The sequence below is a fragment of the Chlamydotis macqueenii genome, chromosome 4 (genome assembly GCF_036417535.1).
Source record: "Chlamydotis macqueenii isolate bChlMac1 chromosome 4, bChlMac1.mat, whole genome shotgun sequence".
NCBI lineage: Eukaryota > Metazoa > Chordata > Aves > Otidiformes > Otididae > Chlamydotis > Chlamydotis macqueenii.
This window is the reverse complement of record NC_141559.1, coordinates 12951012-13072907: the sequence shown is the minus strand read 5'-3', so window position 1 is coordinate 13072907 and position 121896 is coordinate 12951012. Positions and strand designations below refer to the sequence as shown.

Below are 121896 nucleotides of genomic sequence, written 5' to 3'. Positions count from 1 at the left end.
CAGGGGGAGTTGGACCAGATAACCTTTAAAGGTCCCTTCCAAACCGTACTATTTGATTAATTCTACATACTTGGTTTCTGAGCAGACTCTGACAACAATGTATCTCATATTGACAAGGGAATAACAAATATTGCATTACAAATTTGGCTAATTTCAAAAACCACGTGTTCTAAAAGAGAGGGCTGTGACTGAAGAAAACTTGAAATGCAAGCCACTGGCTGAAATCAATTCTGCATGCCTGAGGCTCCTAGCTGCTCAGACGTATTGACCGCTCATTCTCTTACGCACCAAAATCAACTGCAGAAAATAACTACCCTCTGGGGCGGTATGCAAACGTTGCGAGGGATTTTTGAAAGCAGGCGGCCGTTCACCCCTTGCCAGGGCAGGCTGAGGGTCACCGAGACCCGTGCGTCGCAGGTTTTCCCTTCAGCCTCGCTCTCCGCGCCGTGTACATTGTACTCCTCTCAGCTCCGAAGACGAGGACCCGAACCGCCCCTCGGGGGAAGGAAGGAGGGCGAGAAGCCATGGGGAAGGCTCCCCACCGCCTTCCTCCTCCTCCCCGCCGCGCCCAACGGCCGCTCCCTCAGCGAAGCCTCGCGCCCCAGCCACCGCCAACGGCTCCGCCGGGCCCCTGCGCAGGCGCAGAGCGGCTGCGCATGCCCGCAGCGCCCCCGCGCGCCGGGCAGCGCGAGCATGTGCAGAGGAGGAGGAGCAGCAGGCGGCGGCGCGGAGTTGGGGGGGGGGGGCGGGGGGGGGCAGGTTGCGCTGCTGCGCCCGCCCCTCCCGCCGCGGGGCGGCCTTGACGCTGGCTTTGCCCGGGCGGCGCCCACCGTCGCAAGCTCTTCCTCGTCCTCCTCCTCCTCCTCCTTCTTCTTCTCCTTCTTCTTCTCCTTCTTCTTCTCCTTCTTCTTCTCCTTCTTCTTCTCCTGGCCCGGGCGACGGACGCGGCCTCCGGGCGTACGGGCACGGTAAGGGCGCGGCGCCGATTCGTGCCGCGGCAGCGGGCGGGCCGGGCGCTGACAGCCGGCACTGGGAGGGAAGGGGCGAGCGGGCGGCCGCTCTGCGAGGGGGCCCCGGGACCGGACCAACCCGTCCCGGGGGCGGCCGCTAAGCTGTGTCAGGCGGTCCCGGGCTGGCGGGGCCGAGGGTTGCTCCCCTGGCACCCTCCCCAGCCACAGTTTCGGTTTCGCGTGGGGCTGGGTGCGGCGGAGCGGCCGTTGGGCCGGGGCCGCCCCTCCCTCCCTGGTTCCCCCAACCCCAGCCCCGCGGGGATCTGGGCCCGGCCTTGCCGGCGGCTGTCAGCCTAAACACGGCCCCGGGGCGGCCGCGGCCTGCGGGGCCGGGCCGGGGCAGCGCCTTGTTTACACAGGGCGTCGGGAGAAGATGGCAGCCCGGGCGCGCCGGTCACTGGCTGTCATGCGTGCTCGCCCCGCCCGCGCTGGTAGTGGGGTAACCCCGCCGGGCCTGCAGCCTCCCGCCCCGGCTTCGTCCCCTCACCCTCCCCGCTTCCCTAAAATCGCTGTGCATTCTGCTCTGCTGGCACCCTGGCTAAATAACCAGAGTCTGGCGTTGTTTTTAATTGTACCTTACCGGCCCCTTGCTCTCTCTCTGGTAGTGGACGAGGTCGTTGCTTTAGGAGGGGTTCTGGGAGCAGCTGACTGGGTTAGTTCTGGTATTCATGTTTATCTGTTACCTTTTTTTATATGTTCTCTCATGTCTCTTTTTTTTTTTTTTTTTTCCCCGCTTAAATAATTTAGCTCTTCATTCTGCCTGTCCCCTCCTTTACAGCTAGTCGCTGTCATGTTCTTCTTGACTTTTTTTTTAACCGTTTAACTTCTTTATCAGAGATGGCTAAACCTTACCAACTGTCAGTTTAAAAATCAGTCAATGTGTGAGGAGTGTTCTCCATCCACTGAGTTTATCTCTTGTCATCCTTTCAAGCTGTCTGTCTTCCATGTCCTGATAATTATTCACCTTTGCGGCATTTTAATCGGAAAGCTTTTTGGTGCTTTGTGATTAGAGTACATATGTATCAAACTTTGAGAGCTTCCTAGTTAGTCGAGACAAACAGCATGAAATTAAGTTGAGCCCAGGGCTACAGGAATAGGAATTAGGGAATTCTCAAGACTCGTAAAAAGAACACTCTAACAATAAAAATTCAAAGCAATTCAGATATTACTGGGGCCTAGAGAATGTAGAAGTAGCATGTTTGTGTGTTTTGTGCTATAACTTTAAAATGAGGCAGAAGCGTGAACATTGGTGATTTGGGGAAAGCTCAGAGAATGTGAGACTTTCAGATCACTTTATAGAAATGTCTGTTATTAGGATATGTTGAAAACCCCCTACCATTGTTTGAGGGCGATGTAGTGAAGCCATCTAGTATATGAGTACTGCAGGAGAGATCTGGGTCAGTGACTGTTGCCACAAAACTAACTTTGTTTTAATAATCTTAAAGGAATTAAATATAAGCCTACAAAAGTGTATCTAATGGGTCTGATCCAAGATCCTCTTCCTCACTCTCCCCTCACTCCATCTCTGGTAGCGGACAGGGTCAGTTGCTTTGGGAAAGGTTGTGGGAAGAGGATGGTTATTTTGTATGGTACCTTCAGTGACCTCCATCTCTCAAGTTTCAGTAATACCTGGTTCAGAAGGTCCCTAAACTTCGGACTGTATGTGCATCTTTGTGTTTAGTAGTCACGTAAGCCATTCAGGGGCTTTACCTCCATAAAGCTGCCTAACTTAAATCTTATATGCTAGAGGTTGACAGACTAAGTTATCTTATGAAAATTGATTACGTGGTTTGTGTACACTGCTTCCTTTTGTGTGTGTGGTGTTTGCGGTGTGTGTTTATCTTTTTTTTTTTTTCTTTTTTTTTTTTTTTTAAAACCCGCATCCTCGCTGTTGAATTTCATCGTCTCTGCTCTCTTGTTATGTAAAACGATGAATAATTGCTCCCTACACTGGCTTGTGGGGGAGTGGAGATGGATGGTAGGGACCAACAATTGACACGCTGGAAGGAGAAGTACTGACACAAAGTAGGGGTACGTGTTAGAGACTTCTGTCAGAGGGAAGAGAAGGTTTTAGGGGATCTTTAAATAGAGAGCAGTGGGAGGAGAACCTGCTAATAGGATGAAATACGGGAAGGTCCAGAAGAAGCCTGCTGAAGCCACAAAGCTTTTTGCAGAACGTTAATAGTTTTTAAGTGATTAGAAGCTTACATGTTTTGGGGCTCATCAGCTTTAGCTATTGAGGTTTCAGAGCAAACTTTGGATGGTCAGATTATCAAATTAAATGTGCATGGAAGGAGTTCCTCTAGTTTCTTACTGGATTTGGTACATCATTGGGTTGATCCAACGTAATAATTTCTATGTGTTCAGCAATAAAGTTGTTGTCTTGTTGTTTGGAAACTTCTGAAGTATGATGTGGCCAGGACTATTTGCTTTGGCAATTCCTCATTTTGATTTCCTTTTCTATAGCTTGTAGTGATTGGTGGAATTTATAAAGTACTATAAATTGTATGGATTGTCTGTTTTGTTCCCCTTGACATTGTGAATAGCAGGATATACTTTGTGTTCTCTTTTTGAGCATACTCCCTGATTCTTTAGCTATTTACAAGTTTGGGGTTTTTTTTCGCTCTCAGGTTTTGCAGTAACTTAATTTTTCAGTTTTTAGACTAGTTCTGGGTTTCAAAAAAAAAAAAAGTTAATTCACCATTTCTTCTACAAATGTCAGTGTGAATGAGTTAGCCAGAGCTGTAAAAATTCTCTGGGAGAATGTCTTAAAAAAGAATGTTCAGTCAACATAAAAAAAAAAAAAAATTACGGTGTGTGCTATAGTTTATATGTATTGGAGTGACAGTGACATTTACGGGTATATTTGAGGTGCTGCCTATGAAAGACCACCTTTGTCCGCTTGGAAGCCTTGTTACAGTTAGTGGGGTTCTGCAGAGGTCTTGGCCGATGTATTTCTGTACGTATAACTGATTTCATTTTCAAGCTGACTCCCTTAACTTTTTTTTTTTATTAAACCGAGGGAAGGGCTTTTTGAAAAAAGTTCTGTGTGATGCTACTGATGGCTGCAGTCCTGATCTTGTGGTTGCATCTGTGTAGGTATCCGCATAAATCTCTCCTCAGGGTTTGAGATGCCAGCTGAATAAAAGGGGGACATTGTTCCAAGTACTCTTATGTTTCTTCTGAGTGCTGCGGGAGCAGCTGCCTCTGGTCGCTGCTGCCCGGTCTTCTGCGTGTTTGTCTTGTTTTCATGTGTGGGTGCGAGTGTGTGCATATCTTTTTTTTTTTTTTTTCCCAAGCATTGATTTTTTTTTTTAATTTTAATTTAATAAATTTAATTTATAATTTAAACAGAAGTGTGCTAAAACTATTTGCAGATTTATATTTAAAGTTTTGTTTTGAAGCCAGTCTTAAATAACTTCACTTTGAGTCTGGCCTAGTAGAGGTGACGCTCTGCCATCCTTTCCACACTGGTTTTTCAATTATTATTTTTAATTCTGCTAATCTGTGTGTTTGCTTTGCTATTAACTTGATAGGTGGTTATGCACAGAGGGATCGACTTAAGATTCTGGGATTTGTGGGACTACGTGTTCATCACAGTTGTGATTTGAAATGTTTGTAAGCTCCTCTGAGAGCTGCTGAAAACATAACAGGACCGTTTGGGTTTCTTGTAGGCAGGCATTTGGATACATAATGTAGGCCATATAAATGTGCTATTAAATATGTGAAAAAACTGTTCAGTATTTTGCAGCCTTTATGACAAGTGCCCCGTAGCCCCTGAAGACATACAGGCTTTGCTCTTGACCAGTGAAAACTATCAAAAACTTGAGTCTTTTGTTGTGCATTTTGTGACTATAAACAGTTAGAAGCTTCTTGCTGTTGAGGCAAAGAATGTGGCTTCAAGAGTTGGATTTTTGGTTTTGTTGTTTTTGAGGGTGGGAGCACCTAGACTTATTTTTTGTTTTCCCATGAGATACTTATAAAAATAATGGATGATGCAGCAAAGCTATTTTCCCTGCTTTAAGGGATATTCCAAATGTTTCAGGACTAGTTTCTCTCTGCCTTTTCTATGACCGGGAAGAACAACAGTGGCTGTCAGATCTGTAATAAAATTATTTGGTCATCTCTTTTGGAAATGTTAGATTTCTTCCCCCTTCCCCCCCAACGTCATTCCATATTTTGCCTTGTTGTGAGCACCTGTCCAGAGAGGAATTAAATTTGAAGTCTATGTTTTTGCCTTTTTTTTTTTTTTTTTTAAAAAAAAAAGGTCTTTCTACATGTTGTTCTGTAATTCAAAAATAATCATACTTTTAATGGACTTCTGTGCTGACTGATTGTATCATCGGGGATAACCTGGTTTCTTACAAACCTGAACAATCTCTTACTTTAAGAATCTTACTCTAATTGTTTTTTGGTCTTTTTGTCTCAGTTAGCCTTGGGAAATGTGAATTTTGCAACTGATTTCTGAAAGTGGCTAAACAGTCTTTTCCTTTTACAGAAGTCAGATTAGACTTGCTAGGGAGAAGATGGGAAATAGATTCAATATTCTACTGAAATTCCAGGGAGGGGTGAAAAGGCTTCCGCAAGGACATACTACTTAGGGAAATGGAAGAGGGCAAATGCTTAGCTGGTTCATTCAAAAAAGGGATGCGTCTGCAGGAATCTAGCATACACTTAGGTGTGTGGGGTGTGTTTGTGCATTTGTTTTAGCTTGGAACTTCTAAACCAGACTGAACTGAAACTGTTTTAACTTCCCACTTGCTGACCAGCGAGCTTGCCTTTTTTCCCCCCTATCCTGTCAGGTTTTTGAGAAGGTTGCTGAATAGCAAGACTCTTTGCATGAAGTTCAAATCCTGTTATATAAAGGCTCTGGGTCTTTCATTTGTTCCTTGCCTGGACTGTTCTGTGCCATCAATCTGAAGATAACATCCTTTTAATGAATGCTAAGATTTGGCATCTCACTTGTTCTGTATATTTTCCCCTGTAAGAGTCTTACTATGAATTTCTGCTGAAACTGGAAAATGAGGATTATAATTTGTGTTTCTGCATTGCCCTGTCTTTACTTCTATAGGTAATTGGTAATTCATGTAGAGGTAAATCAGGTCAAAAGTCATCTAAACTTCTGGTAACCTAGGAGACAGAGAAATAGCAGTTTTTTGGCATAATCTCATCTAGTACACGGTATTAAGTGTTTTCAGTTGCTACAATTTGGCAGCTGTTTGGCCACCTGTATGGGATTATAGTACATAAAATATGAATATGCTGTACATGTGGTCTAGTATAGGATTGTTTGTTTGCATTAATGTGCTGCACGAGAAACAAATTAGCTTTGTGACAGGCTTAAGCTATGCAAAGGTACTACATGACGCGCTATACGTTCCTGCATAGATACAAGTCTGTGTTGCAGGAATAGTGCTGATCTGTGAAATTGGTTGGAGGCTGTGCTTCCAAATTAAAATAAAATTTCCATTCTTTGGGCTTCTCTTTTGGGTCATAATTGCTTGGCAGTATTTCTAGTGTGGATGTAGATGGAAAACTGTGGAAGAGGAAAAACTCTTTTTGTAGTGAAAGTGATTAAAAAAAAAATTTCCTCCTGGTAGATTATTTTAGTGTATTCATAAACAGCTGTTTTTCTACTTTACATATTTCTGAATTTAAAGACTTTTGAAATAATGTGATAATTGATAGGCAGGTCAGGAGTAGGCTTTTTGTGCTGAAAGCCTGTAGGATGACAACTGTATGTGGCTTCAATAATGCTTGTTAAAGACTTCCAGCTTGAATCTTGTCTGGGGAGCACAGGGAGGTCTTTGCTTTCTTTTTCATCAAGGAAAATACTGATAATCAAAAAGTGTTACTAGCTTTACAAATGAAACAATGGAAAATAAAGTATTACTGTGTTGGGTTTTTTTTTGTGCTCTTACGAATTAAATATTTTTAGGTATGAATCATGCTTTTTGATGTCAAGCTTGACTGCCTATGGAAGCAAAAAATGCTTTATATTTTTTTTTTCTAAATTGGGTATTTTTTTTCCTTTCTTTTGGAATATATCTTGTGCTTATTCTGCTACTACTATGACAGTGATTTAAGATGATCTTCTGTTCTTCAGTTTTATTTCACGATGATTAATTGCCTAGGAAGCTTCTATCGGAATTTATTCTCCTTTTTGTATGTAAGGGTGAAAAATATGAATACTTTCTTCTGTTGTGTTGCGTTTCTGTTTGGTTTTTTGTTTTATGTGTTGTTTTGTTGTTGTTTGTTTGTTTGGTGTGTTTTTGTAGTATCCTGACATCTGTTGTGTGGCTGCTGACTTTTTGTGCTAAATTGGTATGGCAACATAAAGGATGCCTTTCTGTGCATATTTTTATGGCATGCTGTAGAATCCTTAATACCTGGATAAATGAAACTTTTAAAACATTTTTTTGCATAGTACTTTATTTCTTGCTTAGTTGACATGTGGTTGAGAAAGTCAGTAATAGTAATTTTTGCTTGTGTACCTAAGCTATTGTGCTTACAAAAGTTTCCATGCCCATAGGAAGCTCAGTTACTGTGCATGAATCTGAGCTAGCTTTGCCCTATATGTGCAAGGTTAATTTAGTTTAAGCTGGCTGCCTGCTATTGAAAAGCAGGCTTACTGAGTTTCCTCACTGGAGTATTAATTATAATTTTTTTTCCTTCAGTATATGTTGGAAGATCCTGTTTTCTTGCAGACCTTGGTGATTGTGCTAGCTTTCTGAATGGATGGATTTTATTAAAAATGTTGGGCTAAATTCTGACTTGTGTTATAAAGCATTGATCTCAGTGGAGTTACTCACAAGGGTAATTGATGTCAGATTGGGTTCTTACGTCTCACCTGGAATATGTGCTTTCTTTTGTACAACTAAGAAGCCAAACTTCTTAGTTTGCATCTTGAAGTAGTAAACAGCTCCTCACAGCCCCAGGTTTATGAAGACAGATTATTTGTCTCTTCCAAAGACAGGATATGAGTAATAATATTTATTCAGAGTAAATAAATAACAGTTGTTTAGAAACAAAGCACTGCTGTTAATCTAGTTTTAAAGAAATTCACAAAGGTGGAGGTTATATATCTTTGTAAGTTCAATGAGTCCATGGTGTACCCAAATTAAAGCATTATGATGTGAAACTGTTTTTTTTTGGACTCATAAGAATTTCTTCTATAGGAAAAAAAGAGGAACTGCTACAATACTTTTTATTTCAAAGAAAACTGTAGATTAGAAATTAGCTATGTATTTGTGTGATATGTATTATATATGCATTGCTTTAAAAAGACAGTATGTTTGAAAGCTTTATGAAACTTTATGAAACTATAGCTTTATAAAATGACTATGAAATTAGTAGAACAAAGAAGAAAATGTAGTTTAAAAAATCTCCTACATTAATAGGAAAACAGTAACCTTAGAAAAACCACACTAACTCAAATGTATGTATGTCTCAAAAAACTGATATTTGATATTTGACCTTAGTGAGAAATTTAATGATTTTGGCCCATGGAAAATACCTAAGGATATTATTTGTTTTAAAATCGTGTGAAGTTTCACAAATTGCAAATAACCAGACTGGAATTGTATTATCTTAGTATTAAAAGTTAGTGTGAAACTTGTATTTTATGGCAGTACTCGGTGTTAGCTTTACAAAAGTCAGCACATTTTGTCACATCTGTTGTGTTCACTGATGCCCTCTTTTGTTGTAGAGATGTAGCATGCAATTGCTTTCATAAATGTTGGAAGACTTTTGAATACAAACTATGAAAAAAACTTAAAATTATTTTGTGTTTCAGCCACCTCTTCCTAGCTGTTTCGACAGAAGTGGATTGTGAGTTTAAGCCTTTGATAACCTCAGGCTGTCAGCATTACCATCTTCGAGACAGAGAACAACTCTCAAAGCATCTTCAGGGGATGCACCATGACATCAGCAGTGATTGATACTGGAGGCCCTGGCCTGGAGTTCGACAGCAATGGAATAAAAAATGAAGAGGTTAGAAAAATAAATAACATTTCTTTAACGTTACAACTTTTATCTTAATTTGAAAAGAAAGATTCACTGTAAACTTGCTGTGAAAGCAAGTGAAATGGATTAGAGACTGTTGTGTGAGGAGGAAGAGAGCAGCCCATTTTTCAAATATCTTTTATTAGAACATTTTATTATCACAGAGAAGTGGAAGCAGTCAGTTTTGAAGTCTGCAGTACAACTGTAGACTGGGTTTACAAAATTATATTCTATACTAAGCACCTCTTTAAAGTAAAGATCTCAGATGTGTCTTGTGGTATAGAATGAGGTGAGCAGAACAATACAAGGACCTTTTTCAAAGTTAGCCAATGTGATGTATTTGCTCCTATTTTGCATTCTTATTAACAAATAATAAATATATTCTACTATCCTCTAGCTTGTAGTAAATGGAATCTGGCAGAATTCCACTTCTGCAACACTTGAACAGATTAAATATGCTGTTACAGGTATTTTGATCCTTAAATAAGTAGAGATAGGCATATGGTCTTTGAAGTAGCCAATTCTTTTGTGATAGCTTACATACTTAATCCAAAACATGAGTGTTCATAAGATACAGGTCAGATGTAGGTATGTTGCAGTGCACACGCAAAGCTTTGGTTACAGTTCATGGAGTAGAAGGAGAAGAAACACTTCCCACAGCTGAATGTCTTAATTAGAAAGCTTACTCTTTTCCAATGTCTTAAAGCTGTCTGATGCTTTAAATTTTAAGTGCTTAAAGCTAGGAAAGTATCTTTGGGATTCAGGAAGGTTCATTTGGCAGGCAATAAGCTATCTTTTTTTTTTTTAGTATCTTGCTTTAAAATAAAATTTCCTTTAAAAATCTTTACTATAATTATTCCATAAAATATGTAAGAACATAAGAGGAAAATATGGATGTAGAGTTCAACAGTGCAGTATTTAGAGTGTGAGGTTTTTTTTCTTTCTTCCCTTTTTATAGGAAAATGAGCCAGTCTCTGAATTCCCAGCAGTGATTGTGGAGCCAGTTCCTAGTGCCAGACTAGAGCAGGGTTACGCTGCTCAGGTCTTGGTTTATGATGATGAGACTTACCTGATGCAAGATGTAGCAGAGGAACAAGAAATTGAGACTGAAACTGTGGAAACAGGTAGACTTATTTTAATTTTTTTTTTTTTCTATGAGATTTTGGTGCTTTTAGAAGTCCCTGAGGAATATGACTTTGTGTTTACCCACAGGATGGAGATCCTGACCTGAGTTCCCATCTCTTCCCTCTAAACTTAGTTTTACTTAGCTTCAGTGGTGGCAGGATGGGGGCTTGGCAGGTAAAAACGTCACCTTAGGTTCAGGGCGCTGCATTGTAACACTGTGTACCTCATGAGCAGATGAATCTTCATTTATTTCTTTGTTACCTATTTATGCAGGGAGTTAGCTAGACAACTAAAATTGGAGTTTTTAAAAATCAGCTGAGTCAGGAAGCTGGTTAGAATTTAGTTTTACAATGTGCCTGAGACAACTAACTGCAGGGCAGCTGGCAGTGTGGACTGCAGAGCTCTGTTTACCATGTCTTCCACCTCTTCCCCTTTCCCATGGGCTCTATCCTCTGTCACTTGCTGTCTGCCTTTTTGGTCCAAGACTGGTTTTACTGCTAGTTTAGTGGCTGGGGTGAACGGAGTTGGAGTGTCCTTTCGTGGGCAAAAAGCCTAATAGATTGAAATTAACTCAGCTGTGTGGTAAAATAACGAGTTATGAATGAAGAAAGGAGTAGAGCTTTGGCATTAAAGCAGCCGACCTATTTAGTGATAAGCATGTATCTTTCCATACACCTCTCTCCAAAGCACACAATCAAGAGCTTTAAACTTTCTGAGGGGGACCAAAGTCTGTTTAAACTCTCTGAACAAGCAAAAGTTGTGCTCCTATGGGAGCCTAATTACATCTGACTGCCAGGCTGCTGCTGCTGTGCTGCAGTTCATGTTGTTTCTCCCACTTGCTTTCTTGTGCTACTTCTTATACTTGTTGAATGTTTATTAGCCATTTCAGTATGCTAATTTTGCAAGGAAGCCACCAACTGTTCTGTGTCTTTGTTGGGTTAACTTTCTGCTAGATTGGCGTGCTGAGGTGGCTCAGCCAAGGGTCTGATGAGTGCTGGGGTAGTACTGCAACTAAAGGGAGGACAGGTCCTCCTGGGCATGCCGTACTGAACTGGTGAGACCACTTGACTAGAACATGGGTAGCGTACGTTCTTTTCCTTGGGCTGCCTAATTTAGAGTTGTGCTTTGAATTTGTGATGTCAGGCAAGCAAAACAAAACTGAGAGAGACTTCTCTCAGCTGCTTAGCTTTGCAGCCCAGTAAATATATGTGCGTTCAGATGAGGTAGGTTTCAGTTCAAATTTCTCCCTAAGCAGTGAATGCAATTGCTCACTCATATTTCTAAATCTGGATGTTAGCCCCCTGTAGCATGGCATCAGAAATTACATGCATCAGCCTCATAAGATACACATGAACTAGTGGTTCTGGTTTTGGGAGAATACTTACAATTCCAGTTTACTCAGATATGTTTTGAATTAAATATGTTAATTGCAAGTTCAGCAAATTAATGTAAAGAAAAGATATGAAATATGTAATTTTTTTTTTTTTTTTACTATGGTAATAAAACTTTTGAGATTAAGGTAAGTGAGAAGTGAGGGTGTTCTTTCAACGAAGCTGAGTTTTGTAAATTAAACTTGTATTTGAAAACCTTTAAGAGCTTATACTTTGAAGGCTTTTGCATTCAGAAGTGTTGTTTTTTAAACACTAAATATGCTATTTCTTGTGAAGATTTTGGTAGATTGCTGGTTAACAGAACAGTTCTTTTAGGAGAAAGAGCTACTGCAAATGGACTCTATTTTTAAGTGTCATCTTCCGGCCACAATAAATTGATGGAAATGCCAATTAAAAACTTATAGCTCTTTTGTAGGAAAGAGCTTTTCTAGGAAAGCTCTCTGTTCAGAGAAGGAGACATTTGGCTGCTTCCAAGTCTTGATATATGAAAGTACAGTCTTAAAATTGATAGGGCAGTTGACATGATAATTTAATGAGTTTGCAGCTGGAGATGTTAAGGAGTGTGTCTTTGACAGCAGATAGTTTGGTGTTTTGTTTTGTTTTTTAATATCACAATAACTTTTGACATTAATATGTCCTTAAAAATTTAGTATAATAACATAATATTAAAATCAGTTCAAATATTTAAAACTTTAGTTTGATAGTTTTGATAATGTGCCCTAAAAAGCCAATTTACAGTAGTGTAGAGGAGAAATTGAAATTCAATTAAAATTTAAAAAACTATTAATGAATATTATAATTTGTGATTCCATAAGGTCTTTGGGGAGAGAAGTAGTCTCCCTTTGCACACCCGTTCCCATACTTCAACTTTTCATTCTTATTTGTATTGTATGTGCACCATTAATCCATTGCCGTTTTCATAGTGTAATTACACATGACAGCGAGTGATGGTTCGTGCGCAGAGCTTGTATCTCGTGTTGATGAGAGGAGTGCTTGGTTTAGACTGTTCTGAGGGAGGCAGTTTTGTGGGATGTGTCTTGGCTGACCTTCTTTTGTACAGCTGAGAGTCTTTCTGAATTCATTGCTGTTATGGAAAGGTAAAAGGGGTGGTAAGAAAGTATAAAGGCCCCAGGAAACATTAATTTTGGTAATGTGCCATTATTAGCAATGAGTTGCAGGAGTGTGAATCTGAGCGTGTTTTTTAATTTTTATTTTTGTAGAGGAAGGGAAGAGATACTGAGCTGTGAGTAGGAAACAGTGTGGTGTTGGAGAGGTGGTGAAAGGTGCCATAGTAGATGCTAATGAGGTGTAATAATGTTTATTTAAAGAGCATTTTAAGATGCTAGTTTTCTGAAGTACATACTTTTACTATGCTAATGATCCTAATTTAGATAGGTGCAACTGTTCGATTTCTCTGCATCTTAGAGGAAAAATCCATTGTTGCTAAGTTAGTTTCAATTGATTCTACTTCATAAATGTCAGGAATTAAGTGCTACCAAAAATTCACATTATTTGATAAATGTATAGTTGTTGCATTAAGAATGAGTAGACTTGATACCTTTTGTGGTTCTAGAGTCTACGGACAGCGTGGTAAATACTAACAACCTCTCTTAAAGAAGTCTTGGCAGTATTTTAAATCATACATTTCCACATAACATAATACATGCCCAGTTGTCAGTATCTGCACTGTTGGCCATGGGCCTGTTTTTTTGTGTGTGTGGGTGGTTTGTTGGGTTGGTTTGGGGTTTTTTTTTTTGGTTTTTTTTTTTGTGACAGTCCCTTGGCAACTCCAATGACTACTGATTTACATGCTTTACAATGTTACAACATAGATGGTCCAAGATAGCCTCCAGGTACTTTGCAGTTAGTCTAAAGCTGTGAAATATAGTAAAGTGTAGCATTAGTCTAGCTTCAGAGATAGGGATCTGTACCCTTTGTGATAAATGTAACGGGGTAGCTGATGTGGGAAAATTTACTTAGGACAGTAAAGAGGTGGTTTGTGCTGTGCATTGAAAGATTTTGTTTGTGGTTTGCTATTCTGTGGTTGGATTTGAGACTGTGTGGACTGCAAGGACTGTCAGTATTGATCCGAGGGCAGAATCAGGACCTGTAATGTTGTTTTGTATGAAAAAACTTCTTGCATTTGTGAAACCACAATTCAAATAAAATATGCTGTATAATAATTATAAATAACCATATCTATAAATACTGATGAATTTTTAGTTAATTCTAGTGGAGTATGGCGTTTTTTTGCCTGTCAGACTCCTTTCAGCCTGTTTCCCACTAATCTATCTTCATTCTTTAATCAAGGATTATTAATTATAATTAATCCTTTAACTATAAAATTAATCCATTAACTATAAAAGTAAAACCTAAGAGTCTTTAAACAAACAGGAAAGACTTAATGGTTCAAGTTACCTTTTTTGACCTATTCTGGAAAAAAAACCTGCTCGTCTGCAGTTGGAATAGAAAAAAAACTTGACAAAGGAGTTTTCTAGGATGAACAAAATGTAGGAATTTTGATCTTTTCGGGTGACCTTATGACATTCTCAGTGGAAGTAGTGGGTGCCTTTTGTGATGTTTGAAAGGGAAAGTACAGGCTTTAGACTGACATAGTACTTAAATTTATTTTCCTGTGTGTATGATATCATTCTTAGAAGCGGTACCTTTAGACTACTGGGGACTGAGTTATAGTCATAAAAGTTTGTTTACTGCAACAATGAAAGTGTTTGTGTCATAAACAATATGTCCTGCTTAACAGTTATTTTAATAATATCCAAATTTTGTTGGCTTCCATTTCCTGAGTAGTTATCTGTCCTTAAAGTAATTTTAGGATTTATTCAGCAAAACCTTTGTAGTTTACGTAACAGCAGAAGCTGCTATCTTTGAAGAAGCAGTCAGTCTGAAATGAGCAGTTGCTATAGTTCTTTTTGTCTGCCATGACACAGAACCCATAACATGGACGTGTAGGTGTGTTAATGGGGTAATCTAATCTTTGGATTTACCATATATGTAGTGCTGAAGGTACCACAGTCATGATCTGCAGATCTTAGACATGGATGATGCCTAGTCTTTTAGTCAAATAAGGCATTAGATGAGTATTTAAGTAGGATGGTGCTGTTATAAATGCCAAGTTATGTAGAACATTGCCATTAAAATTGATTAGTACTTTCTGAACTCAATCTTATGCCCACACCAGTACTGTTTTTCTTCCATGTTACCTCAATTATGATGAATTTGCAAAACCAGGGTTGTTTTACGGTTTACAAATCTTGTGGAGCAGTAGGCAGCTATTAAGCAAATGTTTCTGTAAGTACAGTAAAGCTTGATGCCAATGAGAGGTATACCAAAATCATATTGCCAATACAGACCTTGATTTAATTGAGTCAGTGAATCTAACTTCTCGTATCAGTAGTCTTTTTCCCCTTATTTTTTTTATTAATCATCAAAGCGGCATGTACAAATGTGGGATATTTTTTTTTCTCACAACTTCAAAGAGGAAACAAAACTACTGCTTTCGAGAAGTTGAGATATCATTCGGCTTGTGAACTGTCACCACATTTTTAAATTTGATGTTCCATCAGAAATCCTCCCTGTGGTGCAAGTTGAAAGTCTGTTTTAATTCTAAAAATGTTATTACCACAGGGAGGTAGAAGATCTGCTTGAAAAAATAGGGATCTGAAAATGAGCCCCTCCAGGATTACGATCTGATGGAAAAATATTGAGCTACAAAGACAACAATGATGGTATGTTTGTCTATAATATCTTAATTTTTTTTTTTTTTCACGAGGAAGTTCAGTTGAAACTATCATGTAAATTGATAGCCATCCTTAAGGAGGGAGGAGGTTGAATAAACAGTGAGTTTAGGCTTAACTCCTCCCATAATTTAAACAAATGCATGAATAAAATGTATACTTTAAGGCAAATCTTATTTTACAGAGCAAATTTCAAGTTACTGCTTACACTGTTACCACTACCACTGTGGGAACCACTTGGTATATCTATGTAAGGTCTTTAGTTTACCTGTTCTTCTTTCTGCCTCTATATGTCTTCTCTCATTATGATTAAAACTCTTTCCTTCTTACTTCTTACATGAATTTGAGCCTGTGAACTCTTTTGTTTGTCTCAGATAAGTTTTCATCAGTTGTTACATATCGTATACTAAGAGCTCAGTATTAGGTCTGTTTAGAATCTCACCTTTGATTATGGCATATGTATGTAAGGGATAAACCAAACTATGTTATCGATCATTCTGTCCAGATATTATTTGATTAAACTGCCTCTTACAAAAAAGTTAATTTAATTTGTGAGTTAACACAAACATCTGGTGTAGATTTTGGGAGTGCTGACGTATCCTATTGATTGAACTTCATTTCCTCACACTGACAGCTTGGTGAGAATTTTAAAAGTGGAGAGCATTTTGCTTTAGAAGACTATGCTGACTACAAACAAGAGTTTGGACTTTCTAACACCTTGATTAAACTCTCAGCCTAAGTTGGTACCTCCTTCATCAAAGAGCTAAGATGAAGCCCATTAGCTAGATAAAACTTTGTATCCAGTACTTGCTCACTGCAAGAATTAACGTCTCTACCATTTAAGAATTTATCCTTTGAGTGTGAGCTAATTTATTTTTGACACCATGCTGCTGCTACATTGGTGTGAGTTCTCAGTCTGCCAAGAAATCCATTGCATATTTGCTGGTTAAATATTGATGACAATGGAAAAAAGTGAACTTGAAGCACTTACGCAGTTACACCAAGGGTGCACATCCCTCTCTTCTCAGTAAAATTCTTAATTCAGAAACAAAATTCAACTGCAACTTAGATTTTGTCATTTTAGCTGGTGTTTCCTTTTCTGAGAAATTAATGAAAAGAGCTGTGCAGCTGCTGGATGGATTATAATATTTTTACATAACAGTAACAGGCTAGTTGTGGTGTCCAGTTCTTTTTAGATTTCAGATTTCTGCCTCGTTGTGTTCAGTGCTCCATTCATACTGAAAGAACACTGCGAGACTAAGGCTTGCACTTAAGTGCATTCCTGTGTGTCATGAGCATAGTTTTGAATGGTAGCTTTCATGTGTATTAGAACCTGTTGGCTTTTTTTTTTTTCCTGGCAGTTGGTAGATGGAGCGTGTAGGTCTACCTGGCTATCTTGACAGCCAAGCTTATGGTTTAAAAAATTACAATAAAGCTTAGTCTCTGTACACTTTAACAGAAATTATTTTCTTTTTTAAAAAACGATAGTGGGCTAATAAATGTATTTCTCTCTGACTAAGAATGATGCTGTTCAGGGATCTGTTTTTATATACTTTTTTCTACTTTTTTCATGCTGAAGAAACATAAGTTAATCTGCAATTTCATGTGATCCTGTTACAGAAAATATTTCTTGCCTCATTGGGCCACCCACACTCTTTGTGTAGATTTTGTAGCCGTCTTTGTTAGCCTTCTGCCTAGAAAGGAGGCTTTAAAAGAAATTAAAAAGTGAAGTGCATGTTTACTTTTTTCCATATTGACCATCTTTTTTCCCTGAAATAGTAAAGTTTTATTAGCATGACAAATCAATTAGTGTTCAGCATAAAATACTGGAAATGATATAGTTTAAACAGATGGAACTGCAGAACCTTTGGGGAAAATCTCATTCCTCCTTTAGGACAATGTTATGCTTTAATACTGTACTTGTATAAACAAGTTGGGTACAGGTCCAATTGATAACTTCATAGATTTATTGTAGTTGCTTACATTATAATCTTGAAAAGTTCATGTGCTTGGACATTTTCCAACTGACTGGAATCCCTCGGGCATCTAGCGATCCTCTCTATGTACGATCAGAGAGAATGAAGAATCAGAATAATGTGTGCAGCTGTTCAAGTCCATTTCATGTGAATTGGCAAACACTATGCTAAGTCTGTGCTTGCAGTAGTAAATAAATGCCACTTAGAAAACTGGTATTAAACCAAGAGCTTGACGTTTTATACTCTTCTTGTATTCATTCTGAACACATGGTGTTTGTCAAAAATTACACACTCAGGTTACTTGAATGAACTTATTGAAGGAGTCCATGTATCTTAGGCAAAACTTAATTCTGCCCATAGCGGGTAGAGGGAACAACTTGGATATAAGTCACACACGTCAGTTTGTGACTGGAAGTTGCAATTGGTAAATAATCCTCGCTGAGTTACATAGCGAACAGTAAGGCCACAAACTACGAATGCATCTTTTCCCAAGTACGTAAGTGTGAACTCCTGTTGACACGGGTCTGGACCTTCAAAGGCATTTAGTGTCTCGGTGTACCTTTTGATCTGGATCTAAACTGACAAACTGTTTTTAACTGTGTTCTATTGCTGCAGACCTAACTGCTTGAAAAGTGTTACACCAGTAGGTACACAGGACAAAGTGACGAGTATACAGTTATTTCAGTACTCAGTACGTAAACTGAACCTACGGTGTTGCTAAACTACACTACATGAGGTTTACATTTCAATTTGAGGATGTTTTAATGAAGGGCTATGAAGTTTTATTGCACACTTAAGTGTGTGCCTACTTACAATGCCTTTACTTGTCCTTGGGCTTGTCTCTGCTGGAAAAATGTCTGCTGGAGAATACAGCAGAGTCCTCTAGTGGAAATATGCTGACAGAGGGAATTCTTGTTAACACTGCTGTTCCACCTGCCTGAATAACATAAGCTGACAGGATTACTCTGCTGTTGGCAAAGCTGTATCTGCATGAGAGCTTTTTGCCGTCACAGCTGGCTAGAGAGTGCCTTTTTTGTCCATGCTTCTGGCTGGAAAGAGCTCGGCTGGCAAAACTTTAGCACAGACCTGCCCGTAGATATCAAGGCTTGAGTGTGAGAATGAATGATCTTGCTTGCAGGTCTTGCTCGTTATCTGATGAGATGGTGAACTAATTTAATTCCTTACAGCCGGGAACAGCTGAGTGAAGTCTTCAAAATGCCTTAATTTTCATTTATGTATATGAATATGGTCGTCAGATTGTATTCCTAAAAAGCCTTGAAAGTTGTAGTGGGAGTATGATCTGTCAGGAGTTTGAGGTACTGAAGTTACCAGTTGGAGGTGATTTATTCTGGATACCATTTTGTGATTTCTGTGCTGGGGGAAATTGCTTCCAGATTCTTGCTTGTGGTCTAGATCCTAGGACTACTAAAACTTGAGAGGAGGGAAGAGATCCCTTCTTGTCAGATTGATGCAGCTGGTGCCCATCACCTTTTTCTATTGGAGCTGTGAAGCTGTTGTGTACAGGAAAGTCTCTTTGGGCAGTAAGTGGTTGCTTGATCTTTTAATAATGGCCTGACTGCATTGGCCTGCTGAGGTGTGTGTGTGTTGATGGAGGCACTCCTATGGCTGCTCTCTGTGCGTAGCTCCGTGTGGGACATACCTTGCTTTTCTTGGCATACGGCTCTGAAGTTTTACCCTGAGAATAAGCGGTACAGGGACTCAACGGGGAAGCCTGGAGAACATGTTCTTGTGACTGGTGCTTCTGTCCAGCTGCAGCGCGCTGGGGGGCCTGGCAGGGAAGGCTGTGGTGTTACTAAAGCAAGTTCCTCAGATGGGAGAGGACACAACCCTGTGGTGGGTTGTTTGTTTCTTTGTTTGTTTTTTTAATTAAGAAAGCAATGCACCTTTTTTTCTTCCCCGCAAATCTGCTCCAAGGATAGATTTGAGGAAGGATGGAGCCTCTTGCTCACAGGAAAAGGTGTCCAAAGTTCCCGAGGAGGCGAGGTGCATTGGATTCTAGAGACTGAAGTTTTCTGGCAAAATGTTACTGGAGTCAGAAGCCCGGGAATTTGCTAAGGAGAGAACTTGTTGGTGTGTTAGCGGTTGTCTTGGTGAGGACCATCGGGCTTGTCCCGAGAGAAGCCCAGCCCCGCACCGGGGCTGTACTGGCCCGCGGGGTGCCCTGGCTGCGGCGTGCGGAGCGCGTAGGTGCGAGCGGCCGGGGGCAGCGGGGAGATATGGAGGGGGGAAGGCGGCGGTCCCCGCTCAGGGCTGCGGCCGGCTCCGGTGGCGGCGGCGGGGCGGGGAGGCGCTGCCCGCGACCCCTGGGCGCGGGCGAGCGGCCGGGACGGGGCCCCGACGGCTTCCCCCGCCCGCGGGCGGCCCCGTGCTGCGGCGGCGGCGAGTGCCGGCGCGGCACTTCCTGTCTGAGGCCGGCGGCGGAAGGATCGCGTGCGCCGCGCCGCCCTGCAGGAAGCGCTCCCGCTGCCGCCGCCGAGCCGTGGCGGTGCCCGCGCCGCCCGCCCTGCCCCGCGGGAGCGCGCCCCCGCCGCCGGGCCCCGCGCGTGCCCGCCGCGCGCCCGCCAGCCCGCCGGTCAACGTGAAGGCGCTCCCGGCAGCGTAAACATGGCGACGTCCCTGCATGAGGGGCCCACGAACCAGCTCGACCTTCTCATCCGGGCCGGTAAGCCGCGCCGCGCCGGCGGCAGCGCCGGAGCAGGGAGCGGGACGCGGGGTGGCGTGGGTGGGAAGCGGCGGCGCACGCCGCGCCGGGGCGGCGGGCGGGGAAGCAATGGAGGGCGGCAATCAGGAAGTGATCACCTTGGTAGCGGCCGGCCCGGCGTGCGTGCGGCCGGCCCGCGGCACCTGCCCCCGGTGCGGGCGGCCCCGCCACCGCGGCGGAAGTTGCGGCGGGGCGGGCGGAGGAGTTTTGCGGGGTTTGCGCGGCCGGGGCGAGAACCAGGAAGTGTGCGAGGTTGTTGTCCTCCCGCCTCCCCGCCGCCACGCTGTCTGAGCGGGCAGGCCGAGCACCGCACGCAGGGCCGCGGGCCGGCGCTGCGCACCCGTGCGTGTGTCCCCCCCGCGCCGTCTGCTCCCCCCCTCCCCGTGCCCCTTTAAACTCGGCGGAGGCGCCCGCGGGCGGAGGCCGCAGCCCCACGTGTGCGGCATGGAATTGGTGGGGGGGAACGTCGCGGCGGGGACGGGGGACGGGGGGGGCGCCCCCTCCCCCACGGGCGCTGCGTAGCGGAAGCGGCGCGTTCCCCCGGGGCCCCCCGCGGGCGAGGGGCGTGGCGGCCGCAGCGCGCCAATGGGGGGCCGCCGCCGTTGGCGGCCGGAGGGCGGCGGGGCGGGGCGGGGCGCGGCGGCCGCCAATGGGCGCGTGGCGGGCGGTGGAGTGGCGGCTCCCCGCGGCGCTGCCGGGGCGCGCACGGAATTGGAGGGAAGCGGAGTGTAAACACGGAAGTGGGGGCGCCGCCACCGCCGGGCCGCACGTGGCCGCCCCTCCCGGCGGGCTGGGGCGGGGCAGGAACGCCATCCCGCACCGACCCCGCCGGGAGGGGCTGCAGGAGCAGCGGCCGCGCTGCCGGCCGAGGCGGGGAAGGGGCGCCGGCGGGCCCTCGTGGCCGCTCCTCCGCAGGGTCGGGTCTTGAAGCCGCCCGGCCGCTGCCGGAACGAGGGCCCTTTACCCGGGCTCTGGCACCTTGTCGGGTGTGCGTTCAGAACGGGGCACTGTTTGGCCTCTCTTGGTGTTTTGTTAAATCTGCCGCCTCTGACGACAGGATGCTCCGGTGATCCCGGGATTCATCTTTAAGTGTGGTCCCTGGACAACACGCGAGTGAGGTTACACCACTCAAAACCACAAATACAATGTTGAACCGTCAGTTCTCCATGGAAGTCATACTAACTGTGATTTTATTTTTGTCTTTACAACGTGGAGCAGCTCAGCTGTTCAGAGCAATCCTTGGAAATCGTGCACAGCAGTACAGTGTATACAGTACTGTGGGTTACAAATTGTGCGCTTAGTGCCTGCACACGACCTGACTGGGAGTACACCTTCATACGGGTTCTGCATTGACATGGCAGTAGGTTTGTACCAGCATGAACTTGTGCTAAAGGTAGATGCTCTGTCGTTTACCAACGTATTAAGGTATCCAGGGTTTTTTTGAGGGAGTGGGACAAATCCCAGACACACAGAAAAACTCCCCACAGCAAAGCAGCGGGGAGCTGTTCTGCTGCAGAACAGAAAAACTGGAGCATGTCATAAGCACTTACACGCTCTCCTGTGTACCATGGTGAAGATAGCTTCACCTTGCCTGGAGAACACATCTCAGATTTCTGCAGGGTTTGCTACTGCAGATTTCAGTTAGTTGGTTTTTTTTTTTTTTTATTTACTTTTGATTGTAGAGGAATAGGGAACGTTTACGTAGTTGATTATTGTGTCAACAGCTTCTTAAGTCACTGTAGCTAGATTGCTTGTGAGCCAACCCTTGGATAAATAACAAATGACCTTTGTGTTGCTGTTTCTGGTGTCCTTAGCCCAGCCAACTTAATTCTTTTTTTTTTTTTTTTTTTTTTTTTTTTTTTTTTTTTTTTTATATTTGCATTGCAGCAAGGGATACAGATACCTATGCACGGCTAGTATTCCCGTCATCATACTATCAGGATACCTAATCTGTTTACTTATTTATGTATGTAGATGGTATCACGTGGATTTAAGAGAAGAACCCTTTGTCCTAAGGGATTGCGTTAGTTATGCCTTGTCTTTTCCTGTGGCTGCTGGCCTTGGTGTTGACAAAACTTAAGTGTTTGATAACTGTGGGAAGAAAGCTGGACCAAAATTGTTACTGCTTAAGGTTATCTTAATTGCTGGTTGTAAAAGCAACTCCTCAATGACTTTTAAAAGGTATGTTTTGGCTTTGTAGCTAATATTTCTCTCAATATTGGGCTGATGATATACAGCTCACAGGGAAACAAGCATTCTGAGGTGATTGCTCTTGTCTTTGTTATTGATTGCTGTTATGCGGTGGGTTGTGTATCATCCTTAAATTGTATGCAGCTGAAAGTCTTTTGAACCAACGGAGTTGGGCTTAGGGAAATACTAAAAAAACCTAGGAATTGTTTTTCAGTTGCTGAACAAAACATCTGCCATAAAACAAGCAGTAAACTGAAAATGCTTTCTTTTCCAGTCAAGTGTTGCATGCAGAAAGATTTCTGGCTATTGCCTGTACGAGCAGTCCAACTGTTTTTAATTAAAACGTAGCTTAAGCGCTGTTACTGCCTTCCACTGCTGTTTACTGGGGTCCTTTAAATGCTGAGATAAAACAAGCATGTGAACACCGGTAAACTTTAATGAGGTCTGTTAGTGTATGTGTAGTCACTCTTGACTGATTCCATGCTTGGAATTGCGAATTCTTCATTAAAGTATTGCTCTGCTTGCCTGATAGTATTAAAGGATAAGCTATTGTAAATCAGGTGCTACAGTTAAGTGTTGACCTTGTAAATGCAGACATTGATAGCTCTTCAGATAAAGAAGGTCGGGCTCTATCGCAGTTTCAAAAAAGTACCGTTTTGAAAACCTCAGTCCCGTTTTTTTCCTCTCATCACTTGCTTTAATTCATTTTGTTACTTTTGTTTTATGTTAAAACTGGAGACATTGTTACAAAATGGTTATGTTGCCAGTATTCTCTTCTGTAAAACTAAAGTACAGCCCTGACAGACTTAATTACCAAGTTTGGTATTTTGTAACAGCTGTGGGGAGCCTTGAATAATCAGCTGTACACGCTATTTGTTTAGAAAGTGGAGCTAGAAGACATTAGTCAATAGTGAAGATAGACATCACCTAGCCTAGTTAACTGTTTACATCTTAAAAATGGAAATTATTTTATTTTCTAAGAGGATTTTTTTTTAAATTCTGAAAGCAGACTGGAAACTTTTTCAATGAACTATTTTAAAATAAAGTGCTAGGGCATCAGATTTCTTCATAAAAGCAGTAAGATGAGATTTGGTTTAAAAGAATGAAAGATAAGTGGTGGTGTTAGCTCTGATGTGTTCTAGGACGGTAAATGTTAGTTCTCATGTTACTCAGTTACCAGAGTTTGGAGAGTTTACTTCCATCTGTGTAAACTACTTTGCTTCATTTGGGCAAGTGACATTCTTCCTGAAATGAGTGTATAGGGTAACCGAGCTACATCTTAACTTGTTTACTCAAGCAGTACAGACTGTTTTAGCTTTAGGAGTCTTGTATATGCACACAGTGGTACCATAGTTGATAGCATAAATATGACAGAAAATTTGTGAGTCGGGCATTTTTAAAAGAACAGGTCATACATGTCATTCTTTGGTTAGAAGTTTTTCTGCCTGCTGTGGTACTATGCTTGTGCGTCACAACCTTGGATGTGCTGAGAGAAGATTACAGTTGCTGTGATGATGTACGTTTGTGTGGCAAAAGCTATACCAGCCTGAAAGGTAACTGCTAGTGTTTTTCTGTGGTGATCGCTTTTGACTGAAGTTGCCTTTTTTTTTAATTACAGAATTGTAGGCCTTTGGTTTGTTTTTTTTTTTTTTCCCCTCTGTCTTTATTGTGAGAAGAGCTACCAAGTGTTGTGATACAAGCATAGTTTAGTTGGTGACACTTGATCTAGTCATCTGCAAGAAGAGCCGCCCGGTTTTCCCTTGTCCCGTCCCTTCTCTGAGAGAACCTGTTCCCTCACTTCGTCTTTTGCGATATCTTTTCTAGCCAGATTTTTCATCAGTATCATGTCTCCTGACTGAGCACTATGACTTGCTGTCTTCTATTAGACATTTTCTAGCGTGGCAAAATGTCGAATTTGTGTTGAGATACAAATTTGCACTTTTCTCTTCCAAATGCATTGACGCAATAACGTCACCTGAGCACAACTGAAAACTCCCAATGTTGTCTGGGTGGACAAACACTTCTGAGGCTAAAACCATGGACTGGCTAAAGGAGCCATGTAGCTAGCTGAGAAGGCTTCAAACTTGGTAATAGCACTCATTTTAGTAAGCATTTTAATAGATGTCTTTTTGGCAATGTTAGGTTAGTTTGTTAACTGGCATGATAGCGTGTTGTTCCAGCTGAAGCCAGAAGTGTTACTATTTTTTGCTTGATATTTTTTAGGTGGCAATTTTAGTGGAGTCCTGCGTAACTCATGTTGGAAAAACATTTGTGAAGTGTGTATTTTCAAATGTCAGAGGCTTTTGAGGAGCAGATAGTGCTATTCCTATTGGAAATGGAAGGGTTACTTAGGGCAGAGGTGGGGTGGCTCCTTTGCTCTGCTGTTATGGTATTGCAGCCTTAGTCCCTGCTGCTGGGGAGTTTGCCTCTTCTTTCCCTCTGCTCTAGCCCTTCAGCAGAATGCCGTAATACTGGAAAAGTAGAAAGATGGCTCTCAGCTATCTTTTTTGCCTTGTTCCTGCTCTCTGCTAAGTACCTCTTTCTTGTGGTGCAGCATCTATGCTGTTCCCTATAGCAAATACTTTGGATACAAGAGTAGGAAAACTTTGTATGCTTTTAAGCATGTAGGAGTAGATGACTTCAATAAGCTGGTTCAGTACTCTTTTGCAATTGTAATTTGGCAACTGCTGTTTGAATTTCTTATAGAAGTCCTTTAAATACTGAACCACGTATCTGAACCACTAGTTAGCAAGCTAACTAGTTGTCCCAAAAAGGGTAGCCAGCAGGAACAAATGAAAATTGTACAGCTCTTTGCTGCAGGGGAGGCAAAAGGGTTGGTGGAAAAGCTTTGCTGACCTGCTTTAAATCTTTTTTCATGATTTAGAATAATAATAATATATATAATACTGATTTGGACTTTCTTATTTCAGTAGTGGTGTAGAATTGATACATTTATAATTAGTAGTTGAATCTTGTTCTTGTATTGTGATGATCAGTGGAAAGTTTTGTCCGGTGGATGAGGGGAAACTTAGTCACCAATTTCTGTGCAACTGAAGCTTCTCTTTGTTTTAGAACGAAAAACAGTTAGGTAGAGAGTTTCCTGCAGGGCCACTGAGTTTCAGTGCAGGTGTTCAGCCTCTGGCTCAGGACACCCCCAAACTGCTGCTTGGGAAAGAAACAGCAGCTGCCTGGGCATGGGGAGCACCCAAGACCTGCAGCTGGGGCAGCTGCTCGCAGTGCAAAACTCTTGTCAATTGCTACTGTTTATCCAAGGGACAGAGTGTGCAATAGAGACCTCTTCCTTCAGGGTGGTTTTCCTGTGCTCTTAGGTAGGCTTTTATTGTTCCCAGCCTGGGGTGAAGTGGTGGAATGTCAGCTTCATCAGTCATCCACTGTTCCAAAAGATAAAGCCCCCTAAATAGCATCCCTAGAGAGGGCTATGGTGAGAATCCCAGCAGCTAGCCAGCGGGCAGGCAGCCGGGCTGGTTCAGCAAGACCTTTCAGTCACCCAGAATTTTGCGTTTGTGTGTCTTCCAGATTTTATTCACTTTCAGCTTCTGGTTTACATGTTTAGTCTACTAGCTAATAGGTTTTTCAAGTTTTTAATCCTTATGTTTAAATAAACTGCAATATGCTGAAAGTTTTTTTTTTTTTTTTTTTTTTCTCCATGTGTGCCTGCATGAATCTGTTCGTATCTGGTGTTTTCTTAAGTCAGAAGCAACACTAGCAAGTATTTTCCATGCTTTTCACTAAATGAACCTCAAGTTGTTTCTTAGACCTTTTCAGCAACAGGGTAGGTGCCTTGAAGTTCTTGTAGAGAATTATTACCGAATCCTCTTTAGTTCTCTGACGCTGGAGGTAGGTGACCCTGCTTACGCTAAAGATAGATTTCCTGGTCTGCTGGCCGCTTCGCTGGAGCGGTTCAGCTTTGAGCAGATGGCCATAAATGGAAAGAGCAACTGGAGAGAGCCGGCGTACCTTAGCGAGAGTGTGGATGATGTGCAACAGGTGTTTCTGCGGTCACTGCTTTTAAAAACGTTTGCAAGGGTGAGGAATATAGAGTCGGCCGTGAAAAGGATTGTAGTTTTAATTGGTAAATTGTGGGTTTTTTTAGTGTTGCTGCTGTGTTCAAGTTGCTGTAGTCTGCACTGTATCAAACTTAAATGTGCTCTCTTGAAGTTACTTTAAATTATTTTTTTATTAATTACTTAGTTTTCATAAACTTTCGGAACTTGAAGAAGAGGTATTTACTCTACTAAGGGAGATATTCTTCCCTTAGTTATAGCTCAAACTCCTCCCCCCACATACTGTTTCTTACGCTTTGTGTTTTGGTTTTTTAACAACTTAGCCTGATAAACCCAACTCACAGATATTTTTAATGTCAGAAAATGAAACTGGATATATCTGTTTTGGAAACTAATCTAGTATATATATATGTGTGTGTGTGTATACATTTATCCAAATAGACTGAAAATCTGAAGAGAGGTGACCTTTAGATTTTAATGGGATTATAGTTGGAGATGGTACAACTTCCCTGCTCTGCTGTGTTGGTTTGTAACCATCCACATTACAATCTGGTTTGTTCTGGCTAATTTGAAGGCAGAAGACAAATCCCAGAAGTCTGCTTCTGGAACACCTCATAGCAATGAGAAGCTCGGCTGTGAACCAGAAGTCTAATCTAAGAAGTGACAGTGTTGGTTCTGTTTGCCTCCTATCTCCCCATAACATTTCTCTGACAGGAAGGTATAAAAGAAGACACCTGACAGTTTTTGTATTTTTGTATTTAAGATCGAGTAATGCAGTTGTGCAGCGATACACATAGACATTTATAAGTAATCTTTTCTCATTAATTTTTTTTTTATCCTTCTGCAGTGGAGGCATCAGTTCATGGAAGTAATGTGCACTGCACGGATAAGACAATTGAAGCTGCAGAGGCCTTGCTTCGTATGGAGTCTCCTACCTGCCTGAGAGGTGCCAGGAGTCCTGGTATGTCAGCCACAGTTTCTGCTGCCTGAGCTGTTTCTCCCTCTGCTAATTAGTAAAACAAGCAAATTGGGAAACCATGCTTCTGTGGAAAACTGTATGCTGTTTAAAATGTTTTCTTGCTTATTTCAAAACTACTGATTTGTTTGATTTTTTTTTTTTTTTTTTTTTTTTTTTTTTTTAACGTGATTTCTTCACCCTATAACAAGCATTTATCTGAGAGAGGTTGTTGGGTAGGGAGCTTTGAGTAGCTACACATTTAAAATTAAGTTTTCCATCTGAACATCGGGAAATACTTTTCCACTATGTGAGTGACTGAGCACTGGCACAGGGTTGCCCAGAGAGGCTGTGGAGTCTCCACCCCTGGAGATATTCAAAAGCTGTCTGGACATGGTCCTGGGCACCTGCTTCTAGATGGCCCTGCATGAGGAGGGGATTGGACCAGGTGCCCTCCAGAGGTCACTTTTACCTCAATCATGCTGTGATTCTATGAATACGACATTTTAAATTGCTAAAATACAGAGTTATTTTCAGGGAAAAGTATTTTTATCTGTTTTTCTATTTTAGAATAAATGTCTGACTACACTGTGTTGCAAAGTGTTACCAGTTTACAAAACCAAAACTTGCTGTTTACTTTAACTTGATGTTCCTTGTGAAGCTACTTAATATATGCTGAATGAAAGAACGGTGAAACTGAAACCCAAAAGCTACAAAATAGGAAATGGACATGGGAAAAAGAAACAAAGATTAAGCTCTAATTTGTTTCACTTAGACTTGAGTTTAGTTCTGAAGAATATTGGTGTGATACTTGTTTTATGCCTAAGAATACTGGCAAGCGTGCATGTTTTGGGAGTTGGATTGATTTTCTAGGTGACAGGTTGTTGGAGCAGAATCTTGCTATACTGTTGCATATGCTTTGTTTAAAATAATTTCATGTAAGATACATTAGAATAATCAGGTAGAAACTTCATCAGATATTATTTTTTTTCTTCCCTCATAGTGGAAGTTTTTGTCCCTCCTTGTGTGTCAACTCCAGAATTTATCCATGCGGCCATGAGACCTGACGTGATCACAGAAACTGTGGTGGAGGTATCAACAGAGGAATCTGAACCAATGGATGCATCTCCTGTTCCAACTTCCCCTGATACGCATGAACCAATGAAAAAGAAAAAAGGTACGTATGGCTCTTTGTAGGAGAAATCTCAGAATTTATTTCTGATGTGGGCTGCTGCAGATGGTGCAGTTGATAACTGCTGGAGATAGGTTACAAGATCTGATTTTTCTGCTTGTGTAATCAGACTGACTGGGCTCTGAAATGTGAGTTCTTAGAACTCTCAGAGTCTGCAACAAGAAAAAAAGTAGCAAGAGAATAGGCTTCACCAAGCCGTAAAGGAAAAATAATGCATTTGTTGTGTTTTTTAAGCAGAGTTTACAAAGTGGAGGAAGGGTAGAGAAGGATTCAAAGAGGACTTGTGTGTTTAACCATTGGTGTCTGAAATATGGATCTGTTTGGAGAGCGGGTAGATGCAGGGTTCTTCTAGAGAAACGGCAGGGTAAATGCTAACTTAGAAACCCATAAATCAGTTTACAAAGTCAGTATAAAATCTTCCTTGTGAGAGAAGTCTCTTATCTGTCTGATTGGCGTGTCTTGAAGGAGAAACTATTCAGAACAGTGTTTGAGTTCTAAGCATTCAGTTACCAAATGAGAGGTTGGCACCTGGTGAGGTTTCTCTCTGGTCTAGCAGTTTTCTTACAGGCATCAATACAACTCACATAACTATAGGAATATTGTTTTGTTAGAGCTTCCAGACATGCTAAGATAGAATACTTACTTGTAATTTAGAGGGGAAAAAATGCAATATAGTGATAAAGTGATATAAATCTAAGATTTTGAGTTTTAGATTTAATAAAAACACACACATGTAACTGTAACTCTACTGGAAATTACCTAAGCAAGAAAATTATGATTAAAGCTTTCCCATAGCCGTACACTGGATTCAAACTATTTACTGTCTGTTTGAATGGCTGTTACTGGGGAGATTGCTTTACAGGGAAGTTCTGAAATTTTGTGAAAGTTATTTTGTAAACATTTTTTTTACTATTACAGAGTCCAAATCCCTGCTCTTAAGTGTTTAAGGTCATTCAGCCATAGTTACAGAGTCATAACTTTGGTCTCCATAATTAATGCCTTTTAAAATTCAGTGTGTAGTGAAGAACATTGTTCATCAGCAAAAATTAATGCTTTTGTGCCTGAGGTAGGAGAGTTAATTGTTGCTGCTTGCCTTTAACTGAAGGCAGAGGCATAGACTGTTGACAGTCTGCTGCCTTGGGGTGTGACCTCTTCCCTGCTTGGGCCTGTTTACCTTGAATAAAAGGTCGCTGAAGTGTGAAAGGGTGAAGAAGCCGCAGGTCTTGCTGGGCGAGGATTTCCCTGGCACAGGAACATAGGCAGCTCTAAGCCTGCTGCCTGCTGAGTCTTCCCCTGCTAAAGCTCCTCGCAGGGGCAGGCAGAGGCGTGTGGGAGCCCTGCCAGCCCGCAGCGAGCCGGGGCACGGCAGCCCCACGCGTGGGCAGCAGGCAGCTGGGGACTGCGGCACAGGAAGGCTTCCAGCACCTCCCAGAGCTGTTCTGCATCGCTGAGGCTTATCCATACTCTGCTGGATGTGAATGTCATATGGCACCTCTTGCATGCTGAGTGGAAGCTTTTATCTGTAGCTTTTAATGGACAGGTGCAAGATGGAAATAAATGTTTACGATTTCAGTAGTAAAATCTTGTAAGAAAACTGATGCTTTGATCAACGCCCATACCAGAATACCAAAAACAAAGCAGAAGAAGAAATAATACTTTTCAGAATAAAACAGACAGAGCAAACGAATGCACACAAATTGAAGTTTTACTTCATACATTCAGTCTCTACATCACCTACTGTTAACATGTCTGTAATGGAGGTAAATCTGTCTGTGAATTAAGCAACCAAATGATAAATTAAACTGGATGTGCAGATCTAAGAATTTAAGTTTATCCATACCTGTAGCAAGGAAATGGCAGGGGGAAAAAAAGCGATAACTGCTTCTTTCAGCAAAGACAAACTTTAAAATACTTCTATTCTGCATATGATTAATACCTTTTTCTCCCCATGTTTTATGTGCAGCTGGCCGTAAACTGAAGACCCAACAATCAGCTATATCTGATGGGTCTCCAGATCTAGGTATAAAGAAGAAACCTAGAGAAGGCAAAGGTATATTTTTCTTTTATTGAGTCTTTAAAATTATGCAATGTATATTTATTATATCTGTCATAGGAAATACATAGATCTTTAACAGCATGGTGGATGAGTTTGTACTGACTTCATTAGAATTTTAATTTTATTTGATGTCTTCAGATTTGTTTGTACAAGACGTAGCACAAGGATGTGTGGAACTGCTCTAGAAGTGCCCTGTAATACACTCTGCAGTTAATAGGCTGCTTTCTGATTTTTTGTTTGCTTTGCTTTGCGTTTTGTTGACTTGTGCTGTCTTTTGTGTTGTGTGTTAGCTTACTGCTAGACAGATAATCTGTTAAGCTACTGCTTGAAAGGCTTTTTCTCAAGCAGAAGCAATAATGGTTGACGGTTGAAAATAAGTTTTCTTAGTTGATTCACAAACTTCAGTGGGAATATGTTGCTTGACTAATAGATTTGGTGTGGCTTAAGGGGAAAAAATGATTATATGGGTTTTTTTACTGATTGAGTGAGGAATTTTGTGCAGGAGAGTCATACTTCGCTAATGTTTCTCCTGATAAGTAGCGGGCAAGCCCCAGCTATTTACCCAGCAGGGAGACAGACTAGGGCATTTGCTCTCAGGTTCCTGTTGAGTTGGCATACAGTGTGTCAGCTCTTCCCTGGTTAAAGGTGAAAAATGTGGATCTCTTCCTCACTTCCTGCACTGAAAGTTGCTTGGAGATGTTGCTATGGCTAGGAGAAACAGTTTAGTGACTTTCAGTAGCAGCATACTATCTGAAAGACTGCGCAGTGGTCAGCTCCGCTATTATTTTGGGATTTGTTTGAAAGCAAGATCTGCACTGTTTACATAATTCCTTATCTGGGTACAGCTCCTGAGTTGTCACGCTTGTCAATAGAGTAAGGAAGAATGGGACTGATGTTGTGCAGATGTTAGTTCATTAAAACCAGTGCAAACAGTAATTAAACTTCCCTGCGGTGGCCGCTATTGCCATCTTCCAATTTGGGTGTAGCAGTGGACCTCAAAGACGATCACAGATTTTGCGTCTGCTGTACTTAAAAGCACATCTTGTTTAATTTTCTTTTTTTTTTTAATGAGTATTCTTAAAGCCTTCTTAGCTTGCTTTCTAATTCTGATTTCATTATTACAGCTTTCCATTATCTGAATAGCACTCGTAAAGTGTCCCAGTTCCTAGCTTGTTGCACAAATAGCTTTGAGAAAGGAGGCCTGTATTTCTGTCTCTTCTAGTTTTTGTCTGTACTGGTGATTTCACTCATAGCTGTTTGTTTCATGAAGTGGGAGATGGTACTGCTTTGGTTTTGTTTTTGGTTTGGTTTTTTTTTTTTTATTATTTCTGTTGACTCTCATAATCATCTACTTACGTCTCTTGTTCTCACAAGATATCTCATTACATATTTTTCACTACAACTGGCATAAAATACATTTTCTTTCTTAATGTAGGCGAACTTGATGTCCTGGATTTATTTTAGAAAATTACTTGCAAATATAGGCTATTTTACATGCAGCATGTCTTTGGAAAACCAGGAATTATTCCTAGAGCTCAGTACTGTCAGCAGAGTTAAGTCATGGAGGAGGAGGACAGCTGCTTGTGCACATTTGGAAAGGGGATCGCTTGTTGTCCATGTAGGTACTCCTTCCTTTGTGCATTCCTGATCCTTTCTGGTGCAAAGTGAAGCAGCTGTAAATATGATTTAATTGTGCCCTTCAGTTTATTACACAGGAGGAACCAGAGACTTCTTAATATTTTTTCTTACAGTGAGATAGTAGTATTTTTTTGTTGTTACATAGTGGATTGGCAGTTTGGGCATGGTTTCTCTTTCCACATTGCGTTTTTCATTTGCATAGATACTCATTTTAAAGTGTAGGCAGTTGGAGGGAGCAAAACTGGGTTGAGCCTCTTCACATAGATGTTGTTACCAATGCAACAATTTGTTAATGCACACGATGCTTTTTATCATTCACTTCCTTTCTGGCCATTAGTCCTTGTATTTTGAGACAAGAGCTAACATTCTTATGTAGCCAGCAGCTGCAATAATTGGCTAGCCGCAAAAATTTATTTAATTGTGCAAAATCTACTCTGTATTGAAGTTAAGACAGATAATAATAATGTCTATCTCAGTGGCCGCTTACGCAGTACTGGTTAGTGTGAGGCATTTCAGGAATGGAGATGAGAGCTGTATGCTATTAAATAAGGTTTGTGTCTTCCTAGCAAGGTGCAGTACGTGTTGGTCTACCAGGCTGGACTTACGGATGCATAAGGGTGGTGTGAATGTAAACGTCTTCGGATAACGTTTTTCATTCATGTCTGTCTCATCCTCAGGAGTATGTAAGCTTGGATCTTAGTATTAGGAAAGTCTGGTTCTAAGGAGAAAGAGTTTAAAAATGGTTCAAAATTGTATTAAACATTTCTAAAATAAGCTTTTTGTGTTAAATGCATAGCAGCTGTAGCTGACACAGCAGCCCACCAGAAGTATCACTGGGTCTTACTGGCAATAGTAGATGGGTTCTGAGTAGCATAGGTATTGCATAGTCCTGTGGAAAAAAAAGTTGTTATTCAGGTTAATATAGAATAGGAGGGAAAAGAAGAAAACTGCTGATTCAGCAGCACTGTTCCTGTAGAGAAATTAGGCTCTTCCAGGAATGATTCCTCTTGAAGATCCTGTTGACTTCCTAATACTGAAGCCCACTTATATTTTTTTGCAGAGAGTCTGTTGCAGACCTATGAGATTTGGCGCTGGACCCAGAAATTCTCTTTCTGAGGAACTAAGGGGAAAAAAGGGGATTAATTCCCTAAAATCTAGGATAATTTCAGGATTCATGAGTTCTCTTGTTGACTCTTTCCTTACATAGAGGAAAGGACTTTTTCCTCCTATTCAAATGTCTCTGAAATCCAGTGGAAGCTGGATTTTGATAGCTCTTGAGTCAGTACTTGCTGTTTATTGGAGCACATGGTAAAATACATTTGTTGTTTGTCTATGAGGTGGTATTCCAGAAGGTGAAAGCTATAATTTTTTTTTTTTTTTACCCTTTGAGGTTTTTCAAAGATGGCTAACTTCTTGGAGTCTGCAACAGTGGTCTTTAACCTGCCTTAATGCATTTTGATTATCTTCAGCATGGCATGACAAGTGCTGTGCTGGGCCACTAAATCTCAGGAATTAATGACCTTTTTTCACACACACACAAAAACAAACAAAAAACCAACAACAAAAAACAAACCCACCTATTTTTATTTGGCCCACATCACCCCTAGAAGCATGATCAAGTGAAGAATTTGGATTAATGTTCTGAGGTTGTTATTCTTGTACCCCTGTCTTAGTTCTCCCTTCTCAGATGAGTCTTCTCCAGCTCAGCAAATTGGAATGTGGTCTTTTTTTTTTTCCTTCTACTTCTCTTCCCCTTTTCCTAGATGCAAATGGTATAGTCAAAGTGCAGACAACGCCCATGTTATGTTTTGTGGCATCCTGATAGTCACTGTCATAAACCCCATCTTGGGGCTTCTCCAGTGGAACTGGTACATATCTTAAATATTACATTAAATTCTTCTTCCATAGGCTGACTTCATTTTATATCCCCCTAATTTTGGAAAAGTACATGGGATTTCTGCCCTGTGAATGTTTGTAGCAAGAAGTTGGACTGGCTTTGCACCTAGAAGGATGTTGTCACTCTGCAATATGTATTTGGGAAGGGTCAGAACATGGGTCTGTCACCAGTTGGTGTGAGAGCCCCAGATCCTGGACAGGAGGTCATGTTACAAACTTACCACTGTTGAGACAGTTTGATATTGAAGGTTGTCTGCCTGTTAAAAATTACTTATTTATATCCTCCTGTCCTTCAGTGTCATAAAATTCACTGGCATTTCCATTCCCTGTTTAAGCAAATATGAGAAGAGAACTCTGAGCTTTCGTCCTGCCTCTGCTGAACAGATGTAGGTTGTAGTGACTTGGAACGCCCTCCCACATTTCTTTTCAAGAACTGAGAATGGGCACTGGATTGAACAGGCTCATGTGCTGCGTAGCAGATCACTTGGATTAGCTTCTTCCAGAATTTAAATATTTGTGGAATCTTTACTAAACTTAACAGAATGAATGAATATGTGCATTACATACCATCCTCTGTGTAACATCTGCTTGTAATGCACGCCATTCAGTTACCTATATATGGAGAACTTTGTTATCTTTAAAAGTGGATTTCTAATATTTAAATGCTTTCTGATTATAGGAAATACAACATACTTATGGGAGTTTCTTCTGGACCTTCTCCAGGACAAAAATACTTGTCCTCGATATATTAAATGGACTCAGCGGGAGAAGGGAATCTTTAAACTTGTGGACTCAAAAGCTGTCTCCAAACTATGGGGAAAACACAAAAACAAACCTGACATGAACTATGAGACTATGGGAAGAGCTCTGAGGTAAAAACTCTTATATTCTTAAATTATCTACTATGATTTTAAGTCTGATTCTTAATTTTGCCTATAGAACTGTAACAGTTCTGAAATTTTAAAAGCTTTGCCCTCTTGCTGACTTAGCTGTTTAAAAACCGTCAGAGTCTGGCAGTTCCTATTGCTTTTTGTGTTACCAGTTAATTTGCAATTTAATTGCTAAAGTATATATTTAAAAGGTCATATTTTTTGTCAGGTAAATCCTTCAGATACTTTACCAGTGTACTCTGCTAGCTTCTTTCCATACCTTCTCACTTTGTAGGTCTTACTGTGGTTACTTCAGATTTTCTTGTTAGCATAGAATGAGATTTTCTTTAAAATCTGTCACTATGTTGGTTACTACTGAATTGTACTTTTCTTGCAGATATTACTATCAAAGAGGAATCCTTGCGAAAGTTGAGGGACAGAGGCTTGTATATCAGTTTAAGGAGATGCCAAAAAATATAGTTGTCATAGATGATGACAAAAGTGAGTCCTGCAATGAAGATTTGTCAATGCCTACAGATGAGAAGTCATTGGAAAGAGTGTCTTTATCTGCAGAAAACCTTTTAAAAGCAGCAACCTCTGCACGCGGAGGAAAAAATTCCTCTCAGTTAAGCTGTACCAGAACAGAAAAAGCAGTCACCAGAGTTGTGAATATTGCCTCACCAGCACATGATTCATCATCATCTCATCCCTCAACTACCACCACTACTGTCCCAGCAACAACAGCTCCCAGGTTTGTATTAACGTGGCTTGGGCTTGTCATTTGCCAATGACAAGCGATTTTGTGGTTAGGAAGCTGTCTTTTAGTATTTTGTTTTATGTTTTAAATGTTGGAAATAGTTTCTGATTTGCAAGCAACAGTGTAACATGATAGAACACTATGAAAGTCTAGTTTATGAGATCAGAGCCAACTGTCAGTATGCTTGACCTTGTGCATATTTTAAAATTACGTAGAGAGAGGGAGGGGAAAAAAGACTGTGAATGCTGCTGCATTTCCGAAGCCCTATGCTAGATGTGCAAAGTGTTGAGAGGGGTTTTTTTTGTGTAGTTTGGTGGGGTTTTTTTGTTGGTTTTTTTTTTTTTTTTAAAGAGCCAGTTAAGAATCAGTAAATCCTAGGTTTGTCTGTCGCTGTTGTCATCTCTAATGGTGCTCTGTGTTTTGGCTTAAACACACCCATCTTTCTGTATTTTGCAGGACTGTACGTGTGGCAATGCAAGTGCCTGTTGTAATGACCTCGCTGGGACAGAAAATCTCAACCGTGGCAGTGCAGTCAGTAAATGCAGGGTCACCGTTAATAACCAACACAAGTCCGACAACAGCAACAGCTCCAAAGGTAGTAATCCAGACAATCCCTACTGTGATGCCAACCTCTGCTGAGAACGGAGACAAAATCACAATGCAGCCTGCCAAAATCATTACGATCCCTGCCACGCAACTCACACAGTGTCAGTTACAAACAAAAACAGGCCTGTCTGGGTCAGGAAGTATTAACATCGTGGGAACCCCGTTGGCTGTTAGAGCACTAACCCCAGTGTCTATAGCTCATGGGACACCAGTAATGAGACTATCGGTGCCTGCTCAGCAGGTGTCTAGCCAGACTCCTCCCAGGGTGATTAGTGCCGTTATAAAAAGTCCAGAAGTTAAATCAGACACGGCGGCTTTAAAACAGGAATGTGAAGTGAAAACACTGCAGCTGGTAAAAGAAGAGAAGCCGGCGGATGGAAGCAAGACTGTGACCCACGTAGTGGTAGTTAGCACACCGTCAGCTATTGCCCTTCCTGTAACAGTGAAAACAGAAGGAATTATAACGTGCGAGAAATGAAGAATGGGTTGCTTTCCAGCATGGACTTCTAGACTGTTACAGTTTTGAATATGCTGACATAATTGGGGGAGGGAAGTGGATGTGATCACCAAGTCGAACAGGAGAGTTTTGAAATGTTAATAAACATGCATATGTTGAAGACTTACTGGAAAAAAAAATTATTTTCCCGTGTTTCAGTGGGAATTGAACCACATTGATATGCTGACAAAAACTGCCTCTTCCAGTTGAGAAACAGCTGAACCTGTGGAGAAGGAAAGAGAGAGGGACTGAAAAGGGACCAAACAGTTCACTACGTTGCCCGTTACCAATTTACACTAAGGCCTGGAACACTAAAAGAGAGTTGTGTGAGAGGTTTGCCTTGGTTTTTAGTTTTCAGGGGGAGAGGAAAGTCTCGTTGTTATAAATGGCAAATTTGATGCATTTTATATGCATACCAGCAATTACTACTGTGTGCCCACAGTACTCAACTGGTGCTATGTGAAAAACTCTGCTACTAGGTATTGTAGAATGTGAAATAATGGAGAAGATTAAAGAGCTTCTAAAAGAAGACAGAGACCTAGAGGGATTTTTGTATCATACAGCTTAAGCAGATTCAAAATGAAAGCCTTAGACTGATTTTCAGTTATCTTTCTTGAAATAAGCTAATGGCTTGTTTGTGTAAAGCTTTTTTATTAAAACAAATTTTTTAAAAATCTTGTACCTAGCACAGTATTGTTATAGAATTACATGTAACATATTTTGTATGGTAGTTAAAAGTCTGTCTAAATTTCTTAATTATGGACAAAATAGCAGCAGGCTTTCCGCCTTCTGCTGTAACATGCCTGTGTCTCTCACTTAGCCTTGACATCTGTGCATACATTTCAGTTTCAGCTCTACTCTGTCACTTGAAAGGTCACGCCCAGCATGAGCTTTTGTCAGGTAGTTCTAAACCTGTAAATTTTTTTTTTTTTTTTTAGTTGAAGTTAAGAGGGAAGTACCAGTGTTCAGAATGAACTATAATAGTTTGTATATTCAACATTTGAAGTATATTCTATTTTGTTGTACTCTTGTTTCAAAGTGTATTCAAGTAGGTTTTACTGAAATACAGAAACAAAATTTAATGGTGTTTGGTCTGCTTTTTATTTTTTACTTTTTCCTTTCAACCTATTAATCTTTTTTTTCTGCTTATTTAGAATCTTCCAGGCATTCAGCCTAAGACAGCTGATACAGTGTGGAAGTTTGGAACTCCTCACTACTCTGGTACTCCGAACAGCTGACCAACTCTCTCACACAGTACACTGAAATATTTTTCATTGAAATATCTGTGAAGCTTGCGGTAGTTGGTGAGGTAACTTCTGACAGGGGTCTAGTTCTCTTCTGCTTTTTCAGGACAGTGTGCATGTGCAGTGTTCTTGCATTGTGGCTAACCACATGAGTGCTTGTGGAATAACTTGAGTAGCCTAAGAAGTCACTGCCCTCCAGCTGACAGATGGTGACTTTGTGTGGGCTCCCAGTTGTTTTAATGCAAAGGAGATAGGGTTTGCTTTAAATGACTCTGAGAATCAATAACTTCTAGAGCTCTGTGAACTACCTGAGTATTCCTCCAACTACAAGTTAATTTCCGAAGGCTGCACTGCAAAGGAAAGGTAGAAATGGGCAGTCTTGGCAACTACAGTATACAAATCCCTGTGATGATCTCATAGAGGCAAGCTGTAAGTTCCGGTAGATAGAAGCTGTGAAAAAAGATAAATACTAAGTTACACTGCAGGTCCTTCTGGTGTTGTTGCCATTGGCATTTCCAACTGTTAATGTTTTGGGTTCAATCGGCACAAATACATCACTTTAGGTAGGGTTTGTTTTGTTTTGTTTTTTTTTTTCCTGAAAGAAGTATCTAAATAGGCTTTCCATTTATAATGGCACTGAACTCACGGGTATCATGATACATTACCACAGGGTAAAGCTCGGGTGAGAACACACAGTACACAAATTACTCCATAGTTGCAGTCCACGTGCAAGAGTTTGGCTTAAAATAGATGCAGGGTAGCTTACCCTATTTTCATGGGGACCACACTGGCACAGCTATTAGAGAAGCAGCACATTAGCTTGTGGGTAGCCAGGTGCCCAGTGGCACCCCCAGTTCCTAGTGGAAAGTGTTCAGAGCAGAAACTCCAGTAATCTTGAAATAATTTAAGTGTAAATGACTGTCTCGGTATTTCATGCCTAGAGGAGCAATTTTAACAGAAACCTGTGACTGAGGTCTTCAGTAATGATAAAAGAGACCAGAATTAAATGTTTATATTGGAGTTCATTTTTTCCCTTTAACTTTTAATACTAAAAAACAAATTACCTGTAGTGTCCTAGCAGTAGGCTCCATTCTTCCTTTCGACTGCTAAGAAATGTGGGAATAGCTCCATACAGCCAGGCCAGCATGTGGGGAACTTTGCAAGTCTTCTGAAAAAGGGATTATTTTTCACACTTTGAGCAGGAAAGCAGAGATAAGAACAAACAAATGAACAAGCCAAAGCAGGTAAAAAAGTGGTGTAGAAGAATCCCTTCCACCAGCAGTTAACCCAAAGAAGCAAAGGTTCTTAAAGATGAGCTGTGTTTCTGGCCTGGCGTAGAGGACAAAGACTCCTTCACAGGAGGAAATGTGGAAAGGAAGAGGATTTATGTTGCCAAGAAAGAGATCGGACAGAAAGGGAAGTAGGGGGAAGCTGGGCAATGGGTTGACTAATTTGGTAGTCTGGAAGGCACTAATATTCTGAGTTAAGGGAAATGGAGCAGTGTGAAGAGAGCCAGGTAGAACAAATTAGAGCTAGATGGCAAGAAGAAAGAAGTAATAGCATTTTTAAAACTACATTTTTAAGTCTTTTCTGTAAGGAACTGTTTTCTAAATGGCCATTATTTGATTGTATATGAAAGAGAGATGCTGTATCTCAGAGCATGAAATGTATATCTCTGGAGTGTTTGTAGTTAAGACCTTTCCAACACCTAATTTAGATACACTGGAAGTCAAATGGGGACAAACTATCTTCCTGGAAATAGATAAAGATCTCCAGCTCGTTCTCTTAAGTTAGAGCCAAGACTTCATGGTGTAATGGCAAAAATGGAAGGAATGAAGGTGCACATCTCCACTGCTGGTGAGACAGGCAGCTCACAGCCATGCTATGAGACGCTACTGTTACTGTCGGTGCTGCGTCTTGCCGCAGAACGGGTAATGGTCCTTTGGCTCTCTCCCCTGGCCACTCAGCGAGCGGCGCACATGCTGCCGGCTGCCAGAGGACATTTATCAGAAGTTCGTTAAGTGCTGCAAGAATCTTAGTCAATATGAGGATGCACTGTAACTGAAATGGAAAGAATACTTAACCTGGCTGTGAACAGGGAAGCCTCTTTTTGTTAACCTGTCCTTGTATGTCTTTGTACTTCTCACTTTTTTTTTTCCTGATTTAGCTGCTAGCTGTAAGTACAGACAGGCTTATCACAGTCAGGTAGTGATTTCAGAAGCAGAGCTCTTCAGCCTTGCTTTGTGTGTGAATTGTTCTGAGATCCAGTTGTTCTTCAGAAGTGGTGTGTGATGCAGGTAACAAGCCATGCTTCTTACAAGAGAGCCTCTTGCTGGGGATTTCTACCGCCAAATATCAGAGGGGCAAGATTCCCACTTCTAACTGTGAGTCTCACATCATTTTCTAGGTCTGTGCAAGCTTGCTCTTCAACGTGCTGCTTTATGCCAGCATAATTAATCACTAAAAAATGTTTCTGCTGTTGGTGCTGGAGGACATGACTTCAGGATGATCAGGTTTGTAACATCTGAAATAGACAAAGGGATTCTAAAATATTGAAGAAGTTAGTATCTAGGTATACTCCTAAACTTTTGCAATGCCATTGAAAAACCTGTTACTTTACATGTGAAAGCAGGACTAGCTTTTACATCTGAAGCTGGTGGCTGATGTAGGAGAGTCCAAGCTTAATTTGTCCTTGGCAAGTAGTAACTAGATGTGCGAGTGGAGTGTAACTAGCATGAAGCGAGCAGGCTTTATAGATAAGACATTGAGACATACGCAGTCATGGTATCACTGATAGGACAAGGGGTAATGGTTTTAAAATTGAGGTAGATTTAGATTGGATATTAGGAAAAAAATTTTTACAATGAGAGTTGTAGAACACTGGAACAGGTTGCGCAGAGAGGTGGTGGATGCCCCATCCCTGGAAACACTCAAGGCCAGGCTGGGTGAGACTGAGCAACCTGATCCAGTCAAACATGTCCCTGCTCCTTGCAGGGGGGTTGGACTAGATGACCTTTGAAGGTCCCTTCCAACCCTAACCATTCTGTGATTCTGTGATTTTACATATATAGCTACAAACATTTTTATTTTTCAAATAACTACTATTGTAAGTTATAGGAGGGGCAGGGTAATGTGGTGTAATCCACGGGAAGGGGAAAATATCAGTGAGTTGCAACTCAGAAGAAAGATCTGAATATCAGATCTTCTGGGTTGTGGCAAGAGAAGTTGAAAGGGGAATCCCGTCCTGGAGACCACTGTTTTTGTTACTCTCTCTTGGACAAAGACCCTCTTACTTCGCATTGAAGTGAAGTGTCCTGTGTTTCGACACCACTGGAGTGATTTGGGTAAAGCGTGCTGCAGGGAAGGCTGAACTCTAGGGATCCTCTGCTAGTTGATTTTGTCAACTTTAGGACTTCAGAGAGTTACATCTAAGCTGATCAAGGATCAGTGAGCCAAGGGCAGTGAAGAGTTGATGAGAATGTGGAGAGGTGCCAGAAGCTTCAGTTCTTACTCACCGTGACACGTACAGCAGGGATCTCATCAAGACTGTCACAGCCAGAACAAGCTAAATTCAATTTCTGCCTCATAGAGACAGTTCAAATAACAGGTATTAAGCTTATTAAGTGAAGAAGAGCCAAGCAACACTATCTACTTCTGAACTAATTGTTCTCCAAGAGAGATAGTATTTTAATAAGCTTGCAACAGCTTCTGCCTTTCAGCAAATTAAATAAGTGGGTCATTTCTTCCTTTGGCTAGCGTGAGGGTGAGGGAAAACTGTCACTGCTAAAGCTAATGCAGCTTTTACTCAAGATTAGAGCAAGGGATCTGTTGAGATCTTTTTTAGTCTTGGTGTGCTTATAAGGCAGACAGCCACAAGAAGAGTTTTGAAGACATTTTTACTGTAAGAGTCATACTGCTACAAAGGAAAAAAACCCCAACCTTCCTGCTTCTTCGTATGAAAAATATTTACTGTATTGTTATTTATAGCAGGCAAAAGCATTTCAGTGCTGCAGGCCTGCCTCTTGCTGACTAAAACAAAGCACGACAAGTGATATTTCACTTAAGTTTTCCAAAAGAATCTGTCTGCAAAATGTATTTTATAGTAAGTACTGGAATAAAAGGGTGAAGCTGAGTGGGAAGTTACCAGTTAATTTCTGCATCTTGTCTACCTTCTAGTAAAATACAGCAGAAAGAGTTCACTGTTGTGCTATAGCAGGGCTGTGTGATTTTCTGAGCATGAAGAATTGCCTTGTGATGGGGAGAGTCCCCAGCCTTTTCACAGTTATTCCACCCTCCCCTTGCCTTCAAAACTGCCCTTTAAGGACACGAAGCAGTGAACATCTACTGTCACGTGTCCAGGGTGAAATAAGAACCCCAGCCCTCTCCACTTAAGAGGAGCTCTGCAGTGATGGCAATGTCATACAAATCATGCTGTTTCTCCACAGTTTGGTTTCTTTTGTAGGAGAGTTAGTGTTGGAAGCAAAGGTCTGAGTAAAATGGCATAAGAATCATCCCGATACCAAATACTCTGAGGGCGATGGTGGGAGTTTTGTAGCTGCGGTAGTTTAGCTCCTGCTGGTAAACAAAGCCTGCTGTAATCAGTGCTATGGCTCTGTGCCCTGGCAGTGGTGAAACAGCACCACGTTGATGGACACCCTTGGCTGGCCTTCAGAACATGGAGCTGCTTATCCAAACCTGAAATGGAAATTAAGGGCTTCTTGGTTTGGAGCGGGGGGGCAGGGGGTAGATGTTTTCAGGATTTTTTTTGTTTGGTTTGGGGTTTTTTTGACGTGTTGGGGTTGTTTTTTTTTTTTTTTTTTCAAATACTGATCAGAGTACAGTATTACCCTTGCTCTCAATTGATAACTTTCTACCACAAGTGTAGTTTCTTCTAGAAACTGACAAAAGGGTCTGAATGGAAACTCCAGCTTTTCGTGTGACTTCTTGTGGTACATGAGCAAGGAGTTGACTTTTTAAAGGTACTGTCTTGTAGGTCTACATTGTGGTGTTGCTTTTAGAAGTGTTTAGCCACAGATAACTCCATTAATGGGCAACTGTATTCTCTCTCCTCCTTGCAAAGATTATTTGAGGGAAGATCCTAAGAGAAGATAACCCTAAAGGAGAAGCACTGCATCTCAGCCCCTCAGAGAGCAGCTGAGGGCAGCCAGCACCATGAAGAGGAAGCTGTCTCAGTCTAGTGGGTATGAAATGTTTATGGCAGAGATGCTCAAAGGTCTGCCTTTCTATGGGGTGTTAGGAACATCTCATCTTTGGTCCAAAATCTCTTCCAAAGGAGCCACCCCTTCTGGCTTCCAGGGACACAAGAAAAGACTTGCTCTTTCTGAAATTTCAGCTGATGGAGGCCCTGGCTGGTAGTTGTCAACAGGTCACAGCTGCCTGGTAAGAGTATTCACCAAAGAAGTCAGGCTTCTTGGTTGTAAAATCCTGTCTGGAATTTCAGATCTACACTTGCTAGAGGAGTGCTGCATCCCAGGCTGGTTAGAGGGGCCTCAGCTCCCCTGCTTGGAAGCAGATCATTGCTCTCATCCTGCAAGGGTCAGGAACACACGCACAGCACGTTAACGACTGTGCAACACAGCACTTCATTCGTCTGCCTGAAAGGGAGTGTGTTTGTGTGGGAATTTGGGGTTACCAGACTCTGTATTTCACTTAAAGCAACACGAGTACAGTAATTTGTGGGCTGTGTAAAACACATACCTGTGGCATTTCTTGCTCTTCAAATGACCTTTTAGAAAAAAGTGACAAATACAGCTGCCTGTTGTGAGGAGCCAGCTCTGCTAGGCATGCTTAGCAGCCCTCAGGGAGGAATACTTGCACCCTGCTTTGCAGCACTGGCCAGGTTTGTAGCTCCACACAACTGTCAGAGTAATACAGAGTCTAGGCTTCATCTTTAGCTAAGGCAGAGGGCAGCTTAACATCACTAAAGGGAACTCCCTTCCCTACAGACTTGCTGTGGGATTTCAGCATTTCAAGTTTGAGAAAGAGCACTTGCTGTGAAAGCAAAGCAGCTGTGCCAACTTGTAAGATTAGGACTGCAGGACTGGGGGGAAAAAGGTCTGGAACGGTTAACACCACCACTAACTCGAAGTTCAAACAGTCACTACTTGAGACAGATCACCCACTTAGCGATAGGGAAAGGGAAAAGATGGCAGCAGAGACATTACTTCTTTTTTTTTTTTTTTTCCAAATACTTTTATTAATAATAAACACCTGGAACATTTCAGAGTTACTATGGGCCTTACTTTACATGGAAGTACTGCTTTCTTTGCTCTGCCTCATCCTTCCCAACTACCTAAATGTCAGCCCAACTCCAGCTGTTGTCTCTCTTTCCTCCTCTCTCCCTACCTCATTTTCTGTCATAGTGGCATGTTCACAGTCCATATATGTAGTATCTATGTCATACCAATGAGCACCACTCCGTGCACTGGAGTTACTATGCTAACACAGCTCTGCAGGAGCCTAGGTGCTTAGCCAGAGTTCCCCTGGGCCAGGGAAAGAGGCTCCTCAACTGTTGCTGTATGATTTCAAGTCAGATGTAGGATCAACCAGGTTGTCTCAATAAATAAATTTTGTCTTTTAACAGGTTCCAGGGTAGCTTTAGATTCTGAAGATAAATAACAAAGTATCTCAACATGAAGACTGGCCCTTTACTGAAACAGCAAGATTGACAAGTCTACAAATTTAAACCATTTAGAAAAGTAATACTTAAAGCAGAGAAGAAAATACTCCCTGGTTAAGTGTGTCCTCTGGAGGGAAGCACTGAAGAAACAAAGGTAACAGTCACTGTGTACACATACCTATGGGCTGTACGTGTGTAACGGACACATGCACATTCATCTGGAAAAGTGAGGATATTACTATATGATGTAGAGTAGCTAGCCTCTATTTCCTCACCTGCTCTTACTGGAGGGGACCTTCCACCCACTGCGCTATTATCCATTCACTTTTAATGAAACTGTCCTCTCAAGTCATGTAAAAATGAGAAGAGAACACTAGTATAAGCTTAGATTTATTCATGTCTAATCTGCATTAAACTTCCTTTGTATTACAACAGAAAAAGATTTAAGACTATCTCACTGAGTAGTCAAGCCTCATTCCCTTTGGTACTTGCACAAGCTTAACATGAAATAAATAAAATTAGCATGCTGTCAGGGCAAGTTGTTTTACAAACACAAGTGTTTTGATTTAAATACCAAGAGCTCCACATTCATTAGAGGATTAAATTCTTAAAGACAGGGGTTAGTGAAAGGATAAAGCTCATTTAGCTGTCTTGTTTTCAAACCCTGACATGGCAAGATCACCATGATGAGAACACTGACTCCTTTCTTCCTCCCTTGGAGGCTCCAGATTAAACAAGTGCTGAACGGCAAGTTAACGCCAAACAAGTGCCCAAAATAATGTTTAGTCAACAGTATCTCCTCATCCTTCAATAGCTTCCAACTGCAAAAGTTTTCTCTAAAATAAAACAGTGGTGAGTTAAGACACTGCAATACCAGGTGGCATTCCAACACATTACAGCAGTCTGTCAGGGTCCTGATTAAAACTGAAGTCACACACCAGAGAGAGGTGATCGGAAGGGTAATTGAATGATGGCAGCCTGTTGGGCCCTATTTGCTCTTCAGTCAGCAAGCCCAGGGCTGAGTTCACATTCAAGGCATGCTGGGAATACCAGATATAATCCAGCGTGTGCCGGCACTCTCCCGAGGGCCGGATCTTCCAGGTGGTGTAGGGGGGCTCCGACTGCCCGTCGGGACTCAGCAACTTGTACGCGCTGTTTAAGTTGAGGCTAGAGTTGGAAAATTCTCTGTAGACCTCCTCAGTTGGCTCCGCGTTGAAGTCTCCGCAGATGATCAGAGGGATCTTCGCACCTTGGGTAATACTCTTCAGGTTCTGGAGAAGATCACAGCCTTGCGCGGACCGAAACCTCTCCCAGCCAGTACGGGCTTTCAGGTGAGTGACGGCAATGCAGAACAGTCTTCCAGTTTCATGGCACTTCAGCGTCTGAGCGATGGCCACTTGGTTGGTTTTCAGCTTCATGGCGGTTAGCCGGATGTTAGCACTGTTGATGAGCTCAAAGCGATCTTTGAGGAAAAACAAGGCGCAGCCATCCGGCCCGTTGTTCTGCTCCACATCTAGGCACGGGGACCAGGGCTTCGGGAAGAAAGTACACTGGTAGCCGAGTCGGCTGAGGAGTGGCTCAAAGGTGTCAAAGTAATGGTCGACTTCCTGCAGGCACAAGATGTCAGGCTTGTACGCAAGGATTTCCTCCAGAATGAGGCATTTCCTCTCTTCCCATTTCAGAGCTTCCATGGGACACTGAACAAAGTTGTCTTTGCCTTCTCCAAGAGCTGAAATTAGCAGGAACGGGGAGAGGAAAAAAAGAAGTTACCGATAGCTAAAACAGGCTGTTTTCCTCCGGGTTTTGCAGAGGCCAGAGGCAAGGCTCTGCTCTTGGGAGCCAGCAGCCAGTGGCTGCCTGCAGCCCCGCACAACAGCAGGCGGTCTGTCACAGCGCAAGAGGTTGTAACAGGAAGTGACATGAGGCTTTTGCAACCCTTTGCTTTCTCTGTAAAATGCGTGTACGCCAGTTTACACGGAGGTGATGGGTTTTCTGGGCATAGCTGCTGACTTTAAGGGTACCAGGCTTGCCAATGGTTGTGAGAACCCCTTCTCAAAACACTGAAGTCTCTCCAAAAAAGCTAAATTCCCTTTACAGATAGAAGTTAAAGACTTCTTCCCCACCCTTCCTAAAAGTCACTATACTGTGGCAAGTGCTTCCACATGTGGCTGTGATAGCTTAAGCCTAAGAAAAAAATGGAGCAGTAGAAGAGTGACTCAACTGCACAACATTAAGGCAGTCCCCGCATGGGGATTTACCCACCCTAAAAGATTTTAAGATGAGGCTGTTGCATAAGTCAACTTATAGCCTTGACTTGAGGGGTCTGCGAAAAAAAAATCAGTTAAAATGATTTTGAAGAATTAAGAATTCCTGAAACAGATGTGAATCCCTAAGTAGTACAAATAAACTAAAGAGAAAATGGCAGAGAAGCTGAGCAGCTTTGCAAAGAACAAAACTTACAAAAGGATAAGTCTTTTCTGGGGGCTAACAACTACCTAAAAGTGATGGGTCACAGCTTTTTTAATATACAGTGTTCAGTTAAGACAGGCATTCAGAGCTACCTTTGGCAGCTGCAAGGAGAGACCTTTTCCCCTTTCCTACAGAATGGAAGGCAAGCCAGTGTTTCAAGTGCTGAAAATCTCCCCCTGGCCTTCAGTCAGTTGTGCCTCACGTAACCCACCTCTCTCCCTTTGCTCTGTCAGTCCCAGGCTGCCTAACTACATAGACACATCTGCATTTGAAAGTTTCCGTTGCTGCGTTTGATCTCAAGGTCACACCTTGAGCTTAGAGGCAGCTCCTACCTTGGGCAAGGATGTTCCACTGCATGACCCGAATGGGGCGGTGGTTACTGGCAGCGTTTTTCTTCAGGTCCACAAAGTCCCTCTGAAACCTGGGTGGCCGTTTCTGCAGAACAATCTGACATTCCTCCAGCAAATCCTTGGGGTCTATAGGATCCAGCTGTGCCGAGTCCAGCTGCTCCAGGCAGTCCTGGTGCTGGGACACGGCATTGCTGCTCAGCGTCTTGGCGAGCGCGCTGTAGAGCCGGCTGGTGCTGTTTCCCATGGAACACACTGGAAAGGAAAAAAATGGTGTTAGAGATGTCCACCATGACTCTTCCCAGCACTTAGGTGCCTTACAGATAACCTTGCTACAGCGCCAGCAATTTGTGAGGAGCCTGTTCCTGAATCTGAGATAAAATAAGAAGGATGCAGAGACAGAGTTAGTTAAGTCCACAGTCATCATGTTTTGCTTATAGTCAGGGGGTGCAAACCTCTGCAGGATGTGAACCATCTTGTTTAAGACATCATGCAGGTGTCTTCTAAGGGGAGAAAAGAGTCTCTCATCCAGATTAACTTCTGCACATATTGTAGGAAACAGGATAGCGTACTTTTTCCCTTCTCACAAAGGCGAGAGCCCAGCAGGTAGACAAATAGTGCCTGCTCCTTATTTCATGTGCAGCCTCTGTCTCTGTTGGAGATGGCACTCTGCATGGCCCGGTACTCTGTGCCTATCTGGGATGCCACCGGGCTGCAAGCAGGGGGACTCATTCTAATATTGGATAGGAATTTCTCACCAGAGCTTCATTTGCCCCAAAAGCAGCAACGTTTTCAAGCCAGATGCTTCTGCTGGCTTAAACCTCGGGATGGGGAGTGGAGAAGGGGGTCTCTCCAGCTCCCCTTCACACCCTCTGCTCATTCCCCTGACTCTCTTTCCCCCTTCGTCTCCTCGCTCCTCGGCGCTGCCCCAGCTCAGCAGCCTCCAGCACACCCTGCAGTGCACCCCAGGCCTCCTGCTCCTTTGGCCGTCTTAAGCACACGTCCTGCAAATAAGCAGCTGTCCCCCAGCTCTCCGTGTTCATGCCTGCTAGCAGTTAGCCCCCCGTGTCTCCTGCAGGGAGGTCCACCCATCCCACACAGGGTCAGAGCTGCCAGAGGGGGGTGGTGTGTGTGTCCCCACTCTGTTTTGCCCTTTGGCATAGGCGCGGGAGGTGGCTGCAGCCCTCTTCCCTTAGCGGAGGTCAAGCAGCAGAGCCATGCTGTCAGACAGCAGCCCTCGTGACTGTTGTGCTATAAATCACCTCCTCCTCCCATTTCAGAAGAGCACAACCAGTGCCACTGCGCAGCTGGACACACCCTGAGGCTGGCTTACTGCAGGTACACAGGAGACCGTTACTGTCGAGGGCTGGGCTTCAGGGTAGCGGCGGCAGAGTTTGCACAGAGTTCATGATATGACTACACATCTCTGCAGCGAGTCCTCAGCACGGCCGTGCACGCCCCACGATCTCTTCCAGCACTTCCTCAGGGGAAGGTTTCGCTCTGAAGTGCCACCCTTGCCCCAACACATGAGGAGTACTTGAAAGGAGGCTGTGTTTGCACTGTCTCACAGTTGCCGCTCTGTGGGAGCAACATGCCTGGGCACTTGGCTTCCCTGCAACCACGGGCAGGAAGAACAGCACTTGCACAAGAGGCAATGCTGACAGAGTCTTGCTGTTGTCTCAACTTATTGACTCCAAATGCATTTTGCAAAGGTTATCTTCAACAAAAGAACTCCAGTGTTGCATTGTTGTTGGCCCGCAGAAGTTTTAAAATAAGTTTATTTGTACCTTTGAGTTATTTAAAAATGGAGGAGACTTGTCATCTCACACTCACATCTTGGGGCAGATTTGGGGTGCTACCCAACAGACTTGCATGTTCAGCCTTTGCTAGCCTGAACGACAGCATTACCAATCGTAAGAGCTGGTGACAGACATAGGACAGTGACAGACCTGGCTAGAGGGGAAGGTAGGAAGATGGAAGCAGTAACAGTTCAATGAACATATTTAGAAGGAGTAAAAGGGAAAAGAAAGGCCCTGCAGCAGAAGCCTCATGTCCTCATCTTTAGAAAAATGGGTACTTTTGAAGACACTAAAGAATATTTGCTTTAATGTATCTTTTGCATGTGTAAGCCAGTGGAATAGTGCCTCTGAACAGTTCTAGAAGTTGTAAATGGGTAATTTAAATTGGATGTAGGATGTCTCTCCCCATGTCCATCCTTTTAGCTAAAGTCTAAGGTACCAGGAGTTCCCTGAACTGAGATGTGAGCTTGGGCTCACAAGCATGAATGTCTTTCTAGGGGAACTGTGTTTAAAACACTTGAGTTTCTGCAGTCTTTCTTGGTTTACAATTCTTGTCATGAAGCCAAGTACTGCTGAAGTAGAAGAAATGTCATTTCATAGCAAGGGAAGCAGGCCCAAATGTGAAATCCCCAAGCAGGACCCTGATACAGCTGTGAGGGGATGGGCAGCAGGAATGAAAATGTGCTTGGTACTGGTTACTGAAGGGTCTGGCTTACACACTACCAGAGCTGCCGGGCAGCCATGCAGAAACCCAAATAAATCAACAGAGCTTTTAATGAAAGCTCCACAGGGAGCTCCCTGCCTATTTTTGGGGTAGGTACAACCCACAGTTAAGCGCTGCAACTGGGGAGAAGTACACAGTGCTTTCTGCTACCTCAGGGATGCCATCAGCAGCTGAGCATGGCTGTGAGCCCTTCTCCTGGCACAGCACCAGCCAGGCGGTGGGAAGCCCACGTGGAGGCAATGCCTTCTTACACAGCGTCTCCCACACCATGGGTGAGTGTGACTCACACAGGGCTCTCTGAAGGAATAACAGCGAGTCATTCTGCTCCAAGAAGTCATTAGCAAGAGCCAAGGCTGCTCATCACTTGATCCGGATCAGAGGGGAAAAGCTAGGACCAGGAAGAAGCGAGGTGCAATGCATCTGGAGCCAAAGTTCTACCCTAAAGCTCTGAGCAACCCACATCTGTTACAGCAGGACAAAGTCCAAGTTCAGCCGTGCAGCACCTGCCATGCTGCCAGCAAAGCCAGACTATCATCTAGATCTCCTCATCCCTGGGGTATCCAGCTCTTCATGGGGAGACAGGCATAGTCTAATAGCATGGGATGTGCTACGGCACAGCTGCAGCACAGATCTGACAGCTTTTAAAAGTCAGTAACATCTGAGGAAGGAAAAAGAGCTCCTGTCTTCTTTTGAGAGCCCAGGGAAGGCTGGGTGAAAGAGGGCCTGGCGTATAAATCAGATGCTTTCAGGCTGGTGGTAGGTGGCTTGTGAGTCCTTGGCTGGGAAGACTCCAGCTTAAGATGACTGATGAACTGCACAAGTTCTTTGTCCCCAAAGTGCAGAAATCATCATGGCACAGACTAAATTGTTCTGACCAACAGGGGCCAGACCAGCAACCTGACCGCTGAAACTCCAAACACAAAATCCATTTGTGACTATTGCAGCGCTTAACACGTCCACGGCAGCGAGGCAAGTACAAGGTCACCGTTCATGAGATCCTTACAGTCCAAAGTTAAGTGACCCGTAACTCGCTGTGATAACATCTGCTGCCGGCGCTGTGACACCGTGGTGCTGGTGCACGCAGAGGAACAAGTGGACTCCTGAGCTTGCACTTTAGCAGCGGGTGGCGAACACGGACGCAATTCTCTTGGCACGATGTTGCAATAGGGAACACCAGCTCAGCAATTACTATTCAAGGTGCTTACAATAAAAAAAAAAAAAGCCCTCCTCTCAGCAAGAGTGGTGTCTCAGCACAGTAAGGGCAGGGAAAGAATTTAAACTGTTCATTAACCTTCAGAAGAACAGGGTGCAGAGTTCAAGGTTTCTTGTGTCATCCAGCAATAGCACAGAGGAGATGAACTTCTAGGATCTCTGGCAACGAGCAGTCAGGGACTTTATTTTAAGGACTTTGCTTCAGAGGTGAGGGCTGCAGCACGCAGGCAGAGCAGGGGGCTGCAGAGGGGTAGCAGGGCTGAGGCCCTTGCCTTTTGGCTACGGCAAACAGCATTCTGGTTTCCCTTCTTTTGATCTCCTACCTCCCAGCACTGCTTTTGGCTGGGAGCCCCCATCTCACTCACGGCAGGGATTTCACCACTGGGTGGAACGGCTCCACTGCACCTGCAGCCCGGTCTCGGCCTCCGCGGCTGAGGAGGCCGGCAGCAGCAGGAGATGCCCTCCCTGCACCCCTGGTTCTAGGGGAAACTTGGCAGAGGCCACCCCCACATGACAAATCCTACACTACAGGGTGTCATACTACATGTGCAGCTTCATTTGGGCCAGCAATAGGATTACAGCCCCGGGCCATCTGCATTCAAAGCAGCAGTGCCTGCCACTTGGAGTCTGAGTCCCACTTTTGGCACCCAGGCCAGTCATACGCACCAGGGAGTCAGGACCCTCACAGGATTCAGAGAGCTCGTCACACCAAGGGAGGTGCTGCCCCGTCAACAGGCAACGCCACAAAGAGGAAGGAGCCTTAAACCCTGCCCCAAATAACGCACAGAATCGGTACTCGGTACGAGTCCTGGAAAGCCTTTTGCTCATGAGCGCTCTCATCACGAGCTCGACCCTGCCAGCAGCCAGCTCGCAGGCACATATGCTCCTCTTCCCTGTAGCTCCGCAAAGCTTCCATCCTGCCGTATGGCATCCTGGCCCGGCTTCAGCAGGAGGAACGGGAGCACCCTGCCCCAGCCTGGCCTGTGGACCCCTGCTGTAACAGCACCCACAGGGAACAAACGCACTTCACTTTCCGAGTCTCATTTTGGGAATGAATCGGTGATACCACCCGTGAGCCTCGCCGTGGGAGAGGAGCGTGGCACGTGCCAAGGTGCCGTCCTCACACGGACTCTGCACAGAGCGTGCGGCCAAGGACATGTAGGACCCTGAACGCTTTCCAGGACTCATTTTGGGAATGATCGGCGATACCTGACGGCTCAGCATCACCGCCTTCACCTGCCCGAGCAGAGCCGGGAATTTCCCCACGCGTGGCCTCGAGTAGGAAGAAAACGCCCACACCAGCGTGAGGCCAGCGCAGCGCTGGGCGAGAAGCGAGCAGCTCGGCTCGCTGGCAGGACCCTTCTGATGGCGGGGCGGAGACCCCGACCCACTCAGGCTCAGGAAGCATTAACCCACCCGCATTTTGGGTTCATCCCAAGCAGCCAGCCCGCATGCGGGCGCAGAAACCCACCCCCCGAAAACCTCCCGGCAGCCCCCGTCCCTTTGTCGCCGGATGTCACCCGTGCAGCGAGCGAAACCTACAGCCTTAAAAAAAAATCAAAGGGGTCAGGGCGATTTTGGGAAGGGGCAGGGAGAGGCGGCTGGCCAGAGGCACGTGCCCGCAGGGGGTGACCCGGGGACACCAACCCGGGTGTTTCAGCTCCACCGGCCCCGTTAACCGGAGCAACCCCGCCCGGCACCCCGCCCCCCCCCGGGGACCCGGTACCCACCTGTGCGGGGCGGCGGCCCCGGGGCGGGCGGGCCGCCCACTGCTGCTGTTGCCCGAGGGGCGGCGGGGCCGGGGGATGGCGGCGGCGGCGGGGCGCGGGGCCGCGGCAGGAGAGCGGCCGATGCGGAGCAGAGAGCGGGCAGCGCCGAGCAGAGGCAGCGCGCGGGGCTGTGGTACATGCTCCCGGCAGAGGTGGGGGGGGGGGCGGAACGGAGCGGAGCGGGACCGGTCGAGCGGCGGCTCCTGCCCCGCGGCGGCGCTTATAGAGGCGGCGGCGGCGGCTGCCGGCGCGGCCGGGACATCCGGCACCTACCACTCGTACCCGGAGGGGGGGGGGGGACGTGATGAAGAGGACGGGTCGGGAAGGACACAACGCGGGGGCTGCCGCCCCCCGCCCCCCGGCGCACCCGCAAGAATCAGCGGGGCGGTGTCTGCCGCGGCTGCTCCGCTCCTCCCGCTGCGCCGAGGGGAGCCGCGCATCCCTTCCTCCCCCCTCGGCGTGGAGTGGTCTCGCCCGATGGAGGTTTTCCGCTGTTGACGTCAAAGAGAGGAGCGTCCTGTTCCCACGGACGTCACAGTGTGGGGGTTGGTTGTCCTGTGACCTCCCTTCCCCCCACCCGGCTTCGCTCGGGATGGTTCAGCCGTGAGGGGAGGGGCAGGGAGCGGCGTTCCCCGCGTGGGGCTGTGGGGGAGGGCGAGGAGCGCGGTTCCCCCACGCGTGGAGCGGCGCGGCCCCCCCCCCCCCGCACCCCTCCCCTCTCCCACGCTGGGGAACGCGGCCGTGGCCCTGGAACCGCGGGCAGGGAAGGGCGTTCCCCACACGTGGCGCCCCGCGTGTCTGTTCCACGCGAGCCGCTGGGACTCGAGGAGGGGTGGCTCTCCCGAAGCGAGGGGCTGAGGATCCCTCAGCTGGGTCCCCGCTCCCCCTCCCCACCCCGTGCCAGGGGCCCTGCGTGGGGCGGGGGGAGCCAGGCCGCTCCAGCCCAAATTCAGGCTGGGACCACGGCTGGTTGGAACAGGCCCAGTGCCCGCTCTCGTTGTGAAAACGTGGCTTTTGTTTTTTAGTTTTTTTTTTTTCTGAATTGTTGCGTGTTTTATGTATTTGACAACATAACGGCGGTCGCTGGTGGGAGATGCGGCTACGGGAGCCAGGCTGGCAGCACCGCGTTAGGCCCCGGTTTGCTGACATCCTGCCCCACTCACCCCCGTTGACCCCGGGCCTTCCCTCCCTGGGAGGAGCAGGAGGGGTGCCCAACGGCCGCTCCCTGCGTTTTGGTGTTTCAGTCCCGCTGCCGGCGTTGGGTTTTTTCCAGCTCGCAGCCTCCGGTCAGCCCAGCTCTGGAGAAACGCGGGCCAGGCCCCACCGCCGAGCAGAAGTCAGGTTTTGGCGAGGTTCTTAAACTTTGTTCTTTTTCTTTGCACCATCAGGACGAATGACTTGCAGGCTGGCTCTGCGGGTGATGTGCAGCCTCTTTCTAAGCTGCCAGGGAAGGAGATTTTGCCGCCCCTCGGTGCTCACAGAAAGCTTTTGTTGTTGGGTAGGCCTGTGGGCCTGCCTCGGGGCACGCGGGAAAGGGAGTCTTGGCTCTGGGAGATACGAGGAGCAGTTGATCACTGCCCTTCTAGAAGCTTTTTAATCCACTTCAAGACTGTTTGTCATGGGCCTTTTGGTCTTTCTTTTTTTAAAAGTTACTTCCTTCAGATCATGTCTTCTGATCTGTTTTTCTCATTTCTCTCTCCTCCAGTCTCTCCTTGCCTGCCCCAGCCCAGAAGTGAGGTGCTGCGCTTCCCCGCTGCGTCCTGCACGCAGCCCTCCCGGCTCTCAGCTCACCACAAATTTGCCCTTGTCTCTTCTGTGGCCACACCGCCAGTCCATGCTGCTTCCCGTTCCAGTCACAGACCTTTGTATTTGCCAGGTCCTTCTCTACAGGTAGTGCAAGGGTCTCCACAGTAACTCTTTCCTCCCCTTTTTTGTCCTCCTTCCATCACCCAGGACCACTCTTCTTGCCTGGATTTTGGAAGGTACTTGCTAGGGCTTCAGAGATGGCTTGGGAGAACTTCTAGAGCTTTCTGGGATGCTGGAGGTATCCGTTAGCTTTCTTTCTGCCCACCCTCTACTTGCTTTTCTTCCCTGCTTCAGACTTTTCTGTGTCTCCCTCTCATTTCTAGAGCTTTTTTGGTGCCTTGTACCATTTTGATGCTTTGAACTTGCTTTGTTCTGACTGATTTCACTTGCCAGCCATCCCAATTTAATCCCTGAAGGCCTGTTCTAATCGATTATTCTCATCTGTAATTTTATATATCTATATAAATATATATCTGTCTTTGTTCCTCATTTCCTTTCTGATTGTCAAAGCACAGGTGGTGGTAGTCTCACAAGCCCTCTACTGACAGTGCTTTTCTCTCTATGCTGCTTTTTTATTAAAAAAAAAAGAGTAAATTGGAACATATGTAGAGCTGCTGTGGTTTCAAAGGTAGATCCTGGAGCTTAGGTGCTTAAAATTGCGCCTGGCTGTGGGTAGGCTCATCTGCCCCTTGCTAAGCAAAATATTGCATACTTTAATGATTAAATAATTTAAAATCCAGATAATTAAAGAACAAGAAAGATAATTAAACAATATTTCAAGGTAGGTAATTAGTACCCTGCTAACTTCTTCAATTTTTTTTTTTTTTTTTTTCTGTAAAATGAAGCAGCCATGCTGCTTGCCCTTGACAGAGATCTGGGAGCTGTGGAGGGAAGGGCTGGAGCTCAGCTTTCTCCACTTTCAGATGCACTGACCACACCTGCAGATCTCTCAGCTCTGATTCATATCCTCTCTGCTTTAAACCTGCATGGTAGAGATGGAGGCTTGATTGCCGCACAAAACCGCAAGCCCTGGTTGCTAACTAACTAACCAGACTTGGTGCCTGGCTGGGCTTGTCTGCTTGCAAGTCTGGGCACCCTTATCAAAAGGGCAAACTGGTGACTAAGAGGTTTTTTCCATGCCTGTTATGCGTGATGATCTGTAACCAGCTTTTTTTTTTTTTTTTTTTTTCCCTTTCCCACTTCTAGAAGGCCACAGACACTTCTGTAAGGAAAGACTGGTTGGTGATCCAAGTAATCCAGGAGGTAGCCTGGTGGCCCCACCGTTTCTGGTGAGATTTGACAAAGAAAATGTGTAACAGCATGGCCTTAGGGATAGGTAACCCTTTTTTTTTTTTTTTTTGCATTTTCTGCCACAACGCTACTGACAGATGTGAGAATTACGAGCTTGGTGACAGGGAAGCCGCTGGCTGACTTTGCGGTCTTGCTGTGGAGACGAGGCAGCTGGGCCCGTCTCTGAGATTCGTGTCCTCAGCTGACCTCCAGGTGCATCTTAGCCTGATGCCTCTTCCTTCTGCTTCTCCTGCCCCGTGGAAAAACCCTTTGCCCTCCAGGCTGGCTGCTTCTCCTCCCTGCCAACCGGTTTCACGGAGCAGCTCACTGCCCAGAGTCTTTAAGTAACTAATGACTGGGAGGTACAATATGTTTGTTTTTCAGTTTATTACTCTGATGACTCCAGTAGCTGGGTTTAGGCCAAACCACCTCCTCATGTGATCTGCAAGGAGGAGGAAGGAGAGAAGGTTTTCCTGCTCCCCTCTGTACTGAACGTGCTTTGCTTGGCTGTTTTGGGTGTTGGCTTTCCTCAGCCCTGTGTGACCAAGCCAGCGTGACAATAACAAAGGTATTTTTGAAAGAAACAAAAGTTACCGATGATGCATGAAGGTGTTTTCCACACTTAGCGCTTTGTTCCTGGGATTTGGGAAGAGTGGTGATTTAGCTCCAAAATATGAATCAGTGTTTAGTTGGCGTCTCTAGGAATGATTCAAAAGTCCTAACAGCCTGCCATGGAAAAGAAAATCCTTCTCAAAATATACAAAAGATACAACTAATTTTAGGTACATGTGACTCAGAGGAAAGAAAGAAGTAAGTTTCTTTGGAAAGCGATCTCGGCTATCCCATGCACATCTGGCTGATGTTTACACTAGCTGGGAGCAGTGGGCATGGGGAGAGAAGGGACCCAGGCCAGAGTCTGCGTAGACTGAGAAATGCTTTTTTCTTAACTTTTGACCTGTTCTTACCCTGGAGATGCTGATGCTTTAAACATCCTGGTTAGTGGACAGACTGTTAATCCCGTTCCAATGCTGTGGAAATCCCAGGCCCAGCGGAACTATGTTACTTATTAAAAATAGGCATATGACTTAACGTTTTTCCAGCATGCAGTAAAACCAGTGATTTCCACAAACTTTGCTTTCTTGAGATTAATACTGAGCTGATGATAATAATCCTTCCACCTCCTTGATCAGGCAGCTGCTCCCAACCAGTCATCCCTATGTCAGGAAAGTGCTTGTGCTGCACTTGGGGTGGTGTACGCATGCCCCAGCACCTTCTTTTTTTCTCCCGCAAGCGAAGCCGTCACCTGGGGTGGTGGCTGCTGGCTGCTTTTCCGTGGGATGCCTTGCACCCCAGGGATGCCCCTTTGCCCTGTGCATACCCAGAAGCCCTTCACCTCCCCACCATCGTCTTGCTGTGGGGCATCTCCCCCTTCCCTCTGTGCTTCACCTCGGTTTTGGGCACCTGGGAAGAAGCTGGGAGCCAGGACTTGGTGGCAGACATCTGGATCTTGGTGGGCTGGAGGGAGGCTGTCCCAAAACAGGTTCACCTGAGGTGGCAGCAGAGCAGAGGATGGATATTTGAAACAGGCAGTATTGCCATAGATAGCTGAGATAGCTCTTCCATGCACCCAGCTCTGATTTCTCAAGCATTTTGGTGACTAAAGCATCTCAGAAAGTGGAGCTTTGCCACTTTAACCCAGTATCTGTCTCCCAGAGAAGTGAGTAGCAGTAAGTCTGGGCAGCAGATGGTGAAGCCTTCCGTGCAGCTAGGGAGGAGAGTGGGAACGGTAGTGACACTTCTGATAGCTCGTTAAATAAACACGCACGTCACTTCATCTCAGATATGAATATACACTGCAGTGCGGATGATTAAATGGAGTACTGCCTATTTAGAATAGGTGTCTGCCTAAGAGGTGTTTGCCTGTTGAATCAAAATTTCCAAGACTTACACACATGGCAGCCAGCCTTTGGCTTAACTTGCTCAGTAACTCTCTGAATCTACTTTCTGACATGTAATAATTTTTGGAATCATTATTTATGCCCCCAAGACCTGCTACCCCTTGTGGCAAAGCCATTTTAATTTCATGATGCTAGTGATGTTGAAGGGAAATTGTGCGTAGACAGCTCTCCTGAGAGCCACTGCAGCCACACCACCAGCAGTGATGTGCTCCTGGCGCACAGGCATTTAGAGGCAGGAGGAGTGGGGCTGGGACTGCCTGTTAGCACCATTGGTTGCAGCCGGTGCCGTCCTGGCTCCCTGTTGAGAGGTGCTTTGCAAGCGCTGCTCCATGGGGCAGAAGATTCCGCTTCCTTTGCAGTGCCTGATTTGAGGGTGAGGGTATCTTAGACCAAGATAAGAAGAGTCATCTTGGTGTAAGCATCATTTTTCCTTCCTTCCCCCCACCTGTCTCTCCTTCAAAGGGCAAATAAATTTCTCTTGGGAGAAGCGTGACCCCAGATTGGTTTAGCCCTTTTCTGTTGCATTGGAGGAAGCAGAGTTTTTGGGGACAGGCTGCGTAGAGGGCTTTCTTCCTGCCCTCTCACATTCCCTGTCTCAGGAAGGTCTGGCTCGGATCTGCTCTTCCCCTGCTTTCAGCAGACTGCAAAGTGATGTATTCTTGCACCAGGAAAACAACCTTGAAGCAGGGACTGAAATTCCAGCTTGCTGGGAGGAGAGGGAAAGAGCGAGCAGGGCCACGCCAGAGAGCTTTAACTCTGGTTTTGTTCAGTTTTGAGTTATTTTGTTATAGAACCTCACCCACTGGGCAGCTGTGGTCTGGGCTGGAGAATATCTGCCTGGCTTCAAAGGTGAGCGTCTCTGCCTGCTGACTGTGGTGTGGCCTGGAACAAACCCAGGTACTGGTATCTCAGCACTGGGGTTCCTTGTGTGGATTATGTTGCTCATTTGCAGGCCTGAGACTGAGAGGTAACAGGGACCACCTGAGGACCTGACCATCTTGCTACCTGACTGCCGAAGCCCTTGAGGCCATCCAGGGTCCTATTTCCAGTCCCATTTTGGGCAGGCTCAGCTGTTTTTCCAGTGGTAGGGGTGCAATGGCTGTACCCTGCCTGATTTAAACAGTTATAAATCAGAGTCCCAGAGTTTTCCTGTCTGAGTAACTGTGTTTTGGAAGCTGCTCTGCAAATCACACACGGGATATTTGTGTCCTAAGCTACCTTCCTGCTATCTGGGCTCCTTTTGAAAAGCAAAGAGTGTTTACTGAAGGAGAATTGTTGTCTTTGATGTGGAGATGCAGAGGATCCTTGGCTGGGCACCATGCTGCTCAGGTACAATGGTATTAATGTTCATCTTAGGAAATAAATGCAACTTCTGTTTTTCACACTTTACTAGCCTGGTTTCACTGCACCTGGGCATTTCGGTGAATAAACTTGCCAGTCATCAGTTTCCAGCTGGTAAATTTGTAATTCAAGAGGAGCTGGAGCGGTGAAGCCGGCAGCCAAGCCCAGGGCTGGACTTTCCCCTCCGGGGGTGTGCTCGGCCGCGGCACGGTGGTTGGGCTGCGCTGGAGGCAGCGCTAGAGGCATCTCCCACCACCCGGCCGGCGTCCAGCCCTGGCTGGCATCCAGCCCTGCCTCGCGTCACCGGCCCCGCTGCTTGTGCAAGAGGCCCTGTACCGGCGTGCCCCCTCGATGGCTTTCGTAACCTGGCTGCTGGGACTCTGGGGGTGCTTTGCCCTCTGCCCCACCAAGCACCCTGGGTCTCACCAGCATGGAGACTTTGCTCAGCTCTAGCTGGCCTCAGTAGGAGTTGGGGAGCCCAAAACTGGGGCTTGGAAGCTCTTGGTGCTCCTGGCCACACTAAATTGGAGGCTCCCTTTGGGGCATCTGACGGGGTTTTGGGCTTCGCGCTCTTTCTGCAGCTGCCCCGGGCACTGCGTTGCACGTAGCTGAGCGGCACCGGGCTGGCCAGGTGAGCTGGCAAAGCCCGAGGTTTTGCTGATCCCCAGCCGCGAAGCTGGCAGCTTGCTGAGCAGCCGGCCGGGCTGTCTCCTCTCAGCAGCTGTGCGCCAGAGGGGTTGCTCTGCCGAGGTAATGCAAGCGAGTCATGGCAAATGCCACCTGGGCTGTGCCTAGAACAAATTTTGCACCCTGCAAAAACGTTCTACTTATTCAATAGCAAATTTCTTGGTGAATTGCCTACTTGTAATGCATCAAACACAGGTTTAATTACAAATAGATTTTGTCCTTTCAGGGCAGCTTTACGAGACGTAGAAAGGTACTCTGCCCTCTGCGGGTGCACGCTGGAGTTTGGGTGAAACTGCTGTTGTTTTCCTCAGAAAGCAGCTGGGCTTTCTGAATTCATTATATTTTAGTTTATATCTTTGAAAGAAATTCTAATTTTACCTCTGTGTTAGTTTATGTGGGCTTTCAGTGACAGACTTTCAGTAGCTGTAAGTCCACAAGACAATTTACAGAGAAAGGTGTGGTTGGACGCTGGTCCCTGCAGCATGAAAGCATCGCTCTGCCTGGCACGGTTGGCTTCAGGGAAAATACTGAATCCCTCCATTGCCCTACATCTGTCTCCACTGACCTCTCTTCAGCCTGCGTGTTTCGGTGCTTTAATGCCCTGCAGTTTGGTGTGTCGCTGCAGCTCAGACTGGGCTTCCAGAGCTGATGGCACCTCCATCCCCTCTTACTGGGGGTAAGACACAGAGCGGGCAGCGTGGGGCTTACGGAGCTGGCTGAAGCCAGAGAGCTGCTTTGAGGCAGCAAATAGAAGTGATACTGGTTTTATTGTCTCTTGACTGCTTGGTGGAAGTGTTGGTGAGTTGCCTGGGACCCTCCTGAGCTCCTGCTGAAGGTGTGTGTTGGTGACACTTCAGCCTTGGCTTCTCAGTATGAAGTAGTGATGCATTCAGTGGCTGACAAGGTGAGGGCAGGGAAAGAGTCATGCAATAGATCCAAGAATGTGGTATTAAAACAAAAAAAAGACAAGACTTCTGGGGTAATTTCAGATTTTCTGTATGTTGGACAGGCAAGGGGCAGTTTTGAACAACTTGTCCTTTGCATGGGAGCAAAGAGTGCCCTGTGGAAACCCCTTCACTTGAGAAGATAGGACCTTGTTCACAGCTAAGTCCATTTCCCCTCCACTGAGCTGGGTCCAGGACAGCAGCAGATTCCCCCTGAAGTGGACAACAAGCTCTGGGCACTGAAGCTTGTGGTGGGGAGGACCGGAGGGCGACTTGGAGGCAGCCTGGTGACTTGGTCCTGCAGTAGAGTGGCAGAGAGCAAACCTGCGGACCGAAAAACGTGCTTGTGAGTGCAGCGAAGCTGGGGTGGTTGATCATTAGGGACTCTGCCGAGGCTTGAATGTGTATCTTGGAGGGGAAAAGCCAGCTGTTTCGTGGCCCGTGACCAAATTGAGCATCCCTCCTGCTGTGCCGTTCCAGATCCAAAGTCTAGCGAAGTAAAGGTCTGATTTTTGTTCCAGCTCGGGAGTTTTGGGGCAATGTCGAAGGGCAGCATCCTGGCCTGAGGTCAGGATTTAGCAATCCTGGCAGCACTTATTCTTTGTACAGTATGAGGGAGACTTACGCAGGAAGAAAAACCCACACACCACCGCCAACCGAAACCCCATCCAGCTGCTGGTGGTAGGCACAGCCAACTTCATGTCGTCCCCAAACCTTCCGCAATTGCAATACTGACTTTTCTGGTAAGCGTAGGAAATCACCATTTGATTGTGCTCACAAAATTGTGTGGTTGCACCACTCTAAGTTGCAGTAGCCTCTCTCCTCTTGAAGGAAACCTCACCACCTGTGCTATCAGTTGGTGTGCTGTCCGCACCCTGGCCCTTCTCTCCTGGACCTTTGCCGCTGCACGAGGGTGACCTACAGCAGAGATGGGATCTGTTTCTCGTTTCTGTCACTAACTCATCAGGCTCAGGGGGAAAATCCTGGCGGAGGAGGTAGGGCAGAGCTGTTCTCAATGTGCAGGCTCATTGCAATGAATGCTTGGACTCCCGACCGCATCCCTCCGAGCACCACTGCCTGTTACCCAGCTCACAGCTGAACCGCTCTGCTTAGTCCCAAATTTCTCTGATGCCTCTGCTGTCAGACAATTACTTCTTCTGACAGGAGAAAAGATCCGGGGCTCGTTAAGAGCTGGTTGCACGCTGGGGTTCAAGCTGGGTGCTCAGGAAGACTCGTGTGACTGTGGGGCGGAGAGGGACCTGGCTTTTTAGTAGCAATGAGGAACATTCAGGTTCTCGTCACTCCGCAGGAGCCGATTAAGTTATCCCAGGCTCCTTCCCCCACAAAATCAGCTCCAATAATTACCGTCACGTGGACGGAGGTTTCATTTTGTGATCCGGGATGTGACAGCCGGGGTTGCCACCAAGCGTTTTGGCACCGCAGTACCTGTCACAGGTATAATTACAAGGACGGGATCTACCATCGCCTCCTTCCATGCATTGGTGGGCTTCAGCCAGTGCTTGGCAGCCCCTCTGGCAATCGGAAATGTGCTGTGAACTCAGCCTTGCTTTCATTTTTTTTTTTTTTCCCCAGGCAAGTGAAATGCCTCGTGCCTTGCAAGCACTCAATTTTTTGTTGCTAGGTGAATAAATGAGTTTCTGCCGGGTTGTAATTCAGCCTTGTTTGCAAGTGACCCTCGGCGATCTCCGTTCCAGCATTTCCAAATTCCCGTTTCGGCTCTCACAGGTGCAGCCCTGCATCTGCATAAGTTCAGTTTTCCTTCACTAGATGTCACTGTCTATACAGAGAATTTCAGAAGCTGTTGGAATGGATGATTAAATTAGGAGGGGGGGAAAAAAAAAAGTGAGCTATCTGGAGAGGGTAAGTGACTGAAAAACGTATTTTCAATTACATCCGAAATAAGGTGGTTTTCCTCTTCTTTATCCCCCTGCAGTTCACTGGAGACTTTTGGTGCTGCTTGGGGAAATGAGGTCCCTGAGAGCCCTGTCTAAGCAAAGCGTGGGAGGCTGGTGGCCATCTCGCCTTCGTCTGTCCTCGCCTTCGCAAAGCGCAGGTGGCAGGATGGAGCGTGCTTTAATCTTTCTCTCGGGATGCAGACTGAAAGTAATAGTAAATAAGAAAAAGTCCACTGACTGCAATGAAAGAACAATTTTAATCTAGTTTCTGGAGTTTATTTAAAAAAAAACCATTCTTTCTGGGTTGCGGAGTGTTTTAATTAGCCCTTTAATTAAACTGACAGGATGAATAGACTACAAAGAAATAGGAGTGCGTGCAATGGTCAGTTTTTGTTGGCTACGTTAGCCTCCATGTTTGTGTTGTCTTAGCTGGGAAGAATAAACATTTCTTGTTTGGTGTAATGCCATTCTTCCTCCTCCTTTTCCTCCAGGTTTTTAGTCAATTCTAAGGATGCCTCAGCCAGCTAGTTATGGCACTAATTAATAGTGCTTTAGGCAGAGCTGATAACAAGGCAAATCTGGCTTTTGCTACTTTTTATTTACATTCTGGTGTGGGTTTAGCAATGCAGATGTCCTTGAAATCAAAGAATTTGCTTTCTTAAAGATTTTAACTTGGAAGAGAGCATTGAGAGCTGGGATTTTCTAATATTGTTTCTTTTTGGGTTGGCAGGCAATGGAGCGTATATGCACGCTGGGTGCCAGAGCTGCCTTTATTTTACTGTGTGGGCTTTTTTTTTCCCCCCAAAGGGATGACATGGATGCACGCTTGTGCATTACACTGATATCCTCATGCAAAGGTAAAACCCAGGTGTCCTCAAGGAGGACGACTCAACTTGCCTGGCGGGTGAGGGTGCCGCAGCGATGACTTCCTGGGATGCAGGACACTCTGCAACAGGGAGAGATGCTGGTGGTGGAGAGGTGAGTGGGCTCCTTGAGCCCTCTTCTCATCTCTTATCTAGGTGTTGCATCTCCCCTTGCCTGACCGTGGACTGTTTCTGCCACCCTCCCGCTGTGGTGGGCATCAGCCTGGGGTGCAGAGCCGAGCAGAGTGCATTTGCGGTGTGGTGTTCATTGTTTTCTTGTGACTTTGGACCTGGCCGATATACATAGGAAGGGGGTGAGCTAGTCTCATCGAGCTCCCTTTGATCTGACACTTGAATACTGTGAAATTTGGAAGTAGTCAACACTGCCACCTGGATGCAAGTCTAGTAAGCAGTGCTACCCATTCAGTAAGGCCTTGGGTGGGACTTGGATGTGCTGGAATTAACATCCCCTTGCATGTCTGATGTAATTGATTTCTTCAGCAGCTCTGTTCCCCTCCTTGGTTTAGCAAGGGACAGGTACTGAGTCCCTCAGCATGACACTTGCAGACCTAGCGATGAAGTGTGGAGGCTCTGTTATATTTTTTATTTACTAGAATGTAAGCTAAATCCTTGATCTAATGCAAACTTTGTGGCTATTTTTGAGGTGCCATAGGGCACAAAGGGACACAAAGCATTCGTATTGTGTTTTACGATGATTTGTCTCTGTTCTCATATCAGCTACTTAGCAAATTTTTCCTATTTCACTTTTATCAGGGCGGAAAAGCTGCAGGGGGACTTTCCGCAGTAGTGCAATGAGCTGTGCGAGCTCTGAACTTGCCTCTTCTCTCCTCTTTAATCTTGGTAAGGGTACAACAGAGCCCCAGATATCAGCCGCGGCCTGGAAGGATGTGCCCTGTGAAGGGGGCTTCTTTCCATAACGGAATTCCCTTGCACAGAAAAAAGAGACTGAGGGTACACAAAACAGCGTGATGGCTCAAAATCATCCTCGCCGCGGTCCGTAGTGTTCTGTTAAACCAAAAGAGAAATGAAAAGAGTAGCTCCGTGTCAGATGAATATCATTAATGCTTTTACGAAACGTGCCTGCGAAGGCCTGGAGTGAAAATAATGTGTAGGGAGGAAGCCAGCAGATGCAAGTGAAAAATGGCAATTGCTTTGTGTAAAACATTCAAAGAAAATGGAACAATGTTAATTTTATTTGGAATTTATAATCAAAGGGAAAGTTGCCATTTTGACTGGAGATGGAAAATTGCCTGATTATCTTCACTTTTTCTGTGCCTGCATAGGGAAGTGTTTCTCTGCTGCTGAAGCGAAGGAAAATCATAGAATAGTTTGAATTGGAAGGGACCTTAAAGATCATCTTGTACAAACCTCCCTGCCATGGGCTGGGACACCTTCCGCTAGACCAGGTCACTCAAAGCCCCATCCAACCTGGCCTCGAATACTCCTAGAGATGGGGCATCTACAGCCTTTCTGGGAAACCTGTTCCAGTGCCTCATCACCCTCATATGAAGAATTTGATTTTCTTCTTTATATCTAATCTACACCTGCCCTCTTTCAGTTTAAAGCCATTACCCCTTGTCCTATCACTACATGCCCTTGTCAAAAGTCCCTCACTAGCTTTCTTGTGGGCCCCCTTTAGGTACTGGAAGACCACTATAAGGTCTCCGTGGAGCCTCCTCTTCTCCAGGCTGAACATCCCCAACTCTCTCAGCCTGTCCTCATAGGAGAGGTGCTCCAGCCCTCTCATCATCTTCATGGCCCTCCTCTGGACCCTCTCCAACTGGTCCATGTTCTTCTTATGTTGTGGGCTCCAGAACTGGACGCAGTACTCCAGGTGGGGTCTCACCAGAGCAGAGTAGAGGGGGAGAACCACCTCCCTCGACCTCCTGGCCATGCTTCTTTTGACGCAGCCCAGGATGTGGTTGGCTTTCTGGGTTGCAAGCACATGATGTCAGCTCATGTTAAGCTTCTCATCTACCAGCACTCCTAAGTCCTCCTCAGGGCTGCTCTTGATCCATTCTCCACCCAGCCTGTATTTGTGCCTGGGATTGCCCCGACTCATGTGCAGGACCTTGCCCTTCATGAGGTTTGCATGGGCCCACCTCTTCAGCCTGTCAAGGTCCCTCTGGATGGCATCCCTTCCCTCCCGCATGTCAACTGCACCACACAGCTTGGTGTCGTCAGTGAACTTGCTGAGGGTGCACTCTATGCCACTGTCCATGTCACTGACAAAGATGTTGAACAGCACTGGTCCCAATACCAATCCCTGAGGAATACCACTCATCACCAGTCTCCATCTGGTCATTGAGCTGTTGACCACAACTTTGTGAGTGTGGCCATCCAGCCAATTCCTTATCCATCAAGTGGTCCATCTATCAAATCCATGTCTCTCCAGTTTAGAAAGAAGGATGCCGTGCAGGGCAGTGTCAAATGCTTTGCACAAGTCCAGGTGGATGACATCAGTTGCTCTTCCCTTATCCATGTAATGCTGTTGTAGAAGTGCACCAAATTTATCAGGCACAATTTGCCCTTGGTGAAGCCATGTTGGCTGTCACCAATTGCCTCCTTATTTTCCATGTGCCTGTATAAAAATGATATTAAAAATATAAAAATATAGTAAGGACTGGACAGAGAGGGGAAGAAAAATGCTGGTTTTGTTTTTGCTCTATATTCTGCTACCGACATTAGCAAACAATACCCTTGCTTTTCAAAACTGTTCTCTCGCATGTGTGAGGCCTCCCTGGAGAATGACAGCAAGGTGCAGGCTTTGGCAGCTGCAAATCTGGATGATTTCCTTGCTTTTCCACAACTTCGTCAATTCTATCTGGCTCCAATCTGTTTGCTGTTTTTTCAGCCTCCTTATCTGTGAAATGGGACAATTCTTACTTGTTTTGTGGAGGGTGTGGGAAGGTTGAGGATTTTTCTCTTTGTGACATCTCCAAAATCAAAAGCATCTCAAGGGTTTTCACTTGTTCAGTTTGGAGAAGGAGGGATGAAAGGCACAAGCATCAGGGGTGGTGCAAAATGCTACATCTGGGTGAGGAGCTGGCTGGCTCAGCTGGCTTCTAGAGATCTGTCTGGCAATCCAGTCAATGAAAAGAAAATGAGGGGAAAACCCCAACCCCACAGCTTGACCATTTGTGGTATATATATTTTATTTATTTCTTGTGGCTTTCTAATGGCAATATTCTACCAGCTCCTGTGCCAGCAGCTTGAGGTGTTTTGGAAGGAGCCTGTAGATGTCATGCAACTGGCTGTGAGCAAGAGGAGAGGGGAAGGGTGCAGAGGGACAAACAGCGTTAGCCAGTCAGCATTGGCATGCCCTGCCACGCGAGGCTGCCTGCTCCTCTCTCTGCTGAGCAGGGGTGAGAGACCCCACCAGCACCGTGCTCCTGGCAGCATTCCTGTCCTGGCTTTTCCTCCATTTCTTTGTACTCTTAAAGCTCCCCCACAGGCTCAGCTGGGCTTTGGTAGCCAAAATGTGAGCAAACGTCCAGCTCCCCAGTCCCTCGAAGGCAGAATAAATGCCTGTGAAGTGAGAAGCTTTAAGTTTTTCACCAAACTCCCTGGCACTGGGTTGCCTGGAAGGTGAAGGGGTGCAATCACCATGTTTCCAGTCTTGCTGGTCACATTGTAAATCGTGGAGGTGACTTTTCCCACCAGCCCATGTCTGTGTGTAAGGATGGCCCAGCATGGGTGTCACCCCTTCCCTGATGTGTGGAAGACTGATAAAAGCCATTATTTTTTTTTTTTAATTCCCTCATCACTGGACTTTCAGGGGCTGTCATGGTCTGCGTGAGGCTGGCAGAGCATTGCGCAAATAACCCGTAGTCCTCACAAACCACTGGAGGCTGACTGAATAGCGCGGAGGAGGAGAGAAGGTGTTTCTTTTTGCAGCCAAGGTACGTGAGCAGAGAACTGCTGAAGCCGCGGGGCGGCCGGAGTAGCCTTGCTCTGACCCCCGCGCAGGCACTGAGAGAAGAGCTGGTGGTGATGCTTTTGCTGTTGGCTCAAAATGCTGTCTCCTGGGCGCAGGGTGCTGAAAACCCCTAGGGTAAATAAGAGAAATGGCCAGTAAATAATGCATATTGGGCACAGCCTTGCTTGAAGCAGCTCTTCTTGTACTTGCTGAGCTGTGGCCCAATATTTGAGCATCTGCGTCTCACCTGGGCGGTGGCTGGGGGGAGCAGGAGATGCCTGGGCTGCGCTGGGCAGGGAGCACTCCAGCGGCACCCGGAGATGATGGCTCAGCAGGCAGAATGGGGAGGGAGATAAAGACAAGCCAGATTTCTCCCAGGCTGTTCATTTTTCGGTACGCAGCCTTTTAAACTGCCCTGATTTTGTTTTTTCTGAATGCTGTGGCATGCCTGATTAGAGCTGATGAGCACAAACTGCTAGATGTTTGAAACTAGAAGGGTTTGCTTTTGTCTCAGTGTCATCTGGAGGATTTGGGAAGCTTTTTAGGGCTTGCTCCCTCTCAGGAGCAAGGACGAGGCTTCTGTGGCTGCCTCCCTCCCTCAACTCCCCTCTAACAGCGAGTCACTGAATTTTTAGCATGTCCTTCATGAAAATAGCTCCTTAATATCAGTCGAGCTTTTTGCAGATCTCTCAGTCTCTTGGTGTTTCTCTGTTCCCTTATCTTGTTTACGAAACTGTATTATGTGAGACAAAACTCATTTGTTGGCGAGGAAGGGACATTGTACTCAATGGGATATTTACTGTGTACCTGAGGTATAATCTATCCTCTGCAGTAATACAGACTCCAAAATGAATGGGTATTTATTTATAATACAGCAGACAGTCCACAGGGAGGTGTCATCTTGTTTGTAATCAATCCCGGCACGATGCTCTGGTTGCAGCACAATAACGCTTTGCATTAAGTGATGAATTGGTTTAGTCTTCTTATTCTGACCGTCATTTTTCTTTGCTGAAGATGCATTGCCTCCATTATGCGACCCTTGTAGCTGAGCATCAAATATCCCCAGGCACTTAAAAGGGAATGGGTGAGATCACGCGTATTCCCCTGTAGAGAGGGAACAGAGCAGCCCCCCGAACAGGCGCACTGCTCATTATAGGGAGTAATGGGTTCCAAATAGGTGACTCGGTGCAGCGCGAGCTGCGCTTGCGGTGAGGTAAGCAATGATTTATTCTGCTGAAGTGGGTCATTATTGAACTAACATTGTATTTCTGGATTGATTTCAACTCAGAACCTGATGACAGAGTGGATATTTTACTGCTGGAGAAATAGACCATCCGTGATACCAAACACGCTAGATATATTTTAAAAGAGACATTCTTGGTTTGCTGGGGAAAACAACAACAAAACCTCTATTAAAAGAACTGAATTTGGGTACTACAGAGATGGAACAGCCTGTGTTGTAAATGTAGGGCTGTTACCATCAAAGAGGAGGACGTGCCTATTGCTCAGTAGCTCATGAGTGAGTTGCCAGAAAAATAATAACCTGCTTTTTGAAAGATACTGTAGAAAATGTAGTCATATAGTCAGATTTGAAGGCTGTCTTGGCTGTGATCTGGATGTTTCCGCAGGCGATGCTGTCTGGAGAGAGAGGGCTGGGCTCTGTATTCCAGCAGGGCTGTGGGATGGGGAGAGAAAGTGGGGCTGTTTTTTTTGGTCCTATGTCCTTCCCTCCCACGCTTGTCCAAAGCCCAGGACACCTCCTGAGCTGTCACTGTCAGGTCATTTGCCCGAATCACTCATCCAGTGGGCCCGTAGCTCCAAGATGTCCTTTAATGCATGGACTTGTTGGAGCGAATCCAAAGGAGGCCACGAAGATGATCAGAGGGCTGGAGCACCTCTCCTGTGAGCACAGGCTGGGAGAGTTGGGGTTCAGTCTGGAGAAGACAAGGCTCCGAGGAGACCTTGTAGTGGCCTTCCAGTACCTAAAGGGGGCTTATAAGGCAGATGGGGAGAAAGTTTTTAACAGGGCCTGTTGTGATAGGACAGCGGATAATGATTTTAATCTAGGAGGTAGATTCAGACCAGAGATAAGGAAGACATTTTTTACAATGAAGTACAATGAAGTACAATGAAACACTGGCACAGGTTGCCCAGAGAGGTGGTGGATGTCCCGTCCCTGGAAATGTTCAGGCCTGATCAGGCTCTGAGCAACCTGGTCTGGTTGGAGATGTCCCTGCTCCTTGCAGGGGGGTTGGACTAGATGACCTTTAGGGGTCCCTTCCCACCCAAACCATTCTATGATTCTATGAGTGGCAGGTTGGACTGCTCCTGTGTGCCTTAGCTTGTCCTGCACATAAATTGTTTTGAGGTCTGAGAGACACTTAAAAGTAACAGAGGGTAACAGGTCCATGTTTTTAGTCCTTTCTGCTCCCTTGTGATACATGAGAAAAGCTTGCAAATGTCCTTCTGTCTTGTAAAATCAGAAATACCAGGGGTATGAAGTCTGCTCTTCGCTGTATTTCCCTGGAGGCAACAGGTATGTCTCAGCTCTCAAAGGAGCAGCTGGGGTGTGCAGAGACAGCTCTTCTCCTTGTCTCTGGGAGCTAGGGAACGGGTGAGGAAAATACACAAAACACCCTCTGCCACTTTTCCATAAAGCCTTCTACGAAAACTAGGGTAGGTGAAAATACATTGAAACACTGAGGAGAAAGTGACAGCTTTGAAAGAGGCTCGAGAACATCCTTGGCACCCTTTTATGTAGCACAAAGAAACGCAACTGGAAAATTGCTTTTCCTTCCTAGGCTGCCTTTGCAGAGCGTTAGAGTTGGAAAAGCCACTTAACCCTCCCAGGCTACATGGTTTTACTGCTGCCCTCCTTCCCACCACCCCTTGCGTGCTGCCTCATCCCCGCCACGGGCACCCCGACCCATGGCGGTGGCACCCCTGTACGGCTGGAGGAGGCAGGCACCGGGGCAGCCTGCTTTTCCTGCTGCCCTCTCTGCAGCTGCAGGAACCAGTTACTGAGCTAACATGAGAAAAGGCCTCAAAATCAGTTATTCTTCTGAAGTGGGAGCTCCCACTGGGACCTGAGGTCGCAGTGAGCTGGAGGGGGGATCAGTGGGCTGACAGTGCCAGTCGGCTGTGGAACTGCCTGGCAGAACTCAGCCTCCATCGCCACTTCCCTGCGTTTGAGATGAAATACAGGCAGGTGGGTATCTGATGAGTGCAGGTACAGTGCCTGCTGCAGCCTTCCTCTTGGTCCTCAGGTTGCTCCAAGACGCAGACGCCCGTCACTGGGGTCTGGGAGGAGGCTTTTGCAGTCCCTCCAGGCTCAGCAGCGCAGGCACTGGGCAGTGCAAGTACGGCGATGCTGAGCTTGGGGAGGACTTGACCCCTTGAGGGCTTCCCCGCTCCTTGGGCACGCTGCAACGGCACGCTTGGCCTGCTTGTTGTCTGCTGTCTTTGCCTGTGCCTGACTTAACTGATGGCTTCTTGATGGCGATGGCTGGAGTGGCGGATACCCAGGCAGAGGTCTCTGCTGGCAGCACCATCCTATGGTCTTGACAAAGGCACATTTTCCTCCTGCTCTTGATGAGTCCTGGGGAGAAAATGGAGGTCTTTGCAAGGCACTTAGGCTTTAGACAAGTGGAAAACCACCATAAAATGGATATGTAGGGGAACTGCAGATGCTCTGGGGCCAAGAGCTCCATGTAACATTAAAATACCCGTCGTGAGTGCTGCCCTCCAATCTACTTGACACAGTTAAAGTCACTTTCCAAACTGTCAGTTTGGAGCATCCTCTAGGTATGGACTGTAACTCATTTGATCTTGTCCAGAGTGCATTTAGCTTTCACTGTAATGCCCTGTTTTATACAGCCACCTTGGATAAGGGCTGTTAAATCTTCGCTCCCACCACGGTGTACTAGGCTCCATTACATGCAGCCTTGACATAAAGATTTTGCTATGGCGTACCAAATTCTTATCTCTCAAATTTAATATTTTCAAAAGAAGGAGCTTTCAACTATATGGCCATCTTGAGTCTTCCCTCCTTTTTTTTGGAAAGCAAAAAGTAAAGCTCAGTGTGGATTTGCGAGGTTAGTTATCTGCTGCAGAGCATCTCCCTGAGAGTCTGGGAGGCAGTGTGGCTCCTTGCTGGCATGTGCTGCTGACTGAAATCTCTTGGGTCCGATTTCAGCTTGGTTACTGACCTGAGAAGTGGCACAGGACAAATCAATCACTCCTTTCCTCAAATTTTCCATTAATAAATTGGAATAAATACTGTTATTTCCATTGTCTGGCACTGTGATAGTGCCATCATGAGAAAGACTGTACGAGACAAGTGTTACTTTTTAATTTTCATTTTGAATCCATTTGGTTTTGAACCGAACTGTTGCCTTTATAATGGGTTTTAGTTTAGATCTGAGGTCACATGTGAGCTTTCCTCTGAGGATGTCTTTACTGAGTTAGATGTCTGATGTAAACTAGCTGCCTGGCCTTCCATTACAGTCAGTGTAGCAAGTGTCCCCTACAGGCAGGTGGTTAAATTCCAAATCAACTGTGGTTGGTCGTGCCTTAACCTTCCTACGTGTAATAAAAGATCCAAGTTGTCTTGCATAGCTCTGTTCTCTTGTGAATCCTGGGCACTTGCACGTGACGATGGCATTTCCAAATGAAGTCTCTTTCCAAGTGTAGCTGTGATGCTTTGAAGGTGTCTACTGTATTTTATTTGGAAAATTTTTTTGGAAAATACTTGCAAGATGTGTGGAGTTACCATTGCCAGAAGTTTACAAAGTCACCCTTCTTTAAGGGAAAACCCTGTGCTCTAAGGTGAGGTAATAACATGGAGGACTTGAAAATTATTCCCTTCTCTTGTTCACTCATTGGTGCAGCAATTCTGCTTTTCCCAAGGTGAACTTTGCTTTAATGAGTCTTAATGCTGCTGTACTGCATATATATACTACGCACTCAGCCTTGGGCTCATCCTTGCAATGTCTTGTACTTTGGTGTGTAAACCATCTTTCACTATGTTGGCATTTTGCTTCCACCTCTCTCTGAGCCCTGCCTGAGTCCTAACTGCATGTCTGGACGGCTTCTCGCCTGGGTGAGAGACCTTGAGTTGCCTACTTCCCTTCTATCTCTTCTTTAGAATCATAGAATGGTTTGGGTTGGAAGGGACCTTTAAAGGTCATCTAGTCCAACCCCCATGCAAGAAGCAGGGACATCTCCAACCAGATCAGGTTGCTCAGAGCCCCGTCCAACCTGGCCTTGAGTGGTTCCAGGGATGGGACATCTACTTTTGATCTTGAAGCAGTCAAGCATCTTTAGTTCTGATGACTGATTTTCCTTTGTGTCTAGCTCTCTCAATCTATTAAAACTGTGATCACAATCTTATTTCTTTTCTTTACTGGCTTTTTTTTTCCTCAGTACAACTGCTTGCAAACTTAACTTCACTCGAATGTGTTTTCCAGCTCTGTTGCTCAGCCGCCTTGCATCCTCTACTAGCAATTGCATCGAGTCAGCAAAATCACCCTAATTCACAACTTTTAATCAGTCATTCCTGCCTAAATCTAATCTGTGGCTACAGAAACAGTAGCGAGTCACTATTCTGGCTGCTTCTATTTTGAGAAAGGGGAAAGGTGTGGAAGAGAAGCAGAGAGGAGGTGCCGCCTGCGTGCAGAACTAGAAGCTAAGGTCCGATCTTTTTCCTGCATGACATAAATTGCTATTAAAGTAAACGAGATTTATATCCTGCAGTGAAGAGACAGACTTCAGGAGCTTTTCCTTGTCCTTCTGATTACCGTAGCACTAAGGAGGTCATTAAGGCCTCTGTTTCACTTCTAACTGAGCACCTTTGACTTTTCAGAAGGGCTGAGGGCTTCTACCACTTGCTGACCTTAGTAGGAGCTAGGAGTATCCGGCATGTCCTGATGTGCAGGTGTGAATATCTGAGCCTTTGTGTCTGTGTTTGCTCTCTTTCTCCCAGACTCACTCTGTATTAGCTCATTCATCTACAAAATTGAGGGAGCAGTAATTACCTGCTGACCAGGGGAGTTGTGAGGGTTAATGGCCACGCTACAAAGTGCTTCAACGATCATGAGCCTTGTAAGACCTGCTTGGTAGGTCTTCAAGTGAGGCTAAACTCACAGCTCCCTTTAAAACCACCTTGCCTTGGGCTGAGCTCTGGTTGTGCCTCTGTGCTGGGCTGGGATAGCCCAGTTTAGGTGCAAGGAGAGGGGCTGCATGCACCCTTTTCATGTGTTGGGTTCATACTGGTGGGACAGAACCCTGTGGACACAGGGATACTCTGGCTCCTTACCAGGAAAAATGTTATGGTAATGTATCCATAAAGATGCATACACAAGGATTTTTTTTTTTTCTAGCATAACTCTTGCCCTGTGTGGGTTCATGTGGGGAACAGGTGGGGTTTGCTTCTCTTCCCAGGCATCTGCAAATGGCCATGGTGCATACGCAATTTGACTGTGTAGCATATACATTGTGTTGGATGTGTTTTCCATGCGGCAGGCTTGCATAGCACAAAACAACGCGTGTCATATTTTTGTTTGGGAAACGCGAGACAGAGACACAAGAGACATTGCACAGGCTGTTTCTGTATCCACCAAGCACTAAATCCCTCCACCCTGGCCAAATCCCTGTCCAGTCAGAAGTCTGTGGTGTGGGTACAGTCAACTCTTTTGTCGCTCTGTGATAGGACTGTCAGTTCAGGGTCAAGAAATGTGTACTTGGCAGTGGTAAAACAGCTCCTTTTCACATGTCATAGCGGCGTGGGATGGTTGATAGGCGTCTTTTGATGGCTGAGGGATAACACGTTTGTGAGAGCTCTTTAAGACCAAAAGTTTGGGCTAATGCAAGATGGTCAAGGGCAGGTTTAAAAAATGAATTAGACACTGGAAAGCCATTGCAACTCAATACCACGAGTGCAGCGACTTTGCAGAGCTTTATTTGCAACCATCAGATCTCCAGAACAGCTGAATATCCGCCAGATTGAAAGTAACCTGACCTAAAAGCGAACAAGCAGAATACGTGAGAGACAAGCATGTAAGTGATGGAGGCCAGCACCAGAGAAACAAGGATGTGATTATGTTTAAAGTGGAAGCTAAACACCCAGCATTAGAGCCAAGTGTAAGAGCGGAGGAAGGCAAGCGAGAGATGGAATAAACAATCTTTAAGGGTGCTGCAGACAGTATGTACACAAATACGCTGGTTGCAGGAGTCACTGGCTCTTATTCATAGCTCTCAGCACTGGAGAAGATGACTGCTTGCAGGACTGGCTTTTGCTACTGGGATTTTCTGTTCTGGATGTTTGTTTTATGGTTGAGAGGCAGCCTTATACCTGCAGAATAGGCAAGTCCTTCTCTGTGACACTTTGTTGGGCTGTTCTGGGAATTGCTAATGGCCAGGCTGTATTTTGAACAGAGATTTATGATCACCTTCCCATTCAATTAAAATTCTAGATATTGCTAAGGCAGAATTCAATTAAGGTTAATTGGAGCTTCTGAAAACTGCTTTTCCAAAGGGAAACAATGGTGGGATTGCAGTTCCTAGAGGGTTTCTAGCACTTTTAAATAACTTTCAGTTCTCTTTTTGTCTGACGCTGCTCTAATCTTCCCTCAAGCCCCACACTCGCTATTATCAGGCAATTCAAATGTTGATTTTTTTTCTGTCATAATTTATCATTTTGACTTATTTGTTCTTTTTACGTCTTCTTCTAAAGGCGAGGAAAAAAAAAAAACACCCAAACCCTGCAGAAGCCTGGAAATGTTTTTGTATCAGTCCCAGTGGCCTGACATGAAAGATATATAGCCACTTCTAAGAATTTGACAACACTTCAGTAACAATTATCCAGACAGGTACAATAACAACTCCCTTTTCTTTTGCTGTTGAGAGGGATGATAAGGCTTTAATGAATTGTCAATAAAGATTAAAAAAGAATAAAATAAACAAAGAATACAGAAAACAGGTGCAAACGAAATACCATTAAAATGCAACTCAGGTTTCCCATTCTACCCTAAATTTTATTTTCTTGGCATCAAGGACTATTGTGACAGTTCTTCGCACACTTGATTGAACTGGGAAAACACATGGGACTGTATCTTAGTCACAGAATGCAGAACATGTAGCTCTCGGCTCACAGAGCAATCTCGCGGAGGGATGAATAATCCTTTCAGCAGTTCATTTTGTCAGAATTTGCAACCCGTTGTTTACTGTGTGGGGACTAATAACAAAATGCCAATGAGGAATTAAAAAAGCGAGAGAAGGCATGATATAGAGAGACAGAACAGCAACGGCTTGAGGGTCCCACTCCTTCTCGCCCCCGTAGCACGTGGTTGTCACTTGCCGACTGGAAGATTTTTTGGTTGAGTTTTACTTTCCGTGGTTTTGGGAGTAGATTAACATTTCCCTCTGCACATGCTCTGTGTTTTGCTATTTAAAGGAGACCAGAGCAGCCCTTGACACAAGTGTTTTTTAGCGTTTCGCTCTCTTCATGGGAGATAAAGGGAGGCAAAGCCATGGGCAATTATTGTGTAGAAGTTAAAGGGAAAAGTTTCTTTGATAAGAGATGATTGTGTAATTATACAATTGCCAAAGGAGAGGAGCATGTAGGTGGATGCACTTTCTGATGTGTGATTACTAATGAATTTTCCGTATTCCTTGTGGAAAAGAGCCACAACTGTAAAATTAAATAGTCAATGCCTCTTTGATGAAAGGGTTTGCAGCCACTGATGTCCTTTATCAAAATACAGTGAGCTTTGAAGGAACAGCAAGAATAACAAACCTCAGCTTCAAGTAAAGCAATCGGAGTGGAGAAACTTTACAGAAGTCTCTTTCTCTAGGAAATTTGTTTATAGCATTTTCTAGAAACAGAATCATTTTGCTTGAGAAAATGATGGGTAGGCTATTACCAGGAGGCACGCAGCTGCTGAAGTCATGGCCAGCACCATACAGCAGATGGGCAGAAGGCACTAGATTCAGTGTCACGTTTGGGTGCATGAGTTAGCAAGGACTGACAGATATAGAGGCTTTAAAAGCATACTTGCTTAGAAAGGTGAAGAGTGCCATATGACTACTTAGTGAAGCATGCATCCTACTTGACAGTCCAGGGAGTGCTGGTGTGCATCTCTCTCTCCTTCCCTTCCCTTCACTTCCCTTCCTTCAGCTCTCCACATAAGCTCACGCTTAAACTTTTGAAATAAAGCTTCTTTTCATGAAGCTTTGGGTTTTTTTCTGTCTTGCAGTTCACACTGTACTCCTAGCATAAGAATTTAATTGTTAAAATGTAGCACTCACCAGGAAAAGAAACATTTGTCTTTGGAATAAAATATAACAAAATCAGTTTTGACCTGGGATTTTGGACGTGGAGCCAGGCGGGATGATGAAATTTGGCAATTAGATGCTGTCTGCTACAACTAAGGGGAAGGGATGCTGTAAGCACCGAGTTATTCTCTGGAAAACAGAAAGAGGAAAATGGCATTAAGGCAGCGGGTACCAGTCCCTGGGCTGCCCAGTGGCACAGGCTGTTTCGAGTCGTAGGGAGATTGAGGGTGGACAGGAATCTGCACATGGGCCTCCTGCCCTGGTGCGGTCAGGTGGACTTTCTCAGGCAGCGTCACTGATGATATTAGCACTGGCTGAGTTATGTAAATGATAGTTTATAACATCCCTCGCACGTTCCTCCAGTGCGGAGGACTCTGAGATTCCCTGGAGGAGAAAAGTGGTGAGTAGCTGAATATTTTTGTTTGCTAAAAAATAGCTGAAAAGGCCTCTTAATATGGTGCTCCAGCCATAAAATCAGAAATTATTCTCCCTACTCTTATCTTCTCAGGAAACAAATTCTACTGCAAAGCTTTTCCTAAGCCATTTTAAAGCAATATTGTTAAGTACATTAAAGACCACTTATTTTGAATTCAGATACAGCTGAGAGACTTGTTACGACTCTCTAACTAAATGGAAGACCTAGTTAAAAAACCACATTTTTTTTCTCAGACTGAGTACAGCTATTGCTGCCTAGGTAGAGTATTCTAAAGAAAGGATCCCTGAGCTGAAAATACTCCATTGCTGTCCATTGGGATGTTGTGAAGAAGATTTAAGAGTATCTAGGTGATCCCAGCATCTCTGGAAAAATAATGACAGCAAGGTTATCTGGCTCAAGGCTATCTATAACAATCTCCTCAAACATTAAAAAAAGTGCAAAAGGTTATACAACAACCCTCATAGCTGATACTGTGAAATGAGAGGGAAAGGCATGCTGAAGTAATACTTGAATAAAGAATTGGATTAGATGTATGACTAAGTGGATGTATTTCCCTATAGATACAATATAGGGAATATGCAGAGCTGAAGGAAAGTGTTATACTGCAGTCTTTGAAGAGGAAAAACCACAGGCTGGAGCCTGAGATTAGCTACTGCAAGAGCTGGGATCAGGAATCTTGAACTCTTTCTTTCTCTGCCTTTTGTTTTTCAGACTGGAAATGCTTTTTCATGGAGGCTTGTACTAGAGAGGCTCAGCAATGCTTCTGTCATTACAGCACATTTGTCTTGGATCATGCAGGATGTATTCGTGTGTAGCTCAAATTCCGGCTAGGTACTGAAAATGCAGAGAGATTATTTTATTATCCCTTTACTGCATGGTATATTAAAGGTTTCAAGAAAATCCAGCCAATTGATCACAGAGCGTGCTGTCCTTGAAAGGTGTGCTAGTCTTTCCAGTACATTTATCAACGAGGCAACTCAAGGCAATTCCATGTTGGCATCAGATTTCACATCCGCAGGTTCATAGCCAGCGTTTATATTCACACTTATTTATGTTCATCTCAGCTCTTGTGCTGAGAATTCAGGATGTGTGTGTGCATGCATGCATGTTTCTGTAGATATGTTTACAGCCAGAAATGACAGAATCATTATAGGTGGTTGTAGTAACGCCCTTTGTGTTTGTTAGGCTCACCTGCTCCCTCCAAAAAATAGGGCAACTCTTTCTTGAAAACTGGGAAAGTGCTATCGGCGTTAACAATGTGGTTCAATGTTTGATACACTATGTGGTGTATCATAAAGGTTCCATATTCTTCCTCACCCTAAGCCTTTATGTTTTTTTTTTCCTTACTCTGATTTTGTTTCTTCAAAGACGATGTAATATGTTTTTTTCTGCAGCTGCCTATGACCATCAGTAAGGGAAGCACCCAGAAGAACCTATGTGTAAGTTTGAAATTAAAACAAATTAACTTTTATTTGTGCAACTTAACTGTAGACTTCCTTTTCTTATCATTTGGCCTGAAAAATATGGGTATTTGGGGTTTTGTTGGTAGTTATCTCTATAATGTTACAAGATATCCTAACAAGAGCTGCTGCACCTTTCATCTGATGGGCCTTAAGAATTCACCTGGTTGCTGAACACAAATTGCCCTGGAAGTATTTTAATGAGGAGACAAAACATATTCCAGCGACAAGCACAAAGTGAAATTTCCATGAAAATTTGTTCAAACATAGCTTCTCTTGCAGAGGTCTTTGTCAGGGCTGAGTTGCCAGAGAGATGTAAATACATTAAAGAGAAATTCTCATGATTTGCCGGCACATTCAGTGATAATATAGGTCACCTATAACTTCTGAACTGAGAAAACGACCATAAGAAGTTGCAATGCGAATGGAAATTTGGGTTCTGTACTGTGCTACGTTGAGGTGCCTGCTCTCCAAGAACAGCAGAAGGTCTGAAAAATGCTTTGAGATTCTTAGGAGACGCCATGGATGTGCACCTTACAGAAACATCTTAATTATATACTAATGAACACCCCAATAGCAGACATATAAGAGAAGGACAAAATGTTGTACCCATATCTGTCCTAGAAATCGATACAAGCTGGGGGCTGATTTTTGAGTATCTTCCTTCCATTAGTGATTTTTATTTTCAAAGTGAAATAGTTTGAATTTCTCTGTTTCTTTCTTATTTTTTGTGATGTATTTATATGATTATACTGTTCTAGGCTACATCCTTTGCTCCATTGTATCTGTGAATCTCCGAATTGATGGGATTTTACCTGAGGTTGGGGGATTGGTTAGGTCATTCATTTCAGATCTTGAAAATGGAAAGAAAACAGTTGTGAGCACAACTTAGCGTCATGTTCTATACATCTTTTTTTTGGAGCATTTTCTTGCTCATTCATGGCCCTTGGGTTCAGTTGTGCTCCTCACAATCTTGCCAGCCTCACAGAATTTTCCTAGCTAACTGATGGTTTTTGGTAAGCACTCTTCTCTACTGCTGTTTGCATTTTGAGCTTTCATGCAGCTTACTGGAGAAACTTCTTGTTATTTTTTTTTTTTTTTTTTGGAAACATGTATTGAGATGATGGTTGCTTCAAGGCATTGTTACACCAATTTTTCAGTGTAGCCACCCTGAAATTACTGTTAATCCAGGTGAGGTTAAACAAAAAGTGGAGAAGAGTGAAAAATCCAAACCAGAAGGCTGTGGCAGAGTGTGGGGACAGCCAAGCAGGAATGAAGGGGATGTCTTTGCCTAGAGCTGGTTTTAGCGTGGAGGGCTTCCCTCCCTGGGTGGAGGAGCCACCAAGCTAGCACAGGCTGAGCAGCATCCCTCCCTACAGCCTGCTTCTATAGAATCATAGAATCTTTAAGGTTGGAAAAGACCTCCAAGATCATCAAATCCAACCATCAACCTGACACCACCATGTCCACCAAATCATGTCCCAAAATGCCACATCTACATGTTTTTTTTTTTTAACACCTCCAGGGATGGTGACTTCACCACTTCCTTTGTCAGCCTGCTCCAGTGCCTGACCACTCTTTCAGTAAAGAAATTTTTCTTAATATCCAATCTAAACCTCCCCTGCTGCAACTTGCAGCCGTTTCCTCTTGTCCTATCACAAGTTATTTGGGAAAAGAGACCAACATCCACCTCCCCACAACCTCCTTTCAGGTAGTTGTAGAGAGCAATGAGGTCTCCCCTCAGCCTCCTCTTCTCTAGACTGAACAATCCCAGTTGCCTCAGCCACTCCTCATAAGACTTGTTCTCCAGACCCTTCACCAGCTTTGTTGCCGTTCTCTTGTACGTGCTCCAGCACCTCAATGTCCTTCTTGTGCTGAGAGGCCCAAAACTGCACACAGTATTTGAGGTGTGGCCTCACCAGGGCTGAGTAGAGGGGCACAATCACTTCCCTGTCTTGCTGGCCACACTGTAGTGACACAAGTGCCTTTGGGCAGCGCTTGTGGGAGGTGATCCTGACCTGTGTTCCTTCATAGTTCAGTCCATCTTCACAGCCACTTTTTTTTCTCCATCGTTTGCTAGATGCTTAATCAGAGCTGGTCCCTTGCTTCCTGTCACTGTAGGGGCGTCCCACTTAGGAGGTCCTGCTCCATGCCAGCGTGGCCCAGTGTTGGCCGGTGCTCAGTTGGGCAGCTGGTGCCTCCTGCGAGTTTAGCGAGAGGCACAGCTATCCTATCTGCTGCTCATGAGGGTTTGCTCTCGGGACAAAGCCCTTTCAGGTATAAATCTATGGTTTGCGCTTTTTTTTTTTTTGAAGCGTTGCAAAGCCGGGATTAATGCACAGAGTGTATTAAAGAGCAAGGATGAAGGTAGTTAATCACCTTGCAGCAGCTGTGCGTTGAGCTCTGCTTCTGAAGGACACTGGGGCAGTGTGCTAGGAGGGTGCTGTGAATGCCTGATGAGGCTGTGGCTCTTCCCAAAGCCTGGCTGAAGAGCAGAGCTGTGCTGGCTTTCTGGAGAAGTGCCATTAGATGGCAGTAAAGGCTTTTGCAAAAGGCAGTGCGAGAGAATTGCTTTTAACGGCTTGTTTGTCGCTTAGGTAGGGGTCCTTGTAGGAGACCTTGATCATAAATCCCGCATGCAATAAGGGGTTCGCAATGCATCCTACAGAGTACACGTTGTATTCTTCCCCGAGATATAGAGTTGCATTTTCAACAGAGAAGGCCCTTTTCTTTCCTCTTTTCTGTTTCTTTTCACGTCTAGCGTATTCCTACTGCCTAATTTTCTTTGAAAGAAGTGGTTGAGCGAAGTCTTTAGTATGTGCTGACCAAGACGTCTGTGTGATGGTGGCAGGGAAATGCAGGGTCGCTAGACAAGGGGGTGAAAATGGATAAGCCACAGTTTTGGCAGACTGGATGTAGAGGGTTATTCCTTGCCTAAAAATGAGCATTACCCTTGTCAAAAATGTATTCCTGCTGATCCACGGAGACAGAGCGGCCAGACGCAGAAAAGCATTTTGCAGAGATTTGCTTCGTTATGAGAAAATAGTTAAGGAGGAAATTGAAACCTGATTTTGCCTTATTTTTTTTCATCACCAGTAGCTATCAGGTAGGAATTTGGATGTAAAAAACAGGTGGGAAGAGAAACAGACATTCTTTTCTGCCACACGGTGACATTATATGCTCCCTTGATAATAATGTGATACGGAAAGAATTACTGATGTTCATAAAAGTGAAGAAAAGCAGACTTATACCTGCCACACACCCACACTTCAACCTGTTCTTGTCACTGATATTACTTTTAGCACATTCTTCTCAGCAACAGTAATGAAAAATAGGTGAAAAGCCATTAGAGAGATTTCCTCCTTTCATCTTACGGGGAATGGTGCTAAAGACAACGTTATACATGATTGGCTTGAAAACAGCCTTTCTAAAAGCATTGGTTGTAATTTGGGATTTGGGAGCTGCAGTGCAGGAGGCAATTTTGGATTCTTTAAGCTGGTTCTGCGAGATGCTGTTGATGTAGTGGGTGAGGGCGTATATGCAAAGGCAGTCACCGTTTGAATCATATTAATGGGCAACCGGGATGACAGAAAACTAGAAGAGCCTTGGCTTGCACAGCCACCCAGAAGCGTTCCTGGTTATCAGCATGTGCTGCCTTAGATCTGAAACACAAAGATGAGGATCTCATCAGAACAAGCGGTTTCACGGTGTTCGTCACACCTTCTGCTTTTAATTAGCCCAGAATTGCCAAGTGGCTGGCATTATGGACTCTGTGGGTGGCTATGCTTTAGTCCAATGCAAGCCAACGCTTTTCCTGCGGAGTTTGGGTAAGGACAGAAGGTACAGAAGGTTATTGTGGAAGGTGGATTTGTGATGTGGGAATCTCCCCGACAGTGGGAGCTTGGGAGATATTCTGGGACTTACTAGCCTGCTGTCTTTCAACACTGAGAGAAAGCTGAGTATCTGCAGAAGGCTCCAGGAGTGACTATTGCTCCTCTAACACATTGGTCTTGTGACTCAGCTTCTGCCTGAGATAAGCTTCTGAGAAGCTGTGGTAAGAACTTCTCAGTTGTCTCTGACCTTTGTGGGCATGCTCAGGTCCCATGTGGCATGGAGCCACAAGTGGCCCTGGGTGCAGCTCCGCAAGACAACTGTTTGACCATGGACCAAGGCCAAAATTATCTTCCTGACGGTACTGACTTGGTAGAACTGTTGACTTTGACTGGAGTAGGGCCATTGGTTTTCCCAGCAGAAATCAGATGGCGACTTCAAGAGTATTAAGATTTTATCCCGTCTGGTACTGTCAGTCACTTTTTTTTTTTTGTCAGCTATAAACCAACTGTGTTCAAAAACTCACTACCTAGAGGTTCATTTTTTTTTTTTTTTCTGTGGAGGCCTCTAATTGGCTGTCTTCACTTGGATTGCTGTGGGTTAATGCAAGCCTCTTATTTTCAGATAGGTTGAAAGTATAACTGCATTGCCAGGATTTTGGAGTGTTTTGAAGTCTAAAGTTTATAAGTAGGAATGTTGAGGCTGGGATAATTTTAATTTTATTTCCTTTTCTCCACTTTGTGGGAGTACTTGATCTTCCCTATCTTACAGTTTTATATATATTCTGAGTTTCTCCAGCTTTATATAACCCTTGGTGGTTTCTTTTCTGTGAAAGAGTTGTGTGGATGAAAGATGTATGGAGCAAGACCTCTCCATCATCTTTTTTTTTTTTTTTTACTAAGAAAATTTGCTCAAAATGCAGACATTTTAAGGTTAAGTATTATTAGGAAAAGGTTCAAGGGAGATTTATGTGTGAGCAATTCTTGTTTTATTGATGTATCTTTCCTGAAGGTCTTCTCAAGATCTAATGCCATTTTTAAAGCTGACTTTGGCTAATGATAAGCTCTGGGGTAGGAACTGTCTTATGGCCCAGAGAGGTTCTAGTTATCTGGTTTTGAAATTCTGTGTGTATCTTATTAGGGTTTCTGTATTGTAACAGCACATGTTCAGAATCTCAGGCTGAGTCCAACTCTCAGTTGCTCCCAAACAATGCCGTATCTTGAAGATACTGATATGACTTGATTTGCCTTTAGAATTGTAATCTTGGAAGCCTTAGCCTTAACTTTATACTGTTGTATTCACAGATAGAAAGGGAGAGAAATTAAACTTTATATCCTCTTTTCTCTTTTTTTCTCCCATCCTGCCCCTCTTTATCCTTTCTGTGATGCTACTGCAGGGCCCAGGTAGTTCCTCAGGCCACCTTTTTTGTTACATTGACGGGGGCAGGTTCCCCTCAAAGACTTCCATGCAGGAATTTTTTTAGGTTTCTTTTGTCATCCTGGCTCAGTCCTTGGCCTGGTCCAGAGCAGCACCTCCCTCAGGAGCCGTGTGTTTTGGTGGATGGGTAGGAGCAGGGCTGGCAGCGGACGTGCATGGGGATGGTGGTGCCACCGGAGGTGGTCTCACTGTAGCCTGGGCTTCCAGCTTGCCAGGAGCCCGGGGCTGGCTCAGCCTTTCCTGCAGCCTCGTGTAAGAACATAAGCCTGAAGTAGTGTGTCAGCCTCAGAGTGCTTCAGATTTCACCTTCTTTTCCCTCTGTTCCTAGCATGTCTTTTTACCCCTTCCTATAATTGGAGATACCATAGTCTGCAGATAACACCTACCCACTCTGCCTGCAGGCCAGTAGGTATTGTATAACATTGCTTTCCTGCTACCTGACTTTATGATTGACAGGGGCTTTCACAATTATTTTTTTTTTCTTTTTGAGCTTGACATGCAATTTGTCCCCAAACCATTTGTGATGTTCTGGAAAATAATTTATCTTCTTTTTAGACACTTTGAAAATCCTTCAATGTGCTGGAATTGAGAGGGAAGCAAGGAGTGCAGGAACACTCCTTTTCAGAAGCCCACAGTCAGGTCTTTGACCTTGTAGCAGAATGTGGTTGGGAAAGGATACATCATGAAAAATTCAGCTGGTAATATTTCAGGGTGCTCTTCACACGAGCAAAAGTGAGATGGGCACAGCTTCTGTGAATAGCTACTGCTCCCCAAGGTATATGCTATGGAGCATTATTGGTTGCCCAAGATTTGCATTATTCTTGTATGTTGGTGTCTTTCTTGATCCCCATTTCACTGATTTCGTACTTAGGTAAGCAATTCCAGTGCTGTTACTCAGTAAACAGTACACACAGATAACACAAAGCACTTCACAGCCCTCCGACTCCCAAGAAAAGAAAACCTTCATGGTTCCATTTGACTGAGAGACATTTTAGTGTTCACAATACTTTATACTGTTGGTGACTTTTTTTTTGTATCCAGGGAGACTAAGGAATATAGAAAATACAAGTTTCATTGGATGGCAGGTTTCACCATGAACAGGTGTCCTAATTTTTATTAGAAGTCAAATATCTGAGATAGATTAGAAATGTATTTTGCAATTTGAAATTTAATTGGATTTGTGCTCAGAAGAGGAATCTAAGTGAGTGAAAGGGATCTCAAGATGTTCTTTTTCAAGCTCAAAAATAATTGTTTTGATCAAATGCAAATCCTTGAATATTATCATTTTTTTTTTCTTGGTGAATATTTGCCGTAGCCCTGCTCAGAACTGAGGCAAATCCTGTCAACCCTTTCAGTCCTTTCAGCATTTACAGTTACCTTTAATCCCACTTAGGGATCTGAACCTAGTTAGTACTTAGTGAAAGTCAGTGACTTTGACTGTATTTACAGAATGCATTTGCAACTGCTGAGGAATGGCAATGTTACCATCAGTACATGTGCTTCTATCTACCTCCTCTTGTGCACAGAGCTGGGTTTTCTCTGTGGTGCCAGGTGGTACTGACCTGTCAAAATGGGGCTGGAGGAAGTCATTCATTGCATCTGTGGTGATAAATGAATCATTTGGTTCCCACCTTGGAGAGCTGTTTCATCTTCAGTTATGCAAAACAGAAGGAAAATACTGAAGTTATCTGGAAATGAGCCTTGCAATTTTTTCTCTGCTCCCAGCGCGTGAGCTTATCTCTGGGGGTCTTGGTCCTGCAAATTCACGCTGAAGCTGCTCGGACTGTAGTTTGGGGGCAGCATCAGCAAATAAAATCCCCGCTTCTGCTTTGCGCCTTCTGTTGTGTGGCAGAGCTGCTTTTGCAGCTGCACAGTGAACTGGATTCAGGAAGCTGAAAAACTCCTTGGGTTTGTTGGTTTTTTTTGTTTTTTTTTTTCCTTCCCTCCTGGGTTTTTCAGCTGAACCTGTACCCAGCTTCGGTTCACCATGGAATTGCACCAAATATAAGGGCCACACTTGGGTGTATCATCTAGAGGGGAAGGGCAGACAGGGACTGGAAGATTTCAGCTGGTTTAAGGACTGCAGCTTCTGAGTGTCTAAGGCCAGACAGATATAGGCTACTTTTCTAGTTCTTACCCTCTAGAGACTCTCTTTTGTAGGCCATCCAATATTCTGTCCTCTGTTCTGCAAAGTTTGTAGGCACTTGCTTGACATCTCAGTAATCCCAACGGTGACAACTCCCTGCGCTGTGCAGAACCAAGCCTTGCACCTCTGGGTACAGGCTTGTAGTGTGTCCTTGGGCAAAGCTAAAGCATACAGCTGTGGCGCAGAGATATGCACAAGAAGCAATATCATTATTTACACAGTAAATGCTTGGTTCCCTTTGTGTTATTTCTAATATTCCCAACATACCTTGCCGGTTCCCCTTGTAATACAAGAAATAACACGGCAGTTATAGCGAACTCCTTCCATGAATGGCACATAGCTTCACTGAAGTATTTCTTTTTCTTGCCTTCATCTAAAACCTAAAACTGAGCAAACAATGTTTCTGTGACACAGTAAGAGAGCTGGTACGAGAGAATTTGTCTCTAGAGACCGCAGTGCATTCTCAGCTATCAACCTGAGGCATTTTGTGCTCTGTGGAAGCTGTTTTTGCAATTCATCTCCTGTCCATTCCTTGGCTTTTATGTTGTAGGGCCTGATCCTGCGAACAGTGATGTGGGAGGTGGATTAGCTCATGAACGGGCTCACGACTGAGCTGGGAGTGGAAATTATACACCTAATCAGACATGCATCTATAGCTGCTGGGTCGGGTCTCTCCCCGCTGAATTACATACTCAGTCTTCATAAATTGACGTAGGGAGGTAAACCTCCTGACTTGCACTTCTGTAACACAGACCTGTAACAAAACCTGTGTTTTTTCCCCTAAAGGTTTGCATTGGCTAGGATGGAAACCCCCTCACAGCTGAAGCAATCTATATTTTAAACATTTTCCCTTCATGTGCCTCCCAGTTAAAATGTCATCTAAAGTACAGCTGGAAAATCTCTCGTAGAAAGAACAATTCCTTTTCCTTTCTACTTTCTGTATGTTTTACCTCAGATCCACCTGTCCTCAGGCCCAGACAATGCTCGTGTAATTTATGGATGCCCTTTGCCTGTGTCAGCTGCACTGGAGTCTGCAGAGCTTCTCCTGCCTCCAGAAATGTTCAGAAATGTTTGATGGTATCCTCAAACCCAGACTGCACTGTGATTCCTGCCTGCAGAGGGAAAGGGATGGGAGCAGTGATGGGGCTCCATGGACAGTGCGATTAAAAGAAAGCTGGAGTGAGAAGAGGGGATTGACGGGGCGATAATGAGAAACAAGCTTACAGCCTTGGAGTTCTTCATTTTACACTTGATTTCTTCTCTTAATGTCTGTGTCATGTCTTATTTTTGCCATAGCCATTTCACACACATGAAGATGGAGGCATGAATAAAATGGCCAGGAAGCTTCTCCGTGCTGTAAGCACTCCAGGACCAGCAGGTCACGTCGGGCTTGCAGGCTGTGTTCCTGTTTAATTACCAAAGGATTGACAGGAACTCGCAGGCTTTGCCTGGGACTCTACTGTCTCACCCCATCGTTTCCCCATGTGCGTGCGATCTCAGCTGTACTACCCAGCAAAACCCTGTATCAGGTGAGTGCGTGTTGGTGACAGGCTGGCTGCAGCCTAGCCAGAAGGCTGGTTTTTATGCAAGAAAGTCAGGATTTGATCTAAGGAGAAGAAGGAGGTGCGAGGGGACTCATGAATTTTCCTTTTCCCAGGAGCACACAAAACTACAGTTGATCTTAGCAGGCACTGCAGGGAATGAAGTAATCAAAAGTATGACTGCAAGCGAGTGTAGACAGACTCTGGGCTGTCTGTAAACTGAATACTAGCCTGGGTGCTGCTAGCTATGCAGCCATGGCGGTGTAGAGCTTCACTTGCACAGCTGAAGTGTTTATCCAGCTTGTCAGGAGGTTTTTTTTTTTGCAGCTGTGCTAAGTTTGGTGGTGCTGCAGCACTGCAGGAGGCTATTCAGCCCCAGACAGGCATGTCCCTTCAGTGCTCTTCCAGCCCCAAGCATCACCATGGGTAAGGTGTGGGATGCAATGCCCTGTTGGTATTACTGGTGTATCTTAAGCGTCTCTAAAATGAAATTTAAAATTCAAGCATTTTTATTGCTGTCCCATCGGTAAACTGACCTAGTAGGTAGCTAACGCAGAGGCTGGGCAGAGGGTGGCATTTGGGATCACCTCTGCCAGCTCTCAGAAGAGTTTGCCATGTGCTAGCAGAGCCAGAGCTCAGGATTCTGACCGGTGAGGAGGGTTCACTTCCAGTACAATAGGAAGATAATCAATCATGCTCCTAGCTTTTGTCTTGGCAAAGGTATTGAGCTATCAGCCAGCTGGTTAGCTGCCTCAAGGCCACCTGCTTGACTGAAAAATAGAGAATCGGTTTCTTTCCCTTGCAAAGGGAAGTAGGGAATATTGACTTGTGTGATAATTTTAGGTGGATGATTAAATTTGGCCTCTTAGGCCCCAGTTGAAAATTCAATTCAGATGACTAGTTTTCTTTTCATACACCGCTGAGCAATCTTGTGTTCTGCCACCACTAATGTTCCTGATGTTGATTGTCCTTTCACTTTAACAAAGCGCAGAAATGCCCAGCCTGCTTTCTATTTCCCGTGGCTTTGGGCTATCGAAACGTAATGAGAAGACCGCTTTTGGCTTAAGTTAGGGATACAGAATCTACCCTGAGACAGACTGTCTACCCCTATAAAGTCACATATTGACGTTGTAATGGGTGCAATGAGTAGTCAGGTCAGAAGGATCATTCATAACTTTTCTATTGGCATAGGTTGTTTTCAAATATTCCAATTAAAGCTGCCCAGGCCTTGAATACATATTTGGTGGGGGGGTGGGGGGAAGTCCAAAACCAAACTGGCATGAAGTCAGGGCTAGAACAACTGACATGAATTGTAGGAGGATAAAACCCTCTGTAAATAGGTGTGAGTGAGGCAGGGAAGACAAGGGTGAGAAAGGGAGAAAAGGAGAACAGTATTCTATTCTGTGGTGTGCTCCTATGGGTATACATGTGCCGAGGAGTCCAAATATCAAAGTCAGAGCAATGCTCCTGAAATACAGCGAAACTGAATGCTGATGGAGGCAGCTGATTGCCTTAGAGCTAGTTTTACCATGTGACACGTGCTTTCCTTGTTGCTTGATGCTGCTGCATAGGCTAATAATACGTGTTTGATATCTGGAGGAAAATCAAATTGCAACTTTAATGGGTAGTGCTATTATGCATATTATTTACAGTGTGACTCTGTTTTCCCTGGGATCACCAGACTGTTGCCTTAACTAATGTTAAGTAAATCATTAGTGGAGAGTGTATACTTTAGCTGCACCAGATCTTATCTTTTCAAGAAGTCTGTCCTTTCAAAAAAAAACCCCTAGGGATTCACTTAAGAAGGCTCCGCGGTTGCAAGCACAACTTGTTTCCCTCAGTTAATGAATGCAGGCACTCAGGAAGTGCTTTTGGGTGACAGATTCAAAGAAGAGCGCTCATATTGTAAAGGGATCCTGAGCAGCAGCAAAGGCTTCTGAAGAAAAGAAGTACATAAAGGGCAGTCTGGAGTGCGTTACCCGAAAAGTAGCATTAGGAAGTGAGCTTCTGATTGCTGAAGATACACTGCTCGATATTTGTAATGGAGCTAGAATACAGCTGAGTTTGGGTTTAACAGATAAAGCGGATATAGATAATAGGATTAGGAAATAAGAGAAAGATAAATTCGAATGCTGTAAAGCAAAGGCCTTTGCCCTTAGCAATGCTTTCTTGTTCGGAAAGCAAGAAGTGGATGACATTTCAAATATTGTCTCAAAAGAAGGCAAGTATCTTTGAGCTGAGCAAGGGTGGGGAAGAGGCAATCTGCATTGCCTCAAAAAAGTCAGATTTACTGCCTTTAAATAGGCACATTTGAAGGGTATATTTATGCAGCAAGCAAAGGTGTGATTACAGTACAGATCGGTGTAACGTAGATTTAATTCTGCCAGCCGTACCCTCTCTAATGAAATGGTGCAGAGCAGGCTTTAGCATGCAGTGTGCAACTGGAGGATAAGCCCTGCAGCAACCTTGTACACAGGCTCCAGTTTGCTAGGTGGTGCCACTGCATCTTCATTAGCATTCTTATCTAATGACAGCCAATACCTGGAGCAATCACTTTGCTTGTATCCAACCAGTATTTCGCACTGGCGTAAACTGTACAAGGAATGGGAAGATATAGACTGCATCGCTGTATCACTAATGAAAGCTGAAAACACTTAATTTCCCTCTTCCAGCCTTTGAACTTAGCTGAAAATAAATCTATGTTTGAAAGAAAAAAATGCACAGGTGAATAAAATTAACTGTGGGTTATAGTGAAGAGGACAGATTATTATAATACATTATCTAGATGCCTTTTATGTTACTGGTGCTGCCAGAAGGTTGCATTTAGTATTTTGCCTGATGCATTGCATGATATATCGGAATCGTCTGACACGCAATGTATGACTTCAGTCATTAGGAGTGAAAACTAATGGATAACAACATACAAGAGGAGACGGCTAGCTGAGTTGTTACCAATTTGTGTAGAAGATTTTGCAGCTGCAATAAATACTTTGATAGGAGTATTTATGACTACTTGTTACGGAATGTGAGCTTACTGTAAGTGTAAGTGCAGTTTGTAAGATTTGTAGGTGGTCAGCCAGCCCTCTTCTGTGTAATGCTGGAGAGCAGTCGTGAGGGGGAGGCTATGATTATCGTGTTTTTGTAGTGCACAAGCACCTAATGGAAATGAGCAGAAATCTGGTCATATAGTCTGTCAAACCAGTCTTATTTCCCAGGGAAATAACTAAGCCGCTGTTATAGGAACAAATAATAAACCACAAACAGGCAAAGCAATACAATGATATGACTGCACAGCAGAGCTGGAAATGCAAGCCTGGCCTCCTCAGTACTGGTACACAAATTTTACCCACTTCCAGTCTAGTTCCAGTCTATGTTATCAGCCGTTAGGATGACTCTACATGGGATTATCTTTACGAGTTAAGAACACCTTTCTGACAGCCTTAGTCTGAGCCTCCCCTTTGGTGCTGTTACAGTGCCTTTTCCCCTGTCAGTGTGTGGAGCTGACGAGTAGCTCTCTGCCACCGGCTGATGCTGGAGAATGTCGGCAACTCCTCACAGCCCTTCTGAAAGGCACCATAGATTTTATAACATTTGGGTGGAATGGGGAGATTTGGTAATCAACTTTCTTGGTATTCTCTGAATCATATATAGGATTTTCAGCTCTGCCTGAAAGATCCAGCTGTCCTAATGAAAGTGGTGAGATGATAGGGATGGGAATGATGCTTTTGATTTGGTTAGTTAAGGGTAAGCAGAGAAGCTGTCACAGGAAAGCCTGCATATCTAAGCTAAGGGCACAAGAATGTATTTGCAGTAGCTAAAGTTGTCAGGTTATGATTCTACATGTAGCTTTTTGCTGGCTGCCATTTTACCATCTTAACTTTTGTTGGTTTTTGTATAAGGGCCAGTTGATTTACTCTCCTTTTTCCCCTCCTTTTTTCGGATGCATAAATAAATAATAAACATATTCATCATTTACTTGCAGTGAGTGTTTCTCCCCAGCTCAGATTGTAACCAAGGCTGACACTGGGGCTTACCAGGACTGCAAGAGAAAGCAAAGTCAAAGCATTTTGAATCTTCATAAGGGCTGGTCACAGCCAGTAGCCATGAAGACGCGCAGTCCCTATCAAAACACACTTGCTGGCAGGGCACATGGGGGAAGGCAAGGCAGAGCCCTTTCTGCCACGGCTGAGACAGTTGTGCATTGCCATCAGGTACAGCTACAGAGAAGGGAGACAAGCATCACTGATGACATAGCAGAGCTTAGAAACTCAAGATCGGGGAAACCAAAATCTATTAGGGATACTTACTATTTCCCAATTGAAGTTCCTCTAGAAGAAACTCAAGCAGATGAACAAGCCAAAGACCCACAAGCTAAGAAAAATATACTCATGCGTACTCACTTCACATATATCATTAACCACTTGAAAGAAAATCTACTGAGTTTCCTTATAGCAAAAAAGCTTGTGTCTGGGGCTCAGCGAACTGAAGCCACAGTTCATGTAACAGGATAACAGGATTGGACAGTAACAAATTTTGGTCAGCAGGGCATTCTTTCTTTCTGAGATAGTTTTTAAAACAAATGGATTTTGTTTAATATTTTAGGTAAGAAAGCAATATTTGGGGATTTGTAACCAGCAGCCAGTTGTATTTTATTTTTACTGTCGTATGTGCTGGGAGCACAGAACAACCATTTTCTCTCTGCTGCCCAATAGGTGTTGCTGGGGTGAGAATGATGGATGCTGCAGTGCCCAGGTCTGAGGAAGACCGTACAATTCCAATCTCGAGATTGTCATGACGAGACAGGATTAATTCCCTGCCCTCTTCTCGTTACAATTTGTGACACTAGAACGAATCTGTTTCATACCACGAGGTGCTCTTGTTGCAATCTTCATCGCAGGCTCTGCAATAAGAAAGGAGAGCAAAAGGAAGACAAAATAGTGGCAAATGCTGCGAGGAGTCAGCCAGTCCTTATGACCGATATGATAACGTGAGGAAGAAAAGGGCTGGCTTCTATGTGGGAAGTTCGTGTAGAGCTGGAAGTGACACATGAACCTAATTACTACGGTAAGAGGCATGTCTAAAGTGGTAGATTGGAAATGTAAAGATTCTGACGAGGCTGACTGCCAGGGAATCCTCTCGGAATATCAGCTATTTTTGCTTATCTGAGGGAAATCCAAAATAATGCTACTGGTTTAACAAAGAACAGAATAAAGACCAAGATCTTGGTGTGTCAAAAAGGAACTTTTGGGTACAGGAGAGAAATACATGTCCTCTGTCCCCTGAATATTTTCAGCATGCCTCCTCTCTCAGCCTAGCTCAGTCGCCTGGTGTGGAAGCAATGATGAGAGTTTAATTTTATCCAAACAAGGACTTGGAGTGAAACTGTGGGGATAGAAGAGGAGGGAGATGAGAACCATGCGGATGGAAATTGAAGGAAAAATGTTTGCGCAGCATCCTCTGAAGCACCAATGTTGCATTTGCACAACTCTGATGGAAACTTCACCGAATCACTTAGGTACCACGTTTGGGAAGCAGCTTATGCCAGTCCTAGGTACAGACTGAGACAGTGAAGCAAGATAAGACAGCTTAGTCTAGGTGGAGGATAATCCTTTTTCTATTTATGCTGACCTGGAGCTGAATAATTGTCCATCAATATGGAGTTTCATTGAGTTGGCATTTTGAACTCCCTTTGTATGCTTTTTTGCTTCAAGAAATATTAAAGTCTAGATAAAATTGGAATCACTGCCTGGTAATGAGATCATTATATATAAATACTGAATGGCTCACAGGGACTATAATGATTCCTCAGCCCAGGTATCCAGCACATAACTTCTAACTGCGAAGCACAGCCTGCATTAGAGATATGTTTCCAGTGCTAACACACATAAACCCCTTCAGCATAAAGTTCAAGTCACAGAATATGAATGACTGGGAATATGTTATTTACAGCTTGCGTTAGGAGGCAGAATGAGCTGGGGCTTGTTATTTACTGTTCATGTGGAGTTTTAAAGAATTCTGATTGACTGAAAAGACAAAGAAGCAAGAGAGGGAGGTGGTAAAGGACAAAAAGCATATCAACTTGCTGTGTGAAGTCAGCTTCTTTTCAACAGCCATCCCCTTTGCACAGCATCAGGCGTGCTGCAGGGAATTAACAATTAATAACAGTACTGCCTGAGATGGATCTGTGGTGAAATGTGCTGCGAAGCCTGAGTCCCTTCTGCCTCCGAGCAGCAGCAATGCTCAGCACTCAGTGCTTGTGCGTGGCCATGGGCTGGGGCAGAAGCTGCCCCTCCTTCGATGGGGTTTGCACATGGAGCCGGGGGACACCCCTGGCTGCTGTGCTAGGCTGGGAAGTGAGTTTGATTCCCTGATCTCCTACAGGTCTCTGAAGCAATTTTGTCTCTAGCTAACAAATGAGGAACTTGAGGTAAAGAAAGAGGGAGAGACCAAGCCTGTGTGCATCCCTCGCATCCCTCTCCTTGAGTTCTCACCTCTGGGATAAAACCATCAGAATTGCCTCAGAGAGCGTGAGGGCAAGTGCATTGAAGATTATGAGGTGTTGAGGTATGAGGAGCAGGGCGGATGAGGAAATAGTGATGACAGATTCATTACTTCTTATGTCTAGGCGGAGAGGATAGGGCCAATAAAAGTAACAGGCAGCTCTGGACTTGTTACCCAGGCTTATGTGCTCTGTCTGCATTGAAATCACCGGAGCTACAGCTACTGTACAAGTAACAGATAGTCCTGTGGCTGTTCATAATAATGGGACAAAACATGTCCTATAAAAAAAGCATATGTCAACTGTGTGCAGAAAAGCTGCAGGAGAGGCATTTTCTGTTGAGACGCTTGCTTTAGATAGGTCCATATGTTGAAGCTGAAATCCAAATAGGCCTCTGAGCTTCAGAATTTCTGGTTATCATTTCACTGCACCAAAAGACGAACTTGGGATGTAGTGTTTGCTCTCTACCACACAGGCTCTGTAGGATGTCCTGTGTGTATTTTCCTTAATGTCTAGGATTTTTTTTTTCCTGATTTGATACAATAAACTGTCTTTGTATGTGTTAGAACAAAACCAGTCCTGGATAAAATGGGTAGAATATGCATCTAAGTTACTTGACTTATGCGAGCCTTGTCATACCAGTAAAACAGACAGCTGCCTAGAATAACAAACCAGCAGAGGTACTTGGATGACTAAAGGTGGGGAAGGGGGAAGACATCTGTCTGACTGTCTTGAGCTGCCAAACTCCTACACTCAGCCCTAGGGACTAAGATCCTGCTGTCACTGTCAATATAAAACTCTTTAGCCTGGCATTTAATGTGCCTTAACCTGGAAAGCTATATTTAAGCTAATAATCCAAATTTTTTTTGTATGTGTGAACTAAGTGGATTTTAGGATCACTTGCAGCTGCCTGGCATTATGGATGCAGAATGAATTTATGTCAGCAAACTCAAAGAGTTCATAGGACTCTGCTTCTCGAAGGGAGCTGCTGTCAGTCCACAGAAAGAAATATATAAAAAAGAAGAATTGCAGTGGCCTGTTTCAGGTGGTGTGTCCCACTACAGTGGTGACACAGGTACAGCCACCCTGAGCTGCATGAAGGGAGGGACTGAAGAACATTAAGGGATGCTTTGTAACTTCAGAGAAATCAAAAAGGCTGTACTTTTCCTTAACAGAATCTTGAAGGATTTTCTTCTCTTTTAATTTCTTTTTTGTTCCTTTTCATGCTATCTCAGACCACTTCAAAGTCTGAAAAATGAACTTGACCCCTTCTGGCAAAGGCTGGGCTGGGCCAACAACAAAGCTTCTTCTCTCCTTCAGTCTGCATGCCTAAAGCTCTGTTAAAATATACACCCACATCAATGGGTTAATGGGTCATTAAAGCATTCTGCTTTTCTTCTTCTGTCTATTCTGGAAAGTTTTGCTGAGTTAATTAGGCTACTGTAAGGATTAGAAAATGACATTTTGTAGCACTCCCCTGGTAAAGTGGCATCTGAGGCCACGGCAGCACATCCTATACCCTCTTGCCAAGCCACTACACCCTATACCTTTTCCTCAGCTGCCATCCTCTTCACCCATCTCGGAGCAGGGGAAAGCTGCCCTGACTCTGAAGAGCTAACACACCCCGTTACGCTTCTGCACCAGTGCTCCAGACTTGCTTTTGCAATGCAAGAAACTCTACATTGTGCACTCCATTATCAGTTTCTCCTTTCCTTCTTGTGGCTTTATATAATCTTCATAGGCAATTTACTAAGAAATTAGGGTCGCTTACTTTGTTAATCTCTTAATAGCCCTTCCCTTTCTTTCTCCTTTCTTTTGGAGAGAGGTTTGCATTGCCACAGAACAGCTGCAGTGGTGCCTGCTTTGTTTTTGTTTGTATGTTTATTTGCCTGACATTGTCCCAACATTAATTGTAAGGGAGGTGAATGGTGTGAGGGGAGTTCACTGGGATTAAACTGTGAAGAGGTTTCAGAGTCATGTATTTAGCTTCTCTTGCCTGGTGGAGGAACTGAGGTCTTAACATGCAAATAACTCTGTTCCAAGTAAATTAAAAGCCACTATCTGACCTATGCTCATTATAGAGTTAAAATGTGGCCTATTATCACCACAGCACTTTCTGGTCTTCTCTGCAGCCACAGTCTTTTAATGTGTCTATTTGGCTATATAATTTATTATCCTCAGGGCTTCTCAAAAACAATCCATTTGGCTGAGACAGGGTCATGAGACCTAGACCAGTTTTGTGCTATTGCTCTCCTAGTTGGTCAATAACTTTTGAACTGTTGACCATCTAGCAATTGGCAAGGAAAGGTCTCCTGACCTTGTGAACTAAAAATAGCTCAAGCTCTCTAGAAGGTACATCTAAAGCCTGAAGGACATTTAGAGGAAAAGTGCTTTTAAAATTGAGATATTTAGCTATTATTCCAGACTTTGTAGCTTCTAGGCCTTGCTTCTTTGCTCTCAGCCAGATTACAGAAAAGAGAACTTGTAAAAAAAAAAAAAAAATTGAATCATCATGGAAATAAGAATAAATAAAAATATTTGCAGATACTTCCAGGGAAGTCCAGTAGCATTTTCAAGGCTGTCCTGAATAAAACGAGATTTTAAAGTTGATATGACTGACAGTAGTTATTTAAAAATAGTTGAGGAAAAATGTCACTTGTCCTAATCCAAGATGGAGGCAGGGGCCCTTTCCATTGGTGTTTCAATTGTACATGACAGGGAGAGAGCAGAAAATGCCGACATGAAGTATAAACTTATTTTTATAAAGTGGCAGATAAAAATGTCTTCAGCCTGGACTTTAAATTTCCCAGAGGAAGGTTGTCTCCTTTATCACGGTGGGGATACTAGATGCCAGTGCTGGTCCCTGCTATTAAAATTGGTCTCCCTTTTCTGATTTTGCTGTCTTTTTTTTCTGGAAGTGAGGCAAAGTTCTTCTGCCCCAGATGTTCTTGTGTGGTTTTTGCTTGGGTACAGACAGGACTATCTATCACAGCTGACACTTCCCTTTTTTTTCCCTCATTTATTATTTCTTTAGGATGGATGAGACCCAGCCAATAAGAGAAAATTTTTGCCTTACTGTTTGAATAAGTCTGGCTAAAACAGCATTGCCTCACTTCCTGATGGGAAGGGAGCTTGTGCTGCATTTGCTACTCCTGTGTGGCCTGGTGGGAAGAGTATGGGCTGTTCGGGGCTCATTTCTGTTCTCCATTTGGGTAATATTCCCCCTTCAGCAAATTCGAGTGTGGCTAGGTTCAAATTAAGAACGTGTTTTTTCTTAACAGCAGGATTGCTGGTGAGGCACAGGGATTCTGCTACAAAAAATACATGCTTGGAGAGTAAGAGTTCCCCAGGCTATTTCCAGCAAGATCTTTCTTTTATTTAAGGCTTTCAGAAATGCATTGTTTAGCTGGAATAGTGCTCAGACTGTCAGGACCCTTCTTAGCAGAAAACCCAATGAAACCTCTGCCACTGACAGCTGAAAATGCCTGTTGTTTTTTTTTTTTTTTTTTTTTCTCTCTGGTAAGCATGGCTGATGAGTTGCAAAAGCAATCCCCCAAATATTCACCTGATGCATCACTGTAGGACTCATTGGGATGAGTAGAAGCTCTCTTTTCCCCTATTCCCAAATGAAAACCCTTGCTGCCTCTGTGATGGTGAAGAAGTCAGGGCAGGATTTGATCCCCCCCACAGCTGAGTGGGCAGCAGCAGCAGCGACCAAGGATGGGACCCCTGTGTGACAGGCACCCATTGGAATCTGCAGCTCTTTCTTTCTTCTCCCCATGGGCTGCCGTCGGATGACTGCTGCATCCTAGGCAGTGGGCTGCATGTGAGGATTTCTCTGAATTCATTTCAGTTTTTATCTCCTGCCTTTGAAATGCCTTTTGCTTGAGAAGGACTAGGTAGCAGTGCTCCCGTCCCTGCTGTAGGGATTGAGTGGAAATGGCTGATCTGTGTGCTCAGTATGATTCCCTCCTCCCTCTCCCACACAGCTCTGTTTTGTCTGCTTTGTATTAGGATCTGAATGTCCTTATTTTCTCCTAAAGCATCCTAGCAGAGTCGCAGGATGCGTTTTGGCAAATGAAAAAGCCAGTAGTCATTGAGCCCCCGATAATCTCCTCTGCTCTGCAGAAGTATGCTTTCACTCATCTGCTTCTCCATGAGGTAAGAAATGAAGCTATTACTTTCTAGGCATAAATTAGCATTTGTTACAGTGCACTACTAAAGATATAATGTAAGTGGCACCGATAATAATGTTGATAGGGCACCCAAGAACCCCCAAACCATGGCTGATCGGGTAATGATCTGGACAAACTATTTGTTTTAGTGGTTCCGTCTTTGGTCACAGATTGCCAAATGCACACGGTGACTGTTTGTTAATGATGCACTTCTCACTCAGTAATTGTCCCATTTAAATACCTATCACCATCTTGTACACGAGGGCACATCAGACAGCATATTTTTTTTTTCTTTTTAAAAGGAGGCAGCCAGGATAGGTAGCTACCCGTAGGCCTGTGAAGCACCATTTCTTGCACCTGCACACGTATTGCTAGAGCCAGGCTGCAATGTTTTACGGCCTGCCCTGGACAGGCCAGCTCCACCTGGGGCTGCCCTTGCCTTGGGCCCCATTTCAGCCAAAACTGGGGGCCTGAGGCCCTGGGGATGCTGGGCCTTGCCTGGCAGGGACAGGATGGAGCTGAGGCGTGGGCCCCTCGCCGAGGGTGGCTTCCCGGCCTGTGATGGTGTCTGGTGCATAGATAAAAAGTGGACTTTTCCTCTGAAAAGATGGGGTCTGTGGGCAGGGGTCTTGCGACAGGGCTGGAGGAGCAGCTAGGCCTGGCCTTCCAGCTCCGGCAGCATGTGGAGGGACGCCTCTTGCTGGCAACAAAAAATACAAGGCTGGGGTACGCCAAGGGTGTTTCCAGGTGCTTTTCTGTCAAAATGAATTTCAGACAATGAGCTATCACTAAAATATTCCTAGCCACAGCCGTTCTTGAGCAGGGGAGGCTGCAGTGCAAGCTGGGGTGTTCGGCTGGTGGAAGGCAGCAGGGCTTAGCTCGGCGTTGCAGGCAGATACGCTCACACTTGTCTCAGAAACGGGGCAGGAAAGGCCATGTCTCCGTAAGAGACTAAATAGGACTGACTTTTAATTATGAACATCTGAATACTAGACCCGAGCAACATCAGTTGCCCCCTGAATTTTAAATGCCAGCTTAGCTGTTTGTTTGACCATCTTTAACTGAAAAACATCCTGCAAGTTGTTAATGTTGAATAAAATGAATTTACTTTTACTGATTTTTTTTTTTTTTGACATTGCTCTGCAAGATCGATTCCCTTGTATCGCATTGGGTTTGTGCCTCGGTTTCCCGATGGTTTCAAAGGCCGTGCTTGTTGCTGCAGGTTGCCGGGGGGCGGTAATCATGGGGGTGAGCCTTGCTGGAGACGGGCGCTTACGTGTGGGCTTACTGAGACATGGAAAAGTCAGTTTTATTCCACTGTGCAGGGCAATGGCTTTCAAATACATCCTGGGGAATGCGTGGAAGACCATACAGTCCCTCCCCACTTGAAGAAGTAGTAACATGCTGGACTTGGGAGGAAGGTATCTACTACTACTGTTATGTAGTATTAGGACAAAGGAATACTGAACAAAGAGGTATTATAACCTTGGCAATTTTGAAGCCATTAGTGTATATATAGAGCAATTAGTAGAAATGTGTATGAACTATAACTTACAGGTCTTGTTCTGTCTGTGCTACTCTGTACAGACCAGTACTTGTCCCTGCTGTTACTGAACTGAAGCAGATGTGAGACAGCAGTGGGTAACTCCAGTCTGCAGGAACCTCTGGTCCCAAGACACTCCACGAGTGCCTGGGTTTCTTCAGGTGTCATCTGTGATACCCAGATATATGTCTTCGAATAGCAGGTATGTTGTATGATTAATATGTGCCACTGATGTCCTGGGTATTAATGTTTGTAAAGTAGTCTGTATACTCTGGGTTATGTTCAAAAGTTTAATACGTTAAACCAAAGCTAAATGGAGGCACAGCCTGTACATCCCTACAGTAATCCACAGTGTTGGTTTCTTTTTACAACTACTCATCACTATGGGGAGAAACTTTCTAGCAGGGTCTATTGTGACAGGACAAGGGGTAATGGTTTTAAACTACAAGGAGGTAGATTTAGATTAGACATAAGGAAGACATTTTTTACAATGTGGGTGGTAGAACACTGGCACAGGTTGCCCAGAGATGTGGTGGATGCCCCATCCCTGGAAATAATCAAGGCCAGGTTGGACGGGGCTCTGAGCAACCTGATTTGTTTGGAGATGTCCCTGCTCCTTGCAGGGGCGTTGGACTAGATGGCCTTTAAAGGTCCCTTCCAACCTTAACTCTTCTACGATTCTACCACAATGAAAAGGATTATTCATTGTTCCAAAGTGTGTGTTTTCTGTCACAAAAAGGCAAGAAGTAGAGAAACGTAATATTCATTCCTCCACACTCCCGTATAGTCAGAGCTTTATTTTAGGAGTGAAAACTTGCAAATATATGAACAAAGACAATCAAGGATACTTATCTATTCAAATGGCTTAATTGGCCAAACACTTTTTTTTTTTTTTTTTTTTTTTGCATCTGGAGTAGGAAGAACATCTTTATGCAGAGCAACTTAACTAATAACAAACTGTATCAGTTAAATTAAGTGTCATAAACAAAGTGATGAGGTACTTTAATGATGATGACATATCATGTGTTGTTAAAAGATTTTCTCTAACTTACAAGCCTACTGGAGCTATAGGTACATATATAATACTGAAACCATTGATACCAGACCATGTCTGGCATTCCTTGATGTGGCATATTAAATATCATGACTTTGGGGTGGAAAAGGGTCTTTTTATTAAATAAAAGGAAATCTTACAATGTATAGTAATCAGCATAGGTACCATTTGCATTAAGTGCAACTGAGAGCAGCTAGTGTAAGCAGCATAAAATGTTCCCGTTTTACAGCAGTGAGAAGAGGCCGGCTATTCACATGGCTCTTCAATCAAAGCAGTGAGGACTTGACTTCTCAGCATTAATGGTGCAGCTAGTATGTTTTTCTGCAATGAAAGGTCATTTTTCCTCTCAGGAGAAAAACATTACAAGTTTGTTTTTTTTTTTTTCTTAAAGAAAGTGAAGGGGATGGACATAACCTTTAAGGATGACATTATGCCTTGGACCACATACCTGTGGTAGGAAGCAGTCACCATGTGGGACTGATTCAAATAGGCTAGGCATCTTTCTTCTCCAGAGTGGATGGGTGAGAAATGTAAGAGGACACTGGAGTAAAGAGGAGAGTAAAGACACCTTTCCTTACTGGCCACAGAAGGTAGTTTGAGGCAGCAGTAAACTACTATCCCTTACTACAAAGTTGAAGTCAAAGAGAAACTGTGTGCGAGGGCACATCTGAGGGCAAGGTTACTCCTTCATGCGATATAAACACATCACACTTGGGTAGCTTAGATGCTGGAAACAGGCTAGCTGCAGCAGTATGGAGCTCTGAGCAGACTATTTTATTTGCAGAGCTCTGTGCTGCTGTAACTACAGGGGCTTTCAGTTGAATCATTTTTGGCAAAATAGATGACTGCATCTGCTGATTCAGCTTGCTAGCAGGGCTTCCAAAATCCTGGTGTTAGGTTGTGGCAGGTACAGTTGTAGTTCCCCTGTGTATTAGTAAGATAGAGGTGCCTGGTTAGAAGATCAGATTAATCGTTGCTTCTGATGAGAGTTATGAGCAGTTTCCTCTCTCTTTTTTTTTGTAGGTATAAAATAACTTTTTCCATTTTTCTTATACTTGACATATCAGGGTCTCGGAAACACATACAGGCAAGTCCTCAGAAATGGTCTCTAAACCTAGGAGAACAATTGAGGTTGTTCACACAGCTGTGCATATTGTTTGGGTTGTAACATGCACATCTCATCATATGAACTCTTCAGTGAAAACTAATCCTAATGAAAATAAACTCTACGAGCTATTCATTTGAATGAAGAATTACAGCTTGTACGAGCATACGAATCTAAGGATGAGACTATCTCTTTGCGCAAACCAGTATGGCTACACTGAATTGAATCTGCATTCACCAGTTGACCCTAGCTAAGGGACTAGCCCTAGCTTTTTGCAGCGATGTGGGTATGAAACCTTTGGCACATAAATTTGGGACATGTGACTTTAAAGTGGTTGAAATCTTTGAAATGTCTGATCCTGAAGTTCATCACTGATCTCTAGCTTTGAAAGATCAGCCCATGTGTTTCTTCAGTTCCTCTTAATTAAAGCTCCTTTTGTGATTGCCATATATTCTAAAACAAAACGATTTTCTGTTCTAAATTCTTTTGAATAGATTTTAGTCTTTGTTTTGATTTCCTGAAAACCACAGCAGTACCAACAAAGAACAACTTACATTAATCCAAAGAAAGACGCTAAATCAGAAGCAAGAGATTTGTGGTACAGTACATCAAACGCCATGCGAGAGGTTTCCCACAGTGTGTGATCCTGCAGCTGCTCTGTGTAGGCAGAGCTTGTTTTCAGTAACAAGCATGCACAGAGCAGTGTGTTTTAAAAAATAAAACCAACAAACCAACAATGAATCAATAATTAAAATCCCATGCATTAGTTTCCAGTCGGAATGAAAAAGACATGACTTTGTTTCATCATTTAGTATACTTCTGGAAGGCAGCAGATACTTACAGTGATGACGGGGTTATTAAAAATGGGGAGAGAATAAAGTATTGGCTCTGGGGTTTCCAGTGATTTGGTCTACCCTTCTAAAAGAGATGAAGCTGGGAATAGTGCAAGCATAACAGTTGTATTTGTCTGTAAAAGACCTAACTACGAAAAGTAGCAATTAGGGCCAATACAACATTGCTTTCAGTAGAGGATCAAATCGAAATGTACCTCTTGAAGCCAAAGAATGGAAAATGAGTGTGCTGGTGCAAGAGTTTGTTAGTCCCAGGCTCTTATATACATTGTTTGCTTACCCCAGATGGGTGAGGTACAGGGCAAAGAGAGGGCCTCTGGTGCCTCCTGCTCTTGCATAGCTGCATTCCTTTTGCGAAGCAGAAGGCAGCAGTGTGGTCTTTCCATGCCTGGGATTAGCTTTGCTGGGATGCATGGGTATTATTTACATTGAAATGAGAACAAGTCACGGCAGGTGGAGTGTGTACGTGTGTGCATGTGGCTGCTCTGGGTCCCATGCTTATTCCTTTACCTTTAGCTTCCAGGAAGGTGGTGCAGTGTGTGGACCCTGCCGGCTGGTGGAAAGCTTCTGACTTCTTCTTAACCTGTGTGTGCTCTCAGCCTTTGAATTTTGTTTGACACAAACCTCTTGCAGAATTGATGGAGTGCATTAAGCTGTTTCCAGGATGTCAGAGAGGTCTTTGATAGAGCTGATCTTCCTAATTCTCTGGTGACAACACGAATGACAGATGGTACTCAGAGCAGCTCCTTCTTCATCTGCAGCCGCAGTGACCTCCAGTGCAGTCATGCTGTGTGGAGCCGCAAGGCGTGGCGGGGGCAGCTGCGCTCCTAGTGTGGCCCCAGGCACCCGGCAATCCTGCGCAGGCAGGCACGAAGTGGACCGTGATGGGACAAGGGGCAGAGCTGGAGCTGCCCTGCTCCTTCAGTCGCTTTGCAGATCTGTTAAGCTGTCACAGAAAAACAGCAGTGTGTAACCTCAAGGCTGCAGCAGTGATCTGGGAGCTGCTCAGAGTGACCGAGTTTTATAAACGATGCTCCACAAATACACTGCATCTTACACTTGACATCTATTGTTTGGCCTTAAGTATTGGTTAAAATAACAAAGAGATTTAGTAAACGTTCTTTACAAGTTTCACATCCCTTTTTTTTGAAGCTGCTGTGCTTGGGTGGTGGCTTTTCATAATTTGTAGGGTGAGCCACTCCTATTTCAAACGTTGTGCTAAAAGCAGAGGATGTCAGCTGACAGGCAGCTTAAAAGACACTAGAGAGGAAAAAGACAGTGAGGGTGAAAGAGCAAGTGGCTGCAGAGTTGTCATCTGTAGTGCTTCTAGATCCAAAACCCCACTTAGAGGCACTGTGTAACATGACTCTCTACTTGGAGGCTACCACAGCTTCTGGCTGCTGCTTTTTCTGGTTACAGCTCCCCCAGCCTGTGCGAGTCCTGGAGTTTTCTAGGCAGGTGGAGAGGTCAGCAGGCTGCTCTGCTGTTACGCACCAGCTCTACAATTAATGGCTGGGTCAGTATAGTAATGCGGTGCCACGCAGTGCAAATGAATGACATTTAATGAAATGCAAGCTGATGAAAATGAACATCGCAGAAGGATCCTTTCAGGTTTAATTTCTTGTCTATCAGCTTAGGCCTGTGAGTTTGAGTGTGCTTGCAACAGCAATTCAAACTCTGATGCTAGCAGCTCAGCAGAACTGCTCAGATGCTGGAGAAGCCAAAGTTACTCCAGGCCGTTGCAAAGGTCTGGGTGAGGCAACTTGCTCCTCTCCTGTTCCTGTGTTGCCATAGTAGTTCTTTCTGCTTCCCTAAATCATAACCCACTTGATATGGGTGGCACAGAATCAGAGCTGGGGCGCAGCCAGGTCACTGGGGTACCTAAAGCTGCACCTACCCCTCATCCTGGCAAATTCCAGATTCCTGTTCTTGACCTGGCACCAACTCTCAGGTTTCTGGCCAGGAGCCCTCTTTGCAAAGCCCAAACCCCAGACCTTACAGATATTTTGCAGTTGTTTAGCCAGCCTAAGAGAGCAATAATGAATTCTGCCTAAAGCTACTGGAAGAGCTTGTGCCGATGGTGTGGCTGAGCAGATGATGTCAGGAGCACCAGGTTGGTGTTAACATATCAGACCAAATCCTGTTTAATTACTTCAGTGATTGCAGTCTGGCAGGACACATCCAGCTGAGCTAAGGAACATCTGCGGTCCCCCAGCCTGTAACATCTGAACTCTTGACAGTCTGAACATATTTTCCCGAATATAAATATTATGAAGCAAACAAGTGTTATATCTTCAATTTTACAAGTCCAAACTGAAGCAGAGAGACGCTGAAAGCCCTGGTCTTATAAAAATGATTGCAATTTTAGCTTTTGTTCTTATTCTTAGTCCATATTAAGACAGGATAAAAAGCAGTCTAATGTAATCTATAGTTTTGTAGATTTTTTTATTTGCAAATTTTTTTTTGTTTGTTCTGTAGCTAGTATTTTAATTGGAATTAAACTTCAAATTAACACTAGAGTATCTGAGAGACTGACCCATCCATCTCCAGCCTCTGCTGGCTCAGCAACTCATTGTCCTGCCAGCTGTCCTGCATCATTAATTTTGAAGAGGACAAAGATGGAAGTGTTGTGGCACATCCAACATTGAAAATAAAAATTGAAATAATTAAATAATCCTATTGTGTTCAATGGCCTGTTGAGTATAGGCGGAAAGACCAGGAGATAGAAGGCTATAGTTTTTGCATTTAGTGTTTAATAAATATTTTCTGCCTTAATGAATGATAGAGGATATTTTTAGTAATATAACTGGTGCAATCGTGTTTGGGCAGTGTTATTTCCTCCCACTCCCCACCACCAAACATTTCCCACATTTTTTGCTGTCCAGATTGTTAGGTCTGTTTTCTCCCAACATACTTCAAAGCTGCTGCAGTTGCACATCTGCCAGTGACCGGCATGTGAGTTTCTAATTTCTCATCTTTTCAATTGTTGGGTTTTCCTTCCTGAAGACGGGCAGTTTATTTCCTGCAGCCCTTTGAGATGGGGCCTGTTCTCAAAGATTTTTAGGAAGTCATTGCCACTAGATATTCCTTCTACTAGATTTTTAAAAACTGTGGGATCCTTGTAGCACCTGTTTCCTGATTTTACACACTTTATTTTTTTTCTCCTCTCAATCATCTTATCAGTTCTTTGTTTTATGTAAATCATCTTTAGCCTTTAATTTACGGTGCTGTCATTTTTCTTATTTGTGTGTGTGTATGTGTGCATACATGTGTAAGACTGAAAATACTGGCTTTTCACACTCTCTGTTACTTCACTTCCCAGCTTGACTATTTGGGTGCTGGAAATTTCTTGAGAGATGCTGTGCACTGTCAGACCCCATGAGCCCAGCTGCAGCTGAACCCCATTAATGACTGTTGGAGCTGCGATGCACAGCACTTCCCTGGAGACACAGGGTGCCCTAGGTAAGAGCTGCTCAGTTTTCAGTGCTCTACCAGCCCATGTTTTCTTAATAAACCATTCCCCCCCCCTTTGCCTTTTAGCAATATCTGCTTCATTCTCCTTCAATATTTTCCCCTGCTGGATTTTAATGTGAGAATAATAGTACTACAAGCAAGGAGCAACAGGAGAAGTGCCTTTCTCAGCCAGGGCTGCTCATCTGCTTTGGCAGTGCTGTCTGCCTTCAAATTCCTGATTATCTCCCTTCATTAGTCAATATATGGACAAAATTGCCTCACCTCTACCTGTTCTTTCTTCTCAAAGATGAGATAGTGTTCTCAGTCTGACTCAAAATGTATTTGATTTCTATCTTACTGTGGGAATATTCCAGGAAATTTTAGAAAGCAGAATTACCCCAACAGTCTTAGGCATAATGGTCTCTTGTTTTTACTTGTCACCACAGGGTTATGTGCTAGTGCCTTGGCTGTGCTTTGGTAGTTAAATGCCTCTACCATGCAGCTGTGCTCTCCAGAGCCTTCCCTGCAAAGGGGAAGGTCTGATGCACAAAATGTGGAGGAAGCTAATGAAAACAGAGGCAGAATGCAATAATGGGAATATCATAAAGCTGCACGTATTTTAAGGACAACCAGATTCAGGTTTCTCCACAGGAATTTCCAGTTATTGCCCAATTTCTATTGTCGGGCTTTAGCATTGATGACATATTACGCAAAAAAAATAATTTCTGAGTTAATGTCTGAATAAGCCTTGCTCAAATGTAAATATCATACTTAGGCACAGAGTAGTCCCAGAAAAATCCATAGTCTGAAACTTCAGGTGTGCTGAACACAGAAACATGAATGTGGACATGAAAGCAGATACTTAAAGGGCAAATATACTTACTTTTAAGTGGACATCTTGGACTTATTGCTAAGATTATCTCACTCCTTCAAAATGTGTTTACCCATTTGGTGTAACTGTAACCAGTATATAGAAAATGTGGCAAGTATAGTCTATAAAGATATCATTCTTTCAATAAAATGGAGCTTTAGGAAACTTGATGAATGATTAATACAGCTCATTAAGTAAAAACTCCAGCTGAGCCAGATTATTGGTGAAAAATGTTTACTAGCAAGCTAATCATTCAAAAAATTGATTTCTAGGAAGCTAAGTGCTCAACAAAGGAGTAAAAGGTCTAAAAAAATATTTTTTGTCCTTAAGATTTGGTATGTTTGGCCATGAAGCCTTCAAGACTTGGACCATTGAGAAGATACAGCTACATGAAAAGTGACAGTGTCATTGTAAAGCATTTGATATTTTCTGAACTACATTTTCAGAAATAAAAATGAGGCTTTTTTTTCTTTTTTTTTGCGGGGGGGGGGGGCATCCCTAATTGCTCAGAAAGCCTCATTTCGCAGGTTAACTACTGTGAGGGCTTTTTGTGTCGAGGTCATGGAAGAGTAAAATTTAAGGTAAAATTTCCCTTAAAACTCTTCTACTGGTAGCCTCCTTTTTTTTTCTGGTTCTTTCCTCTGGTAGCTTGCTGCCTTTTCCTCAATATTCCTTTTCTCTCTCTGATCCCCTTCTGCCTCTGGTTTTTGTGCAAGTTACCTGAAAGTGCGTATTTCTTGAAAGCATAGTTCAAATATCCTTTCAAAGAGATGTTGCTGAGTTCTGGGCTAGACTTGAAAATGCAGTAGTTGAAACAGCCAAATAGTTCTGTGTTTTGGAATGGAAAACATTTTTTTTTCCTTCCACTAGTGATATTACATGATTTTTTTTTTTTTTTTTTCATTAGCTTGACTACTTAGGGATTTACTTAGAGCTTCATTGTTTTTCATTGTTTATGGTGTGGAGGTAAAGCACAGTTTTAGGAGGATCAGGGGCACACAAGAGGAAATGTGAAGATGGAAAAGAGATGCTGTGAAATGTATGAAGAAAATACTGAAAAAATTAGGAACAGCTGCCTGCAAGACTTCTAAAATGCCTGAGCAAATATGCACAGCTGTTAAATATCAGCTCTCAAATCTAGAACTATAATGGGGACCAGGGTTGAGTGATATAAAAGCAGAAATAAATTGAAAAGAAAAAAAATAATAGTAACAAAAAAGAGAAAACCACATGCTTTAAAAATGGCATTGAGTCAATAAACTAAGTATCCTGGGAAAAAGGGTAGTGAATTTTCAAAAAGTCCAGGCTGTTTACTGAATGTCAGTGGCTAGAATCCATTTTTGATTGTTGGAATTGCTGTAATGAAAGCCCATAGCAAAAAAGTATTTTGTCTTTCCTTCCTACATTCAGAGAGTATTTAATGGATTATGTATAGTTTCAGCATTTGCTGAGTACTGATTAGTGAATTCATGTTCAGTTGGAATTATTTTTTGCTAGAGGACAGTATTATTTAGCTGGTGAGTTCTTACCCTGGGCTTAATATCCAGACACTGACTTCATTCAGGCAAAGGGACCTTTGTATGCCAGATAACTGTAACAGGGACAGGAGCGTACAATCTGGTTTTGTGCTGGCTTTGGTATTGATTTCTGCTGTGGTTTTAGTCAAGCCACTTCCACTGAGGTTGGGTGTCTAATACGAATGGTGATACTTAACTCCAAAGTCTGAACATCTTAGGCAGGGAGCATCCATCTAGGATGGTCCAAAGCAAAGAGCTTCATTCACAAATGGGGACGAAATAAAAGTAGAAACAGAGATTATCTTTTATAGCCCAGTGCCCCTGATCCCTGCAGCAATTATAACTCAGCTGATTGTGGGGCAGCAGCTAATGTACTGCATGGAAAATGGGTATCAGTGCTGATTTCCTTAATTTGTGTTAGTGTGCAATATATTATCCTGATCCATCCTGGTGGCAAGGGTGAGGACCCATGAGCTGAGGAGCAGCAGACACAAGATTCCCTGGAGAAATCCCAGGGACTGAGCTGTGTTTGGAAAAGAATTGGCTTGCCTCTCCTGTATCTTAGTGCACCAACCCGTGAAAAAAGGAGAATAATCTCTGTAGTGTGTGAAGTGCTTTGAAGTCTTTTCTGAGCTAAAGGGTCAGAGTGTTTAGTACCTTCTTCTGTGATGGGTCTCTGATATTTAAACATGCAGCATGAGTCAGAAGAATCAATTTGTTGCTTCTTTGAGAGCCATAATTCATCCTCCCTGATTGAAATGATCAAGGATGCAGAGGTGGCTCTCTTGCTTCTGAGTAAACACTCCTTTTATGTTCCTTTAGCACAAATACCTGACACTAAGTAGGGATGCATAAAAGGAAGCTAAGCTGCAGGCTTTTTCCTGAAGTAGGTGTTTTGTGATGGATTAATGGCAAATCATGATACATTATTTATCAGATAATAAGTGTGATAATTGTTCTTATTTATCATGAGTCTAGCTCAGCTCATTCTCCTGTCATTCCTTCAGTCAAGCTGCCCCTGGGGATTCAGCAGATAAAAAACAGTCCAAAGGTCATTCCAACAATTTTTGCTAATAATGGCGTGCTGATTACCTCCTAATTGAAAAGTGTAAACTGCAGACGCTGTAAGTAATGCAAGTGACCCCTGTCCTCATAGCATAATGTGGAGAGTCCCTGTGTGTCTCACAGCCAATCACAGAGAACAGCATCCCCTTCCAGTGATATTCTAATCTCCAGAATGAATCAGAAAAAAGTTCTGTTATCATTACAGGGGAAAAAGCAAACACTTTCCACATAGTGAGAACATGATGTTGATGCAAAGATAGAACATTACAGAAGCAATAAAGATGTGATTTCGGCTCAATTCTGGGGTGTGTGATAGCACAGCCTTTTGGATATCAGTCAAAAATCTATCTGTTTTTGTTGAGAAGGGGTGAAGATAGTGCTTCCATTTTTTGCTACCTCTGTATTTATACTTCTTGTTGTAAGGCGTTGCAAAAAGAGCCCATGTGCAGAATAAGCTCATAGTTGTAGTAGAAGAAAAAAAGTGAGATCTATGGAAAATATCTTCAAAAATTTGCCAAAAAGCACAGACATTACAATGCAGGAAACTCAGTAGTTTTATTCTCTTATATCTGTAAAGTACTCTGACAGTATCAAGTTGATAGAAAATTCTAAAATACTGCGAATGAACAAATGCAGTATGAACATTACTTGGCTTCACAGTTTCTCCTTAAAGTCCATACTAACTGTGCACCATCGGTTTCTACTAAATCATGTTTTTCCCCAAATCCTTTTAAAGGATTTTACTTCTCACACTTCCCTCCTGTTGTCAGTGCCACAATTCTTTCTTTGGGGTTCTTCTGACTACAGTCTGAAAAAATCAAGTTTTTATGTTGCAGCTGCATAATCTTTGGCATATAGCTCACTTTATTTCCTTTCCCAACCTCCCAAATAAAATTGATATAAAAAGGAGTATAAAATACTTGTCTCGGTCTATATTTTCTATCAGTTTAAAAGGAGGAAAGCTTTTCTGATCAACAGATAGAGCAGCACATCTGTGATTCACCTTCTGCAGTGTTCCCTTTGGAAATACTGTCCAGCTGCTGGCTGACAGTAACCTCACTGAGCTAATAGGTTCACATTCTCACACCAAAATAATTTCTTATGGATTTACTTGGAAGCCTGGGGAATGTTCTGAGCATACTGAGACTCAGAAGTACCAGAAGTCACCCAGTGCCAGAGCATGACCATCCAGAGGGCACCAACCAGCTGCTGTTTTTCTTGAAACAAAGTTCCTGAGATCAGCTGTTAAGACACTGTGTGCCTATTGTCTTCTCCTTGGGTTGTTCCTCTAAGCATCTCCCCTCTTCTAAAATAGAAGAAGAGCTTCCATTTACCCAGACTAGGGAGAACAGACAATTAAATGCATAAAGCAAGGACTCCCATTTCTATTTAGAATAGGCCTGAATAACTGTTGTGGATAAACAGCACAGAACAGCTGTTCCACACTGTGGGCTTTTTTATTACAGTTCATAAACAACACTTTGTACACCACAGATCATATCTGGGTGGAACTAATTTTGCTAGCTTTATGCATGTACAAGAAAATTGTCTACATTTGAGTTAATCAGCTTGCCTTTCCCAAGAGAAATAGGTGTTCTTCACCTAACTTTCTTCAGGTGCCTGCTTTAGTGTGAGATTAATTGCACCCTAGAAGTGTCACATCAATTTTCATTGATTATTAAAGGAGCCTTGACAACCAATACAGATACAGATATTTAAATCTGATCAGATGAATCCCAATTTCTAGTCCAGAGTAAGCATATCCCATAAGGAAATGAGAATGAAATTTAGTTCACTATAAAATTCATACTACTAAAAAATAATTATTTGAATACCAGGAACTCTTATTTTAAGACATGTAGGTTATTCAGGGTAAGCTGCACATCTGCATTAGTAATCCAGTTTAGTCCTTTTAAACTAACAGTTTGACTTTTTTCAAAGCTTTATAGAGATTATAAGATAAAAAAAAAAATGCAAAACTTACTGCAAGGAAAAAAAAGGTGTTGAAGGGAGCCCAATCTGGGTAACAGCTTCCAAGTGTGGTCACAACCATAAAGGATCAGGTCAAGCTGAGCAATCACTTACTCCTGAGAAGCAGCACCTGACCTTGTGTGCTCCCAGTTCATTGCAAAGAGGAGCTAAACCAGGTAAGCCTGAAGGTTGAGGTTCCCAGCATGATTAAAAAAATAATCTTGGAATTAATTTTAGCATTATTTCCTGTATACAATCACGTTGGAAGCTTGCCTGTTATAAATTACTGCCTTTTAGCTGAGACTTGTTGTTTCTAGGGATAACATGGTAATTTCCTTGAGGTTCATTAATTGAAATCCTTGTACTGTACCCTCAGGTTCCTGGGAGTCTAATGAGATACTTTTTTGATAGGGGACACAAACTTGCAACGGTTTGAATTTGCGTATGAGAAGAAGGATGGATGGCATAAACTGAGTCTAGGGTCTGCTGTGTTGGTTTTTTTTGTTTTGTTTTTTTGTTTGTTTGTTTGTTTTTTAATTAGGAGGCAGGCTGTGAAGCAGAAAAGAGGACTTTTGACAAAGTGAGTACAAACTCATTTCTCTTCTGAGCATATCTTCAGCCTGACTAATAAAGAAAAAAGATCCTGCAGGTATTTGAGCTAATGTCTGATTTGTTTTAGCAATGAAGCTCATATTTACAACTTAATCCTTCTGAGAACATGTGGATCTTTGTTGTTGACTCTTAGTTTAGATTAAGATTCGTGAGCATAACACTTGTTAACTTTAATGTGCTTTTTCCTCATTGGTTGTAGCAAAATTACAAAAGAATCTTGCAGGCTTACTTGAGCAGAAATCATGCTGCAAAATCAATCTTTTTTTACTTCAAAAAAGCAAAGTATCTATTTACGTTGTTTATCTTACAACGCGTAGTTGAAGCATATCTTTAGAAATTTCATACTTGGGGAAGATCTGGGGAATTGCAGCTGCTGATGTGTCTCTTAAAACTTGATCTATTTCACATTTCAGTATTTTTTTTTCAAGCATTTATTAAACATGCTGATCAATATGTGTAAAAACCCTTCATTTACTGTACACGTGGCTGTATAATTCAAATCAGCACTTGTTATCTGCATGTGTTATCATTTTAATGTTTTTTATGCTAATACAACTCATTCACCCTTGCTCTTCATTATTATGCAGTAATGGACTTAAAAAAAAAAAAAGGGGTCTGGGACATAACCCTGCAAGAAGCCCCAGGCCTGTGGGCAGAGCTCTCTAATTTGTTATGGCTCCATTTCCTTCAATGGCTAAATGTTAATGCCTCCCACAGCTGAAGGCTGTCTGCCTGCTGTGAGATACACCAAGAGCTTTTTTATTTTTTACAGTGACTTATCCTCTGCAACAAATGTAATAGCAGCTTTAAGGACCACATCCAGCTGACCTAAATTTGCTGGTGCCTATTCAGTCATTGCCTGCCCGAGTTTGGGTGACCCCATCAGTGCCTTCTGGCATGTTTGCGGTTTGTATCGGAAAAAGGGAATCGTACCTCTTGTTGGTGGGTTCAGAGGCAGCAGCTGGTATTGTGAATCCAGGGCACAACTTGGAATTGTGCTTCAGGAGCTCTTGTAAGGTGCCTTCGCTAGCCTGTCTGTGTCTCCCTTGGTAGGCATTACTTTAGTGGTATTGGGTGATGTAATCAAAATTTGTCTGTAACTGGAAAACTGCAATTTATAAAAAGAATGGGACTCGGTGGAGAATCATGCAGAATATGGAAAATGCACATAATAATTTGTTAAGGTGTAAATGTTGCCTGGTATTCTCTGGCACATAATAGCAGTTGTTGGATCCCTTGAGGTTTCAGAAAAACCTGGATTATTACTGGATAATGCCGTATATCGCTGAACGGATCCAAGTTCAAAGGCAGGCCCTTCTATTTTGTGTCTCTTGAAAAGCTAATGATATCTCTCCATGAAAGAACTATGTGAACTGAGCAGGAGAGATGTATTAATGCAAGCTGGAAATACAAGGAACAATGCCCTCTCGGAGGCAGATGTGTTGCTAATGCATTTATTACCCTGCCTGACTTACGTATGGTAGCTCATCTTTAGTCTCACAGAGAGAGAGCACAAGTGTTACACATTACAGACCACGGACAGTTGTAGGCACTCAGAACCTCTGAAACCTTTCTTTTTTCTGTCTTGCAAGCATTAAAGGTAGTAAAAAGGCGACCTTCAAACCTGGGTCTAACAGTGAAATAATTTCTAAGCTGTTTGGTTTTAAAATTGTCTCTAAGACTGATTTGCCCTTTCTGTTGTTTGTCTTTGGAGGAACGAGGTGGAGGAGTTGTGTGGCTGTGCAGAAAAACATCCAGATCATGTGTCCAGTAAAGAGGGTTGTCCTCTCCTATATATGAATGGTCTCGGAGAAGAAGGCAAGAGTGAGCTGGAAAAAGGACTTGAAATGAGCTGATGCATAGACAGGCACAGAGAGCATAAGGGGGTGCACAGCAATGCTGCTGAGAATCAACTACCATACTTGGACCTTTATTTGTAGAGACATATTTTTCTCTAATATTTGTTAAGGGCCAAGCTCAGATTGCAGTTACTTGGGTTTTGTGTGTGTTTTCAGAAATGTATTCTCAAAGTACAATTTAGCATACTTAAACCAGGGCATTCAAACTAGCATAAACGTGTGATGTACGTGCAAGTTACACTATTTATCCTAACTTTTAGAAAACCCATGGACCGGCAAGCATCAAGCAGATCTTTTGGCATTATGAGATCTTGTTTTGGATCTGTGAGAGATCTTTGAGGATCAGGAGGAATTTCTAAACAAAGTTTGTTTTTGATCACATGCAGTTCTGGGTCTTCAGAGTGTCTTTTTAAGCTTCTCTCACTCTCATCTCCAAATGCTGCTTGAAGTCCTTAGAGCTCCCCACCAAAAGGTGGTTGGGATTTCAAGGCAACCTGTTTCATCTCGATGTTAATCAGTCTCACTTCCTCCCAGTGAGTTAGGCAGAGACACATCTTTGTAAAAAATAGGGGTTTGATAACTAACTTCAAACCAAAAAATTAGGTTAAGGCGTAATTTTTCACTTTACATATAAGTATCTGTGGTCAAACTATCCTTTGGTGTCTGTTTGTATAATACTGTGAGGGCTGGGTTGTTGTTCTTCAGCCATTCTCCTGGGTAGGATAATTGCCAGACGCAGATTCCTATAAGGGAGTGGTGGCTGCTTTGCACCCATTGAATGGAAAGGGCTGTCCCTTTCTTAGTGCAGCTTGCACTTCTGTGTGTTTTTTTTTTTTTTTCTTTTTTTTTTCTTTCTGTTTGCTGAGACTGCAGATGATGGGGGCTGACTCTTCTCCGTTCTTCTCTGTGCACTGGTAGGTAGTGCTGCTGACCTGTGCAGAGGTGCACAGGAGGAGCAGCATGGCCAACATATTAGTTAACCTGTACCTGCCCTTCCTCTGTCTGCCTGAGGTGGGGCAAAAAGCCTCGCAGAAGTAATGTGCTAAAAGACAGCAATCTAGTCAGCTGAATGAAGGAAGACTTTGGGAGAGTGAGATTAATGTGATTACTACATAGGCTCTGCTTCTTGCCATGAATACCTTTTGGTGTGCTTCTGAAGTACGCTATGGTGCCTCACAGCGATACTTTACAAGCAGCATCTTTTTATCACAGTGATTTTCCTTAGCAAGTAGAGTAGATCCTGCTGACTCATTTACTGCATCACTGGGTGCTCTCTGTGCTGTACCATGGGCTCCTGCTGTCCCGGATGGATTCTGGTGGGCACACTTTTAGCAGAACCCAGTTCTCCTCATAGCAGCAAGAGGCCAATTTCATTGAAACTGGAGTGAAAGGATTTAACTAAACTTGCTTCTACCAACTTCTGCTACTGAATTCAGCAGTCCCAGAATTGAATTCATGATTGGCACTTGCTGTAAGGTGGTGTTCCATCATGTTTGACGTTGTTGTAGGTGTATCAGACAAGTTGCTAAGAACAGGAAGTTTCTTATATCTGCTTTAATAGTGCAGTAAGCTAGAAGAAAATGTAAATTTACTGTATTCAATGAGAAATATGGCAGTGAGGGAGAACCTTCTGAGATTTCCTCTTGTGCTGTATGGTCTGCTGGTAAGTTGGGACTATAGTTGGTAGACATATGTTGATGGAAACACTGATAGCAAACAACAGGGGGAATGTGTCCTGATTTATCAGTAGAGAGATATTGCCAAATAAAGAGAAGCTAAAACAAATTTCTTATCAGCACTTTTCTGGCAGTCTTGGAGAGGAAGGTTTTCTTCCTTTTTAAACATAAAACCGGCCTCAAATTGCAACAGGGAAGGTTGAGATTGGATATTAGGAAAAATTTATTTTCAGTAAAGAGTGGTCAGGCAGTGGAACAGGCTCCCAAAGGAGGTGGTGGAGTCACCATCCCTGAAGGTGTTCAAAGAACGTGTAGGCATGGCACTCCGGGTCACAGTTTAGTAGGCATGGTGGTGTATGGTTGGACTTGATGATCTTGGAGGTCTTTTCCAACCTTAAAGATTCTATGATTCTATGATAACATTTCACACATATAGGCCAAATAATGAAGAAGACAAGCAGCCCTCAGCTGTACAGGGGAAGAGTTGTCTCATGCTGAGTTGTATGTGAGTGGATTTGTGCTTTTTATTGGCACGCTCTACCAAACTATTAAAGTAGTAAAAACTAATCCAAGTGAAGTTCATATCCCTATAGCCATCCTCATGGAAGCTGAGTCTTCTTGCTTTGTTTTAAGGACCAGTCACTCTAATTGCATTTTTGTTGGTAGAATGGTTGAGTTTGGCTGAAAAGACTACTAATTTCTCAGTGGGATCTGCAGAAGTCACAATAGATCTCTGTGTATAACCTTTTTTTAGAAACAGGTTCCCCTGCTTACCACAGAACTTGGCTTTCTTTTGCAGTGTATTTATGTTGAAAATAATCTCTGCAAATCTAGTGAGAGATCCAGTGGAGTAGGCAGGGTAGAAACGGAATTGATTCTTTTTGGATAAGCGTAGTAATGACTAGTAGTGCAGCAAATGGATCAAATTACCTTCAAATGCCAGATAGCTTTCAGTTTTGATAGTGGTGTAAAGTTTTTTTTCTAGATTCTACATTGTTTAATTTGAGATGCTTTCTTGCTATCTCAGGAAGCTGGTGCATGTGGTGGAAGAGCCTCAAAATTGCTGAAAGCTAGTGTCACAGGTTGCTGTGTCTTTTGGCACAAACCTCCAGCAGCTACTCGCATAAAGCAAAGAGAACGAAGGTAAAGAAGTGTACCTGCCTCTCATGAACAGTATGCTGATCTGTAGTGAGAAAATACAAGAAACATGAAGTTTTTTTTGTGCTTGTGCATGAAATGTACACTGAAAGAGACAACAATTAAAGTCTTGGGGGAGGTATGTGTTAAATACACAAATTCAAACATGTCTGGCTTACAGTATCTAAGTTCCATTATTGCTCTCATAGCCGATGGTGTATGTTTCTCTGCTTTTCTGTACTTCTAAAAGTTTTAAAGACTTTTAACAGTTTGGCCCATGTTCTTAAAGCCATAATTACCTATGTTGGAGGAAACTTTCTTTAATCTCTTATTGCAAAACCGGAAGACACTAGTTTACAAAAGATAACATCGAGGGCTTAAACTCACATAGTTACGTTTACATCCTTTCTTCTCAAGGCTGCTGGCCACTTGAATTGGATTATGGCTATCTGTTGGCTGTAATGGGAACAAATGGCACATAGCAGCTGGTCAGCCACGCTCCCTGGCAGGTGTTTCTAGTCAGAATTCAATTCTATATCATGTAGTTCAGAAAGAAAAAGGTTCCTCCTGTATCCAAACCAGGATGAACACCACGGGAAAAAAAATTCACCTGTCTTGAGATCATGGAAGGAATATATAGGTAGGTAGCATGCAATTGCTTAGCTGGTATTGGGATGAGTCTTGGCTTTGTAGGTACCAGCATCCCATTGACAGTGTAGGCTTTTGTTGTGAGGCATGTTTGCATCCGTGCTCCCAATATAAACTAAGCCTCTTTTGTGCTATGGTCTTTTCTCTGCCCCATACTCCCATACGTTAACTGCCTTGGGCTTTGACACTAACAGTAGCACAAGTTAATAAAAATTAAAAAAGTTTCCCCTTCTGTGTGATGTTTCCCTATAGAGCAAGATTTGGGGTATGAGAGACTCATGTGGCAAGTGCGCAATTTCAGGGAAAGAACGGGGAAAATCGGGACAGACTGATAAGTGATCCAGCTAACCTCTCTCCCTGTACACAACACTTGCTTTTTTTCTTCAATAAAGGCTCTTTCAAAGCAATCTCAATCTTTCATCAAAGAGACTTCCAGTGCATTCCCAATGGGTTTACATAAATCTCGCTGTTCTTGCTCTTTTTTCTTCCGCAACCCCCCAAGTCCTTGTGTTTCCATTTCTTTAAATCTTTTATCCTCGGGTTGGTACCAATGGCAATACAGATTACCTATCAGCGCCTCCAAGTATTCCACAAAGTCCTTGCCTGTTCTCACCCTGCAGTGCTTACAGTCACAAATGTGATGAAAGAAATTTGAAAGGCACAGCTAGGCAATCCTGAACCAGGCTCAGTGCATTCCCCTTTTTACAGCTTATTGCTTTCTGGATGTTTCTTTTGACCGATCATCAATCATTGTGGTGGTAACTCTGAAGTGATTCCTGAAATATCTGTTCCTCTGATAAAAGTTAACAATAGCACGTACAGTATGAGAAAAGAAAGGCACTTTGGGCTTCAAGTTAAACAAGTGCTTTGTTCTGGTTTTCTTTTTCTTTTTTTTTTTTTTGCCTTTTTTTTTTTTTTTTTTTTCCTTCAAGTAAAAGACTTTCCTCAGCAGGGCCCCACTAGTTAGCCAAAGAGAGACCTCTGTGTGCATAAGTGGCAGTCAGAAGCAGCAGAAACAGGATTGGAGACAAATGGAGACTCACAAAGCCTCTGACAGAAGAGCTCCAGGGAATGGGAGAGGAGAGAAATGCAGGACACCAGCTTAGAGTTTCCTTTCAGTCTCCAAATCTTACCTTTCTGAGAAGTTTTTTAAAGAATGCTCAACTTTGTTGCTGAGCTCACTAGGCTTTCAAAGGCAGATCGTTGCCCGGCTGATGAAACAGGCCCTCAAACTCTGGATGTAATCTTTGAAAAGAAGTCTTGGGAGATCTGTGCAGCCCAGGCAGCCAGGCTGTGCTTTCTAGGGGCTCAGCTGCACGGTGCGAGAGCATGCCAGTGTCTCTGCGTTACTGTCTGCCCTTGTATTGAGGGGTGGTGGGATGGCTGGTACTGCAGGACCCTGCAGTAATTTGAGTTACCTTGTGTTTCTCTCAGGAGGCCCTACAAGCCTGGGTCTTTACTTCAACATTTCTCCCTCCGTTTGAGTTGCATTCAATTTTTATGAGGTAGGAGTTAGAAGTCAGTAAAAATAACACTTGTCTTTACTCTGCTTCTGCACTGGTAGGGCTCTTCCAAGAGCTTTGATTTGCTCCTTTCCTTTGCTTGGCTTATTTCCATTTTAAGGCCTTGTACACTTGGAAGCAAATCACCCTTGTAATTGAGTGGCAAGTTGTGAATCTTTCTCTGTTCTTTGATTAATCTGGTCCATTGATCAGAATCATTTTTGGGAAGCTCTGGAAGCTTCTGAGTCAGAGTCTTGGAGTTTAAGATGTTACCTTGCTTTTGATTAACTTGAATAAAAGAGTCCTAGCAGGACTGATAGATTCTTTTGCTTCAGTAGTGACACTGACAGTGCATTCTTGGCCATCAGCTCTACGCTTTACAGAGAACTTGCAAATGAAGAAGTTTATTTGTCACTAGTGGATATAAACATGGTAGAAATGGGTCCAGATTAGTCAGACTTCAGCGGCTATTTTCAGCAAAAAGCAGGAAGTTCAACAACTACCTCTGAGCTGTGAAGTGAGAAATCTGGGGTTTTTTTTTTCTATTCTTTGTTTTTGGATGCTGAAGGAACCAGCCATCCATCCTTAACCTCTAGAGTAAAATTAATTTCTGGTGTAAATCCAGGAGTTATACCAGGGATTGAGTTAGCCACAAGTTTAGGAGAGGTAGCTCTCAGTGGGTTGGGATTGCACAAAAATTTCCCATAGAGCCCAAAATTACTTATCTGTGAAGAAGTTGCCAGGTTTTGTAGTTCTTTAAAAGTTCAGACTATCTCATTTTTTGTTGGAAACCATTTACTTGGCTTCCTCCATTCTGCTTGTCATAGTGGTCCTTCAGACCACATGGATTCTGTTGTGGCAGTGTGAAAATACATGGGTAGAAAGGCTTACTTTGCCAATATTTAAATGTAAGAGAGCTTTTCTTATAACAGATCTGACATTAAAATGAGCAGAAGAGTAGGCTTGATTCTGGTTTTGGTTCAAACCTGAAAGTCGGAACCAGCACTCTCACAGTTACTTGGACTGTCACTGTGCCTTCAGAAAGAGGTCAACCAGGTAAGGCGAGAGGGGTGCCTAGACCCTCCATGGTGCAGGAAGAAGGGCTGAGGTTGGGCTGACTGGGCTTGTTTGGTCTAGAGAGGACTGAGGGCACATAGTGTAAGAACTTCCAAATAGGCAGAGAGGAAGAAAATTGTTTGCTCATCAAAACCAAGGATAAGACAAAAATAGGCTTAAATTGCAATGGGGCAGATTTGAATAAACTGCTTGGAAAGCTTTCCCAAAGGCGATGGTGGCAAACCATTGGAAAATATTGTTTGGGTGTTATGGACTCTTCCTTGCTGAAGGCCTCTAGGAAGAATTTTGAGACACATCCGTGAGGAGTAATACAGGTACAGCAGAGCCCTCCTTGGGGTGAGAGGTTGGAATTGATGACTCTGTGGTCCCTTCCAGCCCTGTGACTCGATGGCGAAGAGAAACCCCTGTAGTGTGAAAGCAGTGAGCCTGCTGCAGGCTTCCTTTGCTGGAGTGGGATAAAGGAGGAGAAGGTGCTGGGGCTTCACTTGTGTTCCTTCTTGTCTGCCCCAAGGTGCTGACAGTGTATATTTCCTGCATGAAGAAGGATGAATGGGAAAGAACCAACACAAGAGAGTCTTAATTCAGAGTTCTTTGTTTTGTTTTCCTGTGAAAAAGGTAATTTGAGCTTAATACATGTACACTACATTTTAACTTTTAACTAAATGTAATGCTCTAGGCTGTGTTATGAAAAGATAATTTAGGATAAAATTTAGATGGTGTATATTTTTGTTTATTTGCACAATCCCAGACACTAACAATTAGACAAGTGTGATTTCTTGCTCAAAAATGATAAGCTGAGGAAGATAACTGCAGGCTTTTCTGGGAACTCTTGAATGGCAGTGCCATATACTGTGCTTATATTGGAGCAGAGAATAAACACATTTTCTTGCCACATTTTGCAGGTTATTTTGGGTGATAAACTGTGGGAGATCGGTTAACTCTACTGAGAGTAGTACAGGAACTATGCTCGCTGCCCTGGGGAGGGAGCACATTGGGTGCCCTTTACAGTCCTGTTTTCTGCTCTTATCTGCTCGTACTGGGTTGTGATGTAGGTCCAGACTTACCAGTACACCCACCCATTGGAGACGGGGTGGAGGGTTGGGCAGGGTGAAGACTTTAATGTCTTCCTCTGCTTCTGTGTGCCACCAGTCTGTGGTGTGTGTAACTTTGTGTCTCCTGATGCAAGTGCAGCTCTCTCCCTATCTGTACATCTGTCAGCATCTGCTAAATAACAGGCTTTTGTTTAGGATCTGGGCAGAAGAGATTGCGAGATGTACGTGCATTTAGCTCTGCTGGGAGACCTCCAAAGAACTATTACTCATTTTCAAGATGTCCAGTGTCAGGACTGGATATGACTTTTGAGGTCGCTAGCACCTAACATATTTATGATTTTAGCTTTTTAAAACCCCTGTATTAGGCAGTTATTTCTCCTGTTTTTTTCTGGTTTTCTGCTGTTTGCTTATTGCTGGCCAGGCAAGTTCAGTA

The 121896-nt window shown here is 43.8% G+C and overlaps 2 protein-coding genes and 2 long non-coding RNA genes across 8 annotated transcripts; 3 read left to right on the top strand and 1 right to left on the bottom strand.

The window, feature by feature from the left end:
- The first annotated feature begins 889 nt into the window (after positions 1–889).
- On the top strand, positions 890–40008 carry ELF2 (E74 like ETS transcription factor 2). 4 transcript variants are annotated; one of them, XM_086747561.1, is made up of 11 exons: positions 890–968; positions 8806–9002; positions 9973–10138; positions 27046–27159; positions 28157–28330; positions 30309–30395; positions 34615–34807; positions 35202–35555; positions 36018–36156; positions 37818–37884; positions 39625–40008. In XM_086747561.1, exons 2-11 carry the CDS (start codon positions 8931–8933, stop codon positions 39699–39701), a joined length of 1443 nt encoding a protein of 480 aa, XP_086603687.1. In that variant the 5' UTR covers positions 890–968; positions 8806–8930; the 3' UTR covers positions 39702–40008. The 4 variants fall into 4 exon arrangements, with proteins under 4 accessions (XP_086603687.1, XP_086603683.1, XP_086603686.1 ...); XM_086747557.1 differs by lacking the exons at positions 37818–37884; positions 39625–40008 and having other exon boundaries at positions 36018–37745; XM_086747560.1 differs by lacking the exons at positions 890–968; positions 8806–9002; positions 37818–37884; positions 39625–40008 and adding an exon at positions 15176–15276 and having other exon boundaries at positions 10001–10138; positions 36018–36786.
- A 137-nt stretch (positions 40009–40145) lies between these two features.
- Positions 40146–44648, top strand: LOC147600842 (uncharacterized). Of its 2 annotated transcripts, none has more exons than XR_015258533.1 (3): positions 40146–40420; positions 42988–43108; positions 44512–44648. It is a non-coding gene; the product is annotated as an uncharacterized LOC147600842 (long non-coding RNA). The 2 variants fall into 2 exon arrangements; XR_015258534.1 differs by lacking the exon at positions 40146–40420 and adding an exon at positions 42752–42886.
- NOCT (nocturnin) lies at positions 44556–53118 on the bottom strand. Its single transcript, XM_086747562.1, has 3 exons — positions 52829–53118; positions 47349–47618; positions 44556–46276 (listed from the first exon to the last, which is right to left on the bottom strand). Exons 1-3 carry the CDS (start codon positions 53004–53006, stop codon positions 45441–45443), a joined length of 1284 nt encoding a protein of 427 aa, XP_086603688.1. The 5' UTR covers positions 53007–53118; the 3' UTR covers positions 44556–45440.
- On the top strand, positions 45746–58665 carry LOC147600841 (uncharacterized). The gene is made up of 4 exons (XR_015258535.1): positions 45746–45878; positions 54573–54757; positions 55880–56009; positions 58590–58665. It is a non-coding gene; the product is annotated as an uncharacterized LOC147600841 (long non-coding RNA).
- Positions 58666–121896: the final 63231 nt, after the last annotated feature.

Coding starts and splice junctions, on each gene's coding strand:
- ELF2 (XM_086747557.1), top strand. CDS start 8,931: ATGACATCAGCAGTGATTGATACTGGAGGCCCTGGCCTGGAGTTCGAC. Junction 28,331..30,308: donor ACCAATGAAAAAGAAAAAAG/GTACGTATGGCT, acceptor TTTTATGTGCAG/CTGGCCGTAAACTGAAGACC. Junction 34,808..35,201: donor ACTATGGGAAGAGCTCTGAG/GTAAAAACTCTT, acceptor CTTTTCTTGCAG/ATATTACTATCAAAGAGGAA.
- NOCT (XM_086747562.1), bottom strand. CDS start 53,006: ATGTACCACAGCCCCGCGCGCTGCCTCTGCTCGGCGCTGCCCGCTCTC. Junction 47,619..52,828: donor GGGGCCGCCGCCCCGCACAG/GTGGGTACCGGG, acceptor TTTCCTTTCCAG/TGTGTTCCATGGGAAACAGC. Junction 46,277..47,348: donor GTGGAACATCCTTGCCCAAG/GTAGGAGCTGCC, acceptor TGCTAATTTCAG/CTCTTGGAGAAGGCAAAGAC.